A 144,179-nucleotide genomic window follows, 5' to 3' on the forward strand; every position below is an offset into this window, starting at 1 on the left:
TCGAGAAATGACAGAGTTACCATGTGGGTCTCTCCATGGGGTCCCTCTACTGTACTGTACTGTAACACCCCAAATCATGATATATGCAGTTAATGTGTGTGTGTGTGTGTGTGTTTGTGTGTGTGTGTGTGTGTTACCTGGCTGCGCGACAGTGACACTTGGTTGTGAAAACCAACCAAATGCTATTTTCGTGCTCGGACAGACCCAGCCAGCCAGCCAGGGACCCAGAGAAACATCTATAGGAGTCGGAGTGGTTGCGCCACTCAAAAAAACGTTGAAGTGCATGCACAGGCACACCACGGTGCACGTGCATGCATCATGCATGCATGCATGCTAGAACACGTCCCCCCCTCCTAGACATGAGGCACCAAGTAGGCGTCCCAAATCCAGTGGTTACTTGCATAACAGGTTTACCGGGCGGGGGGGGCGTCCACCGCTTCGACAACAATAGATTGGCTGCCCCGTTAGCACCTTTTTACCAAGGTACAAAAGCTGCTGACTCGTGCATAGCACTGGTCCATGTGTGATCTGTTAAGTACTGCAGTCTGTTAGGTATAGGGTGATCTAAAGGTCACAGGTCAAAAGTCAGAACACGGAAGTTGTTCGGCAAGAGGAGACGCGTGTGTGTATCGAAGTCGTATTGCTGACGGTCAAACGGTTCATGAGCTATGCCGGTTCAAAGTTTGCATTTTCAATTGAGTGCTATTGAGTGCCACCCTTTGGCCAATGGTCGTGGGCTTCGCGTCTTCACCATTTGGCATAGCCTTCTACCATAGTTTTGCGAAAACCGACTGCACCGTTAAATCAGGTATAAGTGTTTTTCAAACTGCTCAAAATGGCGGATTATCTGAGGGCGGAGCTTACTGGCCAAAGTCCCAGATGTGTTCCCCATGAGTCAAGGGCCGGCACATGCGGAAACAAGTGCCATGGCTTTTTGCCAAATAACGAGGCATGAGTTATGCCTGTTAAAAGGTTTCATTTTCAAATGAAACCCCCCTGGCAGACTGGGTGCTGCGGGTCTTCCGCCCAATTCCCAACCTGTAAGGCTTCCGAACTCTTTTCCCAGTTTACCCTCTGCCGAGGATGCCTTCTGGTATACACTATGTCCAGGATATCCACTAGCGCCTGAACATCCCTTTGTCTCTAAATATTGACGTCGTCTGCGTAGGCCGACACTATTCTCTTGGGCCTCTGTGGTAATCCTGGTAGGGAGCGCCCTGTGAGTCCTGTTCTTAGACTGCATCTAGTAGCAGTGGCTCTATGACCAGACTATAAAGTTTCCCTCAGATAGGACACCCGACACCCCTGCTTAATTCCCCTCTGGATCCTGCAAAACAGTGCAAAACATACTCTCCCCATGCCTTCGGCTTGGTGGAGACAAAAAGTGCCCTAGGTCTGCTGATATTGGTCTCTGCCACACACACACACACACACACACACACACCACCACCTTCCTTTGCTCTGAATGTCTCTGACTCACAGTTACCCCAGCGAAGCTCCACTGTAGCGTACCCGTGACTGACACCTTATTCTAACTCCTGCTGCGTCAAAAAAGAAAGGGGAACATATCTCGCTCCCGTCTCCCGTTTACGCTGCTGGTGCAGTTTTTCCGCAACATTAGGGAGCCTGGGGGGAATGTGGGGAAGGGCTGGTTAGGAAAAAGTGTAAACAAAGCCGTTTACAATTTAGGCATTTAGCAGACGCTCTTGATCCAGAGCGACTTACATTAAGCAAAAAAAACTAAAAGCGTGGCATACATCACATATATAAAAAGTAGTTGTTTGAGCTGTGAGTCAGCAGCAGTGTGCATGAGTGCCTGAGCATGTGTCAATCAGAACATTGTGCCCTCAGGGCCCGCAGCAGAGAAATGGCGTTGGTTCATAAACCGATGGGGTCTTTGGAGATGCTTTTTTTTGTTAGTTCTGCTGTGCTTGCAGAAAACATCTGCCGAGATGGACTCGGTTTTTGCTCGTCCACTGGCGTGTGTGTGCCTGTTGGCTTGCACTGTAGCGGGTCGTGTGGTGCAGCCCCCACTGCTTCCTCTAAGATAACAAGCAAAGAACTTGTCTGAGTCAGCTGAATCTACTTGTGCTAATAAAGCATCAAAATAAGAATGAATTCTACATGTGTTGTTTTCGTCGACTAAAACTAAGTGTTCGTCAACTACCTTATTCCACTGACGAAAACTAAATGGAAACTAAGCTACGATGACTAAAACTAAGACTAAATGTATTGACAATTTCGTCAACAGATAAAAACTAGACTAAATTTTAGGAAGGGACTAGTGGACAAGAGTTCCACTATACATCATTTTAAACTTGGTTGCATGCTGAAAATAGCTGATCTACAAGCTCACAACGCGTCGCAGCAGCTTGTAGATCTGCTATTTTCAGCAAGTGTAAAATAAGTCATTACGACGGCCTCAAGGCCCGCCAAAATACATTTTAGTCAACTAAATCAACTGTAGATTTTGGCGACTAAAATCTTATGACATTTAGTCGACTAAAACTAGTCTGACACTAAAACATTCCAGGTGACTAAAAATAAATGAAAACTATTCACGAGACTATGACTAAAACTAAAATCTGCTGCCAAAAACAACACTGCGGTACAGACTCTGAGCATATAGCCCTTAAATATTATCTTGTTGAAATGCAGAAATTCTGCTCATGCCATGACCACCGCATAGCGGCTGGGTGCGCGTTATGCACACATCGGCACCGCTGTTCTAAATCTGTGGTTTCTACTGCTGCACCTTACGTAACTGCATTTACTGTTACAGTGACCTCAGCTAGGCCTACAGTACAGTACATACCTGTACATACCAGTTACTGGTAGGGTGACCAGAAGTCCCCCTTTCCGTGGGACAGTCCCTCATTTTCAAGACTATTCAGGCATCCCACAAATGGAGACCCTGTCCCTGTTCAAATGCCCCAATAGTTATAGTCCCCCCCAATAGTTGGCTTTCTGTTGTAAAGCTCTCTTTTCCTCCAACATGTGATTTTAAGCCTGTTAAAATCGAAGATTCAAAGATTGTCTGTCCCGATGAAGGTCTAATCGACCGAAACGTTGACCAATAAAGTGCAACATTTTTTGGTAAGTTTCTCACAGTGTGCTTCTTTGTTTTTCAAAGATAAGCCTGTTAAAATAACATGAGAAATATCCCCTAGGGCCTAGGCCGGGCCTCTAGGCCAGTGGTTCGCAGTGGGTCCGCAGGCCAATTAGTGTCAATTTGGGGGTCCTTGACATAAAAAAAGTTGGGAACCAATGCTCTAGGCCATACCACCCATGACCAAAATTAGCATTTTAAAACAAAATGTGAGACAGCAGAGGGGTTTGATAACAAAATGATAGGCGTACGGTCAAATATGACATCAAGGCATTCAATAACAACTTAAGTAAGTTGAGAGAGCGTGAGTGCATTTTCCGGCAAAAGTTGCTAACCCTGTCCTGTGCCATCCCACTGTCCTACTTGTCCCACACACACACACAAGTCACCCTAGTTACTGATATTCTGCCTTTTATCATTTACAGTGGTATCACGTACATTATCACATCACAATGTACTGTGCAAGTTTTTCCTTTTTATAACTGCCTCATATCATTTGCCATTATCATGACAATGATAATGTTGTGATACTAGTGTATACACTGCTTGTATACAGTATGAACTAGAAAAATACATACTAGCATCATGTCCAGCTGTCCAGGCCCAGGGGGTGTACTACATAAAGCTGCCTCATGCTACAGAAACGAAAAGGAGATAAGAAGGGTAAATAGTGCATTTATATAGCACCTTTATCCAAGGTGCTTTACATAGATTACATTACATTCACACACCGATGGTGGCGGAAACCAAGCAAGGCACCAACCTGCACATCGGGAGCAACTAGGGGTTCAGCGTCTTGCTCAAGGACACTTCGACGCCAACTCTGGGAGAGCCCGGAATCGAACTGGGAACCTCGCTCTTCCCATCTGGCTGTTCTACCGGCCACTTTACCCCTGAGCCACTGCCGTCATTAGGCTCTTTGCCCTGTTTTCTAATTTCCTTGGTCTTCTTAATTCCATTAAAACATGTCTTCCCTTTCCTGAAAACTACAAATGGGAGCTTGTACGGAAATTAATTTCACCCACCTGTGATGAGACAAAGCTGTTTTTTTGTTCCTTGCTTAACAGCCATGATTACTAACCTGTAACTTTTGTATCCAACTTAGACTGAAGATCAATTTAGCTTAACTTTAACATAAGTCGAAGTGGGTCCTAATGTTCTGTAATTCCAGCTAGTAATTTAGGGCTAATACTTTAAAGTATTATTTATTACTCTCATTGCCGCTCAAGGATTCTAGTAATGTCTGTCCCATTACAGTAAAAAATTGCTATAATGGGTTTCTGATTAGCTTAGCACTGATTAGCTTACACTTTGTGAAAGATTGCTCTAGTAAGCCTTAAAACAAGAAACGCGTATCATGGACATAATGTATGTATCGCACATCTTTCTTGTATACAGAGCCAAGAGATCAGCACCGCATCGCTTTGAGAAATGCACAGCTTTTGCCCCGGTTTCCCGCTTGGTCTGTCAGGAAATGATTAGTCACTCACTCGCTCAATGACTCACACACTCCCTGGGGGGTCACCTTGTTTCAAACCCCCTGCATGGACTGTATAACTACACACAGATGGGCAGTGATGCTCAATTAACAAACATCTTGAGCGCCATAACCACTGCATAGCAGCACTTTCTTGGGCTGAAATGGTGAAAAAAAAAAGAAACACAGATTGTCTTTTAGAATTCAGGAGGTTATGGGGGGGAAAAAAAGCTATTTACAAGTTCTTGTATCAACTTTTTTTTAATTTGGCCATACCTTTCATTCATTCAAGTATTCATTCATTCATTTAATAATTAATATACAATATATTTACAGGAGCAAACCAAGGCGGTCCAAGTCCTTGTTTATCTGTATTGCAGTAGAGAGGTTGGCAGTGCATTCTTGGCGTCATGGTGGCTTCTACCTCTCACACACCTGGCATGTTGCAGGAACTTGCGGAGAGCCTATATGACTCGTAACAGTACTGAAATCCATCTTTCCAGTCCAGCCTCTGTCCTGCTCATCTGCGCCAGTACTGAGGAGAGAGAGGGGTGAACGTTGGTTAATACAGCCCAAAGCCATAAAACATTTCTGTCTGATTTCTAACCTGTGACAGATGGAAAGTATGCATCTGTACTTCTTTGGCTTAAAATGTAAATATTGAAGTTGCTATGCTGCAAAAGTAGACCTCCGCCCAGCAAGAGGAAAACCCTTTGACATCAAGCACTTTTTTTGTAATGATTTAAAAGGTTATTGGCCATTTTGCATATCAAACCAAGAAAACATTTCACAACAACAATACATACAAGAGTAAAAAATATGAAACTTTTAATACAGTTTAAACAACATTCGTTGGTATTCAAAGTCACATTCCCATGTCGATTAAATACACCTATGACATTGCATTATTATTGATCTTGGGAACTAAAAAGGTCCTGTGGAATATTGTCATGTGGACATTTTTCATTTCACAAGCTTATCCAACTGAGGGCAAAGCCGAATGCCAGTCAGAAATGTGTTCATCACATATAGCCTTATTTAATAATAGTAGTACAACAACTACAACCGTCTACAATACCCTTCGGAGGGCATCTTCTCCAAAGCGGGATTTATTGTCTCTTTTCTGCACTAATATAAGTACGGTAACTAACTATAATATTGTACTCTCAGAGACAGAGCTGCTTTTTAGGTTGTGCGAACGGTGTGGCTGCACATGGGCCTCGTGCCTGCGAGTGTCTCTCTCTCTCTCTCTCTCTCTCTCTCTCTCTCCAAATAAATATACCGTAGGCTACTTTAATAGGAATGCGACGCGATTAAGAACACCTGCCTGGGTGCTGTGAGCAGTGAAGAATTATATCGTTTCTGACCTCGTGGCTCGTGCTGGTTTGAAGAAAGAAGAATTATAGGCCTAATCCAATAATTAGCTGCTCCGCTCTGCTAATTGATCTGACCTATATTTGCGCAACTGACTGGCATGAGGTAGCCTAGTAATTATACTATTTGGCAGCACCTGCAATTCAGTAACCAATTCATTACTTAATTATTAAATTGCTGATTTGTTAGTTAGTTCGTTTTTTTCTTTTCAAAATCTTTTTCTTTTCGTTTTGTAACAGTATGGGTGTCAGGTCACAGATTCATAGAAAAAAATAAAAAAATAATTTAGTACCAGTGACTGAGGTAAACAAACGCACTGTATGAATCACAGAGATCTTGGGCAGACATAATGAAAAGACTAATGTCATTGTGCAAAGCATGCCCCTTCAAGATAAAACAAAAACAAAAACAATTTCTCCCCTTCAAGTCCCAATTTAGTATAGCCAATTCCCAATTCCCCAGCCTCTCTACAAGTACTCCATCTCTTTAAAGCCGGCTGCTATACCTACCTATGAATGCCCAGCTGATGATCTATATTTATAACTACATCCTTCTACATTTTGTACAGGATGAAGACTTTAAAAACGACTCCCGTCTGCAGACACTCACCTGGGCAAACTTGTGGATCTGCTCGACGACGGCAGCGAACAGAGCGCCCACGCTCTCGTCGATCAGACTCTGCATGTAGTGCACCGCCTCCTCGTCCGACAGGTCCAGACGGAACTTGTCCAGCACCTAGAGGAGCGACAAATATTTATACTTGCACAGGGACACTAAAAAGAACTGTCCTTTTTTTCAAAACTTGACTACGGTAGCGGTGGTCTCAAAAACATAAGGGAAACTTTGACAGAAAAAGACTGGCTCACCGTATAGAAACTAGAAGTAAAACTCCTTAGACTGAGACACATATTGCATACATGTGATGTATGCAATATTCTTGTTTCCTATACAACTGTGATTTTGTATATCTATTCTGTAATGTCCACGCCCCACCATCTGGTGATGTCATCAATTAGTAATTAGTAATTCTCAGCACCTGAGCTGTATTGTTTTGGAGCTCTTTAAGAGCAAGTTCTTGGTCTGTGAAAACCATATAGCACTGACGAAGGTCTTAGGACCGAAACGTTTTCTTTTTTTTCTTTTTTAATCATCTGTTTATTATGATTTTTGGCATAGAAGCATTTCAGTAATGATTAACCATAAAATTACAGATCGGACAAAAAATTGCAAAAAACATACAAACAAGAGACTTACAATAAAAGGAGACAAAACATAACTCAAAGAAAAAGACAAAAACAATAAAATTATAACTGACAAGGCTGATGACTACACAAACGTTTGCTTTTTAATTGCACTTTGAGCACAGAGCACTTTATGAGCATGATAAAATAAAATAAAAAATATTTTCTTAAGTCTCAGTCTAAGGAGTTTTACTTCTAGTTTCTATACGGTGAGCGAGTCTTTTTCTGTCAAAGTTTTACTTACACAGGGAGCATTAATTGGTGGCTGGAAAAATCCAACCCCGGCTGGCCAACTTGGACGGCAAGCAGGCAGGACGTCCCCAAATAATCTGGCTTGGGAATTCGCTCCCTCTTACAAACAAGCGCAGCTTGAAGGCTATAGCGACAATAACAAAAATATGCATGGGGCTTTTGCTAAGGGCTATTTCAGTGGCAGCTGGGAAATGGTAACCTACCTTCTTAACAGTCTTGTCAGGCTCAAGGGCGATGTCAGGAATATTGGCATCCACCATGAGAGAGAACAGATTCAGGATCAAGTTGGAGTACCTGCAGAGGAGAGTTGTTGTTCTTATCACTGCTGATTTAGTGTTATGGTTTCGTGTAGCCAGACAACTATTCCACAATCTCCAAATGCTAGATTTAGTCTGGAGTAAGGAAGCTGCCATTTCCGTTCATATAGGATAGATTATATTAGGATAAATTTGCACAATGTTCCGTTCTGTTGCTCCAGACTGTATGACGGAAGCATTTGAAAATCTGGCAATGCGAGATGAATGGCATTAGGAATAGAAAGTGTGTACCGGTAGATGTGCAAGAGTTAATCCGACATCATTTAAACGATTATTCATAATTATTTACATATTTAAATACAGTAACAAAAAATACATATATAATTGCTAAGAAAATAGTTGCAACTCTTGTGTGTGGCCCTTCTGTGTGTGTGTGTGTGTGTGTGTGTGTGTGTGTGTGTGTGTGTGTGTGTGTGTGTGCGTGTACACAACAATGTGCAAAGACAGCAGCAAGATTGGTGAACTGCTGTGATAGAAGGATATCAAATGGAACACAGCCTTCCTGCACTATCTGCATCGAGTGATCTCGGTACATAGAAATTGATTTATTGGAGATTCTGACTTTCAATTGTACATACATTTTGTTTTGATTGTATTGTTCCACACTTTTTGCTTTGGCAATGTAAACGTATGTTTTCTCAGGTCGCCAGTTCGAATCAGCGGTCCGACACGTTAAAAATTACCACCGCTGAGGTGCCCTTGGACAAGGCATTGAACCACTACCATGAAATGTTCTATGAAATAAGCAGGGCCTGGCTGTAAACAAGTATCTGATGCTTAGTCCAGTTACCCTGGGTAAACATAGTACCTTTCCTTTCCCAATAAAGCCCTTTGAATTGAAACATTGAATTGTGTGTACTGTGTACCTCCGGAGGTGCAGGAAGGCAGTATAGCATTGCTTCCTGAACTCCTGGTACTGTTCACTCTGCATGCCTCCCATTCCCTCCACCATCTCCTTGCTCAGCTTCATGGGCGGGGGGAGGGGCTTGGGGTCGCGGCCCAGGATGTAGCCAAAGTCGATGTGGAACAGCTTCCCTGAGAAGGGGGGTGGGTTCATAATGTATACGGTAATTATTACATGGCTTGGGTTGAATGCTTGATTCCGATTGGTCAGTCGCTGAATTCAGCAGGTGTGTTATTTCTTTGATAACAGACCGCTCCGCTCTATAACAGTACCGCTGCCTAATCAAACCCTCTGAGCACCTGCTGGGCCCTGCGTGTTTTACTGCCGTTTCCAACATGACAGCCATGTAAAAAGCGGGATAATATCTGGCTAGGTGGTCATTGTCGGGATATAATTCACCTTCAGGGTGATTTAACAAACGACAATGACCACCTAGATATTATCCCTTAGGGCGGCAGTGGCTCACAGTGAGCTTAAGCAGCCCGCCCAATTGGTCAGCTGACTGCCGCATCAGCGAATGACGTGTGGGACTTGCACACGCTTATACACCCACATAGTAATGGTAGCATGTTAACCCCTTGAGTATAGTATGTGCCTTTGAGCACGGCATGAACCCCCTCGAGTATGTCTGCCTGAACTAACTCCGCAGGCTACGCGTCATAAATGTTTTCAAAAGTCTTACTGAATGTGTTAAGAAGGGTGGAAAATGTCTTAAATGACTCACCAGTCTTAGTGAGTAGTAGATTGTCCAAGTGTCTATCTCCAACTCCCAGGATGTATGTGATGACACAGTAACCAGCTGTAGACCAGGAGAAGGGATTATCAACCTGCTTGGACTAACTGATCTGAGACATGGGGCTGTCGCCATCATGACATGATTCTATCTGACAATTAACTTCACCCACTTTCAACATTATTTTTGCAACGTACTGTAATTGCTGTAATTGCTGGGGGGGGGGGGCATAGGTTAACTTCATTTATGCCAACAGCTAGCGGCAGAGAAATTATTAATGATTTAAATGTGTTTTTAGCATTACATTTCTGTTCACATTTTAGGCTTTATAATAAACAAACATTGCACAGGGCAAATGAGACAAATAACTTACAAGACCAAGATAGGCAATGTTAAAACTGTATACTTTCTAAATAAATAAAAAATAAATGCAAAAAGCAGATCTACAAGCTTGAGCGGACAAGGGCAGCTACTATTGAAAATGGCACATACGATTGACAGTCATGCAATATAATTACAATCGGGCGATTATGTAATAATTGTGACAGGCCTACTGAGACCCGAATGCAGGGAGACTCACCACAACTCTTGACGTATGTATCCATCACCTCAGAACTGATGCCGTAGGGACCTTTGTCACTGGGCGCGTGTTTCCTGAAGAAACTCTGTCACGGCAAGGAGCACAACAAAGTTAGTCTGAAAACCCACCTTTTCAGACTCCATCATGGCCCATAGCACTTACCCTACCCCCTTAGATAGCATTTCTGTAGACTTGGATGGCATTTGATATTACAGACTTATAGCATGTTATGTAGACAGCACTATAATTGCATTGCATGTAGTCATAGCACGTCATAGTACATATGTATATTCCACTGTTACGTTCTTAGCTTACGCATGCTTCATGATAAATGCTTTTTATGTGATGTATTCCCATGCTTTTGTTCTTGCTTAATGTAAATCGCTCTGGATTAAGAGCGTCTGCTAAATGCCTGAATTGTAAATTGTAAAGTTATGTTGCCGTTTTCTCCCCCAACGCGTCTGTTTTCCATTACTTAGGGACTATAGTCTCGCGTAGCTATTCCACAATCTCCAAATGCTATAGATAGATAGTTTTTGGACTACACCTACTCCGAGGCAGGAAGCCGTCATCCGTCATCCGGATTTCCCTTCCGTTATCTTAGAACATCCATTTCTGCTAAGCAGTGTAATGGAAATGACAATACTACACTGTTCTCAACCTATAGTACACAGGAGTATATTGGAAAGCCAGGCTTCCAAATGTTGGGTGCCTGTCAGATGGACTGGATCCTTGTTTGACTGTGTCAACTAAACCACACCTCCAGTGTATTTATGGTCTCTTGTCGTTATAAAAAGGGACACTTGTATGGAGCTCAGGAGGCTTGCATACGTGCTGTATAAATGTTATAAATGTTTTGATTCTTTCTATTTATACAAGATACATTTGCACGACTGTAAAGACTATACGGACGTGGGAAGGAGGCTTAACGTCCACTTTATATGAGACTTGTGAGGTGCGCGGTTTGAGTGAGTCGCCAGGCGAACAGCCGTGCATTTAATAAGGCAATTACAGTGACTGAGGTGTGTAGGTTTTTGAGTGGTGCAACCACTCCTACAACCAGCAATGTCCATGTACCTGTTTGTGTACGTCAATGAGCATGTACCTGTTTGTGTACGTCAATGAGCACGAGTATGTGACTTATTAATAGCAGTAGGGGGCGCCAGAAACAGAGAGAGGGGTAGTGCTGTGTCTCTAATGAGAGAGAGAGAGAGAGAGAGGGGGGGGATTGCACCACTCAGTTCACACGTGTGTGATTTTTTATTTTATTTTTAGAACAATTGTTTTGGGAAAAGCTTACACACGTCACCGTACACCTGTCTAAGTCTTCGTTCACCGCACTGGGAAGCAAACTACAATTCAAACAATACAATACAAAGTTTGATGGAATGCATTTTTACATTTTCCTTTTCATCTTTTGAACCTGCCTACATGTGCTTGGCCGGTTTGCTTGCCTGTGTGAGGTCAGTGTGACATGGTAGGATAAGGGGTTTATAAATAATAATAATACCACTAAATAAACAGTATTCAGTACCTGAATATTGCCCTCCGTTGCCAGAACCTCGGCTACAGGAACAGACTGGACAAACTGCATAAATCCTGCAAGAGACACACACACAATGCAAGGTCAAGTTAATGCTGAAACACATGAAAACATGTTCCATTATCTAAGATCGTCCCTCATTGTTATGCAATTATTATTATTATAATACCTGTAATTTAATCTGTTGACTTGCAGCTGTTTTGGTCTAGGCTCGTTGGAATGCTCAATTTGTCTTAATACATTTCTTCTTCAGAGTGGCACACAGGCTAAATAACATGCAGCAATCCTACTCAAATGTCTGCATGTATGTGTAACATGAGAACGTAGTGTAATAAGCTAGCAGTAGCTCTTACCATGCTTGGTGCTGGTGGCTAGGACTTTGTACGGCGTTAGCTTCAGGTCAAGGTTCTCTTTCCTCAGCAGCTATATTGAAAGAAAATTCGAACAAAGGCCTCATTTAGACTGTCCAGACAACCAGTCAAGTCTGATTCAAATCTAATTGCGACCAAAGGTCCTCAGTTAACTATGGAATCGTGCATTTCCCATCAGTGTGTGTGTGTGTGTGTGTGTGTGTGTGTGTGTGTGTGTTGGTTGGGCACGTGACATCATCAGGGATGGAGCATGTGATATACCGTAGTATAGTATGTATAGTTGACATAGATACTCCACTGTTACGTTCTTAGTTTATATACATGATTCATGATAACTACTTTTTATACATGTGATGTATGCCATGCTTTTGTTTTTGCTTAATGTAAGTCGCTCTGGATCAAGAGGGTCTGCCTAGATTGTAAATTGTAATGTGACATTATCAGGGATGTAGATCCCCGATGTCATCAATATTGGCCAGCAACTCTACATCTGACCTCAAAAGATCTCCATGTATGGAGCTGACCTGTTCTGACATTTCATATGTTGATCCTTCCCCATTCATCCTTCCTCTTCAATATCTCCCTTTTGACTGATAACCGTCCTTTCAAACTCTAGACGGGCCTGCCCCAAAGGTATTAGGTGCAGCCACAACTGGTAGCTTACCCCCCATGCCAAAGCACCAGCGCTCGCCCAGTAGTCTGCTGTCACCCAGGCGGACGCGTGCACACGCCCTTTAGGGCGAGGTCGCTTCTCGCCCTCGGGCGTATTTACTGGTTTATTTATCAAATCTGATCTTTTGGCCCGACCATTCACACTGCTGCATTTGCAAGTGACCAGATCGGATCTGTCACAGATATTTGTGTTAAAACTGGCAGCCAAATCTAGCCAGATTGGAATGCGATTTGTTTAAATAAGCCTAAACGCAAACAAGTCACATGGAATCTGATTTAGATCAGGTTGTTGCAGAGCTCCTCAAATAAGATGTGGTTAAGCCACATCTGCTAATACCTAACCCCACATAGAATAATATGCACTATGCAGACCTTATCCATGAGGGAGATGATCTGGAGAATGAGCTGGTCCTGTCTGAGGTCATCCCCATGTTTAAAGATGACTGGATACATCGCTCCGTCCTCTGCCTTGAAGATCAGCTTAGCTGGCATCAGAGCACTCTGACAAGATGTACACATACGGAAGAGATCAAACGGTGAATTTCACGTCAAATGTGTCATGTGCCGTTCCAATGCTTTTAAAAACATTCAACTTCACTTTTACTACGGAGGTCAAAGTGGTTCGGATCAGGCTGAAACCTTGGAGTACGTCATAAGATGACGGACATCAACGGCTGGCCACATTAAGTCTGAGATCTACATGGGAGCCATGCCATTTAGTAATATTCCCAAATCCACATGGTTATATTGTCGCTGTCGGGCAGAAAACCCTTATCTTCACATTCTAACTTTTCTATTCTATTTTTTGTAAAATAACGCCCTACTTGGTCATAGTACAGGGTCACCCAAATAGCATAGCATAAGTATATTCTAGAGACAATATTATCAATTATATTCTCTTCTTTTCCGTTTCCTTCCTTCCTTCCTTTTTGTGTTTGAATTTTTGTAATTTTTTTAGTTACTTGCAGAGCTTTAAAAAAACAACAACATCTAAACAGTTGCCAGATGGAGGGGTGAAGATTATGTTTTTGTTGCCTTACCTTGAAAAGGGTGGCCGTTTCTGGGACGATGCCTCTGATCCGGACCTGTGGTTCCAGAGGCAGAGGGATGGGCTCGATCTCAGACAGGTTCACCTTCTCGTTGTCCGCTAGCAACGCCTGGAGGCGCTCGGTCTGACACAGAACAGGACACTACTGTTAACGGTCTGTGCACAAACATAAAACTAATGCATTCCCTAAGTTAACAGTCAAAATATAATGCTAATACATTCTGCATGTACACATGCATACATTATGCACACATGCAACAGGGAACAACCAGATTTCTCTTTCCAAAAGGAATGATCTTTTCTCAACTCCACCCAGTGGAGCCAATGGCTATTAGCTCGGTGACTGGTTGGTTCATGTGCACTTTTAAATAGCCTGGCTCAGGGAGTAGGACGCCCCTGCCTTGCAGAGTCCCTAGGCACTTTGGACTTAACACCTGGCATGTCCTCTGTTTTCAAAATCATAATATTGGATTTTTAGATGAGCGCACATGTGCAATAACAAAGTGACCCCCCTGCTAACCTTGCTGTATGCCTGTATGAGCTATGGGATATCTGAATTTAATAAAGTATCCATCTCTCTATTCATAAAGCACAAGAAGGTGTATATATACGTTCACATACTCTGGGTAATGTCGGTGCGGTTCATTACCTTCTTCTTGCGGTTGCCACTCTCTCTCTGCACAGCCTTCATCAGCTGCACCAGTCTGTCCACAAAGGTCTGCTGGGAGGCCAGCAGAGAACGCATCACCCTCACACACTTATCACCCTGGAGGTTGGGGCCAGAGACAGAGGGGGAGACGTTTTGAATTTGAAGTCACATTTGTATCTCAATGCATTTTTTAAAACCCATGTTGCTATAATCAGTGCTGCTCAAACTTGTTCATTTGAAGGACCTCCCAAAATGATATGTAATTTGGCCGCAAAAACTGCAGAAGCAGTTGTAGGGTCTGACCTTCAGCAGCGCCTGGCTGAATCTTCTCATGACGTTGATGTACATGTCATGGGTCTTTGGGTCTCTCTGCTTCGTGTCCTGGTCCTCGCACTCCACTATTACATACCTGAGCAAGACACGTCGCAATACACAGCATGAGCAGCAGATGGGCATGCACGCTTTCTCTCCAACACACACACACTTTTTCAGTGAATTTTACTCACCAATACAGGTAGTTGGCTAGAGTGGAGTTCTTGCAAGCACGAGAGATAAGGAAGGTGCATAGGTCTTGCTAATGAAGAAACAAAAAGAATATACAGAACCAGTCACACAGGTTACTTGCCAGGTACAGCTAATTACTGATGCTACCTACATGGTTGGCAAACAAAGCATTTACTTCTTAACATTTTTGCAGCCATACAAAATACATGCAACCTTCGCATCACCAGGCTTTCTACTTCAGAGGAAAGGCTCTAAATCGCTGTGTGATCCGGTCAGACTCGGGAGTGGATGATATCCAACGTCATAGGAAACCACAACCGGAATAAGAACTACCCAAAACCATTCCTTGCGATCATAATTTTAGGACCTACGTAATAAAATAGAATTTCCCTTTGGGATAACAAAGGTATAACATAGGCTAAATAGTCTCTGTACACTCATTTATATTCATTTTGTATTTTCAAAATCGGAGAAACTATGCCACATCAAGGATTAGATTTGGTAGGCCCTACAATTATGACTGTGGGGAATTATTTTGGATAGTTCTTATTCCGGATGTGGTTTCCTGCCTGATGACTACACATCAGTGACTACAACAGTGACGTAAGTTACCATCCGCTCTCGAGTCTTGACCGGAACTTAAACCCAAAAAGGAATTCTTCCCAGGCTACTTGATATCCAGTGAATACCGTTTTCACTTGACCAAGTGTAGTTAGAGAAATAGCATCACATGTTCAGTGTAATTCAAGGAATAGCATCACTTGTCCATATGTAGTTAGCAGAATAACAATGACAACATAACAGCCATCATCCCTTTCCTTTTTTTGTTTAATTTACCTCTTGGTTTTCACCATCTGATGCTTCTTTGCCTTTCTGGGAAGCAGGGGAGGACACAGGTGGCCCCGACAGGATCTGGGAGCTACAGCAGACAAACACAATTGTAACACTGTACAGTGTACATCAGAGTAAATGCAAGTAAGAGTAAGTTGTTCTTTAACATCTCCTATTGATCTACGATCATTGATTCAAGAAAATACAATGTCAGTTAGTAAGCAGATTTCTGGCCAATACTGGTTCAATTCTGAATGCCAAATTTAGATCAAGTAAATAAGACATCAGCATCGCTGATGGTTTGAAAAACGTTCACAGCTTGCTGAAACATTATAAACATCATGACCAGTTTAAGGTTACATGCGCCCAGAGTCTTCAGAGAACTGCCAGGGCTCGATGGCAGTAACGTCCTACCCTGGTACTACTGACCTGTCCAGGTCCCCCAGTGTGGAGCTCTCTCCGAGGCCTTGGCTGTCTCTCTTGCTGCCTGGCTCCAGGCCCCCCTGGATGTCACTGAAGTTCTCATATTTAAGGGCCTGAACCAGCTGCAGAAGGTACATCAGTAGGTCCTAGGAGGACAGTAGCAAGGCATATCGTTATTACTTAGAACGGTAGAATGAGGATGGCAGCCTCCCACTTAAACCAATTATATATTATAGCTTATAGATATGCTATTTTCAGACTGTGACGCTGTCTCTATATTTATTTTTATTTCGTTTTTGCTTTTTACCCATTTTTTCTCCCAATTTTAATTCTCCCGCTGTGTGTGTGTGTGTGTGTGTGTGTGTGTGTGTGTGTCTCTCTCCTACTGGCTCCCCCGGCCAGTAAGGAGCCTCCACCGAGAATACGTAGAGCCGATCTACAAGCTCACAAAGCGTTGCAATGCATTGTGTTTAGATGAGATACTACAAGAGCTTGTAGATCAGCTATAGTCGCTACTTAAGTAACTTTGAAAGAACAAAAAGCGAAACATATCATATTTGTAAATTCAATTATGAATTTTTTTATAGATGAACTGTCGCACCCCTACACAGCAGTGTCCAGGTCTCCTACCTCGTCGTCGGCCTGCTCCAGGCGTGCCACGGCGTAGCGTCGGACGGTGGTGTTGGTGAACTGAGAGGAGAGCAGCTCCAGGGAGTCCTCCACGTCCATGGGTCTCCACTTCCCCAGCAGCTCTAAGGCCTGCTTGGCCTCCTGGGGCATGCCCCAGTTCACACACTTCAAGAACTTTGTCAGGGCCTGGTGGACGTGAGGAGAGGGAACATATTAGTAGACCAGTGGGTTTTCCAACATTTTCATGTCACGGACCCCCAAAGACTTTGTGCCAGGGACGCCCAGATAAAATATGCTCAAAGTTGTTCAAATGTTTTTGATGCTAATGCTATATTAACCTTTTTTCCCCCTTTAGCACCTTTTAAGAGTAAACGGTGCTAAAGGGACACCATCACAATATATCACTATGACAGCTGAAGACTGAACAGTCTTTGTTGTGTCTCAGAAACGCTGCTGAAGTTGTGCTGTGAAAACCTTACAGCGGCACATTCAGAGATTTTACGCATGAATGTGTTTATGTCAAAATATCAACAATGTGATAGAATTTAGTAGAAACGTGATGGTCAGTACGTAGAGAAATGAACAGCACAGACCCACCTTCTCCTGTGTAGTGAGGTAATATCTGAACTTCCACACCAGGTCCTGTTCCTCAGAGCTCAGCTGCTTGGTCGGAGGATAATTCACGATGGTCTGTAAGGCGCACCAGGTACAATGTGTTTACACAAATCACTGAAACGGTCAACCTCAACTAAATCTTTTAACTTTCTCTAGCAAGAATTTCAACCTGGTTGGCAAAATATTGTGTTTCAGTTTGCAAACGAAAAATAATCATTTTAATCTGCAGAATCCCTGGTGGAAGCTACTGCATGGCACCATGGATAAACAAATATAAAAGGGTAGCGCTGCCACCAAAACAGACACATACTTCTTTAATCTGTATTTTGGGTATAAGCAAATAATATTCCAAATAGCAAATCCTCAATCTTCAAATGAAACTATTTCAGAATGTAATTGTCAATATAACCTAAATATACGTTCAAGATTGGGCATTTAACAAACCAAATCCCTAGACTAAGTAAGTTTTTAAATAATTAAACCTTGAAATGAATGAAACTCAATATTACAAGCGGGTGCTGCCTTAGTCCAGGAGTCTTCAACGTTTTTTAGGCCAAGCATACTCGATACTTAAACTTAACCTCTGGCTCTGTACTTGGTCTGCTCTTTTCCCCTCTACACCAAATCTCTCCGAAACCACTAAAGGTTGTAGATAGACTATTTTCAGGAAATATTTCCCCTGAATAGCGAGTTGTTAAAAGCAATTGGTTTTGATAGCACATCAACATCTTGCAATGGGTCTGGTCCACAAGATTCGATGCACCACCAAGATACCCATGTACCTGTCTAAATACTTCCTTAATGTCAACGAAATCCACACCCACAACACCAGAGGGAGTTCAACTAACCATGTGCAACCCAGATTCGGCACAAACAAGGGACTAAATTATTTTCGCTCCACCAAAATGTGGAACGCCCTACCAACCCGTAAAATCTGAATCCCCCACCCACCCCTTTTCCGCCTTCACTGTATGTTTCTTTTCCCTTTTTACCTCCTTTGATGATGATTTCCTGTTTTATAGAAGTGTATATTTGTACGTCTCTAAATGTTATGACACATTCAGTGACACTGTGCAGTAACTCACATTGAGCTGGTCTCGAGTGGCAGCGTTGGGCTTCAGGTCGTGGTCCGAGGGGCCACTACGTAGGCTACGGGCCAGCTTGTGATGCTTACTCTCCACAAGGTTCTCCTGCATTAGGGCAGAAGGGAACTCATCTTTTATCATCGGCAAACTGATATGTTCATTTGGATGTTTTGAAAAAGTGCGTCAGTAAATGCATACCGGTACCTTCAATTGTTTAAATGTTTAAATTAACTGAACCATATAAAAATGAGAGGCGCTCTTATCATCATACATCACATTCCGTGCTCAGCCAATCAAATCATCACAAAAGTCAACTCCGGCAAATCACTTTTGGCGTCTATTTGTACTTTGCTCAGCCAATAAATCGCTATGGGGAGATAAGCTCAATCACAAGCCAATGTTTGGGTTCACACAAACCCGGAAAGCTGGGCATAGGAGGGGCTAAAAAGAAAAATAATAATTTCAAGATTTTGTCCTCTCACCACATATCTCTCATCACACATCTGTGGGTCAGGGACTTTGACGATGTCACAGCTGGTCAGAACTGGTGACGTTGTTTCATCTCCATCCTGAGTGGGAGGGGTGACAATCATCAACACATCATCACCATCGTACATCTGCATAGCAACGGGCATGTGTGTGTATGAAAATGCACGTACCTTTTCATAATAGACAATACTGTATTCCTTGTCATTCTTCTTGACACGCGAAAACTCCACCATGAGGTACATGAAGTTGGAGCTCCGCTTCTCACTCTGGGGAGACATCAAATCATGACCCAACAACATCAAATCAATGTCACAATGTTCCTCATAACAAAAACTATAGTAGTGTTATGGAAAAAGTATTGTATGGACGGATGCTACCGTAGCAGAGTATCTGGCGCAGTTTATTATTTATTTCCTTTCTTTAAAGCCAGCTGATTATGTTCACAGATGGCTTCGTTCTGGAAGGACGGTCTAAACAAGACTAATTTATACTCGGTAGTATGACAGTGTTGCTTGCTGGAGAGAACTGAGAGACTGTGTGTCACGTGTGTCACGTGTCACATATAGGCCTAAGTCATACCATGCGGTGTCAGCTGACTGCGAGCACATCATTCCCATCAAATCACTCTCCACACTGACTGGCCTGGTCTATCTAAAGACATTTACGCTCACACTGCACTCTCTATGCTGACATGATAATGATAATTAACTTTATGTATATACATAGCACCTTTCAAAACAAGTTATGTTAAATGACGTTGTTGTGTTGGCATGCACCCATGAATAGACAACTGTGACACATATTGGTGTCGGGTTGAAACCTTGGAACTCCATTTTTATGCTTTTTATGCCTTTATTGATAGGGAACAGTACACAGACAGGAAACGGGGGGAGAGATGGGGAGTGACACGTGGCAAAGGCCGTCGTGCTCGGGAGCCGAACCCACGGCACGCCGTCCGGCGGGCTTGGCAGCCTTGGTGCCCAGACCGGTTGAGCTAACTGTCCGGGCCAATATTTAAACTTTTTATGTTTAAAAAATAAATAAATAAATAACTACATTAGTTCGATGTGAACACAGCTTCTTTTTACATATAGGTTACCACAATATAATATTCTACATTTTACATACATGTAAACTTAACTTATATTAACAGTTTTTCATTTTAACTCTTCTTTTATTATTATATACACACTTTTTAGACCATTGTAAACGTAACCTCTTGAGGTGTGTATGTATGTGTGTGTGTGTGTGTGTGTGTGTGTGTGTGTGTGTGTGTGTACACTGTGACTGCATGTACTGTATTAAAGAAACCCATATATCCCTTTCTATAAGTGCCCATTCCCAAATGCTTAATAGAAAATGTACAACTGACCTCATTAATCATTTCAATCTCTCTGAAGGTCAGACGGTCGAGCCAGTCCACCTTCACCATGTGTCCCTGGCGATGGGCCTTTGTCAGCTGGGTGGAGACAGAGAGAGGCCATAAGGGTTAGCGGGAGACAAACAGGCCAAAAGACAAGAAACGGAGGATAGGACAACAGAAAGATGGAGAGAAAGGCGTTTCGGAAACTTTCAGGGAATTAGTACATGAATGAAAAGCATGGCACACAGTGTGCAGACTAGTCACTACTACATCTCGCGTGGCATGATAAACACAGCTCCAATCACGTGTAGCGGCAAGTGATGCATTAAAAAGAAATGCAACACCAAAGATACAAGATCAAATACATTATGATGAGTAACGTGAGGCAAGCAGGCAAACACTATATAGGCATGGATAGGCTTACTGCAATTCCACAAGCTCCCAATTATTACAACTATTTACATAGACGTATGAACGAAGCCAGGTCTCGTGGATAACTCTTGACGCTTACATGCAATTCCAGCATAGAGGCATTAAAATGGTCAACAATAAAAGATCTGAGTCAACATCAAGTGACGGCCTGTGTCTCTTTGGGCTAATTGACTAGACACACACACACACACACACACACACACACACACACACACACACACACTAACATCTACTCACGCAATGAAGAACAGAAGGTCACTATAAGAACCTAGTATGTGTGATGCTTTCGCAAACATATTATAGTGTATGCTGAAAGTTTCATTGTACAGATATTCAACCGTTTAGACTAGGGATGTTAGGTTCTTAGCTTGCTTAAGATCCTTGATGACTATGTGTTGCCATGTGTTCTTGCTTACTGTAAAATTGCTCTGGCTAAATGCCTAATTTGTTGAAAAGGCCACTCCAATCCCATTTACGGTAGCTGCCGGATGGCTCAATTTTTCCACACGGGGCAACACATTTAATTGTCAAAAGTAAAACATAGAAAATCTAAATCAATGTAGTACACTACTATACGACAAATGTACAGTATATCGAGATTGTCACGATGCTGTAAACCCAAACCACCTGGAAAACCACACACCTTCGAATAATTTAAATGGACGATTTGCAACTACTATTCCACTCGGCTCTAGTTCACACGCATTCCGCATTCCAATCGCCCACTCCACCTTTTGTACTCACATCACCGAGTACCTCCAGGTCAGGTTCCTGGAACAGACCATGGTTTAGACAGGCCACTCTCTCTCTCTCTCTCTCTCTCTCTCTCACATAGGATCAGTCACACGTATACTGTAGTTAGGGCTGGGCAATAATAGCCATATTATATCCATACCGCGATTCGTGATATGAGACTAGATATCATTTGGAATTCTGGATAGCATATTGTGATACGAGACTAGACATCATCTGGAATTCATAATGTGATTACAAGTAATATGTGTGAATGCGGGAAGCGACACACACACACACACACACACACACACACAGAGACCTCTGTCGGTCCAATTTCTATTGTTTCTCTGTATCGTTCCAATTTCAGTTCGTAAGCCCTCTGGTGGCGGGCGGGTGGGGTTACAGCGTGACACACACACATACAAGCTAGGCCGGCTTCTGTAGTAATCACTTCGTTCGCAATCACTTCGTTCGCAATGATATTGATATGGGATATGAAAACAAAATAAAATCAATCATATGACGTACTGTAAGTGTGGCAGTTTCGAAAATGTCCGAAGTTCACAATGGGTAATTTTGCTCTTACCTGCAACATTTCAGATTTTCTATGGCCTAGCCCTAGTGTACTATAGTGCTGTATCTTCGTCTCCTTTACAGAAACGCACGCCTCTCTCCCCTCCCCTCCTCTGTCCTCCCTCTATAAAACAAAGGGTCCACATCCTACTGTACGGTACCTTGGCCAGTCTGCCCATCTGGTCCTCTGACAGGCTGCTGCTGGTGCGTCCCGGCGTGGTGGTGGGTTCACCTCCGTCCCCCTCCACTCCCGGCCACACTTTCAGGTCATGCATTCCTTGACGGAACATTCTGCGGTGCCACACAGAGACAGGGAAGAGTTTCAAGCAGCGTTTCAAACCCAGCGGCAGGTTATGATGATCCGCCATTTTTGAAAACGTGAAGGGTATTTTTTAGAAATGGACTGAATAGGAAAACATTTTAAATCGGCCACAAATTATGGTCACGTTTTAACCTCCCGATATACTTCAGTTGAGCAGGGTACCGCTATAGCCTGGGAGTCATACCATTTGGGCTTCATAATCCGGTTGGGGGCATGTTGTTAGTCTCGTTTGTAGTAATAAGGCCGGAATCCCGAAAACCGCAATCAGAATTACCCAAAATAATTCCCTGCATCATCATTTTAGGGCCTACCCAATAAAAGCCTTGATGTGGCGTATGAATTTGACAAGTTTCTTCAAGTACTTTTTGGAATAGTTTGTTTGGTATATCCACATTTTATTACAACGTCTGGCAAGACTAAAATCAAACAGGGGGACCATAACTCAATAGAGGGGACCAAAACAAAGCGATGCCGAGTTTTTATTCATTTATTTATTCTATATTTATTTTATTCTTTAATTTGGTCTAAACCACGGGATCACACGGGCGATTTGAACACAGACCAGGCTTTCCTCCGAGGTGGAAAGTCTGGTGATGTGAGGTTAGGGTACCTCAGGGGTCTATAAAGTAACATTAACATTTTATTATATACTAAACTGTCCCATAGTCTCATAGTCATGTTGCATGATAAATACACTGTATTGCTGGTTACTATGCTGGGAGTGGGACACACTCACTCACCCATATTTTCCAAAGAGTGTGACAGTGGTCCCTCCTACGGGGACCGCTCGTCCCGGTCCATAGACGTCCCACACGGTGAGGGCGACCTGGGTGCTCTGAGGCAGGTCTGGGTACTTCACTGGCAACCTCAGCCACTCGTTCCAGCTGCACATAGGAGACACGGTGAGGAGAGGATGAATAAGGATTCAAAAAATAATAATAATCATGATACTAATAATGACCTAGTTTATCCCATGCAGGAAATTACATTTTTAGTTTTTTACGTTTTTTTTGTGTGCTTCTCAAGTGAGCGTGTGGGGGGGAGGGATAAGGGGTCAAGTGTCTTGCTCAGGGACAGGGACACCTCGACACATTGCTGGGGCCAGGAATCGAACCTGGGACCTAATCGGCCGATTTTCACTACAAATGACTCGATTGGTGATCTGCAATATACCTGATCTGGAGAAACTATAAAAAGGTATCTTTTATACCTTTTAAGTGGTATAATGAAAAATTTAAGTTGAAAAAAAAACGCCTCTAAATCCTGACCTAAGGTTTCTGAAAAACTATATAAATATTTATATAGCAGAATCAAAATGTTTACATTTTTGAATACTGTACCCACTGTACAGAACCCAAATATGGGTTCCCGATTTGAGTGGGTAAAACACCAAAATGTAAAACACCAAAATCGTTTTGCATCTTTGTGACAGGCCTAAACATTCTCCCCTTCCCCTCCCACACACACACACACACACACACAGGAACAGTTTTGACGTGGGTTTTGACATTTTAGGAAATATTCAAATTCTCCCCTTACGCACAAGAATGGTATCGGCCGAAAAACTATTGGTGATCGGGACCACAATACCTGATCGGAGCACCTCTACTCGCTGTCATGCATTATCAGAGCCTATGTGGTAGGCACTTTAACCACACGGCTAATCGGCGCCGCCGAAGTTGAAAGTGTCGGAAGTCACTGTGTGTTTAATGCCCTCCAAATACATTTATTTCAAGTTTTAAAACAACAAAGACAGTTGCCATCTGTTCATTATTAAAAGTGGAAAAGAAGGCATACAGCATTTGGTGAGAGCAGAGGTGAAGTGAGAGAAGCTTTAATGGTGTAATTGTACAGTGGAGAAAGCAGCATTAGCTATCAGAGAATGGAACATTTTTCGATACAGTACAGTACTTTGTGAAATGTTTAAGGCTTAAGCGCTTTACTTGGACATGAAAAAGTGCAGACCTAGTACTTACAGAAAATGATTGTCCAAGCCACTTAACTATTAGGATACGCAAAGAATGAACCTTTTAGCTTGGCGGTTCTCAGAGTGGGGTCTAGGGACCCTCAGTGCTCACTGGAGGGGTTCCAAAAGGACCCTTACAGGTCTAAAACTCTGATGGTGTACAAACACTCAAAGGTATGGGGGTCCTTGTTTTAGCTGGTGGCATTCGGGTTACCAATAGAGATAGGGACTCACTTCCAACGTGTGCTGAAGGCCTTGTAGGAGGTGCGTACGGGCAGCGCGAGGGGCTTGCCCTCGGCAAACACCTGACAGGTAACGTAAAGGTCCGAGCAGTTCTCCTGGTAGAGGCCCGAGAACCGGAGCATCGGGTCGTCAAGCAGCGCCTTGTAGCTCTTTTGCTCTCTCTTGCCCTCCAGACTGCCACTGGAAAACAGCAGAAGAGAGAGAGACAGAGGGGGGATGTGAGGCAAAAAGAGGTTTGAACTTCATTCATTCACTCAAAATAGGATGCGAAAACTGTAATTACATTAAAGTGTGTGTCATGCAAGATAGAAAAAACATTTCTCCCATGTTTATCATAATGTATATACTATTGTTTATGCTGTTTGCGTTTAGAAGAATACAAACTTTTGGAACAGCCTGGAACTAGTGTGTGCTGACACCTGATGAAAATTACAATATTACAGATTATAATATTATGATTTATGATAGTAGTCACTGCTATAGAGTGTTTGTTCAGGTTCTCCCTGTCTCTCCAGCTCTTCAGTATACAGAAGACGCATCTTTCAGGTTTGGATACCAATTGTATATACAGCTTTGAGTACAATGAAGTGTACTTGGGTGGGAAGAATCAAGGCCAATGTGAGTCATCATGGCCAGCGGGGACCAGGCAATCGGATTCGGGAACAGTGTGAATCAAATGGACTCAGTGTGAATCTTATCTGCCCTTAGGGTATAGACGACAGCAACTTGCAATGGGCCTGGTCTACTCTACACGATATGCTACGGCTACACCACAAAGACACGACACCCATGTACCTCAAACTACTACTTCCTAAACGTCAACGCCGTCCAGTCACGATCACAACACCAGAGGACTGAAGGAGCACCACAAATTACGTTCAAGTTCAACCCAGATTTGGCTCAAACAAGGGGCTAAATAAACACTCCTATGCCACAAACATATGGATTGCTCTACCAACAAAACGTCAAAGGAATGTGAATCCCTACTCTCCTTCAAAAAACGCTCTCAAAGAGCAAGGTGGCTGCAATTTGAAAGTGGCCCCAGTAAAAAGCCAAAGTCCCCCTTTTTGATTTCTAACCATTTATATGATGCACTGTGACTGTATATTTATATGCCATTAAATGTTCTGATGAATTGTATATGAAGGACCTCAATGGAAACAAGCCATAGGCTTTCTTGGGCTTTAAATCCTCTTAGCAGACCTTGTATTTAACTGTACTTTCTTGTGCTTTTTTTCTGCAAACTGTTAATAAGTATTCAAATCAATCAATCAGAACTCATACAGGACACATAATGGTAAGCAAGCGAAAGTGTAAAGTGGAACAATTCTAACAGAAACAGATAGTCCAGCTGTCCGGGATACAGGTCCAAAGACATTGAATATTTGTAAGATAAATAATTATGCTTTTAACTGTGTGCATTCGTTTGAATTTTGTGGTCCCGACTCCCTATCATGATCTTATAATAATAAGAATAATAGTAATATTCATTGTACAAATGTATAGTAGAGCGGGCCTATCATACTGTTCAAGACAACGTAAAATATCAAAGTACGGTATAGTAAAATGCGCCATGGTAAGATGCTAGAGTGAACAGCAGCAAATTAATTTAGGTGCTGTGGATGAATAAATAAATACTTTTTGTACGAGTACTGTACATGTACCACTGCTGCACCTCTAGCAATGATTATTCTCAGAATAGTGTTTTAACAACACTTTTTGTTTTAATGCAAAAATAGCAGGCATACGGTTTAAACGGATCTGGATCATTTATGAGCTTGTTAGCAGGCTCAGGACAGGAGACTGGGTGCAGTGGGTGAGCTGTTCACATGATAACACCAACAACAGGACAACTGTGTGTAAATTAAGGCCCTCACAGCATGTAATGAGATCTGTACTCTGTAGCTGAAGTCATGAGCCGGGTTTTAGGTAGTACGGACTACATAATCAGATTACAGGAAATAACTAACTGGCAACTGCATAATCAGCCCGGATTTTATCTGTAAAATAAGCTTTTTTTTTGTTGCCATTTTCAACCCCCAGTCCCCACCCAGGCCAGGAGAGCTCCAGATAGTACTGTCTGGCTCCCCACTGTCCGAAGTAGTCCACACCTCACCTTCTGACCCCTGGCCAGAAACCTTCCCAAATCCGATGATTTGATAGGCTGGGAGGTGGGTTCGATGGAGGTGTTGATGGGTTGTTGACTATGGGGGGTGGTGGTGGTCAGTGGTCACTGGTCAGTGATTGTGAAAGGAGATAGATGGGGCACATACATTTTATTTTCCTATCGTTTATCTGTGCATGATGGGTGTGATTGTTTTTAGATTATTAAAAAGTGGAACAGGATATTAGCAAAACTCAAATATATATTTATATATTTTTGGTATTAAAAAAAAGTGCCAGATTTTGCAGTAATGTTTTTTGTAATCCAAGAAAGGTCTACTCGTGACCTTGTTGCCACACACTGTAATGTAATACCCAACAGCCAACAAATGATAATATTGACAAACTTGTATGCAGTAATTGATAATATAATAGCGCGCTTTAGGTCCGAATTAAAGTATACAACATACACTGCCCGACACACGCACAGACAGACAGACACACACATAATCATGTCAAGTCACAAGACATGGTTACACGGAATAAGTACTGTGGTTGTACTTGTATTGTTAACGTTAAGGCACTTACACAGACGATACAAAACTCACATTTTCAGTTGAACATTAATGTCCAGGTCACAACTGTAGACATAGTTGAACTTGTCCGTGTCCATCTTCAGACGGTAAACAACACTGACTCTAAACAAGAAAACATGAAATCGCCGACGGACACTCAGCGAGTGGTGGCTGGCTGGGGACTGCTGCGACAAGGCCTCGGATCAGTGCACGAAGATTAAACTATATATCTCGCACGGTTTGACGAACACACGTCCAAGTCTAACAAGAGCAGACCTAAATGTCCCCCGTGTTCACGGTAAAGACAAGATAATTACAGCCACACCAACACGCATGATTTGATGTTATATATATATATGATATATATATCTGCTGCTGTGTGCACAAAACAATACACAGGATGGAACACTGAATGCCCCTAACCAGGCAAAACTAGTAGCTGGCCGATGCACCGCGAACGCAAAACCCAGAGGCCAATCCGGGTCGATCACGCCGCTCGTGCATCGATCTGTCGAGTCTGAAACGTCAAGGAAGGAAGCGAGACCGGGGCGGAGTTTCAAGCATTTTAACTTTAAAGGGACAGCGTGTTCTGATTCTGACAGAATTTTATGAAAATAGATCTACAAAATCTCAGACACAAGTCACACAACCACCAGTGGATTCATTCCGAGCATGTCAATCTGTTTTTTTTTCTCTTTCTATAAATAGGAATGTATAGAAAATAATACATAAATAATAACTAAATAGAAATATAAACTCAGTCGATCTCGCCCCAAGTACATTTTTATTGTTTTGGATTGACACAGGTAAAAAGCAATAGTCAAAAGGATGAACACAAGAAAGCCTGAAGGCTTCTTTCCATTGATTGTGGACTTTCAAGACATGAATAATTAGTTTGTTAGTTTACATGAATGTTTCTATGACTACAATTAGCTCTGGTCCATAGCTCTAAATGCGTTGCGAGCTATGGACCAGTGCTAGACTATCAACAATCTATCTATCTCCATCTAGGATCATAAACAAATCAAGAACCTAACATCAATCTAACAGTAGAATAATATCCAAATAAAATCTATTCATTCTTTCCTTTACTGCATAGAGATAACAGTGAAACTGATCAAAATACCCATGCATTTACTTGTACGTGTAATAATGGTGAATAGATTACCTATTAGTGGTGGGAAGTACAAAAGTATTCATTTTTCGAATGTATAAAAATCTTTCAAAAATAGCAGATCTACAAACTCACAATGGCGTCGCATTGACCTCACAATGCGTTTCCGGTGAAGATGGACACGGACAAGTTCAACTATGTCTACAGTTGTGACCTGGACATCGCGACACATTGTGGGCTTGTAGATTGAATATTTTCAAATGGCCGAAATGTACAGTATATGGGCTGTATGTTTGTAACAATTTTTGAAATCTACAATGTAAAGTTCCACAGGGAAAGTCAAAGTCTGCATTGAGGAACACAGGTCCACATGAGGGGAGAGAAAACAGTCATACACTCATCATATTGTTGCTTTGGTTTAAACCTTTTATGTCCAAAACCGTTACTTTTCATGAGATGTTAAAAAATATATAGAAATAAATAAAGTTTGTAGATGTTCAATACTTTTGCATGACACTGTCATACAACAAAGCATTAGGGGGGAAACTAAAATGATGAAATGTGGAGATCCAAGTTTTCTGCCTGACAGTGTTCAAAGTGATCCATTCATTATTAAAGCGAAATTATTTTTCCTTGCCTGGCATTGTTTTGCATATCAGCACAGGTGATACTAACTGTCTGTATGTTGGTAATAATTCAAAGGTAACCACAGTTTGCTCCATTCATTCAGCACAGGTTGTCCTTAACCTGCTTGGTTCCTGCTAGGAACCATGTTCTGGGCATCTCATATTAGGTGAACATTTGGCAAAAACCTGATGAATCTTGAAAGCGGTTAGCAAAAACACTTAATAGGACCTATAGGTCCTTTACTGTTCACTATAATTAAGCCCACAATTGAGGATACTCTAAGTCTAAATAGAATTATATAAATGAATGCTAGAAATTATTACCAATTATCTCTGATGGTCACATATGGAGGAAAGTATACTTTTCAAAAACAATAAGGTCAGTTAAAAAGCATCCAGGATACCAGACATTTCCCAGCCACTCACTCATCAAAGTGTAACGTAATGTAAGATTTCCGTGATGACAGTGCACCGAATGTCCACGCAAAAGGTCCTTTCCCCAATTAAAATCCACATGTCACCAATGAACTGCATGTCCATGAAGGACAATAGGCGTGTTACAGGAAAATCCTCATCCTTTGTTTTAAAAAGCACCTCCCTGGCCATCATCTCATCATACTGTCTGGAATTGTATGGGACCCATAGGCTCTGAAGAGGTTGTGACCATCCAAGCAGAACACATGGAAGAACCTCGTCATCAAAATGACTCTCATGTCCTCCTGTAAAGTGTGTGTGTGTGTGTGTGTGTGTGTGTGTGTGTGTGTGTGTGTGTGTGTGTGTTTTCGTCTTATCCACATAGAGCCATAGAATACCCATACTGGCCATGTCCTAATAGGCTATCATTCAGCAAAAATAGGAGACCTACAAGCTCACAACGCATCATATTGTAGACTTAGGCAAAGAAACTTGATGTAGAGGGTCCTAGTATAGACCCTTGGGGCACTACGTTCAGTTGAGTATTTACTGTAAGTGGTTAAATACATTATATAGGAATATATATATATATATAGGATACCATCATACTGCTTAGCAAACAAAATAGTTATAGGAAGTAATGTAGCTGGTGTCCCTACTTTACAACCAGGCGCCTTTGTGACAACGGTCCTCAAGTTGCAATGGGTTTCATGGAAACATCGTCCGGCCAGAGAGGGGTAAGTGTGAGTCACTCGGATCCAGAATGAGCGTGGTAGCACCCCTGGCCGATTGAAGAGGACCTATCAACACTCTCTCCAACTACTGTGGGGGTACAAGAGAACAAGTGCGTAAAGCAGAATTTTGTGAGGCCCCAGGGCCCCTTCCGAGTGGCTTGAGAACATTTTTCCTATGATCTTGCACCCCAGGCTTCAGATAGCAAAAGGATATGAGCTAATGTTTCGGGAAATGTTATCAACCTCCAAGCCAGTCTGGTCCAATCAATATTGGATATACTTCGCTATCCTTTGCGATGGGGATAAGGGACAACAGATGGATGTCAACTCTCGCTTACCTCAAGAGAAGGTAAGCGACAGGTTCTCTCATGTACAACGCGCTCTCACACACACACACACACACACACACACACACACACACACACACACACACACACACACACACACACACACACACACACACACACACACACACACACACACACACACACACACACACACACACACACACACACACACACACTTACAGTAAATTTCAAGCACAACTCAATACAAAAAACTGTTTACTGTGAGTGGACGACCCAATAAAGCATTACACTTGTTTACAAGAGGGTCCACCTTGTTCAATTCATCATAAAATGTAGAGACATACAAATATACAATTCTATATAGCCAAAGTTTGGAAGCGCTCGTTGGAAATTACTCAACCGTCCTGCATACCACCTGTGTTACAAGCACTTCCAAACTCTGACAATAATCAAATGCAGGGCATTTTTTTGACAGAAAGTAGCTCATAAGGTTTCTATGGTGGATTTTTATGAAACAAAAACTTTGCAGATAGAAAGAGGACAATTCAAGCTTTTCGTACAGCTGCAATGTTGGTGAGTTTAACATTGTTTAATGCAATCAGACAGGACTTTTCTGTTTGGATGAACGGGCTGTCAAGGCCAGAAAGTAGTTTTTTGCCACTCAGTGGGCGTTCCGGCATAACTTCCAGGTACGATGATGTCATGTGCATACCCTCTATTGAACTCAACAATAACAATATTTTCTTCATGTAGATCACTGATTCTCAACCTTTTTTCAAGGACCCCCAGTCTGATAGGATTACTATAGAGGGTATGCACGCGACATCATCATCATACACGGAAGTTATGCGGGAACGCCTACTGGAGTGGCAAAAATCTATTTTCTGGCCGTGGCAGCCCACTCATCCAAACAGAAAAGTCCTATTTCATTCCATTAAATGAGTTTAAACAACAATTAATTCACTTTGCCACTCCATCTGCCATTCACTTTATGCATGCGCATACCCTCTATTGGTAAGACTCAAATTGACACTGTAAAAGACTGCACAGATGGAATCAATTCGTTTTTTCTCTCCATTTGTACAGTCTCAGTGTTACAGACCTGTAGAGGTTCCTCGACCCCCCGTTGACAATACCGATATAGATAATGGTTAAATCGCAACCGTTAAGTATGTTAAGTATGTACATGAGTCACATGGTCAACTGCTGGACAGCAGGCCTCCAAAACCAGGAGATGGGAGCCAGCAGAGGTCCAATGAATCATGTCAAGACAATTCCAGTCTCCCTCATTCTCCGCAAACCTCCCCTCCTCGGAACTCACCTCCCTCCCTCCTACCCACCACGGCCTCTTAGTCACTGCGCGGATGTGTCACTGTTTCTATCAGTTTAGAGGTTCATGCCCACTGAAGCGCAGCGAGGGAGGTGATCTCCGGAGTGCCAAGACTCAAGTCCTCCACCCCTCCTCCTTTACCCCCTTAAACCCCAACACCCCTCCATTCCCAATGGCACCCGACCACCACCACCACCACCACCACCCCGGCCCCCGGGTCGTCGTGTGATGGGGGCTAATGACCCCGCCTCCGCACCATCGGCCTACGCAGCTTCCAGGGGTATAAATGGAAGGTGCAACGGGGAGAGAGGAAGGAAGGAGAAAACGGGGTGATCGTCGAATCAAAAAGAAGAAAAGATGGACTCGTCTGTGATGAACTGGGCACTCACCGTCCTGACGGGCACTCTGCTGTGGAGCGCCGGTTGCTCAGCGGCACCCATGGAGTGCAACTTCAACGCCAGAGGTAAGATGGCTGCATCTGGACTTCTTTCATCATCAGGACCTGTGGGGATGACTCTTCATTTTCCATGGGGTTTATTTAGCCAGGGCTGCAACTATCGATTATTCTCTTTGCAAATATTATCATCAATTGTTATTATCAATTATTGCAGATCTCAAGTTCACAACACTTTGGAATATGATTGCGTTGCGAGCTTGTAGATCACAATGCGTCCCCGCTCAAAAATCACTTGTTTGACTTAAAACACACATTTTGGGGATAATGAAATTGTTTTAGTTTAATTAACCGTTACACCACTAGGGTCCATCTGTCTTTTCTTCCCATAAAATCATTCCATCAAGCCTGGGTGTAAAAAATGTGTTGCTTGGATGTGTGTATCTCACTCGATATTTCGTTCAACATAAAATCAAGTCAAATTTCGTCAATTTGTCTCTTTGACTTGAACTCACAAAAACGGTGCCGATAACCTTAAGTCAATGCTTGATATTGTCCCCATGCAGCGGTGTGCGTGCACGAGGGGAGACACTACACCCTGGGGGAGAGCTGGATGGAAGACGGCTGTCTGCAGTGCACCTGCCTGCACCCTGTCGGCGTGGGCTGCTGTGGGACGTGAGTACACAAACAAACACAATAATGCACATGTTTGGTCTCTTCAACCTGGTTCACACTGTAGCGCAGCCGGCTTCAGGCAACACCTTTTTTTATCAACTTGATCACAAAGACATTCTGGTAACACTTGCTACAGCATATGCATCCCATGTCTATAATGCAATTATAACCATAAATAATGCACTATAATCTACTAAAGACTGGATAATTATATGAGGAAAAAGAGGTTGCGCATCAGCAATGGTTTTCAGTGGAGTGCCAAATCCAAATCCAGTATTGGCACACACCAAAAAGGAAAAGCGTTCCTTTTTGGTGTGTGCCAAAAAATAAATGGAAATGTGAGTACTTTGTCCACCGCTTGTTTAATTTTTGGATGTGCTACCTTTTTGGATTTTTTTAAATTCCTATTCTTTTGATGTATACTGGATAATTATAGTTGCCTTGCTATGCTTTATAACAGTAATCATAACACATACGGGGCAGGCATTTTATAATGACTTAGGTCATGTATAACTAAGCAATGTAATCCGTTTATAACGCTACAAGTACAGGTAAGCAAGCACTCATAATGCAATTATACCATTATACAGCCTCACCATTATAAAGAGGTCAAGTATCATAATACTTCATAACTACAGGTCACTCACAGATCTTTTCTTATCTATATAATATGATCTACAAATGTGGAATGCTAGGGCTAACGTTATCAAAAATGACCCTGTCCCAAGTTCCAGACATTTTGTACTGTAGGTAGATAGTGATTACCATCATGTAGCCTACATTTGAAACAAATTCTTATTAGGCATTTTTTTTGTTGATTCATTTAGATAAGCGTGCATCTAGTCAGTTTCCGGTACACCACCCCAGATTTGTAACTTGAGCCAACCCCAATTGCTCCCCACCTCCAGTGCTCAAATTGTGTAATCTCACCTCCTGAATCTCCAATTGAATAACAGACCCTTTTGTGCAGTTGTTGTAGATTGGCTGTCAGAAAAGTGATCTCTCGGTCTCTCTCAGTGTCCATCGGCCAGTAGATTTCCCCCCGTGGTGCGAGGTGAGCGTGGACGCGGTCACCTGTAAGGTGTCCCTGGTGCAGGCGTCCGACCGCCGTCTGCCCTGCACCCCGGGAGAGGAGAACCAGGACCCTAGCCACGGATCACTGAAGCTATACAGCAGCAGCTCCAGGGATAGCCAGTCAGTCACTCAGACGATCAGTGATTAATGGACACCATCTGTTCCGTCGTCCTACACACACAACAGGCTCAACTACACTATCGTTGCATTAACCATTTTTACATACCATGTTAAGTGCACAACATTAAACCGCATGGAGCGTTCTTGGGACTGCTCACAACGTTAACTTGTACAGTACCAGTATCAGCTGTTTTTGCTATTTTTTGAAAATGTCTGAACTTCTTGACAATGGCAACATATATTCCCAAAATAGGGATGCCAGGTTGACAGTGGTTAAGCAATTGAGGGAAATGTCTCTTTTTGTGTTCAATATCACAAATTATAAGTATACCGGTAGTAGTATTTATCATTGTCTGGACAACCAACTGCATTTTAGTGTAATGTGTTTTAAAGTAGTACTGCATATTATTTCTATAAAGGTTCATAGCAGAGATACCCAGCACTCTTTGAGAAAAATGTACTCTCGTATTTAAAGGCTTATCCAATATCACCCAATGCACTATTGTAAATATCAGCTCATAAAACAATATAGTAATATATTTGTTATGTATGGAAGCCTGTTTAATATCCAAATAAAAGTATGATATTGGAAAGAAATGACTCCTGTATTTCAAATCACACTTTAAGTTAATGAATAACATCTTGGTGCGGATTTCTTACACTGGAAAAGAGACAGTTATAAATCACTTGCATAATGAACCATTTTACATAATAATAAAGAGCAGAATGCATGTGGGCTGTTGAATACATGGTTCCAGAATTAAATAAATACAGAAATGCAAAATGACCATGGATATAGTTGCACTTTACAAAAGGTGATATATCTCCCTAAAAAGGAAGAATGTATTAAAAGTTAGACTGCACTGCCAAATGCATGTTAAAATACATACAAGCAAAAAAGGCAAAAAATAAAAATAAAAATAAACTACTACATACTTTACATACTGGTATGGAGTACATTTTAAATTCTGAATATACAAATGGAAATGTTCTCCTTTTTCCAAAAATACTCTCCTCTTCCCTTATCCAACAGTACAGTTTTGAGAAGACAAAAAGAAAACCACAAATTACACACACACACACACACACACACACACACACACACACACACACACACACACACACTTTAAGCCGTTGGTCCCTGTAAACTCACATGCACACTCTCCCTCTCTCAGATGTTGATGCTGTTGCTCCCTGAAAACTGGGACATGTAGGACGCCAGGTTTGGATTGGTGGGCAGGATTTTGATGGGCAGATTCCAGCTGAATGTATCCACGTCCACGTGCTCCGCCCCCGTCCAAACCGTGACTTCCGATTGGTTCTGCTGTACAGTGGGCGGCTCCATGGGCTCCCGGGCGGTAACAAACTCAAAGTGAAGACGCCACCTCAGAGTCACTGTAAAAGGACAGGGTGTATGTCCGACAATCATGTTAGTGGTCAGCTGTTATCAATTTACACCAGTACACAACACCACAATAGGAATGAAGCTTATAATAATAAAAATGAATAGAAATGTCATGAGAACATTCCAGGTGACTGTGGGGGGATAAAGGACATTTTCCTTTCATCAGTTTTATAGCAGGGTGTCCAAGGGTGCCGATGCTTGTCGTTGCAGTGCGTTGCAAGTGATTCAATTCAAAGGAGCTTTATTGGCATGAGAAAACATTAACATTGCCAAAGCAACTGTCAAAAAAAAAAATATATATATATGTCACATTGGGTCGTTTATGGTAGCTAATACAGGGTATAAAGCTCTTGGAAAGGAATTTGTATAGTATAGTACAGCAGCAATCCTTTGCAGCCACTTTGGGACAAATAGCAGTATTTCTTTCCTCAAAACTATATACCAAATAGTATACAAAAAAAAAGCCTTAGATTTAAATGAAAAGGGTAGCAGTTCTGTTTATTATGCAAGAACGGCAAGCATAAACGTGTGGGATTGGGAACTTGACCGCTCGCACTGCACACAGATGTGTCACTTTACACTTTAAGTCGCAAAAAGACCCGTTGCCGCGTAAACTCCGCGGTTTACGTTACGTTGCAAAAAACGTTGCTATGGAAACAGATATTCTTTGCAGCTCGGTGCTTGCGTGTGGTATCATGGTATGACCAGTTAGTTCAGGGGGGGGGGGAAACTTTGACGATGGAGAGGGCCACTATATTTCCTCACTCACTCCAGAGGGGCCACATTGCAGATTACTGTTCTCGCAAAAATAGCAGATCTACAAGCTCAAAACACGTCTCAGTGTGACGCGTTTTGAGCATATAGATCAGCTATTTTTGCTATTTTTCCAATTTAAATCCTGAAAAGTAACATTATTTAATTTCAAATGCCTTTAATTATACTTATGTAATGTTAACTTTGAGGGCCACATTAAGCGACGGTGGGGGCCGCATGTGGCCCCCGGGCCGCCAGTTGCCCATGTATGAGTTAGTTGCATACCAAATCATTTGTGTGGGTTTGGGCTTCACAGTAGAACAGAACCTACCTCCTACCATAACAAGAGCATATTGAGAAGGGCTGTGCACTTTAGGAGTCTTTCATAATACAGAGGGGAAAATATCTAAAATTTAAAAGAAAAGAAAAACACGATATTAAAGTACACAGGTCACACTGACCTATGTCTGTGCTGAACCCTGGCGTGACGTTGAGGGGGACGTGGAGGGAGAAGTGGCTGGAGGCCGTGTGGAGGCAGGACTCCACGTGGCGGCCGTGGCTCGTCACGCTGAGCGCCTGGCCGGGTCGCCGCTGGTACTGCTGCTGGATCTCCTCCTCGCTCTGGAGGCTCACCGAGTACTGGGACACACGGAGCACCATTAACTTCATACTGTGTGCAATATGTACACAATTTACAATTTAGGCATTTAGCAGACGCTCTTGATCCAGAGCGACTTACATTAAGCAAAAACAAAAGCATGGCATACATCACATAATATAAAAAAGTAGTTATCATGAATCATGTATAAACTAAGAACGTAACAGTGGAGTATCTATGTCAACTATACTATATTATATATTATACAATATACATTAGTCATAGTACTATAAAGTGCTATGACTACATAAAATGCAATTCTAGTGCTGTCTACGTAACAAGCTATAAGTCTACATGAAGTGCTATCAAAGGGGCTAGGCTAGGGCAAGTGCTACGGGCCATGGTGGAGTCTGAAGAGGTGGGTTTTCAGACTACGGCGGAAGATTGGGAGTGAGGCTGCAGTTCTGACTGTGATGGGAAGGGCATTCCATAGTTTTGGAGCCAGAAGGGAGAAGAGTTTGGGACGTGTGGAGCGTTGTCCCGGCGTACACCTCATAGCCATTTTATGTTCATATATTATTCCAAAGACACATTGTAAAGCCTGATGTATACTTACTATTAAACTTCATTGCACGAGAGCTTCACGCAAAAACAATAACCAATCTACTGTTGCCATTTCTGTACAACATTACACACCTGTAAGCAGGGGATTTCGCCTTCCGAGAAGTTAAATGTGCCGATGATGTCTTCCCCTAGTCTGTAGATGGTTTTGAAGATGCAGAACTTTGCTACTTTCCCGCGCACGTTGGTGATGTTGAACATGTCTGTGGGGTGGGGGAGGAACAAAGGTTCACAGTTCAAATACTGTACCTGCACATTCAACTGTTTTTGACAACACACTGGGTTCTGGCACATTTTTACATTATATGTATGTAACTTTTCCAAAGTATTTTTACCACGGTGGAACTTGTCGTTAGCTCTTCTAAGCCTTTATTTGACAGGTAGAAGCGGAAAGAGGCCGGAAATAAAAAGAAGAGTAGAGGAGTGATATACAGCAAATTGTGCATTGAGCATTAGAGCCCATGTGGTACCGTACATGCGCTAAATATTTCACTAGTGGGTCGCACAATCACTCAATCAACTGCTTTTTCCATTTGTCTTCCATATTTGTCTTATATGCTTTTGAATGTGAACTTGTAGATAGAAGGTCCCAATGTGATAATAAGTCAAAGTGAAAACGTGCAAGAGGCGGTCTTGAACTCACGGGCGCAGCGTCTTGAAGTGGTGATCATGAGAATGTCCAGGGCTCTCTCCAGGTGCCTGACGTCCCTCCGGCTCCCCTCCTCCTCCTCCAGGAAGGGGTTGGAGGGGAAAACCTCCTCGTCCTGTGGAAATGGCGGCTCTGGCATGCCTATGTGATAGCCATTTTACACACATCACATACATGGGTAAAACGATAGAGATATATATATATATATATATTCTCGCATGCAGCCTTCCCCCAAATATTTGTCAGGAGCATGCGCGCACAACATTAACCCATTTGGACTGGCTGCCGTGGGCACGTTACTTTACCCTTAAGACCGGTTGCCGCGGCAGTTTTGTAATCTTTTTCTGTACGTTTACGGACTCAATTAAGTTTCTCAGAAAGACTTCAGGTTTTAGGGCGTCTTTCAAAAAACTGCCCTAGGAACGCGCAGCAATGGGTATAAAACATAACAGGTGAATGAAATCAAGTTTCATTTTTATTCATGCGGGGCTCGACACGTCATCATGCATCACTTTTTCGTTCAAAGGCAAGTAATTAAAATAGGCTTTTTATGGAATTTTGAAATAAAAATGTCCCGTTGTTTTGGCATGTATCGTTAGGTATGCCCATATGATGACCACGGATATGCTCTAAAAGTGTGAACAACGTATTTTTCATTTCCCTACATCTTTAATATCGTGGAGGAAAACGGTACTCTATAAATTAGGAGGTTTGCTCACCCTGCAAGACCAGCACTCTGAAGGGAACTCTGAGTAGCTTGATGGGAGAGTTGACCCTCTGGCAGCCGATGGTCAGCTTGTAAACGTACTTCACCGACTGACCACGGAAACTAGGGGGACCATCGTTGGGCACGACCTCACTGTATGAATCTGAGGGAGAGAATGTGTGTGAGGGAGGCTTAACCACTTACTGTCTACTTCATTGTACGCCAAAATATCAAATCTACAAGCTTACAACACATTGCACTCTGACCCCTTTTCCACCGGTTGGTTCCCAATGGGAACCGGTTCAGTTCTTTTTGGTTTTTAGTCCATGAGCCAGAGCTCCAAAATTGGTGGGAAAACTATACCATATATTAAATTGTTTATAGGATCAATACAAGTAAATTAATACATGATAACCCTTCCACAGTAGTAGCTTTATCATATTTTCGACTATATTGCATGTTTTCCTACATAATGCCTCATTTGCATATTTAAAAATGTAAAAATTGTAATACAATAAATCATTGTCTTCGTGTAAGTACTCAATTGGGGAAATTTCATGGTGATAATAATCTAATATAGGTATGGTTGTGCACACTCAATTCATAATTACCGTTTCAATTTTGGAGCTCTGGCTCATGGACTAAAAACCAAAAAGAACTGAACCGGTTCTCATTGGGAACCAACCGGTGGAAAAGGGGCCTCAGTGATATATTATGAGCCTGCTATCTTTAAAAAACAATCCAACATTTGCCTATAATTATTACATAGCCAAAATAGGGACGCCGGGAGAAACTAGGCGCAGCTGCTGGACATGAGACTAATTCATTAGAGCGACAGAGAGAGAGAGGAGTGTGTGCGTGTACGTGCATGTGTACGTCAATGTAACAAAGGTGCAGACGATCAGAAATCAGCAGAGAGTGAGCGACGTTTGCGCAACTCTATGCCGAATTGAAGTGAACTCGGCCCCAGACTTTTTTTTTCTCTCCCTGGAAATAAAAATGTCTCGGTTTCCGAGGCTATGTGGAAGCAGACGAAGAGTGACTTACAGGTTTTGCTCTCGCCAGGGTCCAGGCGTAGGTCACAGAAGAGGATCTTGGGCGGTGTGTCCAGCATGCACTGGCCTCGTTCTCCTGGGAAACACGAGAATCGGAGGTTAAAAAAACCACTTTCAACCTGGTGGGCCCCATTTTAGGCACGTCATTAAATATTTTCAAAAATATTCAAAATTGTCCATTCTAAAATAGCCAAATATATCGGATGTACAAGCTCGGAGTAGTTTGTTATTTTCACTATTTTTGCATAACACTTGTGTTTTGAAAATTTGAAATACAACAATGTCATTCTCATAATTAATACATTATAAATGGTAAATGGTGCATTTATATAGCGCCTTTATTCAAGGCGCCACACACACACACACACACACACACACACACACACTGATGCCAGAGGAAACCATGCAAGGCACCAACCTGCATCGGAAGCAATTAGGGGTTCAAAGTCTTGCTCAAGGAGTCAAGGACACTTCGACACCAACTCTGGGGGAGCCCGGGTTCGAACCGGGAAACTTGTGGTTCCCATCCGGTCACTCTACCCCCTGAGCCACTGCTGCCCCATTATATGTAGTACAATACCATTTCTATTTAGACCTGAGGCCGATTCTAAAAACCTAACCTAATAATAGGTTTTCTGAAAACCTTAAAATTCGTATTCAAAAAAATAATATATGTTGCTATATGTGACACAGAGCATGGGGCACATCCTGCATTTAAGGTAAAACACCACATAGGTTACACGTCTAAATGGGTTAAATAGTAGATTGCATACGTAGATTACAAAAGAAAAACACTTGCAAACTCTTCAGCTCCTCAACATAAGATTAATAGCAAAATAAATAGTCCCCAAGATCAGTGACCAGATTATACACTGACCAACGTGACCTAAAAAAATGCCCAAACAGATTCTTCTGATAATTGTCACATGGGGTCAGTGCAAACAGTGAACAGAAGGACAATATATATATAAAGTTAATGATTCCAAACTCCCATCTCACTTCAAACCATGCATCTTCCTTCAACACTACCATTCTCGCCATTTTGTCTCCCCTTTCCTCCCTCACTCCATCCATCAGTAGTGGATTCATCCACATCACTGACCTCTGCTTGGAATGAGCACTGTGTCGCTCTCTGCCTGGACATCCTGCTTGTTGCCCTGCATCGGCAGAGCCACTCTGCCCTCGCTGGCATGAAACTGACAGTGGATCTGGGCACTGGCCCATGCCAGCATCTCACTGTGATACAAGGCAGGGGAGACAAGGGAGCGGGACAGTTATTTTTCTAGAGACGCATCTCAAATCAACAGAAAATTGGTTACGACAAGTTCACAATTTAACGTGGACATCCTTGAGAAACAATAATCCTTAACAATGGCCAATACCTGCTGGCAGAGGTCGAGAGGTGGGACATGGGGTTGGTGAAGGTTATGAGGCACTCCATGAGCTCCCCGGCCAGGAACACCGGACCCCGGGCCATGGAGGCCACGACCTCAATCATCTGGATAATGCGAGACAGATAAAAGTTCAGCTGAGACTGAGAGGCGAGCTCATCTACAGTAGCCATAAAAGAATATTAAAGGAAGGCAGAAAATAAATGTAATCAAATGCTTGCTGTTGCTACAGTCAATCCAGGTCATTTTACTGAAACCAATTTATGCACATTTAGATGTTTATGAACTGAAAGGACAGTGCTGTTACTTGTCAAGTTGTCCACTCAGCAATAAATCAACTTGTTTGTGGAGCTTGCCTGATTGATTGAAATATTTATTAACAGTTTGCAGAATTACAGTAGGCTACATTTCAAGCACACACTCAATACAAAGACTGTTAACTGTGAGTGGACGACCCAATTAAGCATTACACTCGTTTACAAGAGGGTCCACCATGTTCAATTCATCAAAAGTGTTCACTGTTAACTTAGCTAAAGTCGGTAGTGGAGTGGGTACTAGGTTACTCGATATCCTGGACTGTTGTACGAACCTTGGTCTTGAATCGGACTGCAGCAGCCTTTATACGCACACAATCCTAAAACAACCTCTGTTCTTCTACTGGAGACATACAGGACAAATATAATGTGAGGCTTTCTCCTACCTACAGGCATCAAAACACAGCTAGCAAAGACACGCTATAAACAATAACAATAATGGAGAATGCCAGATCCGCTGCTGCACTATCAAACACTAACCGCGGGGTTGGAACACGTAACTTTGTCCACGCAAAAACGAGGGAACACACTTTGCATGCTAGATGTTATGCAACAAGAAAACACTGAAGCATAGTCAAAGCAGATACAATGCTATTCTGAACACGAATTAAACATGATGGAATAAAGTAATAAACCCATCGCAATGTTTTGGTTGGACTGACTGGACACCGAGAGAAAGCTCCGTGGCATAATGTGACGTAACGGACTCTACGATGAAAGCTGTAAAATGGGGGAAGATCTTCACTCACTCAGATACATTAGATCAGAGAGTGAGAGAGACCACATTAATTAGATGCATTGTGTACATCTGTCGCAGCCTATACTTCGTACTTCAGTGCTAGGTGATTCAAGCAAAAAATGTCACCCCAAACCGTTGCAATTTATTCTAAGTCAAACTTGAGCAGCGACTATCTATGGTTGGCTGAACCTCCCCTATGTTTCCAGTACAATTGGTTCGGCCTCGCAGCAGGAGAGGCTCGCGTTTTATTTTGATATATTATTGACGAGTTAAACCCCCCCCCCCCACACCCCCTCCTAAAACTTCGTCACTTACACACCTACCTACAGATAGTCCGGGCACAATATTTGCGCACAGGACAGCAGTTGAATCATGTCTGTTTATTTCTCTGGACTTTAATCATGTGTGACACCAGTGTTGCCAACTCTCCAGTGACGGAAGTAGCTAGTGGCTCCTCGAAAAGTCGCTAAAAGTCGCCAGGGGTGGGATATGCGCGCGCGTAGCGCGCGCCGCCCCTAGCGACTTTTTTGCGTCCCTAGCGACTTTTAGGCGCCCCTAGCAACGAAAATATGTAGCCAGCCCAGAAAAACATTTGTCATTTATGTGCACTTAGTTTGTATCATCTCTTCATTTGATAACACATCGTTTAAACTCATTGTAATATAAAAAAAACATACCTCAATTCAACTAATGTTTAGAACGCTATTTTGTTCCGATCCATACAGGAATTAGAAGGTTAATACTTTATGCATCAGAGTGTGTATTTTATTTTTACTAGCAGACTAAACTGAGCTGCCAGTGCACTGCTTCCTCCTTTCTTGCTCTGTCGAGCTCGAGGGGCGCGTTCGGAAATACCGCACCGGAGCGCACTCGCCTAGGCAGAGCAAGAAAGGAGGAAGCACTGGTAGACAGTCTGTGCAGTGTGCACATAACCGAGCCGAGGAAGCCACTGAGCCTGCTGTGACCTGTGAGCCAGACCAGACGCGCCGACCACTTTTAGTTTTGCCAATTTCGCGGATTTGAGGCTGAGAAAAAAAAAAAAAAAGATTTTATCTCTGGCGCATATCTGGCGCCTGTCAACACGATTTGTCCCCAATTCACCAGGGGAAAAAAGCTAGATTTCTCGCCAGAAGCTTTTCACTAATTCAGTCGCTAGGGGGGTCTGGAAAGAAGCTAAATATGACGACAAATCCGCTAAGTTGGCAACACTGTGTGACACACGCGAGTAGTTTTTAAGACTATTCCTGCTTTTGCCACAAGAGGGCGCTTGTAGTTAGTTTTATAAAGGTCAAGCAATCATCCCTTGCAATACAGAATTGTCCCTCCCTTATTTAGAAACTAAATTACCCTTATTCAGATTGAATGGCACAAGTAAAATCTCAATTTCTTTGCAACGGGCCATTGCACTGGCAGTGGCAGTGTTTTACCTATACTTGTGAGGACCTGCTTGGATTCATGGTGAGTGGGCTGGGGCACCGACGATCTGCAAGCTCACAACGCACAATATTGGAAATATATTGTAGATATTGTAGATATCCACGGATTATAGCCCGTGTATATCTACGGCTTGCCAATATAGTTTCAATGTATTGATTTATATACAGTATAACAGTATGCAGAATGAGTACATTTAATTCAAACAAAGGTACAACTCAATACAAAAACTGTGGACACTATGATGAAGCATTACACTGGTTTACAATAAGGCCCACCATTTTCAATTCATCAGAACATTTAGAGACTTATAATTATACACTTCTATAAAATCAGGAATGATTGAATGTAATATATCAGGTATATCAAGTTAGTTTCAGCCTTCTAGTGGAATCGTACTGTGTCTTATGGGTTAAGAATTAATTGCATAATTATGTACCATAATATGACATAAGATTCAGGAATACCCCAAAGATGTATAAGTTTGTAGTAATGTAACCTTAAGAGGCAGCAGGCATTTCTCTGGCAGAGGATGGGGGTTGACACACATTTACGAAGTGAACACTTATGGTAATATAGATGTGACATGTAAATGGTTCAATTGAATAACATTGATTTATTGATTTATAAACAGTATAACTGATAAGGGATAACCTTGTTCCTTACTTTGGGGAATTAACCATTGTTTAAGTTTAACAGTTTAAGTTTAAACTAATCATATATACAGGCACCTGTAGGTGTCCACTGTAGGTCACTGTTGCGCCAACAGAGGTGAGGGGGTCAGTTATGTCCTCAGAGTCAGACCGCACCCACTCCAGGGACACACCAGCTTGGACACAGATCGTTAAAGTCCGGCCACTGCGGCCAGTCTGATGAAACTACAAAGCCCAGGAGCGGGTGTCCAGTTTCCCACTGGGGTTCCTTTTGAACCCAAGAAAGTGGGGCTCTGACTTCCAGGCTAACAGGATCTTGAGTCTCCTCAAATCAAGGAGCAGGGAACATCTAGCCAGCTCCCCAACATCCCTGTCATTCAGCATGCTCAATAGATGGGATATTCACATGCCATGTATATCGTGAATGTGAACTCAGACAAGATGATGTTTAATTTGTTCTTTCCATTCTCCTGCAATGTTGAACTTATGCCCGAGACAAGAGTATGTCTCATGAATGGAGTACACCCATATGCCTTTTGTGGCTATATAATGTTCTTTACATTGCGTTTTGGGGTGGTACCACCAATTTCCTCCGCTCCTTCTCTCATACAGCAAGGCACATTTTATGTCCTTATCTTCTAGGCCTGACCACCACTCAAGAAATAAATCTATCCTGGCGAGCATGTTTTTAATTACTCTCTCTTCCCTGGAAGCCAATGGACATGATCACCTGCATAGCCCTGTTAGGGATAATCACACCATGGGGAGGAGAAACAGACATAATCACTTTAACCACTGGTTGATGGCAATTATGAAATTCACTGCACTCCACTCCAGTCTTAATACCTGTCTAAGTGGTTGAATCAGCTGTTTCCCACAGATTACCTGGATGGAGGACTTACTGTAAATGTCTTTCAGGTCAATATACACTTGAGGTAGTTTTATTTCCTCAAGTCACCTGATCATAACATCATGACAAGCACAAATGCATCTCTAAAATCAGGCAGAACACATGCTCATTCATTTGCCCTTGCCTGTTAATAATATGCTTTTTGCTTGTGGGACAAAATATCAGCATCTACTAACCACGGAATGATTCATTCTAGCCAGCATGCATTTCATAAAACCTTATATGTTGTTGGGAGGAGGAATATGTCTCTCCATGTACGTAGATGGTTCTTCAGGAATATGTCTTTCGTGGGAATATGATGGATAAGTGCTCCTTTCCAGGTATCGTGATCTCGCACTCCTATTCTCCAGACAGACATTGAAAATTGTTAGTCTGAACTCAGTCACACACACACACACACACACACACACACACACACACACACACACACAGCTATGTTTATGAAAATACTTTACGGGCTATATCTTGCGCCACCCCTTAAACCTTATCCCTAAACTAATTTGCCATTTTTTACTATTTTTAAAAACCTTTAAAAATAGTTCAAATAGCCGATCTACAAGCTCACAATGTCTCGATGTAGATCGGCTAGTTAAAATAGTAAAAAAATAGCAAATACGTTTAGGGATAAGGGTGGCGCAAGATGGAGCCCTACATGTCTATAGAGAAGCCCATGTTCGATGGTACTGAATTAATACCTCATCTCCTGAAATAAACCCAGATTAAAGTACTCATCAGCGATGAGCAGAGTAATTACAAAACAAGAATTGTGTGAGGATGTTTACTTGGACTGTTAGTTCCACCTGCTATCACCATGGTCATTGAGAGAGTTCCAGGGGGTCCCCAGCTAAATGATAATTAGGAACCAAATGGACCCTTGGGTGTCTGTAACTCAGAGAGTTAGACACTGTCAGAGTTAAATTAACTTTGATTTTACAATGGAGTATCAGAGATAGGCATGGCATTAAATGGGAGCCCAGTAGCCTGTTGCATATGAAGCTGGGGGGGGGGGGGGGTCCTTGAAATGAAAATAGTTGAAAATCACTGCTAGAGCTGTACAAATCTCCTCTTATGGGGGTCGCTCATGGCATGTGTTTTCTAATGGGGGGTCCGTGGGATAAAGAGTGTCATTTTGTGGGTCCTTGACATGAAAACGTTTGGGAACCACCTAAATCAGACATGAATCAATTCGTTTTTGCATAAATACCCCACATGGAATAGACAGTTACATTTCTAGGCAAATGAAGGAGTGCAGAATTAAGGGGAAAAAGAGAGAAACATTCCAGGATCACTGCATTCTATATCTTTTTATTCAATGTCTTCTTTTTAAATAAGTGCTTTCAACAGGCAACCAGGATGCCGTACAACAAAAATAACTCAGTCATAAGAACAGTGTATGGCACACACTCTCAACCACCTGCTCATCTTTTCTTCCACATGCATTCACATTACAAAGCACAACTTCTTGTGCACAAAGAAGCACGCGCACACGCAGACACACACACACACACACACACACACACAAACACACCATTGTGACACACAATATCGCTCACAAATACGCTGTGATTCCCTGACTTGTAGAACACACCACAAGTGCACCATACACCTCTTGATAATCAAAGACGACGCAAAAACTGCCCACTCATTCAAAAACAGCATCAAACATCGTAATCATCGCAACAGTAATACTAGGCATGACATTCCTCATCGTAGCATCGTTATCATCATCAGTCAAAAAGCATTTACAGTAGGAAACATACGCGGTCCAGCCATCTAGACCAGGAATAAAAGTGTTTTCATGCCAAAAAGAATTATTGTCATCGTGTCATCCGTCACAGACCTCAGTGAGATCTAGTATACATGTCCATTTACAGCAGAAAATGACATCCAAGTTGTAACAACCCCAGCCCAGCAGAGGGCGTCAGGAGTCCACGTTACCGGGCGAGCCACTGGCTAGTGGTCAAAAAGGTCCATTATCCTTTAATGCAGTTACAGGCTCAAGCAGAACAGAAAGCATAGGAGTGTTAAGGGGAGTCATCTGATCCTAGATCAGTCAATGGGGGGGAGGGGGGGGGGGGGGGTCTGCTTCCTCTAGACACGTCCAATATTTATTACCATGTCATCTGCAGCAAATTACATGTTTGGAAAAGAGGTGGGGGTATTGCTGAGTTGAAACCTGTGCAAACTAGTAAAGACCCACTGATTTCCAGGACGGGGCAGATGATGCGAGGAGGCATCGGGGAGCGGATCAGCACCGCTACACGTCGGAAGGACCAGCGCAGACCTGAGCGGACCCGACTGGTGCTCCTCGACGCTCGCAGAATGCGGAGGGAACAATCGGCTGGCCTTTTTGCCGTGGCAGAGCAAGAGTTTGGCATCCAGCTTTGGTGACCGGCATGAAATGAAGTGGCCGTGGAGAAGGAGCCGAATCCTACCACTCGCACAGTTCTGCATTTCCTGCGGGAACTAACCAGGGAACGCGACGCTGGCTCAGTGGGGGCCAGAAGAAAAGAAACCATCACCTGCTGAGGACACACCCAAAAGATAACAAGAAGCTTATAGAGGACAGTTCTGCAACCCTACAAAACAAGGTGAACAGCAGAATAGCCACGGCTAGCTAGTGAACCCACTGCCTTTTCCCCCCCTGGTTCCCGGGTTGGTTCCTGGTACATTTTGGTGTCGAGCGGTGTGAGACTCATGTCAGAGTCCCTGGCAGGGACAGTCCTGGCTCTGGGTTGGTGCCGCCGGTCGTGTTCGTCGTCGCGGGGTTCAGGCCCTTGGTCCCCGCGTGGAGCAGCCCGCGGGAGGAGGCCGTGTGGTCCCCGTTCAGGTTCTTGTAGGGGTTCCTCCGCGGCGGCGTGGCACGCAAACACATGGAGGGGAAGCGGAGGCCCGCCAGGCAGCAGCCGGGGCAGGAGACGACCTCCTCCTGGTCCACGGAGTGACCGCTGCCCGAGCCGAACGGAGGAGACGGGCCGGCGGGGTCGCTGCCGAGGGTGGAGTGGTAGCCGTTGGAGGTGGTGGCCCAGCTGAGCGGGCCGCTGCTGATGACCACGTTGTTGTTGTCCAGGTTGGAGAGCGGCGGGGGGAGGCACGGCGGGCCGTTGGAATTGGCGCCGCCCCCCCATCCGTTGGAGAGAGGCGGCGTGGAGGCCTGGGAGGGTCTGGAGTAAGGGGACGAGGAGGTGTCCAGCGTGTCCGGGGAGCTGGTGCAGTCCATGGGCTCCCCGAGGTCTCCGTACAGAGACAGAGGCTCCAGGGACTCGTCGGCCGGGTCCGACTCGTCCTCCCGCGGTTCCTCCTCTACGAGCAGCGACGTCTCGTTGTTCCCGTCCTCCCTCTCCTCGCTCGGTTCCGACGTATCGGTGAACACGGTGGACAGAGGTCCCCTGTCCTCTTCCGTGAGGACGGCGAAGGGGCTCGACGTGAGGTTCGGCGGAGGGGTGCAGGGCAGCGAGTTGCACCGCCGGTGCCTCCTGGACGGACGGACTGGGATCTCCCCCGACGAGGGGTCGCCGTCGTGGCTGGGGGAGGGAGGAGGGGGGAGGGTGAAGGTCAGGGAGATGACCGACTTGCTGGGCGTGTCGAACAGCTTGATCTTGCCGCCCTTGAGGTCCTCGCGCAGGGAGAAGGGGTTCACGCGGGTGGGAGGGGTGGACTGCTGCGGCATGGCCAGCGGCGGGGGGAGCACGTCCGACTTGCTGCGGCAGAGCCGGGCGTCGGCGGGGATGGAGAGGGAGTGTCTGCGCAGGGGGTCCACGTCTGGGTTCATTACTGAACAGGACAGGGAAAACACAGAGACAAGAGACGACGATGATGATTTCATCATGACGACTACAGCCACTTTAAAACACATTCTGACCCGAGATCAGATTCTAAAACCTGACAGTTTTCTGAAAAAGAAACGTTTCTGTGTCAGTCGTTCTTCGATTTTTCAAAAAATAGCAGACCTACAAGCTCGTAGCGCGCCACTCGGTGGCGCGCTATGAGCTTGTAGATCTGCTATTTTTGATAGCATAACATAATGCTAACACCAAAATGGGTTGAGCTGCACACACACACAACCATTGTGTTCTTAATTATAAACTACAATACATTATATTTACGGTGCAAAGAAATCCTGGATTTTGGACCAGTAAAATGAACACGTAGGATTTTATAAGTGTACAGCGTACGCACATAAAAAGGCCCCAAAAAATTATTCACAGCTCAAACAGCTTCATGGGAAAGAAAACATTGTGCCTCCCTAAGAAAAAACATTAGCTCCCAAACAGAGGGCTCAAAACACTAAGGAACAGGTGTATACTGTACAAACATCTTCATATATTCATAGCCGTAGGCCACCCTGGGAGTCCTCCTGACTGGCCTCCAATAAGTTAATAATAACAAGCATCTGGACCTCAGTCTTTTGCACGACTATGTCTGAGCAGCACCACAGCACTCCGGTGATAACATCTGTGATCGCTGGCAGTGCACCCCACAGACTGCTCTAAGAAGACCCCCCTGGCTTCCTTCTAGGACCCCCAGAGAGACACATGGAACACACACACACACACACACACACACACAGAGATGACTCACTCGTAGTCGCTGGCTCATCCTTTGGCGTTCTCTCGGCCTCTCTCCTTTCCATCTCTGCAACAATCTGAGAGAAGGACGGACGGATCTTTGCATTCATCTGGTGGGGGGGGGGGTGGGGTGGGGGGGTGGACAGAGACAGGACAGCAATAGAGTGAGTATATCGTTGCTGTCAGGTTGGAAACCTTGTATGTCAAAAACAGTTCCTTTTAAATCATCATTTGTAAAACAAAAATAGTGAAAATATCTGAGCTACAAGCTCGCACTAATTTAATGCGACACTCTTGCATGTTGAAGTAGGGGGCATTGTGATGTCCACCTTTTGAGGAATAGATCTATTCCATCTCTATCTATAGATAATATTACAAATAAAGACTGAAAATATTTGTCCTAATGTGCGATTTGTCAAACCAATATGTCAAAATCGCTGCTGTTGTCATACTGCCAATCAGGTGAAGAAATCACAGTCTGAGGCTTTAGTTTAACCCATGACATATCAGAGACGATAAGGACTTTATGGAAGACGCTTCTGAACATATTTCTAGTTTGACCACTTCAAAAAAAAGAACATCCGACTTACATTGCAGCAGGTGACGGCCAGCTCCAGGAAGTGAGAGGGACAGTCCCCGACCATGTGTTGGAAGGCCTCCACATCCAGGCCAAAGTCCTACAGACACACACAATTCACCGTTTAGCATTTTAATGAGAGCCTTGTCGGTGGCAGGTGAAAACCTGACCTCAGTAGGCGCTGTGCAGGATTAATAAAAGGTATCCATCTATTCTTGTATGTTGAAAAAAACGTTCATTTTCAGGGAATGGAAACAAGAACCTGTGTTCCAATAGAACCAATCTCTAATCAAAATTATTTACCGTAGTCACCGCGTTTTATTGGTATTTAAGACCCACAGACAGACTTGACCACTTTAATTAAAAAAATAATAATGTTTGCCACGTCTGTGCCACACTCTTGTACAACAAAGGGAATTCATTATTTCATTCATACAAACAACCATCAAAAGTTTGAATATGGAGATTCCAAGTTTCTGCCTGACAGCAATGTTGCGTGTAAGTGAGAGTGCATGTTGTGATGTGATGTGGTGTGATGTTGGCAGGAAACCAGCTTGCTATTAGGTATTCTTATGCCAGTGAAACATAGCGGGCAGTGGGAAAGAAATCAATACAAGGTCTAGAAGCAGCCACAGATGTCAATATTCGGCCGCCCAGACGGTCCTCAAAACACCCTCATGGCCGTTTACAGACAAACATCAATGTGGAGTCCTTCCACACGTCCCAGTCCCGGCAGAGTATAGTTCCGGAGCAACGGATTGTGTGGCCCTGGTCTCTCCCTAATGGGACTTATCGAGGGTATAGCTACTGGGACGTGAGTCGGGACTTGATCACCCCGGCTGGGTCACCTGAGTGAGGGCTAGGATGTTGCGAGACCCGATACCCCGATGACCTTGGGATACATCACTGAGGATACGTCCCAGGTGCATCCATGTAATGTTTTTTTTTTCTCGTTCTAAAGAATTATTTAATTATTATAGTTATAATGCACATTTTAAAATGCACCTTCTTGGGGTCTAAGCAATTACATTATAGCAAAAACAACATTAACCGTTTCTAACACTTTTGGAAAGATAATCACTTTCAGTTTCGAATTCCTCGAACAAAACAGAAGTCATCTCAATTCATCTTCACCTACAACGGGCAAACATGCTAAAAAAAAGTCCAGAACCATGAGGCTGAAAAGGGGTGCAGTGCGGTCGAATCACCGCTAGGTGGAGGCATATTCATCAGCAGCACCATATTGTTGGCCATTCCCAGGGGGCATGGATGTAATAATTAATCTGACGGGCCCCTAGTGAGCCCCATGGGACACATGTCGAGCACAAATTCAATAAAATGCTTTACAAGTCCACCGTCTGCCTATAAAACCATTAGTTGAGTTTCTTTAAAAGAGATTCATTTGGAAAATGTGACACCCACTGATAAAATGATCACGTTAAAGTTGACTGTTTTTAAGGTTATCAGAGGCCATGATGAGATACCATTTTGAGTCGGTGTCAAGGAAAATCGATCCATTTTAGTGTATGCAATAAATCTGTTTTACGGTAGCATTATTTTAAAATGTATATTGTTTAAGCACTTAAAACCCTATATACACTGACTGGGGTCACACAGGGGTCTATAAGTTGGTCCGTTCCCTTTGTCCGTTTAAACCAAATCTCTTTGCCAGAAATATCAGATCTCAAATACTGTAGCTCACGAGTTGCGACACAGAACTTCTATAGATCTGTTGGTTTTTTTTGTTTGCCAATTTGCACTTTATCAGTAAGTAGTCTACAAATAAAGCACAAAACTATGATACTGCCAACAACTATGCATCATATATTAAATGCAATATCGCTCTTGATGAAAACCTTGACAAAGCATGAAGAGTGACTGCCGATTATATTAACCCATTCTGAACGGGAACCCGTTTTGGGTGTTAGCATCATGTTATGCTTTAGCTATTGAAAAATAGCAGATCTACAAGCTCATAGCGCGCCACCGAGTGGCGCGCTACGAGCTTGTAGGTCTGCTATTTTTGAAAAATCGAAGAACGACTGACATTTTTAGAATCTGATCTCAGGTCAGAATGAGTTAATCAGACCAGTGTGTGTCCAGTGGAAACCTCGTATGAATCTGATCTCAGGTCAGAATGGGTTAAAACAGGTGAACGGTAGCAGCGATGTGATGATAGACTCGTCAGCGGTACCTCTGTGCGTGGCAGGATGTCAGGGTCAGCCTGTATCCTGGCAATAATCTCACACAGAATGATCCCATATGCAAACACATCCACCTGAGGAGAAACAAAGACAGGCCTGTGAACAACATCTCTCATCCCCAAAACCTTCTCATCAACACTTATTCATAACACACATGTAGATTTGTTACCTACAACATACATGTTTTCCGGTCAATTGTTCGCCCCGTGTTTTGTTGCCGTTGCATTCCTTGACAGTGAATGAAGACAAAGGAAAAGAAACTAAGAAAATACTTGGTGAATTGAAGAAAATAGGGTAGAAGCGAAACTATATAAGATGTATGTCAAATAAATCTCACAACTCTGACAGTATAATGCAAGTGTCTTGTATCTAACCAGTGTCCACATTACTTGCATAACAAAAATGTTTTGCTCCACTTGTCTATTTAAAACACTTCCGGGACAGACAGTCTCATGCGAGAACGAGAAGCCTGTGAACTCTGCTTGCGTTGAACCCCACAGGCACGCCAGACGCTCGCCTCCTTATTCTGGCAAGAGACCGTTTACACCGGAAGTGTTTAAACAGTAAAAGTAGAGCAAAAATGAATGCATTTTGGGCGTATTTGAGGATATGGACTATACTGTGAGAGTTGTGTTGAGAGTTCAGAAAACTGATTTTTTTTATATAATTTTGTTGTTAATCTTCAATTCTTCCAAGTGTTTTGGGATTCTTCATTCACTGTAATGAAGGTAAAAACCACCATGAATTCAAGGCTTCACAGGGCAAGCAATTGATAGAAAGGTCATTTTCGGGAGAAGTATTCCTCTAAACAATGTTTTTATCCTGTCATGATGTTAACCAGCAGAAACAGGTCGACATACTAAAACAGCATTAGAAACGTTTGAATGCTATCAGACAATGCGAGTGATTAGCGCCACTTAGCTGTACCCTGTAAATACTAGTGTGGTTGCAACTACTACAGCCACAAAGCATTCCTCCCAGGGGTGTAACTTTAACCCATTCTGACCTGAGATCAGATTCATACGAGGTTTCCACTGGACACACACTGGTCTGATGAACCCATTCTGACCTGAGATCAGATTCTAAAAATGTCAGTCGTTCTTCGATTTTTCAAAAAATAGCAGACCTACAAGCTCGTATCGCGCCACTCGGTGGCGCGATATGAGCTTGTAGATCTGCTATTTTTCAATAGGTAAAGCATAACATGATGCTAAACACCAAAATGGGTGCCCGGTCAGAATGGGTTAACATTTTGGACGCTAGCCCAGTCATTTTAGTTGATTGCCATCTGCCATGTCCACAGTCAAATCCCATTAGCCTCCATCCAAAATTGACTGTGATGATGCATTTAGGATTAATCAAAATAAAGAGGTTAGTCATAGGCCAGTTAGTGAAACCTCCCCCCACATATTACTGAAAAGTGTAAAACCACATTTTGTTTTGCATAAAAACAAAGACTATAACTGAGTGATTCTCATTAACATTTTTGATCCTCAAATGTAGTTCACCTACTACTTTTCTTTTACTCCAAATGTTCCAAAACATTCAGGATTTTTCTATATCTTTCAAAAATATCAGATTGACAAGCTCACGGCACGTTGTGAGCTTGTTGTATAAATGCCATTTCTGAAGTATAAAATTGTTAAAAAGGTTATATAAATGGTTAAAAGTATTTGAATGCTATGTCAACACATTTCTCCGGGGACACAAGGACCCCTGGGGGTCCCTGGACCCTACCATGAGAACCCCATCTGTATCCAAAGGCTAACATATCGGTTTCAATATCTGCTTTGTACGGGCTTTGTTTGAGTGCTTGTCATCGTATCTATCATACACTCCACTGTGTGTGTACTTTGAACTCTTGGAATATTACAGAGCTAGTGAAAGCACTCCGTCACTACCTTCTCATTATACACTTCTCCTCGGAGCACTTCCGGAGCCATCCAATAGGGGGAGCCCACCACAGCCAGAGGCTCCTGGTCCTGCTCACTGTAGACAGGGAACAACACAGCATGGGTGTGAGGTTAAAGTGATGGAAAAATACAGAGTGACAGAAGAAGAGGAAGAGAGGGAGAGATTTAACCAAAAAGATTGAATAGTTGGATTATACATATTTAACCCATTTAGACCCGACGTTGAGATAAATAAAAGTCTTCTGAAAGAATATATATTCAAAGATTTGTGCCGCATTTTCACGATTTTTTCAATAGCTAAAGTATAACATAATGCTTAGTTAAAACACCAAAAGGGGTTCCCGCCGAGAATAAACAGTTAGCCGACCAACAGGCACACGGCACCGTAATATGACAATTTATTCTTATTCACAACATATATCACATCACGTCAAATAACATTGTGTAGAGACCACAATGACAGAAACTGTAGTTGCATGCATCAGGGAGAAGACCATTTACTCCCCCCCCCCCCGCCCCTTTATGTGTGTGTGTGTGTGTGCGTGTGCGCGCACATGTCTTCTCTATTATCCATAAGGCTGCAGCGTTTTTCAGTCAATGTGGCGATATTGTGGTGCAACTTTAAACGTACAAAAAGGAAGGAACTCACAAAAGTGCAAGGACAAATGTGCATGTATACACACACACACACACACATGTAGACCCCCACACACACACACACACATGTAGACCCCCACACACACGCACACACACCCCTGCTGGCAGACACTTCCTCTCTGTGCTATTTTCATCTGCTACTGTGGGCTATGATACTGCAAAAGAATACAGGGAGGGAAGTGATGTTGGGAGAGAGAACTGACAGTCAAGGCTCCCAATGTAAACATCATCGGACAGAGAGGGACGAGAGAGAGAGAGAGAGAGAGAGAGAGAGAGAGAGAGAGAGAGAGAGAGAGAGAGAGAGAGAGAGAGAGAGAGAACATCGCTTTCAAAAGTGGAGCAGCCGTGGTCAGACAGGGAGGGAGAATGACGGAATATGCAAGATCAAAGCAATTAAATGGGAAGACAGACAGAATAGCATCTTAAAGTAGTGGCCAATAAAAAAAAAAAGTCAAATTGATATGAAAGTGTATAAGAGATGGAGTGAAGGAGAGAGGGGGAGGGGGGAGAGAGAAGGTAGTCTGGAATAGTTTGACCTTATTTGGAGTTCTGTCCTAAACCCTCCTGCCATCTCCTCTCTCCCTCCCCCGCTCACACTGCAAGTACAGCGCCACTGCGCCAGTAAAACAATTTCTTAATTGGTTAGCATTCTCAGACGCAGTAAAGTTTGGAATGCTGCATGTCCACATTTACTGGGGATGTACCAATGAGACATTTTGGCCGATATCGACATCTAATATACGGTAATTAATTGCCGTTATGGCCGATAACCGATGTCGATATGATATGTATTTTAAAAAATCAAATAATGTTGTCCATTCTTATAAACACTGAATTTGATTTTATGACTTATTATTGACTTTATTACAAAACTAGGGATGCACTGTTGTTGAAAAGTTGGCCCCCCACATCCCAACATAAATGGCTTGAATGTATTATAAGCTTCCCCAGAAAAAGGTGCCTTCATCCTCAGAAAAGGCATTTTCAGGCTTTTTTTATTTATTTCAACATAATTAAAATATCTGCTAAAACCGATTTTATTTTGATAGATTCAATACCGAATTACCGATATTGTATTTTAAGGCCAATATCGGCCGATACCGATGCGATGACCGATAAATTGCCCATCCCTAATTTGTACACACTTGGAGTTAAATGGACACTCGTGATTTTATAGTACACAGCTTCTATAGCTATATGGGCAAACAGACAGACACTCTAAAAAGGTAAATATTACAACATAGTGGTAGTTGAGAGCAGGCAGAAGCCTAATTATTGATAATTAGGGCACAGAGCAGGTTCCAGCAGCAGCTGTCTCCTCTCAGCACCAGCCGAATGCTTACAAAATGACTTCTGCTGACACAGTCGCTAAAGAGACTGCGGGGGAGTATGACGGCGCTAATGGGATCTGTGTGTGTGTGTGTGTGTGTGTGTGTGGGGGGGGGGGGGGGGAGGCACCAATATGTGTGCTTGTGGAGGATTCTAGGGGCAACCTCCCTGGCATTTCTTAGTTTGAGGTCAGGTTGGTCTTTCCGTTCTCAATTGTTTGTTGTTGTTAAATCCATATCGGTTCACTCCTCTGCCAAGCCATTTTAGAGCACTAATTAGAAATTCATAAATCAACCTTTTCAACAGGGCCTATTTTTGTGTGGCTAGATTAAAATGAATATGTGCTTTAAAACCCATAAACAATGTTTTTTTCCCTGTTGAAATGAACAGAAACACTGGCTTTCCGGAAAATCTAACTCACTCACTACAGTATTCATTGTATTTTAAAGAATTGAGACCAAAGGGTCTTTTACTTTTCAAAACCTTCTGTACCTTAAGTGCCCGGACCTGGATTTCTTTATGCGCTTTTGGTCATCATAACTTTCCCCGTTTCCCTGAATATTATTCATCACTTCAATGAGCACCGGTGGTTTGAAGAATAGAAGTAGGCCTAGCGCTCCTGTAACATTGCTCTTAGTTCCAATTTCCAAACTACAACAATACGCGTTGGAAAATGGTCGTCAAGTGTATACCGTGAGGTGAGACGCACTCAGTTGGCTAAACATGCCAGACCAGCAGTATGGCCCTAGCTTGGCCTTTATAGTCAATGCAGAGTGCAGCAGACTGGAGGAGAATTGATGGCGATGAATAAAAAATGCCACATAAATGTCACGGCATAATAAAAAGCTGCAGCTGCCCTGAGCGAGTGGGAACATTCTATGCGGGTGTCAGGTACGTCATGACAGGACAGATTAAATATTGACACCGTCTCAGTGACTCAAACCACCCTGTCGGTTCCAACCACCTTGTGCTCTTTCCCCCTTGAAAAATGGGGATTGTTAATAATAGTTCCACCACAGATGGAGCGGGATGAGAACCCACGAGTTTGCATATTTTGGAAAATTGCACTACAGATTGGTGTGAGTAATGGTTCTTTTTCTTGTGCGTGTCGTTAGGTCTCGTCCAGGTGTCTCTCTGCAAAGACATACAGGCAGAGACAGACAGACAGAAATACCTTTTTAAATGGGGCAACCACTCCTATAGACAGCTTTGTGTGTCCCTGGGTTCCTAGCTGGCTGTGTCCGTCTGTCTGTCCGAGCATGAAAATAGTGTTTGGTTGGTTTTCACGACCAAGTGTCACTGTTGTGCAGCCTAACACACACACACTCATTAACTGTATATATGATGATTTCGGGTGTGACAGTACAGTACAGTGACAGTACAGGGACCCCCACACGGTAACTCTGTCATTTCTTGACCGTTTCGGATGCGGATCGGCTTGCCGGAACCGGGCCGGCACCCTGCGTTCCTGTTGCACCTTTTGCACCTGCGTTTCTTAACCACTTTCTTAACTACTTAGTTGACCAGAGTCCCTCAAGGGCTCTATACTAGGTCTGCTACCATTTCCCTCAACACCACACAATCTCTTAACTAAAGCTGAAAATAGCTGGTCTAAAAAGCCGACAATGCATTGTGTTTTGCGATACATTGTGAGCTTCGGCTTGTAGATCTGCTATCGTCGCCCCAAAAGGTCAGCCCAAGAATGGCTTCAATTATTTTCATACAGAGGAAGCGACCAGACAGTTGGCATTGCCACATGCATGGCATAAAAGGTGCAATAAAGCAACGCAGAGAGAGGAAGTGGAAGGTGGTGGGGGGGGGGGGGTGCTCAGTATATTGGGTGTGTCTTATCTAATCAGTGCGAGCGTGTGCCGATAGAAATGTGATGATTAGACTGTTATTTAAGACTGACCTGTACTCCGGTATTTTCTCTGCCAGACCAAAGTCCCCCACGACGACCGAACACACGCCGTTCTCCCAGCGCACCAGGCAGTTCTGTACAGAGGGACACAGGTCACACACACACACATCAATTTATGACTTCTGATAACTGTGTGTCTGATGCATATACTGTTAGAAGAGTGTGTGTGTGTGTGTGTGTGTGTGTGTGTGTGTGTGTGTGTGTGTGTGTGTGTGTGTGTGTGTGTGTGGGAGCGTAGGTTATTGTGCATTCATCCGTGTGTAATACATGTTTCTTGCTACCATGGCGGCATGGTCCCTCCGGAGGAGGTACTGTACCTGAAAACATGTATACATACTGTATACGCTTGTATTACTATATACTGTACAGTATGTCCCCACAAGTATAGTCGAATTTGAGAACTACGTCATAAGTGCTCTAAACTGAACAAACATTCAAAATCCCATAGACTTGGCTGCTATACGACGTAGTCATCAAAAGCCATGCATTGGAGGGGCTAGGGCCCCTCAAAAATGTGTTGATGTACAGGTACAGTTAATACAAACATGGTGGGTGGGTGGGGGTGTGTGTGTGTGTGTGTGTGTGTGTGTCAGCGTGTGACCATGCATTAAACGAAACCCTGATAGGGGAATCAGTACCAGAGCAACCACTCGAGGAGACTGCGAAGTGCCACACCGGCACTTCGGCCAAAATGTCCTCTCAGTACAGGGTTGTGTAGCATGGAATGGCCTTCCTCTGCGTATAAGGGATTGTGCTACATTTCCATCTTTAAATCCAATCTGAAAAAAATGGTTGCTTGAAAACCATAGCTGCAACCATTTATGATTCTTTTTTTATGCCGTGTTCCCTATGTAATGTCATGTAAATGTGTTCCTCTGTTTGCCTGTCCGTTTTCCGTTTTGTGTTTCTTTGTGAGGACTGCGGACGACAATTAGCAACCGAGCTACAGTATATCCGGTGTATTTACGTCCATGTGACGTCCATTATTATGCAAATGTCCTGTCCAAATAAACAAATAAAGTAAAGTATGCATGTGTCATTTGGGGTTCCGTGGTCGTCACCTTGGACGTGAGGTCCCGGTGGAAGATGCCCTTGCTGTGGAGGTACTGCAGACCCCGGGCGATGTCCAGGGCCAGGTCCTGCCGCACGTTCCACGACAGATACACGTCGCTGTCCAGCAGCTGCTCCAGGTTGCCACCGTTGATGTACTGGAGGAAGGAAGCCACGGAGAAAACAAACCCATTCATTAAACGTTCTATGAATGCCTTCTAGACCAGCGGTTCTCAAGCTTTTTCGTGTCGAGGAGGAACCCCTGAATTATATGTATTTGCCTGCGGAATGTGGGTTGTGGGAATCGAACCCGGGGTCTCCTACTTTGGGGGAACTAAACATCGACCTCTCGCTCGCTCACCCAAAGGGGGAAAGAACCCCCCCCACCCCCAAGTCAAGGGATATAGATTAGGTTATTGGGTTTCAGGCGGAGCTACTCTGCTACATGCTGCTGGCACCATCATTTCATTGATTTCTCCCGTCCATTACATTGCGAGTTGATGACAGAAGCCAGCCTGGACTGGGTTTTTACGTGTTCCAGCCATGGGGGTTTTTCCAGCATGAGGCCTGGAAGTCGAGTGACGCCCCGTCTAATCCACTGGTTCTCAACCTTTGTCATGTCAAGGACCTCCAGTTGAAAAAGCGTCAGGCCGCAATCTACACTCAAGAGATTGTACATTTGTGTACTCTTTACATTCCATTTGGTTGCCTGGTGATCCCCCAGACCCGACGTCGATCCAATAAATCGATCCAGTGTGAAGACACGTCAATCAAAGTACAGCAGACACAAGAACCCCCCCCCCAGCCCCAGAACGTCCTTCAGTCAGCTAGTATGGATCTACTGAAGATCTATCAGGTCAGCCCAGCAGGTGAAGTGGCCTGAACCCGCCTGACTTCAGTGTGTGCTAGACGTCACTAAACACTTCAACTCTGAGTGTACAAGAGGAACCAAATAGTATACTCTTAGGTCCATTTGGTGGTTCTTTTTTTTACAAAACTCTCAGAGTTAAATTAACACAGAGGATTGAGTCCCAGATTTATATAAAGATCACACTTGTGTGAACTGAGTGGTGAAACTCCCCTCTCCCCCCCCCCCCTTCTCTCTCATTAGCAGGCAACAGTGCAGCACTATCTCTCTCTCTCTCTCTGTTTCTGGCACAACAGCGCCCCTACTGGTACTCAGTCATACTGGTGCTCATAGGTGAACACGGACATAGTCACATAGGTGAACATGGACATAGTCACATAGGTGAACACGGACATTGCTGTTCCTTGGAGTGGTTGCACCACTCAAAAAAGTCAAAAGGTATCAAATGGGGGTCTGTGGACTAATGCACATCACCCGGCGGGGTGGGGGTGGTTCTTGAAATCTAAAAAGGTTCAGAATCCCTGTTCTAACAAAGAGAGAATAGCTGCCGTGTTCACATAGTCTAGCTTTAGGCCTTGCTGTAACAAATGAAAAGGTAGGAGGTGTTCGTCATTTGCCCGAGCTGTTGCCAAGTAACGCACGAAAAGGTGTTTTGCAGTTTGGCACTCTGATCTTAACCCACTTTCTACTTGGCGTCCCTATTTTGGGCATGTCATATGCAAAATGTTTGAGATAGGGCTTAAGTTCTGCTTGTTTTAGTATGAATCTAATCTACGATGCAAAGCACCTTGGGCGTCAATGTGCAATAGTGAGCCATTTCGACTGGAAAACAAGAAATGATTGTGTTCCAAAAATAAACTCCCAGTTAACATGCAGCCTCAAAGCCCCACGTCTCCTACACAAACATCGTCCCAGAGGACTTCACGTCTCACCTCCTCTGAACATCTTCAGCCTTCACTGTGACTGGGATTTGTGCCCGACGGAAACATATTAACCACTCTATCTATACACCAAATGTCTTCACGAAAAATAGCCGATCTACGAGGTCACAATGTGTCGTGTCGCAAGCTTGTAGATTGGGCTATTTTCACAGAATGTACGCCCCTGAGTTCACGATGGCGTCTTACCTCTGTTAGAGCGTGGAGCTGTCCTTCATGGACACACACGCCTATAAACCTGGGAGGAGCACACACACACACACACACAATTGCAATTAGCAAACATCTACTAGATGTAACAAAAAAGGCAAACGGGAAAAGGGACACCACAACAAAGTGCTAAAAGAACAAAACTCACAAGAAAGCACTTTTAATGTTAAGTTATACAACACACACACACACACACACACACACACACACACACACAATACCTGAGTATGTTGGGGTGTGAGAGTCTGTTCATGAGTTGCACCTCCCTGAGCATGTTGGCTCTGTTACTGGCCATAGTGTTCATTTTCAGAGCCATCACCTGACCGGACACTCTGTGCTGCACCTGGAGAGAGAAATAGGACAGGGAGAGAGACTCGTTAAATCAAATGAATACAACAGGCGTTGACACTAAGGGTTGCCCACCTGCCCCTGCAGGCAGGTAAATAAAACTTTCTGGCAGATGGGAGTTTGCGCGACCGGGCAAGTGCTCATTTGAGAGGGGATGCAACAGTCTATAAACACAACACGAGATGTTATGTCTAAACACCTGAACGTGGCCGGAGCGCCGTGTTCTGGTCTGTGGAATGGTAAGCACTGTTTACCAGATGTGAAGATTTTAAATGGACTTGCACCTCCACCACTGAAACAGTTCATAGGTCGAAGGGACCGTGGTGACAGAGCAACAAGGGGCGACTACCAGAGGGGACTGCGAAGTGTCGACCAGATATAGTGCGTTTGGTGAAACAGTCTTCTGTGTTAGAGCCTCCCATCACTGGAACAGTCTCCCAAAGGAAGTAAGAGAGACTATCTGACCTTCAAAGTCAACCTTAAAAGTGTTCAGTCAATCAAGTCTGTGTCGCGTAAAAAAAAGGTTTGAGACAGAGCAGGATCGTATGTGCTCTGCTGGTTTATTTCCAATGCACCTGTTTCTAAAGCCTTGTCTTTTGCAACTGTGCAAAAGTAGTCCTTTTAGCTCTTACAGCAGCAAGACTAAATATAGAATAAAACAAAAATATTGAGAGTGGTTTAAGGACAGCAAAGATAACACTTTCCACTTCAAACGTGTCTCCAGCCTGTCAGCTGGTCACCACACAGGCACACAGTTTTATATATATATACAGTACATATTTTATTTTTAGCATATACTACCATACACTCCACACCATTTACAATCATAATGTGACATGTTGTAGTTACACGAGCAGCACGCTTCATGCTACATTGGCCACAACACAGGATCATCCTTATGCTAAATTACTATGGCAATGACATTTGGCACAAAGTTATCCTGGTACTGCTGATGCCGTGCAGACAGCAGGAAGGTCATTTAAGATCATTCATTCATTCCGCAGCCGCTTTGTTCCTACTATACGCTGCTATGGCGATATACTACGCCTGGTATGGTAACCATGGCGATACGATATGCTCCCCTTTGCGTACAATCTCTTATGTCTGGAAGGGGGAAGCCCCCCCCCCCCCACCCCCCCACCCCGAATACATTTAGACCTGTGAATTTGTGCAGACCGCTGCACAAGCTGCGACAATGACTGTGCTGACTGCATGTCTAAGACCGACGTGTGGGGGTGTGTGTGTGTATGTCTGTGTGTGAGCGAGCACACGTGCATGCCATGATGGTACAACAGTGTATTAATGTCATGTTCACTGGCGAGCGGAGGGAATGAGACTACACACTACTACTACACGCGATAGTGCTGTAAGCATGAAGATGGGATTAACGAGGGGGGAAAGCGAGCATGAAAGTTATTCGAAGCGATTGGAACATGCATCTACGTTGTGTACGTGCACGCAGGATGTAACGATCGGTTACGGCTGCTCACGTATTAATGGTGTGCATTAACACAGTGAGTGTATACGCTGCATGTGGGGGAGGGGTGCACGGGGATGAGAGGACAGAGTCAGAGCGAGGAGGTGGTGGGAGAGGAGTGGGGAGTCGCTGGAGAGACTGAAAATAGGCAGATGTGATGCTGAAAGTGACACAGACGGGGCGAGGGAGTCATTGACGAGTAGGTCCAGTAGGAAGCATAGAGAGAGCTGGCCTGGCCTGGATTCTGAACCAAGCCACACAGGATCAGGATGGAGAAGGGAAATCCACAAAGCCTATTAGGCTACCCGGCTAGAGTGCAGAGAGTAATGCTATTAATATACTCGTCTCGCACGTCTGGGGCGTTTAACCTAGTAAGATCAAGGATACCTGCTTTCTGCCTCAAACCGCCAGTCAGTGAGAGTCAAGCTCCCCTGAATTAAGTCCCCTTCCCACCGCCATGCCAGACACGCTCTCCTGCTTCGACTTTGAATGAACTAGGGCTGGGCGATATCACTTCAAATCAATATCATGTCAGAATTTTGCCTTGATTATGATTAATGAATGACTATTGCAAAAAAGATTTAAAACAAAAACAAATGCTTCCAAATTATTCCATTAACCTATATTAGCATTAGCAAGATTACATTTTTGGATTTTGATGATGTCACACCATGGAAGCAAGCATTGCCTAGCGATGGGAAGTTAAAATACGGTAATAATAATAATAATTCTGGATTAATACAACATTTCTCTTGTTTGGCAAAGGAGGGTTTAATTAATGCATATTCTCGAGATTTCTCGAGTTTGGCATAGATTGTGTTAATTACCCAGGCCGGCCCGATCTGGTTCCATTCTCTCTCACACACAGGTTTCTAGCACAGGCACAGATGCACAGAGAACAGATCCTACTGTAGTAGTAGTAGTAGTACAGTATTTCAGTGCTCCATCAGCCATAGAGTCTGCTGCCAGAACGCAGTGCACAGAGGATTAGGAGGCTTCATAACGGCCTGTATGATGAATCGCTGCTCTTTTTTGCTTCCACTGTACAACCGCAGATTCACTTTTAGAAAGCAGGGCAGAGCATACACTAGGGTTCATTGCAAGGAGAGCGTGACGAAAGCACATTTTACACTTTTCCCCAGCCCCGATTTAACTATCAAACAACACTATTCCAAAAATAGCAACAACAGCTGAACTCACACAACGCGTGGGCTTGCATATCGACTATTCCCCCCCCCCCCCCCCACACGCGACACAGTCGTTCGACAAAAGTATATAAATCATGGCTCAAGAAAGTGGACCGAGAGTGGATTTTCATGTGCATGCTAAAACTGTTAGCTCGGTGCTCACTCTCTCTCTGACACACGCTTCACCCAAAATCTCACACCCAGCCTATAATGCAGATGTGAGCCAAGTGCTGATGCAGCATGTCCCAGCAGTAGGTCGGTGTTTTGCTATATACTTGCTGGAGGAGCAGACAGCCTGCAGGCTGTGTCACTCCATCACCGCCATTATTATACAGTCCAGGGCATACATGGGCAACTGGCAGGCCGGGGGCCACCTTCACTTAATGCAGGTTAATATCAGAATACGGATATATTATTGATTTCTGATATATTACTGATATATTTATTGAATTCAGTTACAATACAACATGAAAACATGGCCCGGTTTAATTACTTCAGTCTATATATATATATGTAGCTTAACCTCTTAAACGCCACGGGGGTCCGGGAGGGAAAATCTAAAATATCGGAGTTGGAACCTGAGACCTTGACCAGCCCCATTTACCCGCTGAGAGCTGTTCATGGCGGGGGATTGGGGCTCAAAAAAAATGTTTTTCCTTTTTATGTTCAATGTATTTGTATTTAGTTCATAAAGTTAACATAACGTGTTAATGTCTAAAAGATTCTTCAGGATTTTAAATTAAAATATCAAAACACGTGATCTGCTTTTTATGACAGAAATATGCAATCTGGCCCTCTGGCGTGAGTGTGGAAACATAGTGGCTCTCTCCATCGTCAAAGTTGCCCACCATTAGTACAGATGACGGACACAGGCTCTCAAGTGTGCGTCTGCGAGGTGTGCTTGCTTTGTTTTCTCAAGCGTGCGTGCGTGCGTGCATGCTGGGAGTCCTTGTCCATTGGAAGAGTAGTCCAGTGGTTCTCAAACCGAGTGCCACAATATATATACAGTAGCCTACTGTGTGCACACTCATTTACATAAGTATTTACAGAGGCAAATTCTTGTGGATTGTCTATTGTATGAAATTACGTTTTTTTTCTTTTTATTTGGCTTAGTAACTACAAATAAACATTTGCAAGGTGACAACCAGGCAAATGTTATCTTCTTGAAAAGATATGAATACTGTAGTGTATACATACATGTGACATGAGGTTTTTATTGAGTGGCGCAACCACTCCCTTACGGAGCCATGTGTGTGGGTGGGTGGGTGGCTGGCTGGGTGCGTCTGAGCACGAAAACAGCATGGTTGTTTTTCACCACATGTGCGCAACCTAACACACACACACATATTAACTGAATATATGATGATTTTGGGTGACCCAGTACAGTACAGTGACAGTACAGTACAGTGGAGGGACCCCCACAGGGTAACTCTGTCATTTCTCAACCGTTTCGGATGCGGGGCGGCTCGCCGGAATCGCACCGGCACCCTGGGTGCGTTACTGTGGGTCTGGAACTTCCGCCCCCCACACACAAACACACGGAGTTGCACCACTCACTTCACACGGGTGTGATTTTCACTTTCCCTTTGGTGTGCCATGGGTACAACAGGTTTGAAAACCAACTGAAGGCGTGTGTCTTTAATAGAGGCGTCTCCATGGGATTGTAGCATGAACAACGACACATATAAGCCCTATACACAATGGTTACTGCACTCCACCTTATGGTGCAATCAAACCGCACACGTGCACACTCTACTGCCAGCTATCGGAGCTGAGAGACGGTGGTGAAGGGCACACCTCTCTCTCCTCTCAATCATGAACATGCAATGCACTCAACTTCCTCCTAAAACATACTCCGTCTTGTAAAGTGCTGTTGTCAGCTGAAAAAGGTCACGGGCATCTTTCGCTTTCCGTCTCTCTCTCTCTCTCTCCCTGCAGTGAACATATGCACTGCAGTAGTGTCTGTAATTAGCCAGCGGCAATGATGAGACTGACGGATAAAAGAAAAAGAGAGACATGGAGATTTAATGCATGTCTGAGACCGCGAGCGGTACAGAGACAGCTCTACCAAGAGGAGAGACGAAGGGGGGAGAGAGAGAGAGAGAGAGATGGAGAGAGTGGACGAGGAGAAGAGTATAGAAATAGAGAGCAGAGGAGAGACAAGACATATAGGAGAGAGAAAGAAAAACTGGGTTTGCGGAGCACATCACTGCACATTGCGCTCTGCTGCTAAGGTCAAGAGTGTGTGGAGCACGAAAGAGAGGGAATGCATGACTACACACACAATCGCACATACATGACGGCGTGCACACACACACACACAAGAGCGGGACATTGCCAGTGGATTTTGGCACTCACACCCTCTTGTGGTTTTGTGGTTTCGGTGGCTAGGATTGAAATCGCTAGCAGCAGTTTAGCTGGTGACATTTTAACCCTGGCTTAATATAAACCCAGTACATCAAAAATAAACTTAAAATAAACCCCCCCACTGGAGGTTTCCAAACAAATGACACGTGAGAAACTTCACTGGAATCGTTTCAGTCCTAGCTAAATATTATGCTTTTCTTTGGCATCTATACACCGCCGCTGTGCAAAGACGAATTGCCTCTATATAATCAATGACACTTGATGTGAGCTAGAAATGGGGATGAGGCCTTGCAGCTGAAAAACAGCTTCTTGTCTTCTTCCATTGAAGCACTCAACCTCTCTGCCTACATCCCTATGCTCTTCCTAGAACCGCCCCTCCCGGGGAAAGATGACAACAAGAGTCGAAGTGTGCGTTTACATAAGCGTGTGTATAAGCGCATGGGTGTGTTTGAAAGGAGGCGAGTGGCCAAGTACAGTCCGTCAGTGAGCGAGCAGGGAGGTCTCTCCGCTAGCTGGGCTCCTACAGAACCCGATCTCAGTTCTGTCTAGACCGGGCAGGTAGTGACCGACACACAACCCTTTAGCCCGTTGCAGAAAGCCAACATACCCCCTGCCTCTCACAGAACCCCCCCCCCTATCCACACACACACACACACACACACACACACACACAGTCACACACACACATTTGCGTGCCTAAACACGAGGTCACTCCAGTTCACATGCTGCCTCCAGGAAAATATATGTTCATGCTCGTGCGCACATGAACACACATTACGTCTTCAAAAACATGGCTTATTGCTTGTGAAATAGACGTTCTGTTGGAAACAGTGAGTGAAAGCGAGTGTGCAAGCTAGCTGATGATGGGTTAGCGTGGCCTGGGTCTTGCTGTGACAAGTAAAGGCATTCAACGGCAAATAGAGGACATTCAAAGAAAAAGGGAAAAAAGCATACTAAAACATTCCCCAACCCTCCAAGTCTTGAGCAACTTCCACGGAGAACACTTCACACACCTGAGTTGTTTGTTTACCTTTAATGGGAGGGGCTTCCCTTAAGGCTCAGCTGAGAGATTGGATTACCTGTACTCCACACCACAGTCCACAGTCACACACGCACGCATGCACAGTTACACACACACACACACACACACCCCACGGGGGAAAACAAGCATAATGCTCATGATGAACACCTATTCTGGGGGTGAAATTAGCCATGCATGTTCTAAATCTAATCTAATCTACAACCTCACAATGTATTCCGATTCTGAGTTTATAGCACATTTGCTATAGCCTGGCTCCAGTCCTGAATCGCTATACCATTAAAAATATATGTCCTGGCGATTCTGCCTACGGTGGCGTCAGTCGAAAATCTGATCGCAGCAGCCGATTGGCCATCAGCCCCCGTCACTCGACAGCGTCAAACAACAAACATGGCTGCCCCCACTGCGGTGAAGTAAGTAGCCTTGCCGAGCCATGGGGCCCATAGGGCAGGAGCCCATCTCCTGTTTCTGTAGCGTGAGGCAGCTTGATGTACAAGTACACCCCCTGGACATGACGCTAGTATGTCGCAGGGACTTACCCCCAATTCAAACCTTATGTGTCAAGCAGGGAGGCACTGGGTCCCATTTTAGAGTCTTTGGTATGAGCCGGCCGGGGATCGAACCCCGACCTCCCAGTCTCAGGGCGGACACTCTAACCACAAGACCACTGCGGTGACTCGTATCAATCTGGCTATTAAATCGACCTATGATAAATAGTTTCTTTGCGGAAACGACAGGTTATATAAACATCATCATCCGATATATATTTTACATGCTAGTAGCGCTCTATGGCTGTGTTTGTTTGGTTAGCAATAACAACCGGGTTAGCCATAGCCACATGATTGACAACAACGTCATCTGCTTTCCTACTATTCTGATTGGTTGGTATGAACTATGAACCAATCGCCGAAGACTGCCGCTTTGACAACGCACATCCCAGAAACTGCTGCCGTGGGGAGGGCTTTCAGTCTTAACACTGAGTCCACCAGAAACGAGGAACACAAAGGTTTAAATTAGTACCCTAGCCCCCATTTTTTAATCTGCTGATGTTGCTAACCACATCAACACAGAGTGGGACACTGGCCGGCGGCCGCGGCCATTTTGAACATGCGCGGATGCGCGCGCATCCACTAACAGTCTAAGCCCACCATTCACAGCTCTGTATCTCAGAAAGGACATTGAGGGGGACGTTTCTGGTGAATACAAGGGTTTTCAACGGGCTGTAGCAGGCGGGCTGACACTCGCGGTCGGGTTATTCCACCACTGACCGACACAACAACATCCAGGCATGACACCACACACAGCAGTTTGTCATTGTAACATTCGGTTACGGATATTTGCCTCTTCAAAGTAAGTGTTACGTGCGATAAAACCATGGCAATACGCTACCGAGGGAATAATTAATGCTGGCGCGAATTGAGTTTAATAATGAAGGGAAACGAAACTAAAATTCAGTGTGTGAGTGTCAGGCTACATTTGCTATTTTGGGTGAAGAGATTTGGTTTAGCGTGAAAAAAGCAGCAGACCTGGATTAGAGCCCTGGGGGACCCCGGTCAACTAAGTATAATTATAGTGTATGGTTAAGACATTTTGCCTAGCCGAACAACTCCACTCGCATGACACACTGCAGATCACGAACAACAGGGAAATTCACAAAGACAGGCGCGCGTGCACACACAAAACACACACACAAACACACCTCTGCTCTGAAGTGTCAGCAGAGCAGGTCCTGACTGGAACGAGGGAGGAGGAGAGGAATAATAAAGGGGAAAAGTGTTTTGCTAAGCCCTGGAGGTTCAAGTCAAAACTGGCACTCCATCCAACACCGCGATCCAATGGCAACAGAGTCAGACACTGTGTGTGTGTGTGTGTGTGTGTGTGTGTGTGTGTGTGTCTTTATTTTAATCACAAGCATATGGAAGATGGATAAGGTTTTATGTGTGTCTTAATAATACCGCTTCTCTCCTGACATTTTATCCTCACAAGCAAGATCCAGAGTGGCACTCTTCCCCTGGATTGCACTGTATAGTGCTGCCAGAGCTAGATGTTTTCCAGAGCTAGTCCCTACTTGTCTTGAGTAAGACGGATCCCATATCCAGACAACATACCCCCCTGCTCTTTCAGAGAACACACACACACACACACACACACACACACACACACACACACACACACACACACACACACACAAGGTAGCGATCAAATGAAGCAGACACATGAACACACATGTAAAAGGGGACGTTCTACTTTGCCAATCAACCCCGTACACAGGTACTGGACTACTGGTGTCTCTCATTACCTACGCAACCATTGACCTTTATTTATATTTTTGTGGTTTGCAATGTCCCTTCAGCAGACTAAAACCCCTCCCATGTGTGAATCCATTACAGAAAATGCCCACACACACACACACCTCACCAATACAGGCTGTACAGTAATTCAACTAATCATAGCTTTATAGAGTAATTATTGTGATGATTCAATGTTTACTATGGCGAAGCATCTCACTAGTAGGTGATTCACAGACTTTGTGTCCGTTTTCCACAACAACTGCAATGAGCCAATCGCGGCAAACCATTGAAGCAAACCCTGAAATTACCTGCCGTGCCCATACCAATAATAGCATTGCAAGTCATTTTGAATTACGAGGGAAAAGCCATCACAACACACTTCACCCCGTTCCGTAGGGTTGGCACACCAGATTTAAACAAGCGATTAAGGACTCCCAAGTAGAGTATCACATTTTTTTGAAATTCTTCAATTAAACTTAACAGTCAACAACTAATTGAAATTTCTGCAGTTCCATCATTGGGCGGTTTTCTGTGAATGTAATAGTGTCTGCGTGCGCGCACGGCCGAGGAACACACATGTGGGCCGGTTTTAAAAGGTCCACCCCACCTTGGTAGCCACAGTATGTCATTGCCTGGCCCTGTATCTCAAATGGTCAAATAAATATTTGATTAAGGAATAGAATATGCCTTTTGTATTCTTGCTATATCAGCAAAATGTAGATTCAAATAAATGCTTATCAACTAACCTTTTAATCGATCGATAAGGTTATCAGAGAGAGAGATAAGGCTGGATATAGTTATCAATTAATGAATTTATCGATAATTCCCATCCCTAATAAATAACCAAATATTTCTCAGAAGTTATGTCGAGGATGTAAATCCAAAGTTTAAACGGAACATTGGAACAATGGTACGGTGTGATTTATTTGTGTTATTTCCATTGTGTTCTGACCAACAGTGGATCAGGTCTGGTTTGAGCCTGATGGAAACAAAACTGGGAAACCAGCAGGAATCCTGCACATGCAGACCAAAGCAGGGTCTCACACACACACACACACACACACACACACACACACACACACACACACAAAGTCAAAACCTGAGTGTTAGTTTAACTCTAAATGGACCTGTATGGGTCCGTTCAGAGTTAAATGAACAACACTCAGGATTTTGCCGTGCACAAACACACGGACCAGCAGGACTCTTTCTTTGAAGAATATTAAAGAAAGATGAAAAACAGCACCTGAAGGATTTGTCTTGACATGCATGCACCCTTCCTTTCTCCCAACCAGCTCTCCCCCACCCCCCTCTGCCTTTTGGGGGGGCTGGCGGGGGGGGGGGGGGGGGGTTACACAATGGCACACCGGTGAGGTGAATGGTTGCCTTGCTTGCCGTGAGGCTCCATTGATCTCACATTGACGGGGGGAAGAAATGGCAGGTCGCCAGAGTGTAGAGTGCAGCAGAATGAAGGATGCAGTAGCGAGGATTAACACTTCAAAGTCTACGTGCACTATACAGCGCAGACCCGCGTGTGCGTGAAAACTTGGCTCAGTCGAGTTTGTGTCCTTCGCAGCAAAAGGTTCTGACAGAAATCCATCGTATCTCTGAGAGATACAGTAAACTTCTTCAGCAAACGCATTTCTATACCCTAAGGCAGTGCACAATGAGTACAGTACTGCATAATGCCATTAGGAGACAATTACACAACACGACATTGCCACCAGCTGACTTTATGGCAGTTCTCCTGAAGCCGATAGCAGTGGTAATACATTTGCATATATATGGCACGCTATCAAAGGGCGAGCCGATCAAAACCCAAGTGGCATCTCAACAGGTCAGCAGTAAACACAGTGACATTTGCATCCTCATTGGCCATTCAAAAGGGCAAACCGGAGGGGAGGGAGTGGCTAAATGAGGGCCCAGTGGCCCCCTTGTGCCATTCTCTGGTTGTCCAGCCGTTTTCCTCAAGAGTAGAGTATGGTCACATTAGAAGAATTGTTCAACAAACTGAACTCCTAGTGAGTTCATGCCAGGCACATTTTATGATGTACCAGGGGGAAAAGGAAAAACTTTTCCCAATGTGGATGATGTGGATAAATAATAGGCCATAGTTCCAGCCTACATTTATTTACGTTCAACAGGTTTCAACAGTATATATTGCGTGCGACGGCGTGTGTGTGTGTATACTATAGAGTTAGGTTCAACCACCAAGGTGTTCTGTATCTGTCAACAGCATACTGTAGGCCTACAGTAAATAAGTACTTAAGAAAGTTCTGCCTTTATAAACAGAGAGCAGACAAGACAGTGTGGAAGGTGAGATGTGTTCTAGGCCTACTGGTCACAATGAGTTCCCTAGCTAGGAAATACTTTTACGGCAGACCTGATGGGGAATGTAAATAGACGCCGTAGGGCTTTAAAGTGCGCACACTTGACTTCGCCCCTCCTCGTCCTCCTCCTCCCGAGCAGTCCGCGATGGAGAAAGGTCGACGCGGAGCAGGAGGGAGCAGCAGAGGGGGTTAGTTAAGGTTTTGATGCTTGGGCCTGTATATAACCGCAAGATGGCTCTGGTATGTTTTTCTTGTCAGGACTTGGGCATTATTCCTATACATTACAACACATAGCAATACTAGCGCGGCGCACCATGGGAGGACAGCTTAACGAGAATAACAACCAAGTCCTTCTATAGAGCCCCGACTGACGACAGATTTTTCTGGATTCTCAAAAGGTCGGTGGATTACCGATGTTTTTCGTAAAACAACAGTATGCAACCAAGCAATGATTGTATACGTTCCCTCTTCAAACTTATACATTAGGGTTTATGCACATTAAAGGTTTTTTTTCTAGACGATTATTTTTGTCTCACAGATCCGGCCTTTAATGATGCAATTTGTTCCTTAGGCTCATTATAATTTTATCTCCCATTTCTTTTATCTCTCACAAGCACTTTATGAGGCAGTTCAAAGAGCCGAGAGATGCTGGTCCCAACAGAACAGAGTAGGGTTACCAGTACACTGTGCCGGATCTGGCTGTCCTAACCGGATCACTTACATCACCAAAACACTGTGTTCCCCATCCATGACATGTGGGTCAGTGGCGTATGGCGGGTCATCATTAGCAGGGTCAATGAAGTGTAGGTTTTCCAACATGACGCCTTCGGTTAAATCCTCACTAATCCCACAGCAACATGACTGTTCTCTTGCTCGTCTAATTTGGGATGTTTGTTACCAGAGAAACCACTTGTTTTCTTGATGGGGAACTATAGCAGACAGTCATGTTTTGGGGGGGAATTTGTTCAGCTGACTGACTGGCATGATTTCTGGTCGTCATGCGGTCTCTCTGACACTCTGACCATAGCTACCAAATTGTGTTCTTAATCAAGTCACTATAACTGGATAGTAGTTAGCCAAAAAAGCTTCAAGGAAGTGACTTACTGTAGTGGGTGGGCCCAAAGCACCTTTAATATTTGAGTAAAAACACAATTCAGCTAGCTCCAATAAATATCTAGATTCTAGCTAGCTCCAATCTAAATCCAGACCATGGGCCATCAATATTCTATATGTACTCTATACTATATTGTTCAACTGAAAAGCATGGGGCCTTCCATCTGGCCAGTTGAAAATCAATTATCAGTCTGACACAGACAGAAGTATACACCATAAGGTCTTATGGTGTATAAATAAATGACCCATATGAAAGCAGCCTAAGATGTGTGGACTATAGTATAGCCACTTAATGGTGCTTCTATAACACAGACCCTAACCCGGCCTACACGGATGCTTGCCCCAAAACACACTCTGCCACATCTTTCTTGCGGACCACTGAATTAGACCTGGGGCGAGCATGTTTTGGAGCGAGTGTTCTTGTATTCAACCCTACTGCTACTAGGATCTACACTACAGTACCTACCTACCATGTGCATGCTTCACTCATGTTTAGTTTTGCAGGCCAGGGGTTAACTGGTGGACCCTCTTGTAAACAAGTGTATATGCTTTATTGGGTCGTCCACTCACAGTTAAGTCTTTGTATTGAGTTTGTGCTTGAAATGTACTGTAATTCTGCAAACTGTTAATACATATTTCAATCAAAAACTATAACATGAGTGCTAGTAAATTGTCATTCTTGAGTTCATAACTATATCATCCTGTCATAATTCACACACACACACACACACACACACACACACACACACGCACACACACACACACACACACGCACACACACACACACACACACACACCCCTCACCTTGAACACCTCCGAGAAGAACCCTGCACCGATCTTCTCGCAGATGAAGTCGTCTATGCGGGCCAGGCTGGACACGGCGCTGCGCAGGGCCCGGTACGACGAAGGCCTGATCCGGTTCGGTCCATGGACGCTGTGGATGAGCGGCTCTCCTGTTCCGTCCTGCTGCTCCGCGTCGACCTTCTCCATCGCGCGGACTGCTCGGGAGGAGAACGAGGAGGGGGGGGGAAGTCAAGTGTGCGCACTTTAAAATCCAGCCCTAACGTCTATTTACATTTCCCATCATGTCCGCCGGCCGGCCGCGGCGGTGCGCGCAGGGTTTCCGATGGCCAAAGTCAGTTGTTTATTCCAAATATCACTACTACTACTGTGGGAAGTCCGGTTTATAATTATAGGCCGTTAAATTCCCCCCAGCTGTCAAAAAAAAAGTCCCTGCCGCTCTCTGGTTTATTTCGTCAGACTATAGGCGACCGCAGCGTGGCGGTGGGTGAGCGGTGATGCACTGGGTTTAATTCCGTCATGCCTTGGAGCAGTGGAAGGCTCGGTGGTGGTTCTGAAGTGCGCAGTATTATAGGCACCAACAGCGTGTAGAACCACAGGGTTCCGCCGTCTTGGCCAAGCTGGTCGCCCCGGGTTTCCTTTCCCTCTGCAAGAGTAGATCGAGCTCCCCTCCCGTTCCACCAATTCAATCCACCGTTTCCCCGTCGGTCCGTCCGCTGTCTCTCTCTCCCTCTCTCTCCTCTGCTGCAGATCACTGCGGTCACACGGCAAAATACAATACAAAACACGAATGTCACTGACTCACTGTAGTTAGAATGAAATGCATCGCGTTTATTCTGGTGCACTTCTTACGGCACTATTCTGTTATCTATAGTTGTGCAATGCTGAGAGCGTCTGTTCTGCAGCTGACCCGTTTTCTGCCTGCACTTCACACGCGCTGATCCAATAATCACCTGCTGCCAGTAGCCGGCCTATTCATTCATTCATTCATAGATCGCTCCATCAATTGGAAACGGGACGTATAAGATAGATAGGTAAAATGCATGTTGCGTGTTGTGTTGGATCATGCCTTCTAGTCAGTGTATCGTGACACATTCTCGCTCGACTGCGGCTCCGGATCGTAAATAATGCATGATAAACTGATCTGAGTTTGAGGGTTCATCTGTCACCGAAGTCCCACCGGATACACAGACACACAGACACACACACACACGCAGCCTACAACAACACATGTCATCATTAGACCGAGGGCTTTATGAGTCAACAACAGGAGCGCATCATAAACCAGTGCGAAGCAGCACATGCATTGCGTATAGCCTTATATGCATTTGACTTACCTGGCCTCCGTCCTGTCCTATGGTGATAAGATAACCACCACCACGCACGCTTGTCCTCGGTGTGCTCCGCCGCCGTTCAGGGTGTCGTGTCCAGTTACCGAGGGCATTTATTTTACTAATTAATCATCTTTGTGCACCTTTGGACCGAGTCACCGCCCGGGGTTTCGTTTTACCTCCGCGGCGCCGCCTCTCAGCAGCGTTTGTTGTGCGGCTTGTGTTGCATCGCATGGAGGAAGCAAGCACTGCACAGCACACATACACACACGGCACAGCAGAGACTTTTGGTGTGTGTGTTTTATTGGTGGAAGCGTCTAGGCTGGGCGGATCCACACGTGATCACCGCAAAAATGCACCTGCGGGGGCGCTTAAATGGGTGTCATTCTCACCTATGCAGGGCGCTGAAGGCAGGCTGTATTAATAATAATAATAATATATATATATATGCATATGTTCTGGGAATGTCCCAGGGTCAAGACATTCTGGTCTCGGGTAGCTACCTTATCTGAATTGTTTGCAATCGAGGACTCGAGGTACCATGTCTCCCTCAGATTGTGTTGTTAAATGATGACTCCACACTCCTTACCACCAAATCTCATCTTATCTTATAAAAATAAAGTATTCTTTGCTGGAGTTACTGCTGCAAAAAATCTCCTTGTGTGTAGATGGAAACCTCCTCATAGTCTTTCTGTTAGAAAATTGAAAATAATATTTCTGAATGTATTAGAGTTGGAAACATCAATTGCGAGAGCTAATGGAGCAAAAACGCAGTCTATTGAAGCACTTACAGATGCTGTAGAAAAGGTCAATGTATGCTTTTCAATCTTATTGTTAAGTCTACCAGCCAAGCTGCCTATATATTGTGAGATCATGTCGAACTAACTGACGAAATGTCTTTTCTTGTTGCAACGATAATTGGTGTGTGTGTGTGTGTGTGTGTGTGTGTGTGTGTGTGTGTGTGTGTGTGTGTGTGTGCGTGTGTGTTGACCCCTGTGACACATTTATACATTTTATACATTTTATATATTTATACTAAGTAGACTCAAAGACGCTTTACATGTGTGGCAGGCAGTGTGGGGGCCTTTTGTCTTGACATTGATTCTCCAAACTGACCACTGACCAGAGTAGCAGATAGATGTATTAATACATTTCATGGTTGATTGCGAATATCGTGTCAGTCAGCCACAAGGATTTGGCCATAACAATATTGTGATAAAATCCGTATTGCAGTGCTACACCACATACCTAACATTATGACACATTGTGAACACATTTGACTGCCGCCAACGTTTCCCCAGATGGACAGGCCTTGGCTGACCCCCCGACACCCCCCAGTCCACCACCACCCCAGAGCAGACGCAGCTAAAACCTATATTCTTGATCATTATACATTATTGATAACTCATTCTATATTGGTCTATTGGTTCCGTCCTATTTAGAACGGGGGGGGGGGGGGGTGATACAAAAAAAGGCATACAAAGGTCTTAAGAGATTTAGACAATGGTATGAAACATATATTATTTAGTGTTACTGCTCACTTATTCATTGTGCTTAAATTGTATTTTCCTTTGAGGATAGTCCAAGAGAGTGTGTATATGTATGCATGTATGCATGTGTGCGCACGCATGCGTGTGCGTGTGTGTGACTGTGTGTGTGTGTGTGTGTGTGTGTGTGTGTGTGTGTGTGTGTGTGTGTGTGTGTGTGTGTGTGCGTGCGTGTGTGCGTGACCCCTGTGACCCCTCTCAGATGCCTCAGGGTGACTTTAGCTTCTCACAGAGCTGAACCTTCCGACAGCCATTCTCCCTAATGACTTCCTGGCATCTGTACAGACCAACTCCAGGCTAAATCATTCATTCAGCTATAACACCTCTTATGACAACATGCAATTGATCCAAACGCTACAATTAACACAGAGATGAACCAAATGAAATCAATATGATGGAGTTCATAAATCAAAACAAGACATTATATTATCATATTCCACACAGCCTGTCCTATATAGACAACATGTGCCATTCTTAGTTAAATAACGAGCTTGTAGGTCTGCTATGTTAGAAAGATTGAAGAACCACTGACATAGAAACATAGCTTTTTCAGAAAACTGTCAAGATGTAGAAGACATTTTTATGATCAATTAATGTACTTATAGTTTATGTCCTAAATTAGTGTCCGACATGGGGAGAGGAGAAGTATAGGTTTTTATGGTTTTTATCCTTCGCTCTGGGCAGTGCCTGGTTAACATGTATAAGTGTATCACAAATCAGACTTAACAGGGCAGGAGAACTCTGGAATTGTAATTCCTGTTTAACCGCAGACTATATAGAACTGCAGCCCCAGAAAATCAATATCCTTTGGTTCCCATCTGACTTTGCTATAGTATAGACCAGGAGAAGCATGGCTCCCTGTTAATGCCCTCGGCAGGCGCTAACGACCACACTTTGCCGATTCCCCAGCTCGGCCTATAGCAGGCTGCATGTCCCGGGCACACCAAGGCAGGGGGCCAGGGAGCTCTAATTGGCTTTCGGACCGCACCAGCTGTTTCACACGTTCGCCTGTCCCTGAAGAAGGGAGGAGGGGGGAGAGGGGCGGGTGCCACATGGTACCCCCACTCTTTGATGGAGGCCTGCAGCCAAAGAGATGGGGGTGGCTGTACAGTATTAACGCATACAGCACACAGACGCTGCATAATGCATATATAAAGAGATATACATTCACAGATGCCCTTGCCCTTCCTCGCCCATGGGAGAGACACATGACTCTAGGTTGGTCACCAGGGCAATGCATGAAAGTGGATCAAAAGGGAAGTGCTCCTGTCCATGAGGGAATTGTGTAAAGTACTTAAAAGGTAGACCTATAGGCCTTGAGCCAGAAGGGTGCTGCCTGGATCCCTTATGGACCCGCATAGAAATTATATTTACTGTGTAGAATAGATTGTGTTAATTTCTTTGTGCCGCTTAGGCATATAAGCACTTAATACACATGATATGACTATGTCTGCATTCTCTGCTACGGCACTAACACTATACTTAGTTGATATCATACACAAGAGATGGTGAGATTGGTGACTCATTACCTGCTGCTTTTTTTTATTGCGGTTTTTCTTTATCAATGCCACTTTACCCAAGCAATTTATAACTGCTATGCTATTTGACGTGATTATATTATCTGATCTGTTTCATTTAAATACTAATGCACACTCAGATTTGATGGCCCTTCCTGCTATTCTTATCTATACTGTACATTTCCACCTGTGTACAAGAAGCATTCTGCCTTCCATAGTGTTTCTTAATCATGCACCTTTTGTATATTGGACTTTGTGTATATTTGATTTGACTGTGCCTTCCTGTTATTTGACTTCTATATTCCTTTAACTCTTCTCTATTCTCTTACCATATTCTACCTCTTCCTGAATATATTGAGAACACAAAATAATGTATCTTATACGTGTAATCGTGTGATGTGACAATAAAGGTGATTCTGAGTATAGCTCAACTACAGTATAAGGCCTGACTCATGTGTGATGAAGGCAGAGCTATGGGGTTGTACGTGAGAGTCAACATAATGAACTATAGGATGACGGCCTCATGGTGGCTATCCCATGACAAGGGGGAAAGAAGTCAATGCAAAAAGACCCCTGAGCCATACTCTCTTGTATTGTGTGTGTGTGTGTGTGTGTGTGTGTGTGTGTGTGTGTGTGTGTGTGTGTGTGTGTGTGTGTGTGTGTGTGTGTGTGTGCATGTATTTATCTTTGCACGCTTGCATGGGTGTTGTGTGTGTATTTGCAGTGACTGACTGACCCATATCATGTTATCCTGAGGGGCTGTGAGGTCACAAAAGCATTAAAAAACACCCATGAAATATGACGGAGCGTTATGAGTCTGACACAGTGACCACAATGCTTCACTCTAAAGAAACTATATACTGGACATGATAGGCCTATCGGTAAATATTGGACTTCAGCAGACGGTTAACTTCAGCCGTATTCCCCGTTTGCACTTTGCTATAGACAGCAACAGTGTCGCTGTAGCCTGTTTTGGGGATACAATGGACTGTTTTTCACATATTCTCACTCCTGTCTCTACATGCCCTGTAGTTCCTTAGCCTGAGTGTGTGGGCAGGTTTCACCTTACAAGAAAATATCTGTTTTTTCTCTGCACTGAGCTAAGATGGGTGCATTATGTTTGACTGAATCACTCGACTTAAACCCTATAGTTGACCAGAATCCCTGAAGGGTCTATACTTGTTCCTCTTCTACACCTAATCACTTGTGAACTTGCTATTTTTGTTAAATGTTCATCTATTATGACGTGCCCAGGATAAGGACTCTATATAGGGTTCATGGTTAAGCTTAGCGTCCAACATGTCATATGACAAAGTATTAGCCTTCATGGTCTGCTCGTACTGTGGAATGGATGTACCCTATAGTGTTCATTGACCACACCAGTTCTATACCACACCCTATTCTATAGGTGAAAATAGGAAACATATGTCAAACATACTTGATGTTAGGCTACAACAAAGCATATATGAATAAGTGGTTAAGCCTTTCTCAATTCAAAATGCATGACTCATTCTGTTCTTTTTTGGGGTTGCATTATATAGGTCAGTGTTCTCTCATGCCAACATTTGCTTTTCCCTCCAGTTTACTGGAAATGGAGGAAAATACTTTCGGATTTGAGTGGTTTTAAAGTGAGCTGACCCCCCCCCACCCCCAACACTAACACACTGTTTTAGCAGCTCTCATCTGTCTCAAAATCAGGCATGAAATGAAGTCCCTTCTTCTGAATGAGAATGACGTAGTCATAGATCAATGAACAGCCTGCTCCATAGAATGAATGCATAGCCTATTCTGTGTCAGTCCCATTGGCAAAACCACTAATGGCTAGCCTATAGATATAGACCAATGCAATTTTTCACATTGATGTAATACATTCCAACACTTGCTTTTACATGTTACAGTAGGCCTGTATCAATTAGGAATCTATATACAACAGGATATACATTGAATATATAAAACATGCCAACTGCATCCAAATGACATTGAGTTTGGTCAGGTAATCAGGATATTATTGCTTTAATAGTGAAGAGTAAAGATCAAATTAGTGTATATGAGAATGAGATATTGACTATATGCTATACAAATCATCTTGAAGTTGTACAATGACAATTGCATCCAATTGTCTAAAGCTACAATGCTACACTATTGAAATAACTAGTATCATTTCAAAGTGATTAAATGTGCCAAAACCTAAATGAGGCCCAATTCAATATTACATTGGCTGTAGCCTATCTATTCAGCTGAGCCTGAATTATTCTGCATGTATAATGGCAGGAATCCATGGTGATGGCTTGACAAAAAGCTGGGTTAGCAGATACAAACGTATGGAATAGCTGCTAACCCACTGACCTGCATTGCAGAGGCCTTTTTTCGCTCTCTCTCTCTCTCTCTCACTCGTTCTACGTGTTCTGATTAGCTAATGATGGTGCCATAATAATGACGCTTAAATGCAGCAATGCTGCCACCGTGTGGCCAACTTCAGCATGTATAGCTTAAGTTATAGGTCTATGATGAGTCTGACTAATACTATAATAGCTATTATAATGTTTTGTTTTGTTCAATTAACTTGGTTCTAAAATGCAGAGATAGCCTAAAGTCTTCTGCAGGTTGGAGGTGCAATGCATTTATTTACCAAACTGAAGCCTTAGGCCTGACTCACACCTTCACAACAGATTGATGTATAGCGGATGCATGAGACTTGTTTACTGATGCAAGCTCGCAATGCATTTCCAATGGGAGTCACATGGTTTGACACAACATTTTTGTTGTATGAGGGGGAGGGGGGGCAGTCGAAACACAGCCGAAAGCTGTACAACAAAAATGTTGTACGGCATTGGGGCCACTTACCACTTACCCTTTGTTTACATCTAGCATGCATCAATGTTGTATGCTAGATCGAAAGGTGTGAGTGAGGCCTTGGCTTAGAGGACCACTTCGCCACTTTACCATAGGAGGGCTGTGGACTGTGTGGGAACTGGGCAGGCCAGTTCGGAAACCCGTCCACCAGTGACATCATCTATGGGGAATCCAAGCAGGCTTTCTTTCTATTTCTGAAAAGTTGCAATGCGATAATTGAAGCCATGGTTCTCACGATAATGCGCATCTAAATGTCTTTTTTCTTTTTTTTGGTTACCCTTCCTAATTCCTATGAGACACAGATTGAGAAATGAATGTGCATTTTAGAATGAACATTAAGGACCAATTATATGATAACTTGAAAAGTGGTTTAGACTGGTCATTAAATTGTAGCCTGCTTATAAGTGCCTTGGTGAATCTTCGATTAAACTTTACGTGAGTGTGACACAATAATTTAACAAAGTCCAAGTGCTGTAACTCTCCAACTCTCTCAATTCCAACATGTGCATGCTGGAATGATAGCGTAACACCATCGTTGTTTTGCGCGATTTAGTGTTACTGTAGGCTGTAACTTGATCTACAAATTCACAACACTTTGCACCCACAGTGAGTTGTGAGTGAGTTGTGAGTCATGAATCTGTGACAATTAAATGTGTTACTCAAATTGCATTAGTTTGTCCTTAGATACCGCAGCAAGGATATCTCTGTGTGACTTATACCTACTACGAGAATGTGTTTAGACAGGATTGTAAGTCATTTACACTAGCCTGCTAGAAAACAGGGCCCTTTGTGCTTTGTGGGGATGCGGTAATAAACACCGTACCCCCTAGGGGTCCGGGTGGAGGAGCGTCCTATCTTCTGTACTCAGTGCCGGTTCCAGGAGTCTCCTCATTTGGTAACAGGTCATCTCGCCCCTTTGCCAACTCGCCCCCGCAAAAAGTGAAGATGGCTCGCCCCAAGCCGTGCATAGCTCGCCCCACAGCGTGGATATCTTGCCCCAAAGCACGGATATCTCGCCCCATGTTTATTTAATGTTTATTTTACCTTATTTCTCATATTGGAACATTTAGAATCAATGTTGTTTGTCAAAGGAGAACATTTAGAACCAGTTTGTTGTTGTTGTTGTTCAAAAGAAAATGATGCATGGATAATGAATGGCTCATCCCCCTCCTCCATTGTTCTGGAAATTCCATTCTGGAAAGGTGTCAATTTACAGGTCTATAATGACATGCCCAAATGCCAGGGTTAAAGATTCCATATTTGATATTTGTGGTTTCAATAATTGGGTCTTATCAGTACTACTTATCAGACACGCACCCAGCCATTTAGGTGCTGGGTGCGTGTCATATGGTTATTATAGAGGTTATTATTTCAGAGGACAGTGTTACTGGAGGTCAGGAGGAGATCAAGTTCTACCATATCAAACTGAAACTATTTGGTTTGGTACGGTAGCTTCGATAGTAGATGTCATGCATGAAATGGAAACAATGGAAACAGAAAGAAAAGAGTCAAAAGCTCAAAACTATCATGTACATGTACTGTACGTACATGATGAGTGATTAGATAACGATAAAAAGAGCATGCCAGGATTTAAAGCAGGGGTTATCAACTGATTGTGAACGAGGGACCACCACCCTGACTTCGAATCAACCTTGGGACCACTGTTGTGTTGGGTGGGGAACTGGGGGCTAAGATTAGTGCTTTTGTAAGTTAACACTTGCTATGCATCCCATGTGTATACATCACACTATTTCTCAACCGTTGACTACTACTGGTAAAATGTCCTAATAATAATGACTCAACCAGACAATCATGCTGCACTTCCCCCTTCTTGAGATTCTAAATTCAATCAACCAACTGCAATCAATGGCAAACCACTTCACCACTTGTTGGCAGTGCATGCCTATTCCCACTATAGGCTGAGGAAGAAATGAAACTTGACAGTTTTCAAATCAGCCTCATGGTGGCGCTAAACGCGGGAAGCACACACACACACACACACACACACACACACACGTGTACGTCAATCGTGATTTACTAGCTTATCGTCTATACTGGAAGAGGGTATCCAAAGACAAATCAGAACAAAGAGGAGTGATTTTCAGTTCCAGCTAGGAGAACACAAATAAAAATAATATCTGTAGACTTGTTGTCTTATTGGTAATGTAAGTGGTTAAACTAAGCAATGTTATAATGTATAGTTGTTTACATACATTGGTCATCTGCTGTGAGGTAGACCCGCCTAGCTCAGAGGAACTGTAATTCCTGTAACTGTAAACGTTCTGATTGGGTCCCATCAGCGGAGGCTGTCTCTGCTACTGTAGTTTCCAGAATTGAGGAACTTTGGAAAGTTTGACGTCTTTCTCTTTCATTCTGTCGTGTAGCCGCTGGCTCCAGCCCTGAATCGCTAGCCACGCCCATTAAGAATATAATAAAATGGAAATTCAGACTGAGTACAGTCAGAGAGTTGTTGTGTGTGCTCACTGCTCACAATTGATATCTACTCATTGGACCTGGTAGTAGATGTGTATATATGACTCCTATGATACAGGCGGCAGGCCTTTGTTCTTGTGACGCCTTGAACTGAGATTATGTCTGTTCAATAAGTGTTCAATCAGTTAATTGGTTTCATTGACTGTCTACTCTACATCATGGCACTGACTCGTCTAGAGGTGGTCCGTGCATGGCTCCTGCGGGCCCTCATGGGCTTTTTCTATGGACTGTTCATGCTCCTGTCATCCCGGGGGCGGCGGCGGCCCTCGGGCTCGGGGTCCAGGATTAAGCTCCCACCTGTTACAAACCCGCTGCTCACACTGTCTGCCACGCAGCTCGCACGCAAGATTCGACGCAGAGAGGTCTGTAGTACATGTGTGTCAGTGTGTTGTGTGTGTGTGTGTGTGTGTGTGTGTGTGTGTTTCTTTCTTCTTTTTTGATTGATTGATATGTTTATTGACAATGTTTACATGTACAGAAATATGCACATAGTTATACATCACCATCAAATAGCGGGGAGGAGGGGGCATGATTTGCTTTAGTTTAGTTTTAAAGCTCTTTAAGCCTATATAGCCTGTATGTTGCGCTTTTGCATGGAAGTTCCCATGCAGCCATATAGGGATCATCACCATGCCAGCCTGTGATGATGCACATTTGAATCAATATTTCATTTTTGCCACAGACATTATATGAAATAACAAATAAGTAATCAATAATTTGACCAGAAATACAGAATAAACTCGTAATGTATATATAGTTATAGGATATAATAATAATAATAATAATAATAATAATAATATAAGTTATGATATTAGAAAAAAAATAAAAAAGTCAATTTACTTATAATTACCTATAATTAACCGATAATGCAGGGGTGGTCCATGGACCACTGGTGGTCTGTGAAGGAATTGCATGTGGTCAGGCACCAGGGATCATTGATCATGCATTTACGTATAGGATGTATAGGAAAGTGAACTGTCTTTAATTTGTAGACAGCTGTGGAATGTAGCTTCACTGTTTACTTTGAACATAGATTGTACATGTACAGGGAAGGGGGGGGGGGGGGTGTACACATCAGGGCATGACGGGAAACACACAGGGACAAAACAGGGCTGTCAATATATAACACTGAGAAAATGACCTGCGTGGTAGCCTATGATGAGGCCTCAATGATGTCATTTACTTGGAAGTTGAAATTTCATGATGAAATTGCACAGAAAAAGGGAGTACCCCAGAGAAAACCCCCAGACCACAGAAAATCCACTGAATGTTCAAAGTTCAGGCTTTTTGGGGCGTAATTGAGGTCATAAAACCTAAAAGAAAACATAAAAATTAATGTCATGCAACCTTTAAAGGAATTAATGCACGGTCACAACTAGTTTAATGCAAAGGGCTCCTAAGGTGAACAGAGATTGTGGAGGGTCAAGGGTTTACAAGGATTATTTTACAAGGAGGTCAAGGAGTTTACAAGGAGTGTTATAGTTATATATTGATACACTACTTTGTCTCAAAAGCAACATTCATTGCGCACGCACGCACGCACGCACGCACGCACGCACGCACGCACGCACGCACGCACGCACGCACGCACGCACACACACACACACACACACACACACACACACACACACACACACACACACACACACACACACACACACACACACACACACACACACACACACACACACACACACACACACACACACACACACACACTTATAACAAGGCACGGAAATAAAAATGTAATCTTTCATTCTCTCTCTCTCTCTCTGTCCAGGTGTCCAGTGTGGATGTGGTGCAGGCTTATATTGACAGGATTCAGGAAGTCAACCCATTAATCAACGCCATGGTAAAAGACAGGCAAGTGTTATGAAGGTAGCCACTTTCAAGCTGGGATCCCTATTTTGGGGGCCATAAAGTCTGTCATTATAGGTATGTTCCACAAAAGTGTCTCTTTGTTAGCGAACTATAGGGCTTTACAATACTCCTCTGAACGGCTTGACTCAATAAAGGAGTTTATGTCAGCACAAACCTGAAGGTAGTTTGTGTTCTTTTTCCACAGTTCCCAATTAGTGCTTGTTACAACAACAAATATTTAGTAGTTCATCATGACATTTTTCGGTTATTATGAGCCTATTTAATGTCCTTGAAGTGTTTTCACCCGTGCTCGAAAAGGAGACAAAGTGATGTGGCTTCCTGAGAGGTTAGAAGCAACCATCTTCCATTACATAGTCTGTCTGGCCACTTGAGAAGTTGTTACCCAGATCATATGAAAGGGACTGAAATGGTTGGCACTGGGTGAAAAGAAAACTGGGTTACAAAAATCGTGGGATAAAAATGTAGTCAAAAAAAAAAGAAAGGGACTGAAAACCTGTCTGTCTCTCTCTCTTTTATCTCTCTCTCCTCCACATCTCCTTCATATAGGTTTGATGCTGCCCTCCGAGAGGCAGGTGAGGCTGACAAGTTGATCGTAGAGGAGACGGGTGGGGAGAAGGTCCTGGAGGACAGACTGCCTCTTCTGGGTGTCCCTCTCTCTGTCAAAGAGGCCTTCGCCCTGCAGGGTAAAGCTATAACTGCTGACCTATCTAAATCTGTATCCAATTCCCATTATTATTTCAGGAAATGGGGAGAGAGATAGGGGAAAGATTGGGAGTCGAACCAGCGGCACGCCGTCAGGCTGGCTCAGCAGCCTAGGTGCCCAGATGGTTGAGCTAACCGTCCGGGCCCAATATTCATAATACTTAGGCAACTACATTTGTGCTTATTCAATGATCATGGGTGAGAAGATGTCTGGCCTGGGAAGCTTAACTCAGAGGTTCCCGAGGACAGTCATTTGCAATCCTATTGTTCCTAAGTCTTTGTGGCTTGCCTTAGGTGTGAACCAAAACACACAATGGAGACAGCAGATAAGATCTTCTGCAGTATTTTTCCATGCCACGTGTTGATCTGAAGAAAGACACACTGTATTCATGATGCTTGTAAATCTGTTTAAGTAGCCTAGCGAAAATGCAATGATTCGGTAGTTTTAGCTGACTGGCCGCGTCCAGCGACCAGGCAGTCCGTGCTCCCGTGGGCCCACCCCATGGCCGCGGCTAGCTCTGCTCTGTTGTACTTAACTCCGACTGAGACCGTCAGTTCATCTCTCTGCCTGCCTTTTTAAGTGGTGCAACCACTTCTACAACCAGCTTGCAATGTGTAGTATGTTACTTATTAATAGCAGTAGGGGGCGCCAGAAACAGAGAGAGGGGTAGTAGGGGTAGCTGTGTCTCTAATGAGAGAGAGAGAGAGAGGGGAGTTGCACCACTTGGTTCACACAGGTGTGATTTTTCATCTGATGCCTGGTTTTCCACTACTCTGCCTGGTAGTTTTTGAGAACATTATTTCATCTCTGGTTAGTTAGTAGCTTACAATTTAGGCATTTAGCAGACACTCTTAATCCAGAGCGATTTACATTAAGCAAAAACAAAAGCATGGCATACATCATCACATATATAGAAAGTAGTTATCATGAATCATGTATAAACTAAGACCGTAACAGTGTAGTATCTATGTAAACTATACATACTATACTATATTATATATTATACATGTGTACTATAAAGTGCTATGACTACATAAAATGCAATTCTAGTGCTGTCTACGTAACAAGCTATGAGTCTGTTTAAAATACTATCCAAGTCTACATAAAGTGCTATCTAATGGGCTAGGCTAGGGCAAGTGCTACGGGCCTGAAGAGGTGGGTTTTCAGACTACGGTGGAAGATTGGGAGTGAGGCTGCAGTTCTGACTGTGATAGGAAGTGCATTCCATATAGTTGGCTTAGAATGGTGTTTATATGCCATTTCTAATATACGACAAAAGCTCAATTGGTATCACTCCGATATGTTTGTGGATGATGTTCAAAAGCGTTTAAGTGTACACCACTTGTGTTTGTGTGTTCTTTTCCCCAAGATGTTTGTTTTACAAAACCAAGTCCTGAAGTGTTGTAACTCCCCTGGCCTATACCGACGACACTGCTTGATTATCTCAAGACAAGCATGGCTGAACAATGTAACCAATTAATATTGTACATACATTTAGACTAAAACTCTTTGCTGATGGGAAATAATCAGATGTCGGTATCTGCCTCAGAAAATAATAAATATTGATGCCCCCCACCCCCCACACAAGTAGACACCGAATCACCAAAACTTAAAATTACAATTGTACAACTGTACTATTACAACTATTACAACTGTACAGATCGCTCAGTTCCAGCTTAGTGAGACTCACCCGTGTTTAAATGCTTGGCGTCGTTTCTCCCTTTTCTACCAGGCATGCCTCATACGACGGGGCTGCTCTCCAGGCGCGGCGTGCTGGCTGCAGAAGACGCTCCGCCGGTCGCCCTGCTGAAGAGAGCCGGGGCCATCCCGCTGGGCGTCACCAACACCAGCGAACTGTGCATGTGGTCCGAGTCCAACAACTACCTGTACGGCATCACCAACAACCCATACGACCTGGAGAGGGTACCAGGAGGCAGCTCAGGTTACTTAGCAACTATACCCAAGTAGTTTGGATTCTAAGGAGGTGCTCGTTTAGATACTGTATAGTTAATTGTCTCCGTTATTCTGGGGCTCGTCATGAAAAGACAAACGTTTCGTGAAAATAGTGCGACATTTGGACGGAATAATTTCTCCATGACCAGCAGCGTGCAACGTCCCCCCGACATCCTTCACACCTTAACTGTGGAACATAACAAAATAGTAGCCCTAGAGGCCATGTGTAATGTCCATACTGCAGGCCGCAGCTGTATAGCATAGTCATGGAAAACGTAAATCAAGGACAGGAGACGTCGCTCCACATGCGCCGATTGTTGAGCGGTTCAGCACCACCGCTGATGAACAGCGACAGGAAATGAACAGCTGTATGTATTTTTGTACACAGCCATTAAAAACATGCAAGAGAGCAAAAGCGCTGTGAAAATCTCACCAAATACAAAGAGACGGAGAGAGAGAGAGAGGGAGAGGTGGTGAGTGAGAGGAGTTACCGTTTTCTCTCCGTCTGCTCCAGGTGGAGAGGGGAGCTTGCTGGGGGCCGCAGGCGCCGTCATCGGGATGGGCGCAGACATCGGCGGCAGTATCCGTATGCCCTGTTTCTTCAACGGGATATTTGGCCATAAAACCACTCCAGGTGAGTTTACACCATACTGTACTGTACACCATAGTGAATGCAATTATAATGGATGCATGCATGTGTGTGCATGTGAGCGTAACCGAGTCAAGTTTCCCTCAGTGGAAATGATGTGCTCTATATAGGTCCTAGAATCTAGGAGGCTCTCCCTAATTAGATGTGTCTTTTTGCAGGTGTGGTGTCCAATGACACCCTGTACCCTACGTTCACTGGGAGACAGGAGGAATACAACAGCACTGGCCCCATGTGTCGCTATGCAGAGGACTTGGTGCCCATGCTGAAGATCATGGCCGGGCCCAATGCTACAATGTAAGACACGTTTTGTAACCCATTCTTCACCCCCGTGTCAATTATCTAATGTGATCCTGGGCTCTACACACCCTCCGCCAACCTGGGGAGAGCAACGGACTTGAACTCGTGCTTCCTTCATGCCTGAGTGTCCAAGTCGCTCCTTTACACCTGACAGGGGGGGGGGAGTTTCCCTGGTTGGACGTAGCCTGTGGAAGGAACACGTTATTCCAACCAGTTCCTTTCCCCTCCATCGGGCGTCCCGTCCCGGCTGGCCAGGGGGAGGCCACTGTCTATATCTGAATTAATTAGTGCAGTACAGTAGAAATGTAACTACATTTTCCACTTTTCTCATGCATAATTTATGTCTAGTTTGTACATTTACAAATTATGTTAAAGGCTGACACATTTGCAGGCCTATGAAAACAATCTGCTGTAATAGGTTAACTGTACATGACAGTATGTGGTATTGAAGGCACCCTTTGTATGCATAAATGCTTCTGTTCTCTCTCTCTTTGCTGAAATATTTCAAACTTGATTAAACAATCATTTGATGCAAATTGATCATGAAGACATACAGATAAAGTGTGTGTGTGTGTGTGTGTGTGTGTTGTGTGTTTGTAGGCTATCGTTATCCACAGGTGTGGACCTAAAGAAGCTGCGGGTCTTCACCATCCCGCATGATGGAGGTTCAGTGTTGGTGTCTCCTATGAACAAGCAGCTCATTCAGATCCAGAGAAAGGTGGGTTAACCCATTTTGACCTGAGATCAGATTCTAAAAGTTTCTTCTACATCCTGACAGTTTTCATTCTGACCCCAGATCAGATTCAAAAAATGTCTTCTATGTCAGTCGCTCTTCGATTTTTCTAAAATAGCAGACCTACAAGCTCGTAGCGCGCCACCGAGCTTGTAGATCTGCTATTTTTCAATAGCTAAAGCATAACATAATGCTAACACCAAAAGGGGTTCCCTCCCAGAATGGGTTCATTAGGAGAGAATTGGGCTGTATTCTTGGCACACTCGAGTTTTCCGTGCATACCAAATTGCTTCGGTCGAAAATGGCAGATCTACAAGTTATCAGCAAATTTTCGCCAAATATTCATGCTCGGAACCTAATTATGGCATGCCCAGAATAGTGATGCTATAGGGTTCATGTGGTTAAGCCAACGATTTGATTCAGTCGACTTAGGTGCCACATGGCAATTGACACAATTGACACATAATGCAAAGAGTGTATAGTTAAGTAAATATCAAGTATTTGAAAGTACAATTTCGACAAGATCAAAGCGTTTCAAGCTTTTGTATCTACTTTTGTATGATGCCGTTAGTAGTATGATAAGTAGGGCATTAACTTACGGGGGGAAAAAACAAAGACGTAGAATGATACAGATGATCATGATCATGTCCAGAGCAATACTCATGTCATGTGTCTCTCCCTTGGCATAGTTTCTGTGTGAGGGTCAGACAGACAGACAGTCTCTCTCTCTCTCTCTCTCTCTCTCTCTCTCGTGAAGGCAGCCCTCATGAGGTGTTTCTGTTTCCTCAGGTGGTGGAGCGTCTGGAAGCTGACCTTGGCTTGGAGGTCCAGGAGGTGCGTCTCCCGGGGCTCAAACACAGCTTTCGGATCTGGGTCACCTACATGGGCCTGCCGGACCAGGAGGGCAAGGTACGTAGGTGGACCTGGAGTAGTAGTCTGAGTACCGCAACACAACACGCCAATTCGCCTGCCGCATCTCGTTTGTTGGGACAGAACCTGTAGTGTAGAACACAGTGACCTTTTCAGCTTGAGACCAAAAAGAGAAATGTGGAGTCTCCCCGAGACCAAAATTACAAAAATACACCATGAATTCAAGCTTAGTAAGTGTTGTTTTTTTTGGGGATTACATATAATTGACACTCGTTGGGTTGCAAAATCGTGGGATAAAAATGATAAAAAAAATAATAACTTTTTCTTTGTTTTGTTTTGTTCTATCTCTATCTCTAGTTCTATCTCTCCGGCTCTTTAATGAACAGAAAAAACATTTTCAGGTGGTTTTCAAAATTAGGAGAGTACCAGCTAAATCTTATTGCCTTCCAGTTCCAATTTTGTCTTCTTATTTTTTTGTTTCATCACTCCAGCCAAGTATGTTTATGTTTACATGTGTGTGTGTGTGCGCGCTGAAGCATCCGCGACCATTTGCAGAGTGGATGGGAGAGCCAGGGCAACCAGCAAGGCCCCTGTGGGAGCTGCTGAAATGGATGGTGGGGAAATCGGTGCACACTCTGCCTGCCATAGGTATTTACCATAAATGCAACACAGTATATTCAAATTCATACACGGGCATCCTAATCCTGATAATTAAATACTCTCTATACACCTTCCAATCTATGTTGATGAACAGAATAGATACGAGCTTAAATTGTAACTTTCAGGTTCTATCTGTGTTCAGAGGGGTTTTGAAAGCAAAGTATAACTCAGGCTTTAGGATTAAAAATGGCATTAATACATTTGCTGTACTAAACTTTAGTACAGTGGTGTCATGCTCGTAGCATGCAGTACCGCTGCGTGGTACCACTATTTCTTTCACGCGCACTTGCAGGTATACGGCACGGACCGGTACGTGCATGTGCATGCACACTAGAACGCATCCTCAAACCCAGCGTCTGTTGCCCAGTCAACGGAGTTTATGCCCAGCTAGGCTGCTGAAAGCCTAACTGACGGAGATATCTAAAAAGAAGCTGCTCCTCCGACAACAAAAAATCATTAGCTGCCCCATTCGCACCTTTTTTCTTTTTACCACGCTACAAAAGCTGCAGACGCAACTTGTACATATCAATGTGCGTGATCTGTTAAGTACCTACTGTAGGCAAGTCTGTAGGCAAATAGGCTGTGTGTGTGTGTGTGTGTTGACAGTCAAGTCGGAACCAGTAGATTATCAACACAGTCATGATGCTAGTCACAACAGTAACAACACTCTGTCTACAGACAGATAGTTTTATGGTCGTTTGAATTAATTAATTTGTCACAAGTTGACTCATACACTCGACTATACCTGTTCTGTACGTGTGTGTGTGTGTGTGTGTCTAACACCTTCAGGCCTGGCCCTGGTGGAGATGACGCATGCAGGCAAGCCTCCGTCCTTCCTCCTTCAGCAGAAGGAGCAGCTCCAGGCGGAGGTGGAGGCACTGCTGGGGACCGACGGGGTCCTCCTCTACCCCACGCACCCAAACGTGGCCCCCAAGCACCACCACCCGCTGCTGAGACCCTTCGACTTTGCCTACACCGGTCAGTGACGTCATTGTCTACTCTACCTTTACTGTGCCGTATACTGTTGTACGCGGAACAATCCTGAGGGTTTATTTAACTCTGTACATACGGACCCAGAAGACCGTGCTCCCACAAAACCTTTGCCTGGTTCTAAAATCAGCCTTTTGCCGGGCACACGTTTCAGCCAATGCCAGATGGTGAAAGCCCACCTTTGTGTTTAATTCTTATCGGCAGCTATTTAGAATACAAGCTTAGCTTAGAGGTCAAACGTAGACTGAGTCAATAATGTAATATGAATTCTGACAATCGGGGGAGAAGTCTAAAGGGCCTTTCAAATATGAAGTGATATAACGCACCTATAGTTCATTTTCAATGAGACCTGCGTTTTTTGCGCGGAGCACTGGGGAGCAGTGAGACAACGCAAGCGTATTTTATTGAGTGCGGTCCTGTGAATTTGTTGTGCGCATGCTCGTTTCGTGCACACGCCCGCGACTCACCAGACCTGGATACTGTTTAGCTTTTTTAATTTGTTCTTCCTGAAAATGTTTATGATGATAGAACATTGCCGGTTTAAATGTTAACCTATGATGACAAGCCAAAAATAGGGTATAGGTCGTATAGGGACACCAGGTTGAACGTGGTTAGGCAATAACCACCATTCTTACAACTTTAGTGAAACCCACATTTACTGTGGAATTTACTGTGAAAAGAAAACAACTTTAAAATGACTTAAGATATTTGTCGACCACCGGCATGCATTACATATGCTTTTGGTCTTATTATTGTTATCTCTGTGCACAATAAAACAGTAAGTTGGATTTGGAAATATATCTAGTCTCTCTTCTGGGTGAAATCAATACTGCACAAAACAAGGAGCACTTGGTGTGTTGAGCTGTTTTCAGCACCCTCTGGTGGACACTGACGTGTACAAATGGAATGGTCCATTTGTACACTCTCAGTGACAGACCTGTTATAGTCATTTGGGGCTATCTCTTCATGTGTGTCATTGTCCGCCAAATTGAATTTTGACAAAAATGTCCACACATTCACAAGCCATCATGGCGATGAGCCCTGAGACAGAGACATCCTGCTCAGTTCGCATGATAAATAATAATAATAATAAATGTGCATGCCATGACATGAAGCAGTCTGTCCTGAAGGCACAGGCAAAAATGTATAAAGAATCTTAACTTACCCTGGCAACGTACGTACCTGTAGAGTGAAGAGCAGGTCATCTCAATGTGTTTTGTATAATCCTTCCCCATCTCCGTCTCTGTAGCTATAATGAATATCCTGGGCCTGCCGGTGACCCAGTGCCCGTTGGGGCTGAGCGAAGAGGGGCTTCCCATGGGGGTGCAGGTAGTGGCTGGGAAGCTACAGGACCACCTGCCCCTGGCCATGGCTCTGTACCTGGAGAAGACCTTTGGAGGATGGAGGGACCCAGGGGCCAACTAAAACAATGTGCTGTACAAAGACGTGTACAAGTAAACACATACAGAATTCAAACAGAAGATAGCATTTTATAGCAGTTTTGACCAGATGAAGAGCCTTGGCTCGAAACGTCGTCAATAAATAACCTTTTGGAGCATGAGTGGGCAGATTCCCTTCTCTTTTCCCGTCACTTTTTGAACCCAGCACCTCCATGAGCGCTGCTCCCGTGCTTGCGGTTAGGGTTAGAGGTAGGTTGTTGGTCTAATGACAGTTGGACCAATAGTATGTTTAACTTTAAACTAAAGCCTGTAGCCGATATTCTCCAAACCAAACAACCTTGTTCTGGAGGCTTATATGGGTGATCTTTTTGTGTATATAAAAAGGTGGCATTGGTCCATCTCCTAATCCTGGGGCTGGCAAACTTGCCTCAGTTTACAATTTCGGCATTTAGCAAAGGCTCTTAATCCAGAGTGATTTTGTCTGCCAAATGCCTAAATTGCAAATTGTAAACAGAGGCAAGTTTGCCAGCCCCAGGATTAGGATAAACCAATGCCACCTTTATATGCACAAAAAGATCACCCATATGAGACAAGTTATTTGGTTTGGAGAATATCATCAATGGGCCTTGAGGTGGCAATAAACCCATACACTAAAAGGTCAAATTAGCACTTTTGTACAATGAAAAGGGATTCCCACAAAGACTAGTTGTGATTTTATACATTTAAACTTACTGTATATATATATATATATATATATATATATGAGCAATGACATTTATTTGTCAATGGTGTGGCTTACTATGCTGGCGTTTTTGAGGGGCGCTAGCCCCTCCAATATTCATTCAGCCATTAGTGTAGATTTTCTCCACTTTCATCCTACAAACATTAAATTCCCAATGACAATAGAGAGTTTTACGTCAGTGTCTGAGTCATAATGTACGATAAGAGCGGCCCTCACTTCACACGGGTGTGAGACAGATTAAGGCGGTGTCCATTTCATTCACATCACTTTCACAACATATAAAATATACAGTGTAATAAGAGGCAGTGCCATTGTAGGCCTATTATACCCTAGAAAATGATCATTGGGTATTTGTTATATAACCCGCTTTGTTTTTAACCTGCTTTTTAACCGGCTTTTAACAAGATGGAAATAAAAAAATTACACCCGTGTGAAGTGAGTGGTGGAACTCCGTGTGGGGGTCCCCGGGAGGTCCCCAGATGTTCCAGACCCACAGCACCACAGGCAGGGTGAGAAACGGTTGAGTAATGACAGTTACCGTGGGGGGGTCCGTCTACTGTACTCAAATCATCATATATACAGTTAATGTGCGTTTGTTAGGTTGCGCACAGGTGGAGAAAAACAACCATGCTATTTTCGTGCTCATACCCAGGCACCCACCCAGCCAGGCACCCAGCCACACACACAGTTCCGTAAGGAGTGGTTGCACCACTCAAAAATATACAGTATTTGAAATGACAAACAGATGACAGCTTTCTGTGCATCATTGTACTGTAGCATTTGATTGTGCAAGAGTTGTCTGCTCGAGTCTAAAGGCTTCTGTAGACTACAATGTGACGTCATTCAGAGGTTCGGGGGGGGGGGGCTTCAGTGACACTGAAATGTTGTGACGACCAGCGGCATTTCCTCATTCATTCAGCCCCAGCTTGAAGTTCAATTTGTCAGCGTTGAAGCCAACGAAACACCGGGAGTTTTGGAAGAGACACAAGCCAACTTCCAAACGCTTTGTGGCAGGGAAATGAGCTCTGCACAGCGGACACAGTAGCTGCCTCTGGCTGCAGTGTTGTCAGACTAGGCGAGGCGGTGGTAGACATGTACCCGCTGTGCGAGGCTCACTTCCCGGCAACAAACATATTCACGTCAAGGACCTTCAATATTTACAATCGACTTCAGCGCTAGCCGTGAGGGAGTATGAATTGACTTATTGAGCCGAACTACTAACTAAATAAGAGTATGAATGTGGGAGCAGAGATAAGAGATCTTGCAGAATCAGATGAAATAGGACACAGGTCAACACAGATCCACATTTTCAGAGACAGAAATAGAAATCCCTGAAGAGTAAAGAGGAGCTGTGGAGTCCGTTTTCAATTTATTTTCTTCCTTTATGAAAAAAGGATGAAATAACTAACTAAACATCTTCTGAACAGCACTTTGGGACAGCCATTATGGAAATATGTGTCGACTGTCTTTGTTTAGTCTGTGATGCATACACCGCTGTGTCACTAATCAGTCTTATCTCTAAAACACAGGTCGCAAAAAGTCACATTCATACACAACGTGGACAGTTGCGATTTTTTTTTCCTCCCCCTCTAGACACATGACGCGTGCGTGCATACCTCCCGTACAAGCGCATCTCGTAAAAAGGCACCGGCCTAGCCCGAGATAATGATCCCTCTCAGTTTCATACAACTCTCCCAACTCACCATATGGACCACAATGACATTCAGGAATTTGAAAGGGAATTAAAACCAAAAACAAACGATAAAAAGGAAAAAGAAATAAGCAAAGTCTTTGTCTTTTAAGAATCCTGCATTTTGGCGGTGCAGGAACTTTTTGAGAGGAAGGATCATGATCCCCAACCAAGCGCTTCGATTTGGCCCATTGTGTGTGTGTCTGTGTACTGTACGTGATCATCCGTATCAATGTAAACTTTGTATTTTTGTTTGTAGGTAGAAGTGAAAACATAAGTGTGTGTGTGTGTGTGTGTGTGTGTGTGTACGGGATTGTCCTCGGTTTGTCCAAAGTGCCCTCAGGAGGTGTTTGTGATGGGTTTGTATTTCTTGAGTCGGGTCCACTGTCCTGTGGAGTAGTTCATCTCGAACACTGTGTCCACCAGCATCGTGGTGCTCCCGGTGCCGTCCGCCTTGGGCAGGACCTCCGTGTGCTCGCTCAGCTTGATCTGGATGATGTCCCCTTGCTCCGGGCAGGGGTTCTCTGCAAGACGAGGGTTATAGGTTCATTATCCCATTCTGACCTGAGATCAGATTCTAAAAATGTCTTCTACATCCTGACAGTTTTCATTCTGACCCGAGGTCAGATTCTAAAAATGTCTTATATGTCAGTCGCTCTTCGATTCTTCAAAAATAGCAGACCTACAAGCTCCGACCTGAGATCAGATTCTAAAAATGTCTTCTACATCCTGACAGTTTTCATTCTGACCTGAGATCAGATTCTAAAAATGTCTTGTATGTCAGTCGCTCTTCGATTTTTCAAAAATAGTAGACCTACAAGCTCTCACTCGGTGGCGCGCTATGAGCTTGTAGATCTGCTATTTTTAAATAGCTAAAGCATAATGTAATGCTAACACCAAAAGGGGTTCCAGCGCAAAATGGGTTATTACACAAATGGCAGACAACGTTTCGACCCCATAAGGGGTCGAAACGTTGTCATCCTTTATTCAAATAAAGTTCCAGTGGGAGCTTATTCAACATTGTGCGGACGTTCTCTCCTTAACACTGTAATGCATGGGCATTACAATAGTAAAAATCACACCCGTGTGAAGTGAGGGGCGCTAATATATTAAAGTTTAACTCATGTCGATTAGGTGATGTAAAACAAACGGTGCCAACACAAACACCGTTAACAATAAAGAGACATGATGACGTAATGAGTTACATTATGACGTACATTTTCCCTTCATTGTCAATGGCGTTTACAAAACAAACATTGAACTAAAGACAAACATTGAACCTGTGTATAGGAGGGGCTGGCTCCCCTTAAAAATATACAAGAATCCTTTAAAAAAAATAATAATAATAAGAATCCAAAGTGAGAGACGTAGCGTCTCCATCCTACTCCTCCAGTTCAACATTTCGCACCGACGGGCACTCTCAAAGCCTGTAGGAGTATATGTACTATGTGCAATGACAAAGTTCACCCCCTCCCCATCAGGACTCCCTCCCCTGAACACAGCCAACTGTGTTGGTATAGACTAGAGCATATAGACCGTCGGGACTAACTGAAAGCACTGCGGTGGATTTTATACTCCGCGTTTGTGGGCAGGTACTGTACTTTAGCCTTGCGGCACCTGAACAGTCAACCAATTGCTAATTTTAAGACTCCGTATCAACAGTTAAAAATGGTTTTAAAAGCAAGCGTGGGAAAAAAATAGAGGAGCCATCAGTCCATTTTCACTTATTTGCTTATGTTAAAAAAAAATTAAAAGAAAAGTGAAATATGCACTAAATGGTAAACAGGAATATTTTTTGAAAAAGCCAATGTAGATTAGACATTTTTAAAACGGGCAGTAAGAGAACTGTTGTACCTCTGGATCCAGCCATGAAGCCCAGAATGAGGGCCTTCTCTGGTCTGGTGACCTTGTTGGCCGTTTTGAACATCTCCTGGGCAGCGTACATCTGGTCTCTCTGGGGAGCAGACAGAGCAATATGGCAGAGAGTTTAACACAGCACGTCCAAGGACTCTAGCAAATCTGTCTGCAAGTATGACATTTATCCATTTTGGCCTGACCTCGAAATTTTTAATCTTCTAAATCCTCCAGTTTTCTGAAATAAATATTTTCACGATTTCTCAAAAATAGCAGACCTACAAGCTTGTAGCACGCCACTCGGTGGCGCGCTACGAGCTTGTAGGTCTGCTATTTTTGAATAGCTAAACTATAACAGAATGTTTAAAACACCAAAAGGGGTTCCCGTCCAGAATGGGTTAATGCAGAATAAACACAGGAACTCACACTCCCAATAGTAGCTATACTACTCTAATACTTACAACACTATCCCAGTTAGTTTATTTCCCCGCATAACAACACTACTATACCATTTGAAATAGGGCCGGAAATCTATATTCGATTCGAGCCGTCCTCGGGGGGGTCGTTCCTTACCGTGAGCGAGAGGTTCTTTTTGGGCTGCGGCTGAGGTGTGGGCGTGGGGGTCGGGGTGGCGGCGGCCTGCGGCGTGCTGGGGGGCGGCTGGGCGGCGGGGGTCTCCGGCTGGCTGGCCGCCGTGGCGGCCGCCGGGGGCCCGTTGCTGGCGGGCGTGGACGACGCCGGCGTGCTGGGGGAGGCGGGCGTGGCGGGGCTGGGGGCCGACGTGGTGCCGGTGGCGTTGTACATGGGCGTCCTCTGCTTGTACTGACCGGGCAGGGTGGAAGTGGTGGTGGTCCCAGCGGCGGAGGCCGTGGAGGAAGCAGAGGTGGCTCCGACGCCGCCTCCTCCTCCTCCTGCGCCCGGCGTGGCCGACTCCTCTGGCTGCCGCGCCGACTGCAGGGCGTCCCGGCCGGACCCGCCTGCGTTAGCTGGGGAGGAGAGGGGAAAAGAGAGTCGTCTCAGTATTATGTGAGATTATTCCGTTTGACCACATGGCTCACAATGCGCTGCTGAAGAGCATTGATAAGTACCGTCAACAAAGCATAATAAGGTTTAGGACGGTGGTCACATTGACAGGAGCACATAAGGTTTATGGTGGTTTATGATGGTTTATTACAGCCTATAAGGTTTATGACATGCAGGGGAAAACAAGACAGACCTGGCTGTGCCTCCGAGCTGGGAATGTACGAGGAGGACGGCACCATGCTGGGCGTAGCCGGCAGGTAGCTGGTCGACGGGAGGGCGCTCTCATTACTCAACGCCCCCAGTTTCTGAAACGCAAGACACATGGGTGAGCGGGTGGCGGTGCACACTAGTGAGAGAAGAGTTGAGAGAGAGAGCTGAGAGAACCGAACAGAAGTTGATACTGTAGGTGTGGGACTAAATATCGGGCCAAGAACTTTTGCGATATAAGAATTGCAAACGCAATTACCAATTGCATGCACACACCACACACACACACACACACACACACACACACACACAATGCTTGGGTATGGGCTAGTATTGTTATAATATAGTACTGAGATTGTGAACACAGTATTGCATATGGTAACATAAGCTGAGTGAATTGTAAAACAAGACAAAAACAAAGAGAGTGGGGAATACCTGTGTAGAGACCAGGCCAGCAGCATAGTCTGGCGTGGCGTTCTCAACCACCGCCGTTTCCTCTTTGGCTGCTTTCTCTCCAGCCTCAGTTTCTGAATCGGAGGACACACATTTAAGAAGAAGATCAACAACAACAACAACGTTATGGCCCTGAACCTCAGCCAGGTTTTCATTATTTGAAGGACTGGAAGAAAGTCACAACAAAAACACCAATTTAAGTAAAAAGAAAATCTTACCCAATGTCTTTCTTCTCCTCTTAGCCTCTCTACCAGCTCCAACCATGTCCAGCTCCGAGATGTCTAGCAACTGGAAAGAATCAAAGATGCACTCGGTTCATGCGTTCACTTCCAAACATTGGTTTGTTCGATCCATCATGTGGTAAATAACACAACATTATAATAAAAGCATTACCTTGACCCCCCTCTCCTTTCGCAGAGGCGTGCGGGCTGGGGGAATGGCTGTGCGGTTGCTGGGAGGGCTGAACATACTGGGGGTGGTGGGACTGCGGAAGGGAGCCTTGGGAATGCCTTTGAGAGGTGCTGCAATGTGAAAGTAACAAGTTAAACCCAGATGCAAATGGAAGAAGGAGGAAGAAACGAACAAGAGAATCAATGAGTTGACAAACATCCTCCAATATGCGCATGTGTCAATTCAAACTCTATTATCATCATCGTTATAAAACTGAATGCGCATGTGTGTGTGTGTGTGTGTGGGCGTGCATGCATGTTGAACTCACTTGTGGTGTCAATCTTTTTGACCAATCCTCTCCCTTTCGCATGGAAAGGCAATGTCTTTTTCAGCTGTTGGGCCGTTTCCGTGGCTAAAAAAAAATGAGAAAAAAACATTCAAAACATTCAACAGAAACTTTAGATTTTTATCAAAATAGTAAATATTCAATTCAATATATGTCCAACAACAGGCAAGGATTCACACAATGGTTCTATCTCAATTCTGTCTTTAAGAAAATAGTCACACAGATACTGTACATGTGAATAAAGCAGATTCTAATATCATAATATATATCTACAATATCAATATTTTAAAAATAATTAGTCATGATATGTTATATAACATGCCTTTGGAAGTAAAAGATGTCTAGTGCAACATGGATGATGTCGTTAAGATATTGTCAGAATCTGCTTTGTCAAAGTTCGTTTGTGATTAGCACAATGAAAGTATTCGGTTTGTGTGATTTCAAGACTTGCTCTGCTATACAAGTGAAGAGAGAGAGAAGAAATCACTATGTTTTGTTCCCCACTCAGAGCACAGGAGCCCTGTGATGCGGTTGTGTGTGTATTTACAGTACAGTACAGTACAGTACAGTACAGTACAGTACAGTACAGTACAGTACAGTACAGTACAGTGAGAGAGATGGCCAAGCTTACATTTCTGTAGCAGCTCTGCCCTGAGGGTGGCACTCTTGGGCTTCCTCTTCAGCTGGAAATGTTTGACGGGGGGCGTGAGCGGTCCCACCAGGGTTGTAAGGGCGTACTTGTTCAGGTACTGGCACTCCAGTGGCAGCATGGCGGAAGCCTCACACTCATTCACTGTGGGTTAGATCAAGAGGAATCCTTTTGTTTTTGAGTAAAAAAAAAGAAAAATATATCTACTCTAATCATTCTGAAGTTCTTTCATATTGCAATTAGAGCACGAGTGAAGCCAGACATTTGGGTCCGATGCTCGAATCTCTCGATTAGTCCTAGGGAGACCAACTTTTGTTGTTTACTTTAGACTGATATTTTGTCAAAGAAAAAACAAAGGGGCAAAATAAACCTTGAAATCACCCATTTGATAAACCATTTTACTTAAATTATAAGCAAACAAACACAACATAAACAGCATTTAACTTTAAATTACCGGTATACAAAACAAACTTTATTTTATCTAAGATTTTATAGAAGATCTATAAGCAACGGACACATTGGTACTTGGCAGCATAATTTCCAAAAAGATGCCTCTATTCTATAGACCTTCATCATTCAGTCGTCTGTGACTGTAACTGTGTGGATCACTTTATTGTATTCAATTAAAAACCCCGAAAACAATGGCCCATAGGCATAGCTCGGCCAAACCAATATATCGGTTTGGCTTCAGCTTCTATAATCAATGTGAAAGATGTGTCGAAGGATTAGTTTTTGGAAGCTGTATAATGCCAACTTTTTCCTGCAAAAATGAAAAGAAACTTATTTTTTGCCTGTTTCCTGCAGAGCAGAATTGAGCAACCAGCATCTGAACATTCAGGCTTCAGAATTATAGCAAATAGAAACAAGTTCATTTTGCTGCCCTTGTGTATGTTACTTGGATTACTTGGCAAACCAACTTAAAAGAGCAATAGATTCAGATAAAAATAATTAAACATTGTGTATTGCTTATCTAATCCAACAACTTCCCGAGGTATAGGACTGAAACAGTCTACTACTCTACTCACTAGCACAACAGATATTCATGATTTCACATAGTTGAACTCCCAGACGACCACACAAAAGTCTGCCATTACTGCATGATTACATTGCGCTATAGCCAAGACATTACTGCGTGATTACATTGAGCTATAGCCAAGCATATTGTCTCAGACTCCTTTGGCAGCTTCATGATGATTTGATGCATGCTGCTAACCCCAGTATAGACCACTGCAAATTATTTTCTGTAATCCTACTAATCCACATTTACTTTTTTTAAATAATACTTTATTAGCTTATTTTATTCAGAAGTTTACAATAACATGCTAGTACTCGTAATGTAAGATACATGGACAAATGAAGAAAGCCCACAAAGGGCCAACCATTACTTAAACAGCAGCACCATGCAGCTCTCTAGTTGCCTGGATGGACAACATGGTAGCTTCGCTAGCTGCTAGTGAAGCTACTGTTGTCTGTGTCCACACATCCACTACGCTATTTGGACATCCAATTTCCTTCACTCTCAACAGATGATTCAATGCCGTTTTCACCATTTGTGATAAATAAAATGTAAATACTACCGGTAATAATAATAAATGTAAGCTGGTGGAGAGTCCTTGCCTAAGATTGAAAAGTCTAACTTACTTAACTTGACAGTCCCAAATCTCCCAATAGGTTTGTTTGCATAATGCATGTTACAGTACAATTGAAAAAACTGCCAGATTGAAAAAAAAGACTGCTCATTATCTTCAAGTTCACCATGCTCCAAAAAAAGAATAATATATATATATATATTGGGCACAGAGACAAGTGAATATTTGTTTGTCAGACTTCATCACTGCACAGTGCACAACATACTGTTGCTCGCGCTACATCAGAATTGATGGATTGATAAATGTATTTCACTGTTGAAAGTGAAAAGCACATCTTAACACATCTTTCCCCCAGGTATGTATATATACATATATATATGGATTACGGACGTTGGCGCCAAGTGGTGTCATATCCCAAGTCTGTATATATACGTACGCCAACGTAGACTCCGTCTATATAATGGTTGATGCCTACGGAAGCCTTTAACATTGGTCCGGTTCCCATAGCAACTCCCCGCCGTTCCAACTATGGGATTGGAAATATATTCACAGTGCAAAGCGGTGGAAGGGAGGATTTTCAACCCGTCATAACTCAGATTCTAGGATCTCTGTCCTTGGTAAGTTGGTGGATTTACTGCCATCCACATTTTGGTTTTAATTTGTGCCTTTTGTACTGCGACGCTAGGCGCCATGTAAACGCTTCCGACGAGAGGTAAGGAGTGTGTGCTTGTTCCAATGCTGCGGTGTGTGTGTGTAACAAGAGTGTGTGGGGGGCAGGGGCAGGCAAACTCCGACTTCTTAAAGTTATATAACATGAGCTGGGGTTTATGCTAACAGCTAGCGGTAGAGATAGAGTTAAAGAGTTTTCACTGGCAGTGAGGATGGGGTCATTGGGGTGTAATAATCAGGTGTTACACGTCTCCTCCCTATTCTGACGAGAACATATGATAGCATAATGCCTACCTTTCTCTCTGAGTTCCCCTAGGATGTCCTGCACGTTGGGGTTCTGCTCTTCCAGGTCCAGATTGAGGGAGCCGGTCTCTGGGAAGGACTTGAGGATGTCAGCCACCATAAGCACCCAGGGCTCAGAATCCACTGTAGCCAGTTGGATGATTTCTGACAGGGCCTCCTTCATCTGAAATAAGTAGAGCAGAGTGATTGTAACTGTAATCCCAGAAGTTGTGTGGTAAATAATGAGAATAAAGAGTCAAAAAAGGTTGAAATGTTAATTCTGTTTCACTATGCAGTGAAATAACCGAGAAATGTTTGGACAATTTTTTTTACCATTAACAACATGAACCCTATTGTGTGTCCCTATTCCCTATGTCATAATAGGCAAGCGTTTGGCTATAATAGCCAATCTACAAAGTCAATACATTCTCAATGTGACTTAAGAGCTCTGACAACTGAAAATAAAAAAGGTTAGGATTATGCTTAACCACTTGTGCAATCTTCAACAAACTCTTCATACATTTTCAAATATTTAAAAACAAAGCAGAAATAGCAGATCTACAAGCTTACCTAAACCTACAATAATTACAGAAATGTCGCATGTGCTAGCTCCGTTTGGAACCTCACTCGACGCTTTAGCTCCGAGAAGAGGTTCTGTGTCAGGATATCCCTGCAGTCATCAGTAGAACGGGGGTTGAGCAATCCAAAAACAGTGGCAAAAACCCTTTTCGCACTATTGTTTCCAAAAAGTAAAGATATGTCTGCCTAGCTACAGATGATACATTTAGGACAGGCATGTAACATTTTTTGCCAGGGGTGAAACAGCTGCTTACGAAGCTTATGAAGTTAGCAAGTACCATGTTTTCCCAATGCAATCTTACGGAAGCAGTACTGCACATAATGTATGGGGGTTGACTGGCCACAGGCTGACCAAAATATGCAAAAAACCCAGAAAATTAATATATTTTTTATCCCACGTTTTTGTAACCCATTTTTCACCCCTGTGTCAATCATCTAATGTGATCCTGGGCTCTACACACCCTCCACCAACCTAGTCCCCATATATGGGGGACAAGGGGAGAGCAACGGACTTGAACTCATGCTTCCTTCATGCCTGAGTGTCCAAGTTGCTCCTTTACACCTGACAGGGGGAGTTTCCCTGGTTGGACGTAGCGCGTGGAAGGAACACGTTATTCCAACCAGTTCCTTTCCCCTCCATCAGGCGCCCCGGCAAAATATGCAATTTAAGTCTCATTTAAGCTGTCGTTTCACCCCGTCTCAAGTCAACCCCCGTTCTACCAATGCAGGGATATCCTGACACGGAACCGCTTCTCCGAGGTAAAGCGTAGAGTCTGAAATTCTTCATTAGGAACAATGTGCAAAGGTTTCAACAGTGAGCAACCTGTCACACAACCTTGCAGAAGTCCCAACATCCTCATGGATTTAGAGATGAGCCTGTTGCTCTTGAGCCATTTATGATCGAATTATATTAAACTGTCTTCATGATGTAATGTAAGATACATTATAAAAAGACCACTTATGACTCTGAAAGGGTGCCAACGCTCAAAACACATTTACACAGTTTTGTTTTGTTTTAGTTTTTTTTTGCAAGAGAGAAAAAGAAAAGAACATAGTAAATGTTGTCTTAACTTTCCACCTTTTTTTGTGGATGTAGACATTGATGAGACGAGTACTATCAGATGCGTTTTATCAAGTCTATAGTCTGACTTTTACTATCGCATCCACGAAAGTCGGACTCGATAACACACATATATGGAAGCTAGTCTTCATCCAAGGATATAAAACATTCATTTTTGACCAATGTTCCACAGACTAACCAAGCAATTGAATATCAATTTAACAAGTCGGAGAGTTTATAAATGGAACTGTTCCACGGTCCACCTATAAAACCTCTTGAGGTTGGTAAGTGGTTGGATCAGGAGTTTACTGTGCAGCCCCCTTATTGCAAGCTGCCATGAGACATGCAGACTTATTGCCACACACACACACACACACACACACACACACACACACAGTCACACACACACACACACACACACACACACAGTTGAATAGATCTCCAGCAGACAGACAGACCAATTAAACCACTCGGTGCAACCTGCTTCTCCTCTGGCTAACGTTAGCCAGTGTGTTAGCCGCTGTCAACTCAACAGTATCAGTGAAGCTAATTAGCTTGCTAGCAATGGTTGGATGAGCTGTGTGTTGCAAGTTGTGACCACAACAAAGTCTTGATTAGAGACAGTGGGGCGACAGACAGCATACTTGGCTTGGTCTTTTAGGATTATGGCATGGTTATTATTGCGGTTTGTGGCGTTGTGCAGCCAACACGGCTCCACAGCTTTTATGTTAGCATGATGCCGTTCGCTTAATTTGCAAGCAGCAGCAGTCACAGCAAGCAACCCACCTCGTCAACGGTCCGCCGGGGGAGATGCAGCATCCCCAGCAACAGTTTGAGCTTCACCGGGGGCGACAAACTGGAGAAACACAAGCGTATGTTGTCGATGACCGACACGGTGAGGAGAGAAGCGATGCTAGAAGGCGCCCACAGCTCGTCCGTAGACCCTAGTTTGTTGTGAAGCCACAGGCCGGTGTCGCTATCCTTCATCGACGCCATCTTGGAAAAAGAAGTGTTTTTCAGTCGGGCATTTTAACGGCTACCTAAGAGAACGTCCGCGAGGACCCCGCCCACCCCAGTGTTTCTGTTTGATAATACAAATAAATAAATACATCCAGTGATGGGGGAAGATTAATATTTGTAGGATTAGCAAATTAGCAGATTCAGATTCATCATCATCATTATTATTATATTTATTGGTTATGTATAGGGCATAGCTCAAGCTATAACTTATAAGTTAGATTAGCTGTCCCTTATTTATATTCATTAAATACATTGAAAGTCACCCCCACCCCCCCAAAATGTTGTTATAATGTTGCACAATATAATGTGCTGCACCTCACACATGGCTGTATGATTGGTGACAAATAAACTCTTGTAATATTAATTTCATTCATTCTTTATCTTTCAATGCAGAAATCATTGACTATAATAATGGGACAAACACTCATACTTTTATTTTAACTAACATTTTATTCCCAACGAAAAATGCCGCTTTGTTTGCATTATAATTTTTCGAATTTACATTTGCATTTTGTAGTTTCTTTTTTTAAACATCTACTCAATTTTATTTCTAAAGTCTAGAACCGGATGTTCAAGTTTTGTCACGCTTCAATGTTACTTTTATTTTGAAGTCATTGATAGGAAGGCTGATGTGTTTGTTATACGCTGATGAATTGACACTGGTGGCATCTCTCACATTGTGCTTTGTGAAAAATCTTCTCGTATTTGTGAGTATCGGTACATAAAATAATTATGTCTGTAGACATAAGATATTTTGTCGTTACAATGAATTGGGCAATTTTAGACGTGTCATCTGAAGCAGATGACGGTATTACAAATTAGCCTATGCTATTTTGTTATATCTCTATGTAGGCCATCATAAATTGACTAGTAATAACAATGGGGTTGTTTACCGTTGTTTACGTGTTCCAATTTCCAGGTAATTGACCTACAGTTCCATCGTTATGGCGTCCAATGGGTTTGTGCAGGCAGCGATGCTTCTTCTGGCCGTGCAGCTGTTCTGTCTCCGGGCTGCTGATGCTGAGGAGACGGGCACCGTAATCCCTGCTGAAAGTAGGTCCATTTATATTCCATCCATCCTGTGCGGCGGTTTCGTTTCACCTGTTCAATAAACAGTGTAGCCTATTTTTGTGTGCATAAATAGTGTAAATACATACAGTAACAGTAGGCCTATGTTGGCTCAATGCTGCTATAATTCCCCATTAGTGACTAATGAAAGTAATGATTATTAGTCTCGTCCATCTCTTTGTTGACATCACATGTATATGTTTCTTTTCCATTTTTACCTCCTTTATGATGAATTCCTGTTCTGTTCTTTGAAGTGTCTATTTGTACATTAATGTTTTGATGAATTGAACATGGTAGACCCTCTTGTAAACAAGTGTAATGCTTAATTGGGTCGTCCACTCACAGTTAACAGTCTTTGTACTGAGTTTGGGCTTGAAATGTACTGTAATTCTGCAAACTGTTAATAAATATTTCAATCAATCAATCAATCAATCAATCAATCAATCAATCAATCAATGTCTCATCATAACATGTAGGCCTGGCCATTCATTCTAGTTGGGTCTACAGAATCTACACTGCAGTATAGCAGTCTGGGTCTTGTCTTGCCTAGAGAGACCCATGATGTTTCTGATGTCCATCTCTTTACCTGTCCCTTTTTCCAGGCCGCCCATGTGTGGATTGTCATGCATTTGAGTTCATGCAGAGGGCATTGCAAGATTTAAAGAAAACTGCTTTCAACCTTGACGCAAGGGTATGTGAAATATAGCATGGATTTTTATCTGGTGTAACCTTAGCTCTATTGTTTATCATGTTATATTGTGCCTCTACAGTCTACAGACTAGTCTACACTAAAGCCACAGAGGTAAAATACTGTACATTTTGGCTTTGGGTGTTCAGACAGCAGGTTGTCTTATATAACGGTATGTTTTCTCTCTCTTCCTCAATAGACAGAGACGCTGGTACTGAGGGCCGAGAGAAGGGCTCTGTGTGATTGTATGCCCACCAATTCACTGCGTTGAACACCGCACTACATCACACCGTCTGGTGAAAACAGTCCCTTTCCAACCTTTGCCTCATACTCGGTCCAGAATCTTGTAGATTTATTTACATGCATGGAATGTAATTCCATTTTTCTCACATATCAGCAATAGTATGGGTTTTTATTTGACTATGCATTTTTATGCATAATATTGTTTAGCTGTTTTTCAGATTAAACGTGAAACCACCTTGTTTTTTGTTATATTTTTAAACGCTATACTTGGACATTTTTAATCAGCTTGATTATTTGTTTGTTTTTGCTCATGGGTAAAGGTATTTATACATTCTTATTTGGTGCATTTTTTTGTATGCGGCAGCTGTTATTTGTAAACCCTAGTGTAGAGGGTACATTGTAAAATGTAGATAGAATCCATATACAATGTATTTATTGAATGTGTTAAAAGAGATTTATCTTTGATTGCTATAAATGTCAAACAGTAGCATTACAGAATTATTATGTTATTTGTTGAAATGTGCTAACAAACTGTAACTACTGTAGTTGAGTTGCTCTTAATAATCAAGGTTATTTTACTAAACCGCATAATTCCATAATAGCTCTATGAATTGATTTCGAACCTGGTCTGCATTCTGAAGCGGTCAACAGTTAAGCAGGGCTCCCACAGTCATGAAATTCCTGGAAATATTTTGAAATTACTTTAAAAACTGTTTTCCAGGCCTGGAAAAGGTTTGGAATTATTCAAATGTTTTTGGAAGATGTTTAAATATTGTCTCTCTCTGAAGGAAACCTCAAATGTCCTAAAACTGTTACTTTTCACGATTCAAATATTATTTTTTTTGCAAAAGTACCAGATCTACAAGTTCAAAACATGTCGCTTCATGACATGTTTCTAGCTTGTGGATCTGCTACTTTGGAAAATACTATAGAAAAGCTATGAAACAAGTTTAGAAAATACCTTAACCATACATTGCAGTAGTACTAGTTACTAGTTGCAAACACTGCAGTAGTAGTTATTATAACTTAAGTTGAATTTGCAATTATAACTTGAGTTAGATACACTGCAGTAGTCATTATTATAACTTAATTTGAATACACTGCAGTAGTAGTTATCGTATAGTAGTGCGCCCAGAACATTATTTTAAGGCAGCCTGGAGTGGGTGGAGATTATTTAGAGTAAATTTAGTTTAAATTTAGCACAATGATGTAGCATGAATCTACAGCACTTTTCGTTAACTTATTCTCAGTATAGGCTATATGTGTACATATGTCATTTGTTTCTACATACCGCCGGTATATTCTTGAGTGAATGGAGTCATCAGTAAATTATGTCAACTGTGTCATTGGATGTTACAAATTTATGACACCCTACAAAGAAACTGTCAGGGGGGGATTGCTCACTATTGTACTTGTGTAAAGTTGTCTTTACTGTTATGTAATAAATATATTTAAAATTAGAGCGACATTTTAGTATTCGCTGAACTGCTATAAGACTTGAGGACATAGAGGTTAGTTGTTTTATCATCTATGTACTTTGGAGAACATTGTTCTTAGTTTCTATGTCACAGGAATTGCCTTTAGTATTCTTAATATATTAAAAACACCATAAAAATCGTCACTGCTTTACTTTCTTTTTTTTTAAAAGAAATGCTTTTCTGCCTTTATTTATAGAGACGGGGAGAGACATGCAGCAAAGGTTGTCGGGAACGGGGCTCGAACCCGCCAGGTTGCTTATGTGGCTATAGGAGCCTTGAACGCTCGACTACAGCCCAGGTGTCACTGCTTTACTTTCCCCCACACGCCTTTACAAAAAAATGTTTTTCTCCTGCCACGGTTTAGCTAATAGCCGTCATGTTAAATGGGAGAAGATCATAAAGAACATCTTGGCGCTCCATCACATTTACTGAAAAAGAAAAAAAAGGGACACTCGATCTTCTGCTGTGCGTAGCAGGGTTTGGAAGCTGCAGCCAGTCCAATAATTGTACGTCCAAGAATCAGGACTTTCTCAATGGTGCATTTTATATAGCACTTTTATCCAAGGCGCTTTACTTATTCACCCATTCACACACCGATGGCGGAGGAAACAGGAAACACTTCGACACTAACTCTGGGGGAGCCCGGAATCGAACTGGGAACCTCATGGTTCCCATCTGGCCACTCTACTCCTGAAACACTGCCGCCACAATAGAGATAAATAAGAGAAATGTATATATTTTTGTCTTTTTTTTTAATAGATATCAGCTACTTTTCCATAAGGTTAGTCACATCAATCTCATCATTACTGTTAGTAGTTAGTCCCTCCCTTCCACCATGTACCACTACCAATGGACAGTCATGGTTGATCAGGTCAAGGTCCAAAGCAGCTCCTGATTATAGTTGCTGGCTTGACATAAAACTGATTTTAGCCTTATACAGTATGATGGTGTTGAGTGTCAAAAATAACAGATCAATAAGCTCACCGCATGTTCTGGAATGCAAACAATACTCGGCATCCATCGTGAGCAAAGAGACATCTCCTAGTTTTCTTCACAGTGAGAAGGTTTAACAGTTCAGCCATGGCTATTAATTAGTGTAGCCTGGAAGGCTGGAAACACCGGCCTGTCAAGAGTTTAATGTTATTTAAATACAAATGCTTTATGAATTCTTCACGTTATTCAAACATTATGGTTTAAAAATACTTGAATAGAATATTTTGTATCCACAACAAAATGCACAGTATCATGTATGTGTAAGTATGTGCAGCATATGCATTTTTCCATACTGTGACTAGGGAAGTGCAACCCTAACTGCTCTATGGGTTGGTAGGTATATGTATGCCTAGGTAATGTATTTATTAACACACATAAACATTGCTTAACTAGCCCAACACGCCCATTTCAATGCCCAAAGGATTAACTTCAACCATAATCAGCACTTCGCTCCAGGTTTAGTTGTTCGAAAAGCTGTGGCCTGCAGAGGTAGTCACAGAAGTGCTGTTGTCAGGTCTTGCTGTTCTAAGCTAAACTCATCATCCAATGCAAAACATCTTTACTTATTCATGAAGAAGGGACTTGCAAGTATTTACAAAAACAAAACCTGCTATCCACACCACTAGGAGGAGCCCTAAGCCAAGACAGGACTCTGGTGATGTCGCATCAATGCAGCACTCTCCGTTCTCTTCTCCTCATGGCAGTAAAAGCTGGTTCTCTGCAGAGATCAGCATATATGGGGAAATAAATAGATACAGCCACAGTAAACACAAACCCAAGACTCTACAATGGCCACAATCAAGGACTGTTGGCAACCAGTCCACCTGCAGTGACCTGGCAGGAAATGCAGCTCCAATACAATGCCATCTATAGACACAAGCAAATCCCATATTGACAGTAGTACCTACAGCATTATTTTACTGCTGTCTGGGTTTTTACATTTCTGTGAATTTCTTTCATGTCACCTGCATTAGAATCATTTTTCAGTGGAGAGGTCTCATCATGTATATTATCTATTTGATTGTATTTTTCTGTAGAGGCCAAAGGGTAAGCGAGGTGTTTGGGGTTGTGCTAAATGTGTTCATTTAACTACATGAAATCAGAAAATGCAAATGTTGAATTAATCCAAATGAGTGTAGCTGGTTTGTTCTGAAAAGTTAGGTTGTGGAGGAAAGGTATAATTACTTGTGCTCCACCTAGAGCCATACCTTTATAGGCTTGTCTTTGCTACCACAATAGACAGTAATCACATGCAGTTATAGCATTCAGTACAGTTCTGCGTTTTGGATTTATTTAATTGGCTGATATATGGCTCTCCACCAAGACACAGACAGTATTGTGAAAAGTTAAACCTCTCACATTTGTCCTGCACCATGTTTCACTATAGGATGATAATAATGTAAACATTTACACACAATTATGGCCTGGTAATACAAAAAACAAAACCTCAACAACAAAAACAAACAAACAAACCAATATGTCAAGATATCCGCATCATCATCATAATTTGAAAAGTATACAATACATTACACAATATACATACAGACATATCGAAAGGCTTTCCCTATCCCATTAAGAGTATTACGGTTTAGTAGTATAAAAATAAAACCTTCTGGATGTGAGGCCTGATATAGCTCAGTCTGTGCCAGCGTGAAACACTGTTGCATTGAGAATTAGCTGAATCACCTCGAAAGAGCCTCATACTGCTTTCATGTAGCATCTTCTCTGTTTCTCTCAAGAGGCCTTTCAAGTTGTCTTTCATCTGCTCCTGTGGGGGAAAAAAAGAGAAAGGACTGGATCGTTACCAGTGTGTTGAAATTCTTTGGCAGGCACAGTTATCTGTGCTTTGTTCCCCTTTCTCTCCCTCTCCAGATAAGTTGTTTGAGCTCACTGTGAAGGTTTGCCCACCTCACTGACAACCACAGGGCAAATTCAGCATCTTAGGATATAGATTCAGCCAGGACACGTGCTAAGCTGCTGCAGTGTTGTTGTGTAACTGTATAGATAGTGGGTGTGGCATGGTTAAGGGTCATTAGTGGATGCTCATACCCTACCCTTTCTTCTTTATGTCACCATGATGCAGCAAGGCAACCCCCGAGAAGGTCTCAACATCAAGTGTCAATTGTAATATTTTGAAAGAGAATTCTACACAATTTTTTTTAGTTAATGACAGTTACAGTATCTTGCGAGTTGTTTACTCGTTTCAAGCATTCTGAATGCTTGAAACGACTTATACGACAAAGTATAAGTCATGCAGGCTCAAGTTATTAGAAGTGCGGCCAGTCATGGACTTGTATTTTGTTCCAGTGCGACGTAGCTGAAAATGCAAGAAGCTGAAACATAATGGAGACTCACAGACTAGTATGAAGACTAAAATCACACCAAATGTGAAGTGAGCGGTGGCTTTGGAGTCAAGCGCAGTTGTTGAATTAACTTAATAGAATGTTTGACCCCTGGGTGTAATGCAAAAATGTATAATAAATAATAATACATACATATGGACACACATACGTAGCTGTGCATAGAAGACAGTGTGCTACTGCTCAAAAAAGACATCACTGCTCCAGACTCCAATACATGCACACCAAACTTATGTCTGTCCAGTAGGGGGCAACGGGCAATAAGCTCTATCATGTTTCAAAACAACTGAGTTGTGCAAAGAGCAATGACTAAGTCTCTATGACTTTGGGGGAATAAAACACTTTAGATCAGTGGTTTTCAACCAGTGGTCCGGGGACCACCAGTGGTCCTTGGGGGGGTGCATTGTGGTCCTCAGCTATACATGATGGAGAGTTGGTAACCAAATGGACCCATTTGGTTTACTTTAATCTTCTAGTCTACACAATTAGAGAATGTAGAATAATTGTTATCTCTGCACATCAATACAACACGGAATTGTGGACAATTGTGGTCTTTAATAGGTCTGAGAGGCTAAATCTCATCAAATGGTGGTCCGTGGCTCAAATGCCAAATAAATAATGGGCCTTGAAATGAAAATGGTTGATCATTAAGCAGTCAGACTACACGCTGATTGGCCGGTGGTATGTGACTGCACTGTTTGAGGCCGATAGAGGAGCATGAAGTGCTGTCAGGACATCATGAATAAGTGATATGCATGATAATGCATTAAATATGCATACATATTTTCGCAGGGCCTCTATGAATTACTCATTACATGGCAATCTATGTATATGGCCGGCCAGCACCACTGACAATTTCGTTGAAGAGCGAAAGAGTGAGACATGAAGAGGTTGTGCTGCTGAATACTGGACAACTCACCCCGGTGCTTGCCCGTTTCTCCTCCCGGAATTTTCACCACTGAGGGGGATAACTTTGTAATATGCTATTGGCTGTTTGTATTCTTTTTGGAAAAATATAAAAAGATACTCCTGTGGAAAGGCTATATTATTTTACTTATATTGACCCTATAAACAATTTAGTATTATGTAAGGTTTTGCCCACTCAAATGGTACCTCGTCAGATAATCCCCACATATCCTACAACAACTTCTGTGAACAGACTTCACTGTAGTAGCTTTTCATAAATTATATTTGTACTTAGGCTGTCCAGCCTCTCCCACCCCTCACTGGGGAAAATTCTGGGAGGGAAACAGAAACGGGGTGAGTTGTCTTGTTACCGTGCTGCTTATGCATCACTCAAAATGTTTTTATCAAATCTGAGTGATACCATCACTCATCAGTTCGGTCCAATGAGCGATGTTCAATCCGTTCAATGTTCAGAGTTAATTTACAGTATAGCCTATGAGTAGGCCTACATCTGGATCCATGGAGTAGGCCTATTTATTTTAGAGCAAAACGAGATATTACTGTTAGTTACTCTTAGGTTCAATACTCAAGCAGAAAATAATGATAAAACAGCCTGTCTTTGATTAAAGGTAACTCACTGAAATACTTAAATTGAATAGACATAATGACAACCATGAGTCTGAAGGTGTACACTACAGGGTGAAAAGGGAGGCACAGACCTTTGTTAGTTCTTCCTATACTCACAACTTTGGTTGGTCACGTTCCTCGTTCCTATGCCTTGCGGTGCCCGGAGGATTTTGCCTCCATCTTTCCATGTGTGCCCCATCTGCCTCTCCGAGTCCTCTTCTGGAAGGCTGGAGCACTGTATAAGAAATGCTCTGTGTATTTTAAATTCATACGGAAGCGTATTGCTGCCATGTCAGGAAAAACATATCATGTTTGTATGAAACTGTACCTCTGTGGGTTTTTTCAAACTGTAAAGTATTCAATCAATCAATGAATCACACATTATAACAAGTCACTAACACAATCTCACAGAATGTCAAAAACATGTCATGTCACTAACATTAACAAACCATGTTACTGATATAACTTGGACTGATATGATTTGGATACTGATATACTCCATGTCGAGTGTGCCATGTAGTGCAGATCTGCTATTTTCCGTGACAACCGAAAAATATCCCCAAACTACAAAAGAAAAGGCCAAAACTACACAAAAGTATCCCAAACTACCCAAAGTATCCAGAAATATACCAAAAATACATGTCAACAGTGAGACTGGAATCAATTTGTCAGCCGACTCATGCTCATGGATCAGATTCAACAGAAACAGTCTTAAACATGAATGGTTTATTGAATGCCAATAGCAATCATGTCAACTTTCTTTTACATAAAATATGTATTTTATTATTATGAAGCATGCTTTAAACTCCAGTACACCACCAAAAATAACCTTGACCCAATAATAGCCACTGCATCTTACCTTTTAATTACAATTTAAGTATAAAATTAACTAAAACACAATAAGGAATTTCCCTAATCACTTTTTATCCCATCTGATCCCTTTGAATGCCTCCTCCTGTCTTGAGTGTAAAACACCATTTATAATACAATTTATATAGCGCTTTTCAAGATACCCAAAGTCTCTTTACAAAACAAAACTTCAAGACAAAATAACTAGTCAAAGGACGACTTCACCGATGTTCATATAATTGGTCCTCACTAATGCTGACATGGTACCATTTTCTGTGTGAGACGAAGGCTGTGGACAGTTCAGAAACCTGCCTACCAGTGATCATCGATGGAGAATTCAAGCTAATATAAACTGTAGGCTCTCATTTCCTGGAAAGTTAACATTATATAATGCAATCCATAGTTCTCGTGTTAAAAAAAAAAAAGAAAAAAAAAGAAAAGAAAACGATGATGATGTAAGTGGTAGGTGGGTTTCTGAAGTTTCCGCAGCCCTCCTATGAGACACATTAAGGACCATAATTGGTTCTTAATATGTGTAGAAAATGGGTGTAGTCGTCCTTTAAAAAAGGTTAAAAATGAATCAAATCAGATGAACGATGGGGGTTGGGCCGTGGCTCAGCGGTCCAGGCACCTTGGCTGGTAATCCAGTCTGGCAGTGTGGCCGCGGGTTCGACTCCCGATCCCGACGGCCTTTACTGCATGTCACTCCCCCATCTCTCTCCCCATTTCCTGTCCCTCTATAAAAAATATAAAATAAAAGGTGAAAGCCGCAAATAAAATACATTAAAAAAAGAAAGTGATAAAAAAACATCACACCCGTGTGAAGTGAGTGGCGCTCTTATCATCATACATCATCTCATTCCAGCCAATCACAATTTGTGTCCGTCTTCAATGTGTTTATACACAAACACTTAAAGCTGGGCATTCATTGTCAATAGCATTCAATGTTTGTGTTAACACAATGTTTGTGTTTACAGAGGGGCTAGCTAGCATCTCTCAAAAGAGGCAATTACAAAGCTTGGCTAAAATAACGTCATAGGAGTGAAAAAAAACAACTCGCCAAGGTTGGATATTCACACAAATGCTCTTAGCTAATCGAGATCTGTGCACAATCAGACTGGGTTTATGTAATCATATATCTATTGTTTTTGTTGATATATAGGTGGCATTATACCTGCAGCCCTACATGCCTAAAATGGGCCTTTATAAGTTAAGTGTATTGCACGGCTTGACCATTTGCTGCATCTCTCTTCCTGTCTATCTCCACTGACTATCAAATCAAGTCTCAGGAAAAAAGAAAAATAATAATATATAGAGATTTTGTTTTTTACCATGTTGCGGATCTTTGTGAGTCAGAAGGGTGGATCCCGAATGCAAGAGCAAAATATAAACAATTTATTAACAAAACAAAGGCAAAAATTCAAAATGAAAAGACAACAACAAACATCAAGTGGACTGTGGGCGTGCCCGGATGGGAGGGAGTTAGTGAAAGAGATACATAGAGAGAAGGGTAATACATGTCCAGTAATGAAGGTCTAAATGATGGAGAACATGGATAAAGGAGGCCGATGATTTTTGGGCTTTTGGAGGTACTATGGGGTGCTTTTGAGAACTTTTGGATACTTTTGGTTTGTGTTTAGCTTTGGATGTCTTGTGTTGAGTATGTTTGTGTTCTTTTGGGGATTTCTTTGTACTTTTGGGTTGTTTTGCTTTCTTTGGGGTACTCTTGGGGTGTTTTGCTTTCTTTGGGGTACTCTTGTGGTGTTTTGCTTTCTTTGGGACACTCTTGTGGTGTTTTGCTTTCTTTGGGACACTCTTGTGGTGTTTTGCTTTCTTTGGGGTGCCCTTGGGGTGTTTTGCTTTCTTTGGGGTACTCTTGTGGTGTTTTGCTTTCTTTGGGGTGCTCTTGGGGTGTTTTGCTTTCTTTGGGGTGCTCTTGGGGTGTTTTGCTTTCTTTGGGGTACTCTTGGGGTGTTTTGCTTTCTTTGGGACACTCTTGTGGTGTTTTGCTTTCTTTGGGGTGCTCTTGTGGTGTTTTGCTTTCTTTGGGGTACTCTTGTGGTGTTTTGCTTTCTTTGGGACACTCTTGTGGTGTTTTGCTTTCTTTGGGGTGCTCTTGTGGTGTTTTGCTTTCTTTGGGACACTCTTGTGGTGTTTTGCTTTCTTTGGGGTGCTCTTGGGGTGTTTTGCTTTCTTTGGGGTACTCTTGTGGTGTTTTGCTTTCTTTGGGACACTCTTGTGGTGTTTTGCTTTCTTTGGGGTGCTCTTGTGGTGTTTTGCTTTCTTTGGGACACTCTTGTGGTGTTTTGCTTTCTTTGGGACACTCTTGTGGTGTTTTGCTTTCTTTGGGGCGCTCTTGTGGTGTTTTGCTTTCTTTGGGGTACTCTTGTGGTGTTTTGCTTTCTTTGGGGCGCTCTTGTGGTGTTTTGCTTTCTTTGGGGTACTCTTGTGGTGTTTTGCTTTCTTTGGGGCGCTCTTGTGGTGTTTTGCTTTCTTTGGGGTACTCTTGTGGTGTTTTGCTTTCTTTGGGGTGCTCTTGTGGTGTTTTGCTTTCTTTGGGGCGCTCTTGTGGTGTTTTGCTTTCTTTGGGACACTCTTGTGGTGTTTTGCTTTCTTTGGGACACTCTTGTGGTGTTTTGCTTTCTTTGGGGTGCTCTTGGGGTGTTTTGCTTTCTTTGGGGTACTCTTGTGGTGTTTTGCTTTCTTTGGGGTACTCTTGGGGTGTTTTGCTTTCTTTGGGGTACTCTTGGGGTGTTTTGCTTTCTTTGGGGTACTCTTGTGGTGTTTTGCTTTCTTTGGGACACTCTTGTGGTGTTTTGCTTTCTTTGGGACACTCTTGTGGTGTTTTGCTTTCTTTGGGGTGCTCTTGTGGTGTTTTGCTTTCTTTGGGACACTCTTGTGGTGTTTTGCTTTCTTTGGGACACTCTTGGGGTGTTTTGCTTTCTTTGGGGTGCTCTTGGGGTGTTTTGCTTTCTTTGGGGTACTCTTGTGGTGTTTTGCTTTCTTTGGGGTACTCTTGTGGTGTTTTGCTTTCTTTGGGACACTCTTGTGGTGTTTTGCTTTCTTTGGGGTACTCTTGTGGTGTTTTGCTTTCTTTGGGGTACTCTTGTGGTGTTTTGCTTTCTTTGGGGTGCTCTTGGGGTGTTTTGCTTTCTTTGGGACACTCTTGTGGTGTTTTGCTTTCTTTGGGGTACTCTTGTGGTGTTTTGCTTTCTTTGGGACACTCTTGTGGTGTTTTGCTTCCTTTGGGGTACTCTTGGGGTGTTCTGCTTTCTTTGGGGTACTCTTGGGGTGTTTTGCTTTCTTTGGGGTACTCTTGGGGTGTTTAGCTTTCTTTAGGATACTTTTGGGTTCTTTAGCTTTCTTTGGGGTAATTTGGGGTTGTTTAGCTTTCTTAGGGTTACTTTGTGGTTGTTTGGCTGTCTTTGGGGTAATGTGGGGTTGTTTAGTTTTCTTTGGGGTAATTTGAGGTTGTGTTGCTTTCTTTAGGGTAATTTGGGGTTGTTTTGCTTTCTTTGGGGTAATTTGGGGTTGTTTAGCTTTCTTTGGGGAAATTTGGGGTTGTGTTGCTTTCTTTAGGGTAATTTGGGGTAGTTTTGCTTTCTTTGGGGTAATTTGGGGTTGTGTTGTTTTCTTTAGGGTAATTTGGGGTTGTTTTGCTTTCTTTAGGGTAATTTGGGGTTGTTTTGCTTTCTTTGGGGTGATTTGGGGTTGTGTTGCTTTCTTTAGGGTAATTTGGGGTTGTGTTGCTTTCTTTGGGGTGATTTGGGGTTGTTTTGCTTTCTTTAGGGTAATTTGGGGTTGTTTTGCTTTCTTTGGGGTAATTTGGGGTTGTGTTGCTTTCTTTGGGGTGATTTGGGGTTGTTTTGCTTTCTTTGGGGTAATTTGGGGTTGTTTTGCTTTCTTTGGGGTAATTTGGGGTTGTGTTGCTTTCTTTAGGGTAATTTGGGGTTGTGTTGCTTTCTTTGGGGTAATTTGGGGTTGTGTTGCTTTCTTTGGGGTGATTTGGGGTAGTTTTGGTAGCTTTTGTGTGCTTTTGAGTATTTTTGAGTTGGTTTTAGTTTTGAAAATCTTGTTCATTAATTGATTCATTGATTGATTAATTGTGGGTAGTTTTGGGTTGTTTTTGGTCGATTTTGGATGTTTTTCAGTCTTCGGGGTGTCTCCATCTTCTTCAACCTTTACAGTCTTAGCCTCTATCAACTTAGGGAGGTCTTCAGCCTCTATCGACTTAGGGAGGTCTTCAGCCTTTATCAACTTAGGGAGGTCTTCAGCCTTTATCAACTTAGGGAGGTCTTCAGCTTGCAACGATTTAGGGAGGTCTTCATTCCTGATAGGCTTCGGGAGGTCTTCAACCTTATTAGCCATATGGATGTCTTCAGCCAAGGCAGTCTTAGGGAGGTCTTCTGCCTGCTTGTCATTAGCTACAGCAGCATAATAATAAGAAACAGTTTTCCTAGGGTCAGTTTACAGTGTAGATTAATAATGAATATGATTACCTGTAAAGAGTACATGTATGTTGCTTTATAAATATTGTCAAACTTAAAGATATGTGTACATTCATTGTCATCGTGAACCAGTTTCCGTCACAAAATATTGACTTCATATTCAAGATTTGTATCTATTGACAAATAAGTAATTAAGATAAAAAAATGCAATATATATATAATATACTGTAATCATCGCACACTTTGATTTGCCTTTGTAAGGTGCTGTCTGACAAGACAGCACCTTACAAAGAGACACTGAAATGGTATGACATGATCACATCAAATGAAATCTTATGAAATTGGTTACCTGACTTGTGTAGTTTTGCATTTTGCACTTCTGCTGAATTAATAGTGGCCAACAGAGCAAAAAGCAGGAGCACAATAAGGTTCTTCATTTTCTGCAATAATGTAAAACAATGTTAGAAAAGCTGTCAGTAGTTATCGGACTCTGTATGCCATTGGTCTTCAACAGAGGGGTTAAAAGAATAAAAGTGCACAACAGCATTGCTCCTCAGTGTTTATATTTACTTAAAACACAGACATTACAGGTTACACAACATTTCGGCCACAGTTGGCCTTCATCAGAGTATAAGGTCCTCAGAGTTACTACAAGGGGCTGCCACATTTTATGAGATAGGAAGGGGTTTCAACTAGCTTTGAAAGCCTCTTAATAATGGAAGGCTTTATAATAATAATAATAATAAAATAGTAACAAACACAAGTTTGTACAATAGTGGCTATATACAGTAGGTTCCTTCGTCTTTCTCTGCTAAGGTGTCCTTGGCCTGGATGACTTTGAATACTAATTCTAAGAACATTGATGTAATTTTCATAAGCAGTCGTTTCATGCATACTAGCAAGTACAACAACTAGTAAGGACTGAGCTCACCTTTAGTAGTTTGGGGAAATCCTTGGAGGTGAGAATAACCTTGTAAGTGATGTCTTCAACATAACTCAACTAGTCTGAGTCTCACGTATATCTGACCTAGCTACTGCGCAGTATACTGTATGTATGGTAGAGTGAGTATTACTCACTCTGCTGTTTAACAAAGGTGTTTAATGAAATGCAAATAGCTCTGAGCGATGTTCAGGGCTATTATTTGACACTGAACTGCTCATCTGAGCTGAAACACAGGTTATTACATAAAGTTTCCTCTTCACTGTCTTCTTTCAGACATATCAATGTGAGTGAGATTCCAATGAAAAAAGAAAGAAAAGAAAGAACAGCTGTTGGTTAGGGTTGGTTAGGTTAAATAATAAATATCTACAGTATTTAGTTGAAGTAATTACATAATCCAACAGAGAAAGGGTCACGTTTGTGTAGTTTTAAGTTTTATCCCACGATTTTGCAACCCATGTTTTCACCCTGTGTCAATTATCGAATATAATCCTGGGCGCTACACTTTCTCTGCCAACCGGGGGAGGTGCAGCGGACTGACCTCATGCTTCCTTCTATGCATGAGGAGTCCAAGCTGCTTCTTTTCACCAGACAGGGGAGAGTTTACCCGGCCGGACGTAGCACGTGGACCCCCTCAGATACCCAATGGACCCTCATGTACGAGTTAAACACTCACAGTTCGTGTAATTCCTGCAGTTTAGCTGAAAGGACAGAATGGAGCATTTCTGTATAATTGAGTGCCAGCATATCCAAACATAATATAACCATATAGCCTGGAGAGTTTCTATCTCAGTGTACAGTACTGTTTGTTCTGTTTTTTCAACATAGTGTACAGTACCTTACCTGGGGGTATCTTATGGATGGAGTGCACAGACCACATGACTGGAGCTTGAATCCGACTCCTGCTGTCATCTCTCTGTCACAGTCACAGACTTTTGTCATTCATGTGTTTAGCAGTTTTGTTTCCCCGAGTCATTATCCTGTCACCTGTTTCAGTTGTTCATGTTCACCCGTCTTCTGTATTAAAACACCAATTAATGGTTTTGAACACTACCATGCCTGGCTGTCCTGCGTTTGGGTTCTTACCTCACCTACATGTGACACTCTCCTCACAAAGACCCCCCCCCCCAGGACCCTAAAAAAAAAGAAAAACCTTAAGGTGAGACACTACAGGTGAATAGGGGAAAAAAAGGTTAACTAATAGCTATCACAATGATCTCCAGTTGATTACTTATATAAAGACAAGTTTTCTGAAAGTATATGTTTAAATATGCAAAGTAGGCATTATATGCACTATTTTGCATACATTTCTGGTGCTTCACCCCAAAAAAGTACTTTTTCTATCGATTACACGACCCATGAAGCCTCAAATTCATGGAGATTTTTACGTTTTTGTCGCATTCCTTGAGCCAATAATTTGATGACCGGTGGAGTCTCCGGTAGGAGTGTCAAAGAGTCTTCTATTGACCGATGACCTATAGTCATCAAACTATTGGCTCAGGATGGAATGCGAAAAAATAAAATAAAATAAATAAATCTCTGTCAATTCAAGGCTTCTTGGGGTGTGTATATAATTGATAGAAAATAAGTCATCTTTTGGGTGAACTACTCTTTTAAATTGGTTAATGTACCATACGTACAGTAATGCTGCATTCTGGCAGCTATAAAAAGATACAGGCTACCATTCTTTTTCAATGGAAGCCAGTGAGTGACATATAAAGATATACAAAGATACATCCAACGTAACGTTTATAGCGGCTACAAAAACTACAAATCTACAAAAATGTTGAACTGCATGGTTTCAACTTTAGCTACAAAGCTATGAACTTGCTATAGCTTTGTGTCTTTGTTATTCTTTGTATCTGCCAGTGTGATCTGTGAACACAGCATCCCTGCTTTAGATGGCTCGATCTTTACCTTTATGGTAGCAAAGGCTTCATTCCCTTTTGACAGACTGATGTTTTGATCTTTATCAAACAGTTATCCATAGAACAAGATGGTGACAACAGGTGACTTCAATAATCATCAACAAGCATTAACGAATTAGAAATCAGGGCTTGGCTAATAGACTTGGCTAATAGACTTAATTGATAAATATTTAAAACACTGCAAATAGCAATCTGCATGTAACATTACATAGTATGTAATAGTAGTAGTAGCTAGTAGTATATGCAACTGACCTAAACTAGATTCTATTAACTTGCAGTGGCTTTTGTGAGAATATTCAACAAATCCTTCTACATCTGGTTCTCAAGGCATGTTTTGTAATTAGACCTTTCACCTCAAAAACAGACAAGATACACTACAGGGTGCATTATATGGCTTTTATTTGAGGTTCACAAATTATGAATAAACATCCTTGAAGCCTCTGTGCGCCTTTTAACAATCCTCATGCATTATTAAAGACAATGGTGAGGAGATGATACTCTGGGCGTTACTCTGGAGCTGTGGAAGCATAGACAGACATGAATACCAAAACCACTGGCAAATAATTTACTCACATGTTTTTGTCAATGATTCACCAATTGTTATTGGTGTTATTCAAGAGCGCATAGTTATATTCTTTGCCCTTGCGCATAGTATTACAAATTATTATTTGATATTGTTGCTTTAAATTATTTGAGTAAAAAATGCACTCAACTGATGAATCATACTACAAAGCTTTTTATGTCTATGCCTGTTTATGACCACAACTATATCCTAAAAACCTGAACTTTGAACATTCAGTGGATTTTCTGTGGTCTGGAGTCTTCTCTGGGGTTTGGAAGCCTTTTGAGCTGCAATGAAAACAGGCAAATGGTGAAAACAGTGACATCTGCTGATCCCATTGACATATATGGGATTTGCAGGCTGTGACATCACAAACGGCAGGAAAAGCAGAGCACATGTTTGAGCCAGAAAACCCCAGACCACAGAAAATCTACTGAATGTTAAAAGTTCAGGTTTTTTGGGTGCAATCGAGCTCAGAAAACCTAAAAGAAAAATTAAGAAAGATTACAACAACAAAAAATGTAATGTTACAATACACATTTTTAAATGCCCTTTGACCAGTACCTTTGCCCAAAAACTTTTCTTCTGTTTAGGGGCCTATGCGGAATCCTCAGCTGTTTCACCCTCTTCCAAATCCTCAGCTGTTTCACCCTCCTCTGAATCCTCTGCCATTTCACCCTCCTCGTCATCCTCTGCCATTTCACCCTCCTCCTCATCCTCTGCCATTTCACCCTCCTCCTCATCCTCTGCCATTTCACCCTCCTCCTCATCCTCTGCCGTTTCACCCTCCTCCTCATCCTCTGCCATTTCACCCTCCTCCTCATCCTCTGCCATTTCCCTCTCCTCCTCATCCTCTGCCATGTCATCCTCCTCCTCATCCTCTTCTGCCTCAGGGACGTCTTCGGTCTCTTCTGCCTCAGGGAAGTCTTCAGCCTCTTCTGCCTCAGAGACATCTTCAGTCTCTTCTGCCTCAGGGACGTCTTCGGTCTCTTCTGCCTCAGGGACGTCTTCGGTCTCTTCTGCCTCAGGGAAGTCTTCAGCCTCTTCTGCCTCAGAGACATCTTCAGTCTCTTCTGCCTCAGGGAAGTCTTCAGCCTCTTCTGCCTCAGAGACATCTTCAACATTTACTGGCTTGGGAACATCTTCAACCTTTACTGGCTTGGGGACATCTTCAACAGGCTTGGGGACATCTTCAACCTTTACTGGCTTGGGGACATCTTCAACCTTTACTGGCTTGGGGACATCTTCAACCTTTACTGGCTTGGGGACATCTTCAACCTTTACTGGCTTGGGGACATCTTCAACAGGCTTGGGAACATCTTCAACCTTTACTGGCTTGGGGACATCTTCAACAGGCTTGGGGACATCTTCAACCTTTACTGGCTTGGGGACATCTTCAACCTTTACTGGCTTGGGGACATCTTCAACAGGCTTGGGGACATCTTCAACCTTTACTGGCTTGGGGACATCTTCAACAGGCTTGGGGACATCTTCAACCTTTACAGGTTTTGGGAGGTCTGCCTGCTTGTCATTAGCTACAGCAGCATAAAAAGAAACAGTTTTGTACCATCAGTTTACAGGGTAGACTTATTTAGATTTAGTTGTTGTTGGCGCCAATAGTCAAACCTATCAACATGACATGTCAGCCATAAGATATTGTGCTACTGTTTCAGCTTTTAAACACATCAGTCAATATACAAGATTTGTATTTGGTATAAATTATATCTCATATTCTTCGAGCCACACAGTATTTGGGGGTGGGGCCAAGTCCGCCGTGGGGTGTGAAATTAGTATATAGTTGTTTTGATTGGCCTAAAATATTGTCTACTGTATATACATACAATCATGAATCCACTTTCTGACCGGCTGTCGGTATTGAGCTATGGACGTTTTTAGCCCAAGGAGTGTTTTTTGTGCAAAACTAATGCTTGAAATGGATTCAGAATCATGAAAACCCCCTAGTTTGACATGTCACATGCTACATAAAGCATAATGAAATTTAGAAAATCTTGCCTTATATAGGATGTTACGGTCACATATTATAAACCCCTATTAAAAAAAATTGCTCAATGCCGACAGCCGGTCAGCAAGTGGATTCATGAATGTATGTATATAGACAATATTTTAGGCCAAAAAAAAAAAGACTATAATAACAAATTTCAAACTTTAAACAAAAGAAGCCTGTTGACTGCCGGACTAAAACAACAGGTATCAGCATTGAGTTTGTAATAGGATTGTATTGTATACAGCAGTGGTCCAGGGACCACCAGTGGTCATTCCAGGTGGTCCCCAGCTAATTGATTGAGAGTTTCTTACTAGACCTTATTAGATCTTTAACTCTTGAGAGTTAAATTATTGTTAAACACTTAAGAATAATTATTTTGATCAACATTTGCCTGTTATATCTCCTATCGCACCAACATCAATACAGCATGGAATTGTGGACAAAAAACGACTACAAAATATTTGAAGTTTTCGGTCAGAGAGGATAAATCTCATTACATTTTTGGTGGTCCGTGGCTCAAAAGCCGAAGAAATAATGGGCCTTGGTATGAAAAAGATTGAAAACCACTGGTATACAGTGATAAAATAAATGTCTATCCTAGCACAAAATTATGGTTAAATATATAGTGCAGTGTGCAGTAGTGCAGTGACCTGCAACATGACAGACGTGAAAAAGATGTACACATTAGGCCTACATAAAGATATAATTTTGTCAAGTTCCCGAGCCACAAAAAAGGTGCCGAATCCACACAAGAAGCACCAATTTGTTTGCTCCTCGACATTGTACCAACAACAACGAAAAGATTGGATGAATAGACTAAAGAAAGTATAGTATGGTTAAATGTTAATGCAAGGCATTAAGGAGGTGACACATGACAAGAATTGAAAAGTCATCTTATGAAACTGCACGGTTACCTGGCTTATCTTCAGCTTTCACACTTTGCAGTGCTGCGCCATTAATAATAGCCACCAGAGCAAAAAGCAGGAGCGCAATTTGGGTCTTCATTTTCTGCAAGAATGTAAAGGGATGTAAATGAAAAAAGCTGTCGGTGTACTGTACACATGGCCAACAATTATTATAAGGTCTATTCATGTAATTCTCATAAGCAGTAATTGCATTATAGCGAGTATTGAGCTCACCTTTAGTCGTTTTCGGAAGTCCTTGGCGGTGAGAAGAACCTTGAAGTGATGTCTTCAACACGCGACGAAACTAGTGTGTGAAGTATATCAGACCCATCACTGGAATATATACTCACCCCACTGTTTAACAAATACAACAGTTGCAAATAGCCCTGAGCCATTACAATGTACACTCTATAGGGTCCATGTGATTCAGGACACCTGCTGCTCCACTATTGGCTGATCAATGACCGATATTTGTCTGACACCTTCTGCCCCACGATTGGCTGAGCTCGGAACGTCAGATCATTAATGCGTCAATCATTACAATAATAAGGTGAATAGATGAGTATAGTTGAATTATCTCCGGAACAAACAGCCAGGGGCAGGGAGTTTGGCAGTTTGAGCAGCTAAAGTTTAGCTGCTCAAACTGCAAAAACACAGTTTAGCTGCTAAACTGTGTGAATCTTTGAAAGCACACTTCCAGTAGGCCAAGGAAGAACCTCCATTCCAAATTCCAGCCCCATGTTGGCACAATGACAGACCGCTTCACAATTTGGCCAATATAACCGTTGAAGGTAGGCCTACAAAAAAATCGTACAAAAACTATTCTTCCTGCATGGTGTCCTGACCCCACCATGACTGACACAGTCCTGGGTAAGCATGCAGCCAGGCCTGGTGAAAGAGGTGAAGGAGCACAATTTTCTAGACATTAATTATCATATATATATTTTTTACCTTCAGTCGTTCAGTGCAAGTTTGTAATACACTCTCACCCTGTGGTATTCAGCACAACGGGGTGCATATAGCATACGTATAGCTTAGACATATTCATACAACAGTCCGACAGGCATTAGTCCGACAACACCGTCGCTCCCGACATGCGTGGCAGGTTAAAACTAACCTGTGGCAGGTTAAAACTAAACTGTGGCTTCCCGTGAGGTTATAGGTTTAGGGTTGGGTTTTGGGTAGGGTGTCGGACTAATGCCTGTCGGACTGTCAGTACGTTAGGACGTGTTTGTCATCCATATAGCTGACTTTTTGTTGATTTAAGATTTATTCATTTATTTCTAAGATAACCTTTTTGCTGCGTTGAGTTAAGGTCAGTTACCAGAGCACATTGAGGAAGCAGATTCCTGAGGCGGGAATCAAACTCATACTATATATACCTATATCTACATTCCTATCATATTGATCCGTCAGTATAGATGACTCAGTCAGTATGCATGACTAGAGAAGTGCGTTCCTCAGCGCAGACCCCCGCCAGGCGGTCTGTCTATGGCTATGGCTGCCAGTGCCTATGGCTGTGTTCAGTCACGGTGCGCAGCCATCACAATGGGAAGTGTTTTTGTGGCACACCCTAAGCTATGGGCGGTTTATCAAACACGGTTTTATCGAGGAATGTCAAAACCTTGTTCCACGGTCATTGTCACATGACTCACAAGACCATTTGCACATAATTTGGTAGCGGGGGATCTATAGGCTAAAGGGTTTTTGCAACAAAAAATGACAGTCGCGCCTCCCTTTTGAGTAAACGTCTGGGTTTCCGAGGCTACCTTTGAGTGGAAGTGAAATTGTTTAGAGACCACTGAGTATTTGTGTGCATTTTGGACCAACATGTGTTTAGAAGAAAACACAAAATGGTGAAAGATCTTGTCAGGCAGAAATAGGCATGGCCTATATGGGGAGTTACATCGTGATCCAAGGAATCCAGGGGGAAAAGGCTAAAATAGGCCAAACCATGAAGAGGGCTGATATACTAGTGCCTCCACAAGGCCCATAAAAAACTGGGGGGTGGAGGTTCTTCCACTGTCTGTTCCTCAGACAGACACACTTGCACACTGACAGGGGTGAAACCATAACCCACAGGTAATTTTTTAAACCTCAGAGTACACCAGAGTGATACAGAGTTGTAGTTTTAACATAATTCATAACGATTGCTCACTCACTTTATCGAAGTCAGTATGGCGACCCCTGGCCTATACACGTCAGTATATATAAGTAACCCTGTGAAGAGTTGCACTATACCCCTCTAGCCTTAGGAGACATTTGCTTAAAAGCTTGTATTTATAACTGTCACAAATGCCCATGTCTAACATGTACATTTGGACTGTTTTTTTTTTTTAATTGTATGTATGCATGTTGTATGTAATTGTGTTTTTGTTGTTTTTCTATGGACCTTGAGTTTCATACTTATATTGCAGTGCTGCTATGACAACTGAATATCCCTCGAGATCAATTCTGTCTGTCTGTCTGCATGTAACTAATGTCTCACAGTATAACTGTAACTATCAATATCTCACACTTGAGCTCTAAGTACCAAATCAAACTAAAATTGTAACTATCACAAATTCACAATCTCAGACTAGATAAGTCAGTGACGGCACAGCGTTATAGTAGTATAGTTCATCATTAACAAATACAAATACATTATACAAAAGCTTTCATTCTAAGCTCAATAAACTAGATATTTCATGATGGTTTCAAAATGTCACACCCAGAAACCCTCAGGGCGTATTGGTAAACATACATGGGGACATCCAATGTTTGTCTTACATCTGCAGGTCCACTATTGGCTGAGCTTAGAGCATCAAGTGAGTTACGTGTCACGAGAGATACAGCAGAATTATAATTGTATACTAGAAAAAGCAGTTCCTTGAGAAACTCAAGGAACTGCTATTTGTTTATATAAATAGCAGGTTCAACATAATGCTGTTGCGTGAGAAAGCGAGAGGAGAACTAGAAAAAGTGCTGGCATAGTGATGCCCCCGGGTGCAGATAGCTGCTGTACTCTCATGGTTATTGGTGGTGAAGGCAATACTAATAATGTTGCAGAGCCTTCTATAGGCTCTGGGGCTGACAAATATTAGCCCCAATGTTGAGTAAATCAACGGAGGTGTGGCACCACCAGGAGAGTGTGACCCAACTTAATGTGTTTTAAGAGTCTGTTTACCTGTAATTATTTAATAATTTCGTTTTATGAAGGTCAAGGTTTACAATTAATACTCATTGCTCCGTATTTATCCCCGTTTATTCAGGTTCCGTTTTGTTAATGAGGTACTCAGCAGCACTGAGACCCGTAACAGAGGCTTGTCATGTCAGCTGTCAATCACTCAACTCAATGAAGGCCAATGGAAGACGATTTATTGGGCCGTAAAACAATATGCCCATTTTGACCTATTTTGTTTTTCTTGCAAATATTTGATGCTGCTGCTTTAGATTCTACCAGCAGAGGCCCACAGCAGAGCATACCCTGCTCTACGCAGGGTATGGCAGCATTCTGGGTCCTCAGGCCTTCAGGAGGCTGAAACCCTGTACTGGCATAAGCCAGTTGGATGGCCTCCACAATCCACCGGGAAAGCCATACTTTAGTAATAAGGTTTCCTTTAGCTCTGGTACCCCATGTAACAATTACCCATACCCTTATGTCTTGGTCATGTACAGTCTGAATATTTCATATCAATGGTCTTTTGTCAGGTGTGCGCTGTGACTCAGTGTGACTCAGCCTTTTTACACATTACCAAATTTAACCAGACAAGGAAGGTAAAAAATATATATATAAAGGAACAACAAAAATTATAAAATGTTTCTGGGAACTCAAAACAATAAATTTCCTTCAAGGACAGTTCCGTGAGTGCTGGTATTGTCTTGTTTAACAGGTTCTTCCCAGACCGTGCACCCATACATTAAGATGAATTGCAGTCGTGCCTGCTTCCTTGATTTAGATGCGTGTTGACAACGCCTACTGACTGGCAAAAACTTCGGACGGTGATTACAGACGAACGATACGGACTAACAAAAGTCTGCCTGTGGTGTTTTAATTGGATAGGTCCAGAGATCATGTGTACCAATTTCTGTGATATTCGGACCAAATCTGTAGGAGGAGGAGCAACAAGTGTGTTTTGGAAAATAATTCAAAATGGCGGAAAATCTATCCTGACGGAAATGGGCGTGGCATATATGGTGAGATACGTCATGACCCAAGGAATCCAGGGGAAAAGAAATTGAACCTATGGTTCAAGAGTTATAAGCCAATACGTAAAGTGGGCCAACCGTTATAATTTTAAGCTAATTCATTTTAGAAATTATTATGAACCTATTATGATGACGAGACGAGAAAAAAGGACGAGACGAGAAAAAAGTGGTGGCTTTTTTCCAGCCAATTTCATTGGGGAAAAAATGCTGTCTGTATTATTCTGATTACACTATTATATTACACTTATTACACTAATATACTTATACTATTATTAATATTAGTATATAATATAATATTATTATTATATACTATTACATTTATTACACTTGCACTTATCGGATTGAGGGAACATGGGGCTGAGGGAACATAGGGTCTGTTTTGAAATGGAAGAACATACTAGGGCTGAGGGAACATAGGGCTGAGGGAAGGCATGACCCCAATGAGGGGATGTATGATAATATACGATGATAAGAGCGCCCCTCACTTCACACGGGTGTGATTTTCCTTTATTTTTTGACGATGGGTTCTCAGATTGCTTGTCTTATGACATAAATCGTCCGTCTATAATGGACTTTAGGGCACTAAATGACAATGTGTGATTTATTTTTGTATTTGTTTTCTTTTTTATTTGGCCAGTTTGGTGCACCACGAGCTTGGTGCCCCAGGCTGCAGTCCCCTAAAGCCTGTACATTAGGCTGGGCCGCCCTGTCTGCAGAAGTTGAACACTGCATTAAATGTGATAGTGACTTACAGTACAGGACTGCAGCCACAAGAGGGAGACAGTCCTTAAACAGTAGTGGAAGAACACCAATCAATTGTTATAGTCCGGCAGCAAGGGGTTGTGGGGTGTGAAATTTGGTATATAATATATATATTTTTTTTTATTGGCCTAAACTATTGTTTATATACCGTACTTATATTCATGAATCCACTTGCTGACTGGCTGTCGGTATTGAGCAATGTTTTTATAGGGGTTTGTATGTGATCTATAGCTTTACCATTGACATTAGTTACTAAAAACGTATAGTTACTTTATGCAAGGCAACAACCTGCTCATCAGGAGCAATTAGCGTTCAGCCAGCGTAGAAGTTTTATCCCACCTCCGACCAAAGTCATACAAATCAATCAGTTCAATCAGAATTTCTATAGGCCTACTGTGTGTGTCTGTCTGTCTGTCTGTGTGCGTTCGTGCGTTCGTGTGAATGTGCGTGTGTGGGTGTGTGCAGGAGGTCAAAGGTGCAGTCAAAAGCAGAGCCATCGTGACACTGCAGTGACCTGGGGGTCATCTACTTCAATTCCTGGATAATTCATGGGGTCAATGCATGCAGGCTGGCTGAGGATGTGTTTGCTGGCTTTAAAGACACTTGAGCGACACACATAAGCCTTAATCTCAGGTTAATCTCATGTGCTGAAATAACATACTTATACATATGGATAATTTTGAATTATTAAGATATTAATTGTTTGCTGTCCCACTGATTTTAGTTATCACTTCTCCCCTAGCCAGCGTGTGGATAAATAATTGTTTTTCTCCCATTTGCCACAGATTACATGCAGTGTATCTGTGAAAACTGTTGTTTGACATTGTAGCAAGGCAGTCTTCATGTCTCCCCCTAAACATTATTTACGTCTTAAACTATTCACTTTCCCAATCTTGATTAAAATGCTATATTAAACGTGTCCATTTGGTGACACGCAGAGAGACATACGGTAATTGGCTGTATGTGGATTCATTCTCTGTGCTCTCCGAACTAAAGTGAACTGCAGGCTGAAACATATGCTCCTGACTGGACAATCCTTTCTTTTGTGGACTCATCTATTATTTTGGTATTTAAAAGGTATTTTTCTAAAAGTATTTTACTTAAGGTATTTCTTATATATTGATCATTGTCCTAAAAAGTAAACCTGTTAAAGCTAATTCTTAACTTAATAATATAAAGGTTTATAACCACTTTTGTTACAGGCTCTCTGCCTAGATTTTTGGTACCGAGTAGTTTTTTGTACTTTCAAAAGTACAATATTTTTTACATTGTACAGTACAGTACACTGAGTACAGTACAGTACAGTACAGTACAGTACAGTACAGTACAGTACAGTACAGTACAGTACAGTACAGTACAGTACAGTACAGTACAGTAGCCTACCTCAGTTCCGACAGGTAAAATAAGTAGAACTTAAAGTCAAAACCGAACAGAAAAGGTTTGTGTCTATTTAAATGTCTAGAATTAATCAACATGCAATGTGCATGAGCTGTCATCCGAGAGCAGGTGCACTGATGAGGCTGAGAAAAATAGACTATAGCTGCTTGTTCATGCAGCTCAATGGTGTCGCCTGCCAAAAAGAACAGATCTACAAGCTAACAACACCTTGTTAGCTTGTACATCTGTTCACTGGGACACCATCGTATAGCCTATACTGCGGAGTATAAATCAGGTTTAAGGAGGGGACCTGGGGGAGGCGGTATAGCCTATATCGATTGGACGGGAGGACGATCCAGTTCAAACTGGTTCTCTGCTTCAACATGCCACTGTGACAGTATAGACTAAAGATTCTTCTTGAGTCCAGATTAGTTTTCATTCACATCAACTTTTTAGGCTTGTGTAGCTATAGCTTATAATAGGTTTATTCTTCATCTTTTTGTTGTTTTAAATCATGATAATAATAACAATACTATATTATTATCGAGGTTTAAACTAATAATGTTTGTATGGGTGTTTTTAATTTATTGAAAGATGCAGCATCTCATTCTCGAGGAGGTCCCATCTGTATAATTGTATAGCCATTATTATTATTATAGCCTAATACATTATTTAATATGTTGCTATTTTTCTCATGCAATATTGAGTGATAGCCTATGGGCCTACATACAATTATGAGTTCTTGAGAATAGTATAGTATAGCCTATGTATAGCATATTCTCTATACACTTCAGGCTATATCAGAAGAAACCTAATATATAGTTTCTGGGAGTGTCATCCGTCCCATAACAAAAGCACCGACCAGCACATGGATGTGATGCACATAATGTGATGACGTGCCGCGTGCGTAATTCTTCTAGGCCATATAGCTCTATTGTCCCAGACATTACTCATATGGGGCGCGACGCAAAATAGCAACAAAAGGGGCACGAGGTTTGTTTTAGCTATAGATGCATGATGTGTGCAACACGGGCTACGTGGAACGATCACCAACCATAATCTGAGAGGTGCCGCGACTCGCGCAGCCCGTGACAAAGCGATGGAAAGTCAGGCTGAAATCACTGCAGTGCAGCAGAGCTGTCAGTCAGCAGACACAAAACTCCGGCGATCAGGCTGTGTACAGTCAAGTCACACCGTTTGTTGTATTATACCCATATAAATCCATAAAACGTCACTTGTTTTATACGTGTTGGATATAGCAATGCATCCTTCTACGCAATAATACGAAATAACAATAAAATAAAGAAAATAAATAATCATCGCAACGGAGGCGTGAAGACATATACGGTAGGCTGTAGCCCTGCTCTGAAATAACCCCAAATACGTATACCGTTACGAACACATGTACCGACTCCTCCAAGACCCCCTCCTAGAAACGACGCCGCGGTGAACAACATTGTTCATATGCATTGCATGTGTGTGTGTGTGTGTGTGTGTGTGTGTGTGCGTGTGTGCGCGCGCGCTGTGTGTGTCCTCCTCCTCGCCCACCCTGCACCCACCTATATGAGCATCATCACATGACCGCGCATTCCAACCAATGTGCGCTCCCTCCACGAAGACCCCCTCCACAGCCCCTGAACGTGAATTCGCGCGCGTCGCTACTCTATTATAAATAGTGCTTGAGTTCCGCCGGCGAGTCTTGGTCGTCAGAAACGCTCAGGGTTGCAGCAGATCAGAACATCCCCCCCGTCTTATTTCCTTCATTCTTTATCAGTTTGTTTCCCCCCCACCCCCCCCACACAATAAGAAACGCACGCTTCATCCACCCCCCCGCCCCCGCCCGGCCGTCCCCTCTCTCTCTTCTTCTTTTCAAAGTCCAAGTTGCGTTTTTTTGTTTTTGCGGCCAGTTGCATGCATTGTTCGTCTCCAAAAATGGTTTGCGAGACTAAAATCGTTGCGGACGAACACGATGCTATACCTGGGACCAAAAAAGATTCTATCATCGTGTCCTCCTCGCAGATGTGGACTTCTTCTTCTTCTCCCTCGGCTCCTCTTAACCCAGAGGAGGAGGACATGAAGGAGGACGTTGTTGTCTCGAGGAGAGACTCGGCGGTGTTCATCCGCGAGTTCGAGCGCGCGGATAGCGCGGAGGTGCTGCGCATCTTTAACGAGGGTATTATGGAGAGGATACCCAACACAGCTTTCAGAGGGCTCCGCCAGCAGTCCAACACCCAGTTCTTATATGCTCTGCTCACATGTAAGTATAAACTGTAGCACAATAACTGTTGTTTGTTTCGGTTTATCAGGATATATATGTATTTATACATATATATCCCGATATATCCTTCGGTTTATCAGGATATATATGTATTTATATATATTCTGATAAACCGAAACAAACAACAGTTATTGTGCTCTCCTCACGTAACACACATACAGTCAGTAGCCTATAAGGCTATATCCAAGTTGTTTCTTCTAATCCTCACAACACGCAAAGTATATGTTTTTCCTCTCACTCTCAAGTTGCCTATAGACGGGCTAAGCCTGCTACTATAAATTAACTAAAATAATGTCTCCGTAGCCTATATACATCATCAACATGCTCTGTAACTAAAGTCACACAAATGTATACAGGCATACCCCACAAATACAGACATGTACTATTTTTTGTATACTATGAGTGGTAGCCTACTAATAATAATGATAATAATAGGCTAAATAGGCTAATCAATTAGTATCTGCTTTAATTCATAATAATATGTATCATGTGTTTTACCTCGGCCGGCATGTTGCTCATGCACGCAACAAAAGGCCACGCGCACGCATGTGTGCATGCATGTATACTAGGCAATAATATAGCCGGTGAGGCGCCTGCTGGTTAATATAATATATGTGATGACATGTCGACGCCGTGAATGAGTGAATGAATTCCAGGATTGCCCCCAACGGTGTGCGTGCATGCGCATACGATACGATTACGCACCACGCACCCCCCATTCCCAATACCAAACACGCGCGCGCGCGTTATTCCATGTGCGCGCATGCATGCATCCTCGCAGGACACGCCCCTGCGGAGCATGCAGCAGCCGTGGTGCGCACACACATCTCGCAGGCTTTGTTTACAGTTTACACACATCATTCATATAAATACATAGTAGGCTAATATAGGTCTACCACTTCATTATTGATGAAGGATTTACATACCGGTACATCTTTAACATGTAGGCTATTGCTATCACGCACTTAATAATACGCACTTTATAGTATGATGTGTTTGAGCTATACACGGTTCTGTTCGGCATGCACCATTTTAGATTTATCGGTCAAATAGCGTTCATCGAAGTATAAGTAAAGCACGCCTCAACAAACACGGGGGAATTACGGAGCACATGGTTCGTTGAGTTCCCATCAGGTCACACCGCGACGTGGTGGTGCAATGGAGTAAAAACTCACTCACTGTATCGCAGCGAGATGCAACGCAGCATCATCCAACCACCCACCCACCTCCACCCAGCAGCGCCTATGCTGTGTGCGCCCCCCAGTGCAATCCCCGATGTACTACTCCAATTATGTTCTCTGCCAAACACAAATATACTGTAGTCCCTTGCTTGGTGCCATGTGAAAACATAGTACTCTAACAACCACTAGTATTCACTCTACAAGAAAAGCATTTGTTGATGTGTGAAATTAGTCGATAGTATGTAGCCTACCGGTATCTTAGTCATGAGACTGTTTGTTCATACTTGCCTGTGGATATTTCTGAAGGAACCGATAAGGCTATTTTTGGTTAAATGTGTAAATAATGCCACTGTTCTTTCTCTGCTCTGTGTTTTGTGTTGGAGTTGAACGTCTGCCCAAATCAAACATGTGATTCTCTTTTCTGACAGGTGTCGTTTATTTTTCTTCCATTTCTCCATAGTAATGTGCTTTGTTATGACCAAATCCCTCACCATGACCTGTTGCGCCCCCTTCATTCTCATGGGCGCGCGCTACTACTACAGCAGGACAGTAATCCAAAGTTATCTGGACTATGCTCTGCACACGGACATGGCTGACATAGAGGCGTATTACATGAAACCCACAGGTAAGAAGGAGGGCTCACGCACAAGGTCTCTCGACCCTCTGTTTTGAAGAATGTGCAACCGTGCAGACGCATGCGTGTGTGTGTGTGTGTGCGTGTGTGTGTGTGTGTGTGCATGCGTGTGCATGCGTGTTCGTCAGCAGGTGATGCTCGGCCGCCAAAAGTGTGTTGTTTCGGGGGGGGGGTCGAGACTCGAGACAAATGGACCGGTGCAAAGCCAAGGTCACATGACGTCCCTGACATGAGCAACCCGTGGACAAACATCCTGAGTTTAAATTATATAAGTGTAAGAACTGTGGCAGTGTTTACATTCTATATAGGTTAAATTAACCACCACACAGTATTTTGCGGCGTATACATTTTCATCTCAACTGAAACTATCATCACAAAACGTTCAGACGGACAAGACAGGCGCGAGCGCGCGCACACGCACGCACGCACACACACCTATAGAAAACTAGAACGAGGCTATAGATCTTAAGAGTTTACAGAGCCTTCTTCAGGCAGAGGCAAGCGCAAGTCTTCAAAATGTGCAACGTGTCTCCCTCCTCCCCCCCCCCCCCCCCCTCTAAGCTTTACATGGTGTCGTGGAGCACACACACCGGGCTATCGATTGTGCAGAAGAAAACTGCTGATACACAATACAGCTCTACTACAAAGGCTTCTAATTAGAGAAATCAATTCACCTTAGGAGCTTAAACTATTCATTCTCCTTGAGGGCTGCTGTGATGATGACGATGCCCGCCACGGTGACAAATGAGAGAGAGAAAAAAAAGTGAACGTGGAACACGCTCTCTCTCCCTCTCAATTTGTGTGAATGGACCTCTGGGGACTATTTTGTTGCCCTGCTAGGCCAGCACAGGTGGGTAAAGAAAGGCAGGCACATTGGTTAACCCATCAAGTGATCATTGCCACAACCCACAACCATAAACACACACACACACACACACACACACACACACATGCACAGCAGTGTCACACTGGCTTGGTAAATCCACCGCATGCATAAGACAATTGCAATTTAGCATTCCCATTATTGCTGGCGGGCTGCGATGGTTTCTTTAGACTATAGGGGTCAGGCACCAGTGCCTCTCTAGGACAATGCTAATGACTATACAGCCATGCAGACCCACGGGGGAAACCCCTGCACCTGGGCTCAGCCATGCACGCATGGCCTGGTGAAGATCGAGGGACTGTGTTTATATGCGTCTTTGTTGTGGCAGAGAGAAGACTCCGCTTTTTTTGCTGGACAGACACTGCCACACAGAGCAAAAAGACCAGGTAATTTCGGATATTCTTCCGTGGAGAGACTATATACCCTAGCCCGTCGAGAGGAACAAGACCTCTCACATTTCCAGATGTTCTGAGTATATTAGGGACACAGCAGGACCGACTGTGAATGAACTCGGTGTGGCGACGACCCAAAACAGAGACCAGTGGAAGCAGCTTGCGTCGCAGGTCTCGAGGGCACTCGGAGGATGAGGGCGATGTATCTTTGTGTGTTTTAACCCATTCTGACCGGGAACTTGTAGGTCTGCTATTTTTTGAAAAATCGAAGAGCGACTGACATTTTTAGAATCTGATCTCAGGTCAGAATGGGTTAATCAGACCAGTGTGTGTACCAGTGGAAACCTTGTATGAATCTGATCTCAGGTCAGAATGGGTTAATGGGCAAGCGGTTCTCAAACATTTTCATGTCACGGACCCATGCATGATAATGCATTTGGCATTTGAAACAATTTTGTGCAACATAGTTACCCCCCATAAGAGAAGAGGGAATGTGTGTGTGTGTGTGTGTGTGTGTGTGTGTGTGTGTGTGTGTCCGTCCGTGCAGTGAGCTCATCAGCCAGGGGTCCTATATAGAAATGATAATCTGTGCTGCTTGAGGAGCTCATGACGCCAGGCGGGCAATCCCAGACATCCAGTTGTGCGACAGGAAGCTTGAGCCCCAGGAGGCCCGACGCTATTACAGAGAACCCACTCTGGGTATACCGTCTGCGTGCCTTGACTAGCAGATCAATGCTCTTATCTCCTCAGTGAGCGTGTGTGTGTGTGTGTGTGTGTGTGTGTGTTTACAGCACTTCTTCTAGGGCTACGGTGTAATTCGTGTAATTATAGTAGCAACTCCGTGCACTAAAGAAAGAAAGTCCTCAGAGCAATACCTAAATCACACAACAGCCTCTGCCTCCTTCTTTCTGCCACCCCCCCCCCCACCTCCTTTTGGAACCAATCAACCAGCCAACGATTGCTGCTCCATCAATCTTAGATCAATCAATACGCGTCATCAGACGGGCGTGTTAATGGCTATATGGCACATCTGGTGTGAGGGGAATGGAAAAAAGGACAAACCGTCGTGAAACGCAATTTAACACGGGAGCTTTTTTAGCGATGATCCTATCGGGCTCGTGAATGCATATTGTTTGTAGGTTTTCTTTTTAGTGTGGCTGTATACCTCATATCCAAGTCTGGTAAAACAGGTGAAATTATAGACACTTCTTTGGCCTTTCAAATGAGTCCAGGGTCAGCCTCGCGCAGCACCCGGTCTAGACAAGCAAGCAGTGTATAAATACCGGCCTGTGCGTGCGTGCGTGCGATAGAGAGACACCTCTGTTCCAGAGGACAGGGACTTGCTTCCTTCACCGGTACCTGCTGCACTTACATTAGCTCTGAGTAAGGGAGCGTCAAATAGAACCAGAGAAGGGAGAGGGAGGGGGGTGTGTGAGGGGACTAAGGGGAAGGGAATAGATATAAAATGGGAGCATTGTGCATGGGGGAAGGGGTTGCGCCTCAGCTACAAGCTATCTCTGTGCGTGTGTGTGTGTGTGTGTGTGTGTGTGTGTGTGTGTGTGTGTTTCAGGGAGATTAGATAGAGAGAGAGATCTAATGAGAGAAAGAGAGCGAGAAAGAAAGAGAGAGAGAAAGAGAGCAAGAAAGAAAGAGAACTGGGTAGCTCACAGACAAAGGGGGTCCCCCAGGGAGACATCTCTGCCATGTCAGCTGAAGCACCATCGGCAAACACAAAATAAAATGTCCTTCCTTCCTTCCTTCCTTCCTTCCTTCCTTCCTTCCTTCCTTCCTTCCTTCCTTCCTTCCTTCCTTCCTTCCTTCCTCCCTCCCTACCTCCCTCCCTCCAGTGTGCATTCTTTCCTCTACTTATAAACCTTCATCTCTCTCGACATGCCTCACATTCTCAGCATCCCTTCGAGAAAAAAAAGAAAAGGAAAAATTGGTCCGCCTTTACACCTCCATCTCCTCTGTCTTTCTCGCTCGCTGTGTGCACGCACGCAAAATGGGATATCCTTTATCCCGTGGAAAGAGGAAGTGATGCCACAACGCCAGCCAAGGAAACATTGTTTTGGGATACAATAATAATAATAATAGAAAAGTGGCCTCTGTTGTCTACATGGGAGAGCCACCCCGGCTATAGCTATACAGTACATAGCTTCCATGTGAGCCTCGAGGCCATGTGGTTTCCATTGAACCTTAGCAGCGTATAGATCACATCTGGGAGTCAGGTTCTGTGTCCGTGTGGCGTGTGTGTAACCTCACACTAGGCGTTGGGGGGGGGGGGGGGGGGGGGGGGGGGAGGGCGGGCATCCGGCCCGGGAGCGAGGAAGGACCTGGCCCATGCCGTCGTATAAAGACACGTGTTCAAGTCAGAGAAAGAGCCAATCTAACCGTAGGTCTGCCACATGTGAAGCGATAACATTGTACATGATGGTGCTGTCCCTCAATGATGAATGCAGCGTAGCTAATGGAGTTGTAACAGGGAACGATGCACGGTCTGTGTGTGTGTGTGTGTGTGTGTGTGTGTGCAGTGTCTGTGTCTATACTCGTATACGGTACACGTGACTACAACATAAATGGCAATGGATGGATCTCCTTTCTCCGGTTGCGAATCGGGCGTCATATACAGCAGGCCAGTACAACAGCACAGGCTGCATTGTATATCCATGGTGCACACTGATAGCATTGTTGTGTGTGTGTATTTGCTCATGTACTGTATGTCATTCATCCATGTCCATGTATGTGAACATGTGTTGTTGTGTACATGCGTCCTCCCTCTACTCGCCCTCATTCGTCAGTGACCGCTGGTGACAAGGAGAAAATTGCTGATGTGTGGACTTCGTCCATACACCCAGCATGCACTCTGATCCCCAGGGGAGAGGCTCTGTGGCGACCTCCGTTTTTCCTATCCAGTTTCGCACCAGTGAGGGGCGGGGGGGGCAAGGTGACGGCCCCTAGTTACAGTTAGATGAGTCGTGAAAACTCCTGCATTTGATCATCCATTTATTCCATTTCCATTAGATTAGACCATAGACCATTTTTATAATGTTTTTGTTATTTCAAAGGATATATTATTTTACTTATATTGACCAATTTAGCAGGCTATATAGCCTATGTAAGGTTTAACCTCGTCGGATAATCTCCACATAGCGTACATTTACGAGAAAAATTCAAAGTTTCAACACCAAAGTAGTAGTAGTTGTGAATTAGCAAACTGGACATTTTGGACTGAATGTTTCCTTTATCCTCGTGTGGGCTAGCCCCTCCCAACCCGCACTGGTGTGAAACTGGGTAGGAAAAACGGGGTCGCGGCTCTCTCTCTGTGTGTGCGTGTGCGTGCGGAGGAGGAGGAGGGGCGGGGGGGATATTGTGGGCGGAAATACACTGGAAACATAAATCGCTCATTAACACCGGACACCTGATTTGAACTATAAGAGCTTACATGTGGTATGCCTGACTTTTACTTGGTTGCACGTTCTGTCTTGCAATGAAAATAGGCCGATGTACGAGCTTGTAGAACTGCCGTTTTTGGTGTGCGACACTGGCACGCAACTAAGTATAAATAAGGTGTTGCACTATCAATCTATCTGCAGCAGCTGAAAAGCCAATACGGCAGACAAGTAGATTACTCTCAGCGGTCATAGGAGAACCACTGCTATAGCCACTAAAAACACAAGCGCTGCAAAGACTGAAAATGAATAACACAAGAGTTACAAAAAATAGGTAACCCACATGAACCCTGGTTTAGCTATTCTGGGGGCGAACGTTCTGTCAAATTAGCAGAACTTTGTAGATCAGCTGTGTTCGGCCAAGACCTTTGTTGAGGAGGGAAAGACCAATAGTCTCCTGGGGGAACCCATGTCAACTAGAGAGGTACAGGGTTTAAGTAACAGAGAAGTGAACTACTGCACAGTGAAGTTGCATCACGGTCTAGACTGAATGCTTATCAACTGAATTAGCCCTCTAGCTTTCATCTGAGGGGAAAGACCATAATCTCATTAGACAGCATACACAGCGTGAGACTGTGTGTGTGCTTGCTTGCTCGCGCGCGCGTGTGTGTGTGTGTGTGCACGGCTCACATCACACACTGTATTTAACACTCCCACACTCATATCTATGAGTTCCAATAACGAGACCCATCACATTAAGAAAACAATCAGATCTTTGCCATTCATTATGTTCGTCTCTCTATTGCTCTCTTGCTTTGAGCGTCATCTGCCCCCCCCCCTCCCCCAATTGTGTAGTGTGGTATTTTCTACCCATTATGAATGCTGGTCAACCCCTCCCTCACCCTCTTCCCCTTCTGGCTTGGTATATAAACCGATCAATCCCACCACCTCTGGTTACTGTTCATCAGAGTGCGTGCTCCGCTTTCTCGGAGAAGACCCAGATTATTTCTCCTCCTTGTCTAGTACCCGTCCTCTGATATTTTTCTTTTTTTGTTTTAATCAGAAATCTTCCCCAGGGGGAGCTTTGCTGACCAGGTCTTTTTCATACTCGCCTCGCCCCACTGCACACACGCTACAGGCCTGAGATGTCTGGGGAGAAGGGGGGGGGGGGATCACACGGAGGTGCCAGAAACGCTTTGCCAGCAAAAAGAAACACTGTTTTCCTATGGTACACTGCCATGTTCTCCTCTCTTGCACCATGCAGGTCACGTGCCACGTTTTTTTTTAAGACGTGCACAAAAGTCAACCTATCAGCACAATACGAAAGGTCATCAATGGCCCAGGCAGCCAATCACAGAAGTGGGCTTGACTACTTTGTTTTGATGCACGTATACTGGATGAAGTATATAAGAAAGTTTGATCAAAGCAGTATTGATGAACTATACGTATATATTTAAAGGTCACCCCGTTATTCAAATACAAATACTGTATCCAATAGCACCGCAATGGAAAAAAGCATGAATCCTTTTTTTCTAAGCGTTGTTTTTGCTCGATGCACTTGTAGTATAGCGACCGCTGCCGTTTTGGCTGTGGCCAATGAGAAGTTAGCTTTGCTCAGGGGCACACTGGCAATAGTCATTATAGGGAAGAGAGAGCATTACGTACACTACATACTGTCTGTGTGTTACGTATTTTCCGTCCTAGTTTAGTCATGTGCAGGTGATTGTAAACGGGAACCGTAAGGTTGTCAAGTCACAAGACATATTATAGCACTGCCGCTGACCTATTGGCTCACATCACCAGGGAGGGAGACAGACAGAAAAAACGGGACAGGGGACGATTTTGGCTTCCTTCAGAGATTACTCTGACCATTTATAATGAAAGAGAAACGTATACAAAGAGCGAGTGTGTTAAGCATTGAGTGTCGGCTGGTTTGAGCATGTGTAACCTGCGTCGGTTACAGGATGTCTTTGATCACCACGCCACAGTAAAAGCCGTCCTCCTAAAAAGTAGCAGACAGACACATTAGTAAGTCTGTGCACACAAAAAAGGGCAGTGGCCTGTGCACGCAACACGCGTGTCTGTGTGTACAGTATGTGTGCACGAGAGTGTGTGTGTGAGAGAGAGGCCGTCTTAATTCGACCTTGCTCCATCTGTCTGACCCACCCCCGACCGGCTCCCCTCAGCCTTACTCCAGCCTGTCTCAGTGCAGGTGAGCCAAAATCGCCCATCCGTGAAAACAGTTACACGCGCACAGCAATACAGCAGACGAAAACAAAGAGCCCTGTAGCGCTGCGCTCCCCG

At 43.2% G+C, this 144,179-nt stretch overlaps 8 protein-coding genes across 12 annotated transcripts in view; 4 read left to right on the forward strand and 4 right to left on the reverse strand.

Annotated features, from left to right (window-relative positions):
* Positions 1–4,113: 4,113 nt before the first annotated feature.
* pik3c3 (phosphatidylinositol 3-kinase, catalytic subunit type 3) lies at positions 4,114–27,570 on the reverse strand. Of its 2 annotated transcripts, XR_013965970.1 has the most exons (26): positions 27,193–27,570; positions 24,473–24,661; positions 23,013–23,156; positions 22,112–22,241; positions 20,220–20,306; positions 19,018–19,113; positions 18,841–18,927; positions 18,359–18,463; positions 17,256–17,348; positions 16,659–16,844; positions 16,035–16,174; positions 15,612–15,693; positions 14,777–14,844; positions 14,574–14,679; positions 14,271–14,387; positions 13,614–13,745; positions 12,946–13,074; positions 11,884–11,953; positions 11,522–11,586; positions 9,988–10,072; positions 9,399–9,473; positions 8,637–8,805; positions 7,657–7,747; positions 6,570–6,695; positions 4,921–5,121; positions 4,114–4,745 (listed from the first exon to the last, which is right to left on the reverse strand). XR_013965970.1 is itself a non-coding variant. In XM_080792026.1 (25 exons), exons 1-25 carry the CDS (start codon positions 27,255–27,257, stop codon positions 5,107–5,109), a joined length of 2,652 nt encoding a protein of 883 aa, XP_080648152.1. In that variant the 5' UTR covers positions 27,258–27,570; the 3' UTR covers positions 4,840–5,106. The 2 variants fall into 2 exon arrangements, 1 of the variants encoding a protein (XP_080648152.1); XM_080792026.1 differs by lacking the exon at positions 4,114–4,745 and having other exon boundaries at positions 4,840–5,121.
* Positions 27,571–32,008: 4,438 nt separating this feature from the next.
* Positions 32,009–33,945, forward strand: msmp1 (microseminoprotein, prostate associated 1; the record flags this gene model as incomplete). The annotated part of the gene is given in 4 exon segments (XM_080792044.1): positions 32,009–32,148; positions 32,646–32,754; positions 33,772–33,922; positions 33,925–33,945. Coding segments are annotated over 4 exon segments (387 nt in total). The 5' UTR covers positions 32,009–32,042.
* Positions 33,946–34,510: 565 nt separating this feature from the next.
* Positions 34,511–42,561, reverse strand: rgp1 (GP1 homolog, RAB6A GEF complex partner 1). The gene is made up of 10 exons (XM_080792535.1): positions 42,503–42,561; positions 41,716–41,783; positions 41,118–41,233; positions 40,838–40,971; positions 39,728–39,811; positions 38,694–38,843; positions 37,969–38,115; positions 37,401–37,528; positions 36,568–36,745; positions 34,511–35,343 (listed from the first exon to the last, which is right to left on the reverse strand). Exons 3-10 carry the CDS (start codon positions 41,231–41,233, stop codon positions 35,120–35,122), a joined length of 1,161 nt encoding a protein of 386 aa, XP_080648661.1. The 5' UTR covers positions 41,716–41,783; positions 42,503–42,561; the 3' UTR covers positions 34,511–35,119.
* A 3,904-nt stretch (positions 42,562–46,465) lies between these two features.
* Positions 46,466–75,954, reverse strand: tesk1b (testis associated actin remodelling kinase 1b). 2 transcript variants are annotated; one of them, XM_080791857.1, is made up of 11 exons: positions 75,699–75,954; positions 74,365–74,558; positions 61,633–61,754; positions 61,391–61,439; positions 59,407–59,553; positions 58,337–58,419; positions 54,427–54,514; positions 52,516–52,599; positions 50,335–50,421; positions 49,758–49,854; positions 46,466–48,950 (listed from the first exon to the last, which is right to left on the reverse strand). In XM_080791857.1, the coding sequence occupies exons 2-11, from the start codon at positions 74,548–74,550 to the stop codon at positions 47,872–47,874; spliced, it is 2,022 nt and encodes a 673-aa protein (XP_080647983.1). In that variant the 5' UTR covers positions 74,551–74,558; positions 75,699–75,954; the 3' UTR covers positions 46,466–47,871. The 2 variants fall into 2 exon arrangements, with proteins under 2 accessions (XP_080647983.1, XP_080647982.1); XM_080791856.1 differs by having other exon boundaries at positions 74,365–75,115.
* An 8,153-nt stretch (positions 75,955–84,107) lies between these two features.
* On the forward strand, positions 84,108–94,396 carry faah2b (fatty acid amide hydrolase 2b). The gene is made up of 11 exons (XM_080792530.1): positions 84,108–84,464; positions 85,883–85,965; positions 86,530–86,666; positions 88,419–88,628; positions 89,154–89,273; positions 89,447–89,582; positions 90,186–90,303; positions 91,108–91,227; positions 91,725–91,836; positions 92,638–92,826; positions 94,088–94,396. Exons 1-11 carry the CDS (start codon positions 84,261–84,263, stop codon positions 94,261–94,263), a joined length of 1,605 nt encoding a protein of 534 aa, XP_080648656.1. The 5' UTR covers positions 84,108–84,260; the 3' UTR covers positions 94,264–94,396.
* A 1,940-nt stretch (positions 94,397–96,336) lies between these two features.
* Positions 96,337–106,768, reverse strand: nelfa (negative elongation factor complex member A). Its single transcript, XM_080791822.1, has 11 exons — positions 106,558–106,768; positions 104,145–104,316; positions 101,575–101,736; positions 100,926–101,009; positions 100,601–100,728; positions 100,426–100,495; positions 100,190–100,281; positions 99,741–99,852; positions 99,098–99,510; positions 98,525–98,624; positions 96,337–97,194 (listed from the first exon to the last, which is right to left on the reverse strand). Exons 1-11 carry the CDS (start codon positions 106,765–106,767, stop codon positions 97,010–97,012), a joined length of 1,728 nt encoding a protein of 575 aa, XP_080647948.1. The 5' UTR covers position 106,768; the 3' UTR covers positions 96,337–97,009.
* Positions 106,552–110,408, forward strand: nicol1 (NELL2 interacting cell ontogeny regulator 1). 3 transcript variants are annotated; one of them, XR_013965938.1, is made up of 5 exons: positions 107,416–107,498; positions 107,711–107,844; positions 108,462–108,550; positions 108,747–109,433; positions 109,745–110,408. XR_013965938.1 is itself a non-coding variant. In XM_080791825.1 (4 exons), the coding sequence occupies exons 2-4, from the start codon at positions 107,736–107,738 to the stop codon at positions 108,816–108,818; spliced, it is 270 nt and encodes an 89-aa protein (XP_080647951.1). In that variant the 5' UTR covers positions 106,552–106,666; positions 107,711–107,735; the 3' UTR covers positions 108,819–110,408. The 3 variants fall into 3 exon arrangements, 2 of the variants coding, with proteins under 2 accessions (XP_080647951.1, XP_080647950.1); XM_080791825.1 differs by lacking the exon at positions 107,416–107,498 and adding an exon at positions 106,552–106,666 and having other exon boundaries at positions 108,747–110,408; XM_080791824.1 differs by having other exon boundaries at positions 108,747–110,408.
* A 24,621-nt stretch (positions 110,409–135,029) lies between these two features.
* nat8l (N-acetyltransferase 8-like) overlaps positions 135,030–144,179 on the forward strand; it is a gene marked incomplete at both ends in the record, with an annotated part of 12,290 nt that continues 3,140 nt past the window's right edge. The window contains 2 exons of the mRNA XM_080791988.1: positions 135,030–135,375; positions 137,038–137,202. Coding sequence (XP_080648114.1) covers positions 135,030–135,375; positions 137,038–137,202 — 511 coding nt within the window. The remainder of the gene's footprint in view (positions 135,376–137,037; positions 137,203–144,179) is intronic.

The sequence above is a fragment of the Protomyctophum bolini genome (assembly GCF_963924005.1).
Source record: "Protomyctophum bolini genome assembly, chromosome: 20".
In the NCBI taxonomy this organism is placed as follows: domain Eukaryota; kingdom Metazoa; phylum Chordata; class Actinopteri; order Myctophiformes; family Myctophidae; genus Protomyctophum; species Protomyctophum bolini.

Excerpts from the sequence above, each read along its gene's own strand:
- pik3c3 (XM_080792026.1), bottom strand. The coding sequence starts at position 27,257 with ATGGACACGGACAAGTTCAACTATGTCTACAGTTGTGACCTGGACATT. Across the intron at positions 23,157-24,472 it reads GCCTTCAGCACACGTTGGAA|CTGGAACGAGTGGCTGAGGT; the intron begins GTGAGTCCCTAT and ends TCCTATGTGCAG. Across the intron at positions 15,694-16,034 it reads ACACTGGGGGACCTGGACAG|CTCCCAGATCCTGTCGGGGC; the intron begins GTCAGTAGTACC and ends TGTCTGCTGTAG.
- rgp1 (XM_080792535.1), bottom strand. The coding sequence starts at position 41,233 with ATGATTGAGGTCGTGGCCTCCATGGCCCGGGGTCCGGTGTTCCTGGCC. Across the intron at positions 38,844-39,727 it reads CCCTGGCGAGAGCAAAACCT|ATTCATACAGTGAGGTCGTG; the intron begins GTAAGTCACTCT and ends TCTCTCCCTCAG. Across the intron at positions 38,116-38,693 it reads CAGAGTGCTGGTCTTGCAGG|GCATGCCAGAGCCGCCATTT; the intron begins GTGAGCAAACCT and ends GCTATCACATAG.
- tesk1b (XM_080791857.1), bottom strand. The coding sequence starts at position 74,550 with ATGGAGAAGGTCGACGCGGAGCAGCAGGACGGAACAGGAGAGCCGCTC. Across the intron at positions 54,515-58,336 it reads GAGAAAATACCGGAGTACAG|TGAGCAGGACCAGGAGCCTC; the intron begins GTCAGTCTTAAA and ends CCCTGTCTACAG. Across the intron at positions 50,422-52,515 it reads ACATCCTGCCACGCACAGAG|GACTTTGGCCTGGATGTGGA; the intron begins GTACCGCTGACG and ends GTGTGTCTGTAG.
- faah2b (XM_080792530.1), top strand. The coding sequence starts at position 84,261 with ATGGCACTGACTCGTCTAGAGGTGGTCCGTGCATGGCTCCTGCGGGCC. Across the intron at positions 90,304-91,107 it reads TCATTCAGATCCAGAGAAAG|GTGGTGGAGCGTCTGGAAGC; the intron begins GTGGGTTAACCC and ends CTGTTTCCTCAG. Across the intron at positions 91,228-91,724 it reads TGCCGGACCAGGAGGGCAAG|CATCCGCGACCATTTGCAGA; the intron begins GTACGTAGGTGG and ends TGCGCGCTGAAG.
- nelfa (XM_080791822.1), bottom strand. The coding sequence starts at position 106,767 with ATGGCGTCGATGAAGGATAGCGACACCGGCCTGTGGCTTCACAACAAA. Across the intron at positions 101,010-101,574 it reads GGCAGAGCTGCTACAGAAAT|CCACGGAAACGGCCCAACAG; the intron begins GTAAGCTTGGCC and ends ATTTTTTTTTAG. Across the intron at positions 99,853-100,189 it reads CTGGCCTGGTCTCTACACAG|AAACTGGGGGCGTTGAGTAA; the intron begins GTATTCCCCACT and ends CTTGCGTTTCAG.
- nicol1 (XM_080791825.1), top strand. The coding sequence starts at position 107,736 with ATGGCGTCCAATGGGTTTGTGCAGGCAGCGATGCTTCTTCTGGCCGTG. Across the intron at positions 107,845-108,461 it reads CACCGTAATCCCTGCTGAAA|GCCGCCCATGTGTGGATTGT; the intron begins GTAGGTCCATTT and ends CCCTTTTTCCAG. Across the intron at positions 108,551-108,746 it reads CTTTCAACCTTGACGCAAGG|ACAGAGACGCTGGTACTGAG; the intron begins GTATGTGAAATA and ends CTTCCTCAATAG.